This window comes from Tamandua tetradactyla, chromosome 16 (assembly GCF_023851605.1).
Source record: "Tamandua tetradactyla isolate mTamTet1 chromosome 16, mTamTet1.pri, whole genome shotgun sequence".
Classification (NCBI taxonomy): Eukaryota; Metazoa; Chordata; class Mammalia; order Pilosa; family Myrmecophagidae; genus Tamandua; species Tamandua tetradactyla.
The window spans coordinates 84054249-84158388 of NC_135342.1; the positions used below are offsets into that span (position 1 = coordinate 84054249).

The 104140-nt window shown below is 49.4% G+C and overlaps 3 protein-coding genes and 2 long non-coding RNA genes across 9 annotated transcripts; 2 read left to right on the forward strand and 3 right to left on the reverse strand.

Annotated features, from left to right (window-relative positions):
• Positions 1 to 423: 423 nt before the first annotated feature.
• Positions 424 to 33318, forward strand: LOC143659936 (uncharacterized). The gene is made up of 3 exons (XR_013163811.1): positions 424 to 488; positions 21917 to 22039; positions 32977 to 33318. It is a non-coding gene; the product is annotated as an uncharacterized LOC143659936 (long non-coding RNA).
• Positions 25179 to 30108, reverse strand: LOC143659937 (uncharacterized). The gene is made up of 3 exons (XR_013163812.1): positions 28569 to 30108; positions 27807 to 28420; positions 25179 to 27072 (listed from the first exon to the last, which is right to left on the reverse strand). It is a non-coding gene; the product is annotated as an uncharacterized LOC143659937 (long non-coding RNA).
• On the reverse strand, positions 30700 to 33471 carry DBNDD1 (dysbindin domain containing 1). The gene is made up of 3 exons (XM_077133350.1): positions 32955 to 33471; positions 32541 to 32681; positions 30700 to 31354 (listed from the first exon to the last, which is right to left on the reverse strand). The coding sequence occupies exons 2-3, from the start codon at positions 32611 to 32613 to the stop codon at positions 31197 to 31199; spliced, it is 231 nt and encodes a 76-aa protein (XP_076989465.1). The 5' UTR covers positions 32614 to 32681; positions 32955 to 33471; the 3' UTR covers positions 30700 to 31196.
• Positions 33472 to 44375: 10904 nt separating this feature from the next.
• DRC4 (dynein regulatory complex subunit 4) lies at positions 44376 to 64460 on the forward strand. Of its 4 annotated transcripts, XM_077133346.1 has the most exons (13): positions 44376 to 44772; positions 45124 to 45248; positions 45371 to 45457; positions 48506 to 48592; positions 53299 to 53496; positions 54002 to 54208; positions 55438 to 55492; positions 56057 to 56262; positions 56596 to 56763; positions 57012 to 57098; positions 60835 to 61044; positions 63174 to 63239; positions 64215 to 64460. In XM_077133346.1, exons 4-13 carry the CDS (start codon positions 48578 to 48580, stop codon positions 64362 to 64364), a joined length of 1362 nt encoding a protein of 453 aa, XP_076989461.1. In that variant the 5' UTR covers positions 44376 to 44772; positions 45124 to 45248; positions 45371 to 45457; positions 48506 to 48577; the 3' UTR covers positions 64365 to 64460. The 4 variants fall into 4 exon arrangements, with proteins under 4 accessions (XP_076989461.1, XP_076989460.1, XP_076989459.1 ...); XM_077133345.1 differs by lacking the exon at positions 44376 to 44772 and having other exon boundaries at positions 45018 to 45248; XM_077133344.1 differs by lacking the exons at positions 44376 to 44772; positions 45124 to 45248; positions 45371 to 45457 and adding an exon at positions 46204 to 46310.
• A 114-nt stretch (positions 64461 to 64574) lies between these two features.
• On the reverse strand, positions 64575 to 67938 carry LOC143659934 (5-hydroxyisourate hydrolase-like). Of its 2 annotated transcripts, none has more exons than XM_077133349.1 (4): positions 67603 to 67938; positions 67096 to 67235; positions 65416 to 65551; positions 64575 to 65092 (listed from the first exon to the last, which is right to left on the reverse strand). In XM_077133349.1, the coding sequence occupies exons 1-4, from the start codon at positions 67660 to 67662 to the stop codon at positions 65003 to 65005; spliced, it is 426 nt and encodes a 141-aa protein (XP_076989464.1). In that variant the 5' UTR covers positions 67663 to 67938; the 3' UTR covers positions 64575 to 65002. The 2 variants fall into 2 exon arrangements, with proteins under 2 accessions (XP_076989464.1, XP_076989463.1); XM_077133348.1 differs by having other exon boundaries at positions 65416 to 65602.
• Positions 67939 to 104140: the final 36202 nt, after the last annotated feature.

Below are 104140 nucleotides of genomic sequence, written 5' to 3' on the forward strand. Positions count from 1 at the left end.
AGGACCCCGGAAATACGTGCCTTCGAGATGCCCTACTTTAAAAAAGGCTGAGGAAGCTGGGTATCCCCTTCCCGCCTACCCGAGTCGGCTGCTGGGGCTTCTGCGGCAATCAGGTTTCAGGTCCTTTAGAGGTCAAGCGATGAAGTAGACACCTAAAGGGAGGTCCTCGAGCCGGCGCTCGAGGCCCCATGCGCATGCGCGGCCGGAGGGGTGTGGTGCGCTGTGGGCGTGCGCTCGGGGGCGGGGAATGTAGCGGCGGCCAGCACTCGGGCGGGGCCCGGCCATTCCCCGCGCTGTGGCGATGCAGCGGTGGCCCAGAAGGCGGCAGGGAGTCCGGCAGCCCTCCACAGGTGAGCTGGAGGGACTGTCGGAGGATTCCGCGCAGCGGGGGCGGGGCCGACCACGCGCGACGTCACGGTGACGCCATCCGCGTGCGCCACCCTGGCGCGCGGGGCCTCAAGTGCGGCGCCAGAGGTGCGCAGTCTCAGGTGCGGGGTCCCAGGTGTGAGGCCTCGGGTGCGGGGTCTCAGATGTGCGGCGCCCCAGGGGCGGCGCCCCAGGTGCGAGCTGGGTCTGCTCTCTCCGAGGCCCGGCGGCTGAGGCCCCTCGCCGCGCCCGGCCCTACGGCCTAGCTGCCCCACTCTGCGCTTCCCTTCGCTTCCCGAGCCTCTGGCGCGGCCCGCTCTACCATTTCTGGCCAGTTTACTCTCCTTCTCAGCTGTCCCGTTCCGCCACGGTTCGAACACGTCGTGCCGGGCACCTGGCTCCGACTGCGAGCGCCTGTTTCTTCCTGTGCTCAGCGCGAGTAATACTTCTTGAGTTTTCCACTTTGCGGTGGGTGTTAGACGTGAACGAACTTTGAAGACAGTTACTCCTTTATTTAGCGAATATTCGTTGCACCCAACGCTGGTGTAGCTGATATAGGTGCACTTGTCCGACGGCTTCTATGCTGAGGACTTTACGTGGGCTATTTCATTTAAGTCTTAACACCCATCCTGTGTGTGGATGCTGTTAGTAACCCCATCGTAGGGGAAAGAGAACGTAAGACCAGTGCTGGTCATTGGGTACGTGAGGCTTGTGATTCACATTGGCCACCTACAGAACTCTGTTAACTAGCTCTGTGTTAACCGCTTTCCTCTGGGTGAGACACTGTGGAATATACTCTGTATTTTAAGGTTGCCTTATTTTTTTTTCACTAATACACCACAGTGGGTCTTTTTAAAATGCACTAATGTAGTGTGTTTGCATTTTGTTCCCAGAAAGGTATTGTGTTCAGGCAGTAGAAGAGTAGGAAGAATTGCTTGGGTTTATTTTCTCTCCCTGAATTCAAGAATGAACGCTTCCCTTTTAATCTGTGTTCACTGTTGAAGATGGTGAAGATTCTTGTTAGTTTTGTTTCCAGCAACGAGGCTGAAGGCAAATCCCTTTCCCTGTGCGCGTTTCAGGGCTGCGGAGGGCTCCTGTGATTGTCACCTGTTGAAAGTCAATCCTATACTGTGTGTAGCCTCTGAATTTTTTATTTATTTTTTTATTTTTATTTATTTTTTTGCATGGGCAGGCACCGGGAATCGAACCCGGGTTTCTGGCATGGCAGGCGAGAACTCTGCCAGTGAGCCCCCATGGCTCACCCTGAACTTCTTTTTGAAGGACAAGTTGGATGGCCTTTGAGTTGCTCCCTAGGCTGTCAGTCATCCTTTTCTCCTAAGTAGTCAAATGTTTTTTGAGAATTTTCTGGCCTGGGGACAGTTTGGTGAGCAAAACAGGCAAGGGTCCAGCCCTGCCTACTCTCCTGTGAGTGCCTTGTGGGTTGAGATGGTGTGCAGAAGCATACCCCAGCAATCTTCAAGGGAAGCTTATGTCCTGGAAGTTTCCATGCAGATACCATTCATTCTTTCATTCATTCCTTCAACGATATTGGTTGACTGCTTACACTGTCCATGCCCTCCTGGAGTTTGTGTGCCATGTGAAAGAAGTGAGATAGTAAAAAAGCAAGTGTGTGACCTGTGAGCTAGTTAAATGAACTATGGAGAAAAAAGGAGCACAATAAAGGAACCAGAAAGTGAAGAGAAGGGAATGGAGGTGGCACAAATGATGCATCAAGTCAACAGTCTGGGCCCAGAGCACGTGAGCAAGAGCTTACCAGGCAGATGGGTCAGACAGTGTGCTTCTGTGGGGCAGGTGCACCTGAGGTTGGCCCAGGGTTCGTGAGTCAGACAACAGCAATGAGACCTGAGCGGGGGACTGACAGAACCTGCCTAGGAAGGGGCAGGTTGTGTGTGGTCACTGGTTCACAGTCTGACTGAAGAGAGGACGGCGGTACTTTGCCCTGTTGAAGGGAGATCTTGGTGTGCCTGGGTCCCATCTTGGCTTTGTATATGCAAAAGTCAGTTTAACAAGCTCATGCGTTGTCATCTGAATTGATTCAGTTTGCAGAAATCAACCATTGAGAAGGGATCAGCAGACCCATGTCTCAGCTTTTAAATACACACTGAGAACTGTACTTCACCGGATATTCTGGGCCAGGCCCCTTCTCTTCAAGTGGATACTTGTGTCCCCTAAGCAATCAGAAAGTGCTAAATCTGGACATAAAGAAATTGTGTGTTTTGTTGAGTTTTTCAGGCCTGAAGAGAGGTAGTTACAGCTTTAGGGCCCCGAGCTACCAAATATGTACATTAACCACTCAGCACCACACTGCCCTGATGTTGGGATGGTTCTGGAGAAACCCTGGGAGGTTTGGGCATGTGTGGTGTCATGTTACCAGGAGCCTCAGTGTACACTGCTCAGTTGCCTTATTTCAGGCCCTTCCTTCAGTCTTCAACCTCTGCTGTCCCATCTCTGCAGTGGAGATGGCAGCACCCACTTTGTCAGGTTGGGTGGTGGGGATGAAATGAGGAGCCTGTAAGAAGCTTGCCCTGAGCCAGTGCCCACTAATGCCCATCTCCTATTCTCATTTGCTTGGATTTTCTGTTGACCCTTCTTTGGTTTCCACAGTCCATCCCTGTTACCTTTCTTCATTGCAGCTTTATTGTGCATTGCCATCCTGCTCACACTGGCACCAGGTCCTGTTGGTTGCTGGCTGACACGTAGCAGAGCGGTTCCGTTCTTGGTGCTGTGTTGATCTTTGTTTTTGGTAGTAAGTCATCCTTGTCACCAGCTCTCTCTGAGCTTCCCGCTGTGAACTTTTCCTTAGTTTAACATCTGTCTTGTATGTAGCTTACTTTAGCCCACTGTGACCTTTGACAGGGACGTTTGAACAACTTAGCTCATTAGCAGGATGCTCATTGCATGAGGGGTGACGCAGCTTATATGGCACAGGTGCCACCACCTACCCATCTGGGTTCATGGTAATAGACTATTATGAATGGTCCAGACTCTTGGGTCATGTTGGAATTTCGTTGAATATGATCAGTACTGCTTGAAATACATGGGTTATTGAGTGTGCTTACATCTTGTTGTTGTTTTTTTAATGATTTTATTGCCGTAGTGTTGCTGGAATGGCCTTTGACCTCTAATAGCTAAGAATCTAAATCTCCCTTCATCCTGTCCTTAGCAGGTGTTAAGTAACCTATTGTTAGCAGCTTTTCTCCTTGTTGGCTGAACACAGGTCTAGGCAAGCATTTGCTATTTTCAGCCTAACAAAAAACATTAATCTCTTGGCTGACCAAAGGTGAATCAAAGTATCTTTCTTTTCCTTTTTTTTTTTTTTTTTTTAAGTTTTATGTTCTTTCTGTCCTAGAATTGTGTTTGTTTTTTAGGTTATAATATTTTCATTGGCCTAAAGTACCTCAGGCAAGAAATGGTTAGATTATTTTTTGTTGGTGTTGGCTGTAAGTATAAAAGTTTTTTGTGCGTATCTGTTTCTGTTTATAATGTTTGAATGATGTTCTCAATGAAATATTTGAGTAGAGAAGTAAAGGCAGCAAGCTTATACGTCAGTTTACATCCCTGACTCCGTCCAGCCTGAAATGTCCAAAGTGAGAAATGCTGCATTACCCTGACTCTGCAGCGAGACGATGTCACCCCCGACCACCACGTGGCTGTGTACGGCGCCACCTGGAGGCCCTGACTCTGCTGTGATTTAACTGCCTGAGGGTTACAGGAAATGCCACCCCCCTTTCAGAGCTCCATGGGAGCCACACCTAGGGTTTCCTGTTTCTGGGTCACAGCAGTGCCTTTTCCACATCCTTGCAATTTTGACAACTTAGTGACGACAGTGGAAGAGAGAGACTGTTTGAGGAGGAAGTTGCCGTGTCAGCCTTGGTGACAGTTTGGGGACAGAGCTTTTTCTGCAAGCCTAATTCTGAAGGCCCCAGCCTCACGCTCATGCTCCAGTCTGCCAGACCTATGGAGTGCGCTTCACAAAGTGGAAGCCCCTCTCTCATTATAGTCTGGGAAATGGGGAGTGTGTGTGGTTTGCACCAAGCACAAAGGAGGACAGGCCAGGAAACCGGTTCTTTCTCCATCTCTGTCCTATTACAACATTGTGGTGCTTATCTGAGTGCAACTAGTCCCCATAAAGTTTAAGAAACTCATTTTATCTTCAAGGTTTTGAGAAATACTGTAAGAGGAGAAGCAGCAGCATAGATACAAAAAAAAAAAAAAAAAAGGAAAGGAGACTGATTGGACAAATCCAACCATGAGATTCTGATTTGAGTATTTGTGTTCGGGTCAGTCTCTGTGGGAGGTGATGGGAAGGTGGGCCTCCTGTCCCTTTGTGCATTGCCCAGCTGCCCTGTGCCTCCCTCTTCGCCTCTCAGCATGTCCTCAGCTTGTTCTGACCTGAATCCTCACGAGTCTGTATTCTGAATGGATCTCGGTTTGGTGATGCAGATTGGGTTGGAGTCAGATGTGTTCCCCTGTGGAAGGGCTTCTGCTAAGGTGCTGTGAGCTTGGAGCAGGAAGAGGCTGAGAGCATGTTGGGAGGGTGGTTTTACATGCCTTCCTACAAAGGCAGTGTTGCTTTGAAGGCTCATTGTCTATCCTTAAAATATTTGCACATTTTCACTCTATTCCATAGCCTGTTTGTTTGACCCTTCTCAGAGTCCTTTTGGCTTCCCTCAGCTTCTTTTTCTGAGCAGTAGGTCTCATCAGCGGACTTAAGAAGTCGTATGCAGTAGCCGGTGGCTCTGTTGTCTGGGCTGTGTGTGGGTGCTTCTCAGGTCCCTGTGTGCTGTTCGGTGCCTCAAGCACATCTCAGTCATTGGACTCATGGAGGTGTGTGGCCGTGGTGGGCCCTTTGACTGGGGACCCCACCTCACCTGCCTGTCCTCACTTGGAGACAGGGTTTGGGTTAATTTTCCAGGTCAAACAAAGCTGAATGTCTGATGAAAGTGTGGTAGCAATAATTTACTTTTGTTTCATTTTGTCATTTCGTGCATATTAAAGTAACTTTGAGGGATTTCCTTAGAAGTATGATTGTGGGAAGGTTTTATTTTTGCTTAGATGCGCTCATGTTTTGAGGCTCATTCATGTGCTGATCCTCAGATTGCACATGGAGGCGGTAGCTCACGGTGGGCACGTGTCCTGGTTACAGACCCCCCACACACCTGTACTTCACACCTACAGAAGGTGGTGGGGGTGGTGGTGGGGCATTTGGGAAGCTGATGGACCTGATGTGGTGGTCTGCAGTGCTGCCTGCATCCCATCCAGGCGTTGCAGCAGCTTTAGTGACCCAGTGGCCAGATGGTTGTGAGGAGAGGGGAGCCGAGGGCAGTTGTGCATGCTCAGGTTCCTGGGCCCTCCACAGTGGGGCTCTCTCTCCTCCAGCCCCTGGCTCTGAGAGGGGACTGTTGAGTGAGAAAATGGTTGCTACTGAAGTTGAGGTGTGATGCCAGCAAGGTGAGATCCTAGGAGCTTTCTGTGTACAGGCTCAAATCAGGGAGACTGCGGCTTCCAGACCATTGTAAAAAGCAAGTGTGGCAATAAAGCAGCTTACATGGATTTTCTGTTTCCCAGGATACATACAAGTTATGTTTATACTATACTGTAGTCTATTAAGTGCAATAGTCTGAAAAAGCTGTACATGCCTTGATTTAAAAATATTTTATTGCTAAAAATGCTAACCGTGGTCTGAGCCTTCCGCGAGTCAGCATCTGGCTGGTGGAGGGTCTTGCCTCGATATTGATGGCTGCTGACTGATCTGGGGGGTGGTGGCTGAAGGTTGGGGTGCCTGTGGCAGCTTCTTAAAATAAGACAGCAGTGAAGTTAACTGCATTGACTTTTTTTTTCACAAAAGATTTCTCTGTAGCATGTGGTGTGGTTGGATAGCATTTTACCCACAGTAGACCTTCTTTCGTATTTGGAATCAGTCCACTCAAATCCTGCCACTGCTTGGTTTACATAATTTTGGAAACTTTTGTTGTTGCCGCAGTTCAGTCACATCTTTAAGCTCTACTTCTAATTCGAGTTCTCGTACTATTTGTACTGCATCTGCAGTTCTTTCCTCCACTGAAGTCTTGAACCTTTCGAAGTCACTAATGAGGGTTGGAATCAACTTCTTCCAAACTCCCGTAATGTGGATATTTTTATGTCCTCCCATTAATCATGAATGTTCTTAAAATCGTTTCTAGAATGGTGAATCCTTTCCCAAAGATTTTCAATTTACTTTGCCCAGATCTATCAGAGGAATTACTGTTTATGGCAAAAGCATTTCTTGCGGAATGCATTTCTTAAATGAAAAGACTTGAGAGTCAAAATGATTCCTTGATGCATGGACCACAGCATGGATGTTGTGTTAGCATGTGGGAACAGCATTCCTCTTGTACATCTCCATCAGAGCTCCTGGGTGGCCAGATGCATTGTCACCAAGCAGTCATTTTGAAAGAAATCTTTTTTTCTGAGCAGTAGGTCTCAACAGTGGACTTAGAATATTTAGTAAACCATTTGTAAACAGATGTGCTGTCATCCAGCTTTGTTCCATTTATAGAGCACAGGCAGAGTAGGTTTAGCATAATTCTTAAGGGCCCCAAGAGTTTTGAAATGGTAAGTGAGCATTTGGCTTCAACTTAGTCACCAACTGCATTAGCCCCTGCCTAGAGAGTCAAAGCTTTGAAGTCAGGCACTAACTTGTCCTGTCTAGCTATGATGGTTCTGGATATTAACTTCTTTCAACAGAAGGCTGTTTCATCTACACTGAAAATCTGGTGGTCAGTGTAGTCACCTCCATCTTCGCTAGATCTTCTGGGTAACTTGCTGCAGCTTTGACATCAGCACTTGCTGCCTCACCTTGCATTTTTATGTTATAGAGACAATGTCTTTCCTTAAACCTCATGAACCAACCTCTCCTAGCTTTGAACTTTTCTTCTGCAGCTTCGTCACCTCTCTCAGCTGTTGCTTCCTCTTGAGACGGAGCTCGAAGGATATTAAGGAATGATGAGAAAAAAAGAAAGGAAGAAAGAAAGAAAGACACAGACGGGCTCAGGGGGTCTGAAGCTTGAGTTTACTTCAGACAGACTTCAGACCCCCTGAGCCCATCTGTGTCTTTCTTTCTTTCTTCCTTTCTTTTTTTTTCTCATCATTCCTTAATATCCTTCGAGCTCCATTTCAATAGGAAGCAACACTCAGCCTTCATGGAATTGAAGAGAGGTAGGGCCTTTCTCTGGATTAGGCTTTGGCTTAAGGGAATGTTAGGGCCAGTTCCATCTTCTATCCAGACCAATAAAACTTTCTCCATATCAGCAATAAGACTGCTTATCTTTCTTATCATTCATATGTTCACTGGACGTTAGTTTGTTAAGCTGCTGGAATGAAAGGGAATGGCTTTTAAAAAGGGAATTTATCAGATTGCAAGTTTTCAGTTCTAAGGCCATGAAAATGTCCAAATTAAGGCACCAAGAAGAGGTTACCTTCACTTAAGAAAGGCTGATGCTGTCCTGAACCCCTCTGTAAGCTGGAAAGGCACACTTGGTGACATCTGCCAGCTTTCTCTCCCATCTTCTTCAGTAGCTTTCCCTGGGGACATTTTCTTTCCTCTCCAAAGGTCACTGGCTGTGTTTGGCTCTGTTGACACTAAAGATTTTTCCCAAAATGGTTCCCGCTTAAAGCGTTCCAGTAAACAACCCCATCTTGAATGGGTGGAGACACATCTCCCTGGGAACCACCTAAGCAGAAGTTACCACTCAAAATTGCATAGATCACATCTCCATGGAAACAAAAAAGATTCCATCCAGCAATATTGAATGAGGATTAAAGAACATGGCTGTACACAACAAATTCAAACCAGCACCCTGGGGTAGCATTTTTAGTATCCTTCAAGAACTTTTGCATCCACAACTTGGTTAACCTTTTGGCACAAGAGGCCTGTCTTTTGGCTTATCTCAGCTTTTGACATGGTTTCCTCATTAGGCTTAATCATTTCTACCTTTTGATTTAAAGTGAGTGAGGTACGACTCTTCCTTTCACTTGAACACTTTAGAGGCCATCGCAGGGTTATTAATTGGCCTGATTTCAATATTGTTGTGTCTCAAGGAATATAAAGGCCCAAGGAGAGGAAGAGGGACAGGTCAATAGCCAGTTGGTGGAGCAGTCAGAATACATGTAACCTTTATTGATTAAGTTTGTTGTCTTATATGGACGTGGTTTGTGGTTCTCCAAAACAATCACAGTAGTGATATCAGAGATTGTGACAGAATAATGATGCAAGCGTTTGAAATAGGTGAGAATTTTCAAAATGTGTATTTTGGTTTGCTAAAGCTGATGAAATACAATATAGCAGAAATGAGTTGGTGTTGCTTTCTGTTGAAACAGAGCTCGAAGGATATTAAGGAATGATGAGAAGGAGAGAGAGAAAGGAAGAAAAGAAAGACAGACACAAATGGGTTCAGGGGGTCTGAAGCTTAACTCTACATCAGACATCAGACAACTTTATTTTCAACCAGATCCTAGTTATATACCACAGGATGTCAATAGATATGCAGGCATTTCCTGAGGGAGCAAAGTTCTTATCTTACAGTGTTCTTCATATTTAACATAACCATTTGGGGTAAATATTCTTTTCCTCCCAGACTGCTCTACATAACAATCTCCACAGTTTACTGCCGCCATCCTGAGGCCAGCTGCTTGCAACAAATTCTGTAGGTCTTGCTTTAAACCTTTGGCTCCTACAGGTTGGCTTTTACAATGAGGATTTATTAACTTACAAATTTACAGTTCTGAAGCTATGAGAATGTCCAAATCAAGGCATGAAGAGGACAATACCTTCTTCTTGGAGATGACCACTGGCGATCCCCAGCTCCTCCGCACATATCCAGGCACATAGCAATGCTTACTGGTCGCTCCCTTCTCTCCCCAGTTTCATTGCTTCCAGCTTCTGGCTTCAGTGTTTTCCTCTCTGTTTTCTGTGTGTCCTCTCTCAGCTTCTCTAGGGTGTTCTTCTATGTGCCTTCCCTCTTTTATCCTCTTACAAAGGACTCCAGTGAGAGGCTTAAGACCTACCCTGAATGAGGTAGGTCATATCTCAACTTAGGTTCCTATTCACCAAAGGAGCCTACGTGCAATGGGTCTGTACCCAGAGGAATGGATTAGCTTTAAGAACAGGATTTTCTGGGGCCCATTAAACTGCCAAACCATCACAGTGTGAGACAGAGATACACTGAGCACGTATGGTTGGAAAATGGTGCTGACAGACTTGCTTGACATAGGGTTTGCCTCCAACCTCCTATTTATATTTTGGGTAGTGCATTTCCTAATTGGACTTGAACACCATCAAGTACATGGAATCTTGAATAGGGCATGAGATTTTGTTGGTTTGTCCAGGTTAATGTGATGCTCCGATTATCCCAGAATAGTCTGGGCAATGAATAAAGAAGTTATTTGCAAAATCCACTTGGGGGAATGGGGAGAAAGGAGGAAATATTCAGTTTCCCCATTTGAAGAATTTCTAATATTCTCACAAGCAGTGGGGACAACCAAATCAATAGGCTGAGCCCTTGATCTTGGGGTTCACCCCTATGAAACTTATCCCTGTGAAGGATAGGCTAAGCCTACTCAAAATTATGCCTAAGAATCACCCCCCAGAGAACCTCTTTTGTTGCTCATGTGGCCTCTCTCTTTCTCAGCTGACAAAGCAAGTGAACTCATTGCCCTCCCCCTCTCTACATGGGACATGACTCCCAGGGGTGTGGACCTCCCTGGCAACATGGGACAGAAATCCTGGAATGAACCAGGGCCCGGCATCAAGAGATTGAGGGAAACCTCGACCAAAAGGGGGAAGAGAGAAATGAGACAAAGTAAATTGTCAGTGGCTGAGAGATTTCAGAATCAAGAGATTATCCCGGAGATTATTCATATGCGTTATATAGATATCCCCTTTTTAGTTTATGATATATTGGAGTGGTTGGAGGGAAGTACCTGAAACTGTAGAGCTGTGTTCCAGTAGCCATGTTTCTTGAAGATGATTGTATAATGATACAGTCATTGTGTCTGATGCTCCTTTTATCTATTGTATGGACAGATGAGTAAAAAATATGGATAAGAAAATAATAAGGGGAACAAAGTTTAAAGTAAATTGAGTAGATTGAAATACTAGTGGTCAGTGAGAGGGAGGGGTAAGGGATATGTTATGTAAGAGTTTTTTTTTTCTTTTTCTGGAGTGATGCATGTGTTAAAAAACTGATTATGACAACACTTTCTCGGATCATAAAGGAATGAAGTTGGAAATCAGTAATAGGCGGAGTGCCAGAAAATTCACAAATACGTGGAGGCTCAACAACACACTCTTAAACAACGAGTCAGTCAAGGAAGAAATTGCAAGAGAAATTAGTAAATACCTCGAGGCGAATGAAAACGAAAATACAACATATTAAAACTTATGGGACGTAGCAAAGGCAGTGCTAAGAGGGAAATTTATTGCCCTAAATGCCTATATCAGAAAAGAAGAAAAGGCAAAAATTCAGGAATTAACTGTCCACTTGGAAGAACTGGAGAAAGAACAGCAAACTAACCCCAAAGCAAGCAAAAGGAAAGAAATAACAAAGATTAGAGCAGAAATAAATGAAATTGAAAACATGAAAACAATAGAGAAAATCAATAAGACCAGAAGTTGGTTCTATGAGAAAATCAATAAGATTGATGGGCCCTTAGCAAGATTGACAAAAAGAAGAAGAGAGAGGATGCAAATAAATAAGATCAGAAATGGAAGAGGAGACATAACTACTGACCTCACAGAAATAAAGGAGGTAATAACAGGATACTATGAACAACTTAACGCTAATAAATACAACAATTTAGATGAAATGGACGGGTTCCTGGAAAGACATGAACAACCAACTTTGACTCAAGAAGAAATAGATGACCTCAACAAACCAATCACAAGTAAAGAAATTGAATCAGTCATTCAAAAGCTTCCTAAAAAGAAAAGTCCAGGGCCAGACGGCTTCACATGTGAATTCTATCAAACATTCCAGAAAGAATTAGTACCAACTCTCCTCAAACTCTTCAAAAAAATTGAAGTGGAGGGAAAACTACCTAATTCATTCTATGAAGCCAACATCACCCTCATACCAAAACCAGGCAAAGATATTACAAAAAAAGAAAACTACAGACCAATCTCTCTAATGAACATAGATGCAAAAATCCTCAATAAAATTCTAGCAAATCGTATCCAACAACACATTAAAAGAATTATACATCATGACCAAGTAGGATTCATCCCAGGTATGCAAGGATGGTTCAACATAAGAAAATCAATTAATGTAATACACCATATCAACAAACCAAAGCAGAAAAATCACATGATCATCTCAATTGATGAAGAGAAGGCATTCGACAAGATTCAACATCCTTTCCTGTTGAAAACACTTCAAAAGATAGGAATACAAGGGAACTTCCTTAAAATGATAGAGGGAATATATGAAAAACCCACAGCTAATATCATCCTCAATGGGGAAAAATTGAAAACTTTCCCCCTAAGATCAGGAACAAGACAAGGATGTCCATTATCACCACTATTATTCAACACTGTGTTGGAGGTTCTAGCCAGAGCAATTAGACAAGAAAAAGAAATACAAGGCATCAAAATTGGAAAGGAAGAAGTAAAACTATCACTGTTTGCAGACGATATGATACTATACGTCGAAAACCCGGAAAAATCCACAACAAAACTACTAGAGCTAATAAATGAGTACAGCAAAGTAGCAGGTTACAAGATCAACATTCATTAATCTGTATCATTTCTATACACTAGTAATGAACAAGCTGAGGGGGAAATCAAGAAGTGAATCCCATTTACAATTGCAACTAAAAGAATAAAATACCTAGGAATAAATTTAACTAAAGAGGCAAAAAACCTATATAAAGAAAACTACAAAAAACTGCTAAAAGAAATCACAGAAGACCTAAATAGATGGAAGGGCATACCGTGTTCATGGATTGGAAGACTAAATATAGTTAAGATGTCAGTCCTACCTAAATTGATCTACAGATTCAATGCAATACCAATCAAAATCCCAACAACTTATTTTTCAGAAATAGAAAAACCAATAAGCAAATTTATCTGGAAGGGCAGGGTGCCCCGAATTGCTAAAAACGTCTTGAGGAAAAAAAACGAAACTGGAGGTCTCGCGCTGCCTGACTTTAAGGCATATTATGAAGCCACAGTGGTCAAAACAGCATGGTAGTGGCATAAAGATAGATATATCGACCAATGGAATTGAATAGAGTGCTCAGATATAGACCCTCTCATCTATGGACATTTGATCTCTGATAAGGCAGTCAAGCCAACTCACCTGGGACAGAACAGTCACTTCAATAAATGGTGCCTAGAGAACTGGATATCCATATGCAAAAGAATGAGAGATGACCCGTATCTCACACCCTATACAAAAGTTAACTCAAAATGGATCAAAGATCTAAACATTAGGTCTAAGACCATAAAACAGTTAGAGGAAAATGTAGGGAGATATCTTATGAAACTTACAATTGGAGGCGGTTTTATGGACCTTAAACCTAAAGCAAGAGCACTGAAGAAAGAAAGAAATGGGAGCTCCTCAAAATTAAACACTTTTGTGCATCAAAGAACTTCATCAAGAAAGTAGAAAGACAGCCTACACAATGGGAGACAATATTTGGAAATGACATATCAGATAAAGGTCTAGTATCCAGAATTTATTAAGAAATTGTCCAACTCAACAACAAAAAGACAGCCAACCCAATTACAAAATGGGAAAAAGACTTGAACAGACACCTCTCAGAAGAGGAAATACAAATGGCCAAAAGGCACATGAAGAGATGCTCAATGTCCCTGGCCATTAGAGAAATGCAAATCAAAACCACAATGAGATATCTCACACCCACCAGAATGGCCATTATCAACAAAACAGAAAATGACAAGTGCTGGAGAGGATGCGGAGAAAGAGGCACACTTATTCACTGTTGGTGGGAATGTCAAATGGTGCAACCACTGTGGAAGGCAGTTTGGCGGTTCCTCAAAAAGCTGAATATAGAATTGCCATACGACCCAGCAATACCATTGCTGGGTATCTACTCAAAGGACTTAAGGGCAAAGACACAGACGGACATTTGCACACCAATGTTTATAGCAGCGTTATTTACAATTGCAAGGAGATGGAAACAGCCAAAATGTCCATCAACAGACGAGTGGCTAAACAAACTGTGGTATATACATACGATGGAATATTATGCAGCTCTAAGACAGAATAAACTTATGAAGCATGTAATCCATCTCATGAAGCATGAAGCATCCATCTCATGGATGGACCTAGAGAACATTATGCTGAGTGAGACTAGCCAAAAACTAAAGGACAAATACTGTATGGTCCCACTGATGTGAACCGACATTCGAGAATAAACTTGGAATATGTCATTGGTAACAGAGTCCAGCAGGAGTTAGAAACAGGGTAAGATAATGGGTGATTGGAGCTGAAGGGATACAGACTGTGCAACAGGACTAGATACAAAAACTCAATAATGGACAGCACAATAATCCTAATTATAAAGTAATCATGTTAAAACACTGAATGAAGCTGCATCTGAAAAAAAAAACTGATTATGGTGATTAGCACACAAGTATTTGATGATATTGTGAGCCACTGTTTGTATACCAGGTGGACAAGAATGTTAAGTTTTTACAATAAAAAAAAAAAAAAGGACTACCTGTGAAGCCCAGTGAAGTAAGATATGCCTGTATCTGAAGCTCCTTTGCAGCAGCACCATGGTTTTCACAGAAAAGCCATGGAGTCTTTTTGGTGGAAGAGCAGTGGAGAGCAGTGCCGGTGAGGGGTCCAGCAGGCCACCAGCTCCGAAGCAGTGCCTTCATGAGTCGTGCGTGGGGTGTGGGTCCTCAAGTCACTGGACTGCAGAGAGATTTTCAAAGATGTTTTAAAATTTCCTTCTCGTTCTAGAGATGTCTAGGTGATTTTTGTTGATGTTAGTCCACCCTGAGCCAGGTCCGTGGTCTCAGAACAAGCCCATCCTGCCCTCTGACCTTGCCCCCTTTCCAGCCTCTTGTGCTTGCTTTTCCTGTTTCTTGTTTATTTCTGGAAGGCACCAGTGTTATTGAAATTGTACACTGGAAAGTGTTTTTCTCATCTCCGAATCTTCTTTCTTTGGACAATCATATGTGGTTGTTTTCTGAAATCAACTTTGTATTCTCTTAGAAACTGGTGAACTCAAGGGCCCTGGGCCTGGTGGAGTTGCAGCAAGAGAGGAGAGAAGCGGGCGGCTTCACCTGGTGGGGCAGGTGCGGGAATTTTGTGGCAGAAATGAGACTTTGTGAGGTCATTCTGCTTGTGTTGAAACGAGCTGATGTGTTAGTTCACAGACTCTCAGAAATGACTCTGTTTATAAAAATGTGCGGAATTTACATCGTAATTTAGAAATATCCAGGTAAAAAATAGCCTCAACCTGTAGAAGCACTGCTCCAGGGTGAGAACTTTCTGGAGGGTTTCCCACTTCTGCTGGTCATCCAGGGAGCGGCAGCTCTTGGTGTGTCCCACGAGGTGTGAGGCCTGTTCGCTGGAGGGATTGCAGCTTCAGAGCATGAATCCGCTGCAGTGGGCAGGGTGCAAGGAGGGAGGGGTGGCACCACTTCTATGATAAGGTCTCATAAGAGTGGTAGCTGCTTTCATTATATTTTTTTTAATTATTTTTTTGTTGTGGTAAAATATACCTAACATAAAAATCATTTTAGCCATTTTAAGTGGGCAGGTCTTTGGGGTTACGTGTGTGGACAGTACCACATCATGTCACACGTCTGTTTTCAGACTGTTTATCATCTCAAACCAAAACTCACACTCGTTTAGTAATCACTCCCTGTTCCCTCCTCCCACCGTTGGTAACTACTGTTCTGCTTCGTGTTGCTGTCAGTTTGCTTATTCTAATTCCTTCATTCAAGAGAAATCCTACAATATTTGCCTTTGTGTCTGGCTTGTTTCACTTAAGAGTTGTCTTCAGGTTGCCTTTCCGGCTGAGTGACAGTCCACTGTATGGCCATAGCACCCTGCACCCACTCATTCACCTGTTGATGGCCTTCATTTCATTTTGCAATCAAGGAACCGCTTTCCTTTACCTGTAAAACACTCTTCTTTCTTCCCTGGGATGACCAGGATTCCTGTAATCTGGCCTTTAGGGGCAGACTTTGCTGTGGGGGTTTCCACTTCTGTTTTCAAATTACTGGAAAAGAAATCACTGGGAACGCTTTGGCAGTATCGCCCGGCCCAGGGTCTCATAAGTGATTCAGGGTCCGCACGCGGGGAAGGAGGGCTTAGATGGGCTTCCTGGAGGACATGTGAGGTGCTGCTGAGTAATTGGTGTCTTGGGCAGGGCAGGACAGAGTGTTGGTCCTTCCAGTCGCATTGCCCACAGAGCGGTTCCACCCACCATCTCGCTGGGGAAGAACTCCCCTGGCATCTCGGCCCTGTCCGGACTCTTAGCTTTGGTTTCTAAGGCTTGGTTCTTTTTGTCCACCTCTCTTTAAATTTCTGTCTTCCTGATGCTAATGTTCTGGGAAATGATCGTGATGATGAATATGCAACTATGTGATGATATTGTGAATTGCTGAGTGTATGTGTTGGGAATGTTTGTGTTTCTTGTAATTTTTTTTTTAATTAATAAAAAATTAAGAAAAAAAATTTCTGTCTTCCCTCTGATTGAGAGCTCTCACCTGGGTCTGTGCTGCCGAGGCACTGGCTTGACCTCAGGGACGTGGCTGTGAGATGTCAGGACACTGAGCTTGGGTGAGACGCTTTGGGCTCAGTGTAAGGCCTGTGCTGCCTGGGTGCCCGCGGCAAGATGTGTGTGCTGAAGAATGCATGGTTGTGAGCTGAACTGCATCTGTTCGAGGATTGCATGGGAACCGCCCTTTTCCCTCCGGGGTGGTGGCAGCCCTTTACTGTTCATCTCAGGGCAGGTCTGTCCTCAGGCCATGCCTCTGGCCTGCAGGTAGGGCCTGGAGACACATTGAAACAGGTCTGGAGGTGATCTGAAATTCTCTCCCAGAGGTCTGAGCAGCCACCAGCAGTTAATCGGTTGAAGCCCGTGCCCATGTCATTTTACCCTTCCCAGGTGCACATTTTACCCTTCCCAGGTGCACATTGCTTCCTCACCCACTGCACCTTGTGCCTCATGTTGGCTTTCTGCAGTGCACAAAGGTGAGGCATGTAGACAGAGCTCTGCATCTTTGGCCACCCCTGGCCCTGGCTCACCTTCCTTCGAGGAGGCAGTGTTGCCCCCCGAAGGCAGCTGACCCCTTTAGGTGGCAGTTTAACCTGAACGTTGGAAGTCCTGTTGGCCGGGAACTTGGTGGGAGGAGAACCCCAGGACATGCACATGCCCCCCGAGTCCTTCTGAGGGATAGCACCTGTCCCCATTTCAGGGTGTCAGAGGGGGTGTGTGTGCCCCCTTGAATCCTTCTGAGGGATAGCACCTGTCCCCATTTTAGGGTATTAGAAGGGAGTGTACATGCCCCCCTGAGTCCTTCTGAGGGATAGCACCTGTCCCCATTTCAGGGTGTCAGAGGGGGTGTGTGTGCCCCCCCCCCCGAGTCCTTCTGAGGGACAGCACCTGGTCCCATTTTGGGGTATCAGGGTGAGTTGACTTTACATGCAGGTGCCCTGAGCCCAAATGTGTTTCCAAGTGGGGCAGCTGTTTTGTCATGATCTGTGACTGGAATAGACACTGTTTAAGTGCTAATGTCTTAGAAGTTCAGCAGTAATCTTTATTTTTAAACAGTTTATCATGTTTCCAGATTACAAATATAATGGATGCTTACAAAAGCTTTTGGCATGTAGGGCGGGCCACGGTGGCTCAGCAGGCAGAGTTCTTATCTGCCGTGCTGGCGACCTGGGTTCGATTCCCAGTGCCCGCCCATACAAAAAAAAAAAGCTTTTGGCATATAAATAAAAGACACCCCTGGCCTTACCACCCTGCGCTACCTAGCACTGGCCTTTTTCTGTGTTCTTACTGGTTGTTGAAAGCTTCTGTTTTGGGGACAGCACTCTTAAGTGTCTCTACCATCTATATTGGGGCTTTTCCAGTGGGTGGAAGGCGGGTCCTGTTGTTGTTTTAGTTCACATTTCTCTATTGGTTGATGATATTAAGCATCTTTTTATACATTTATTGGCCAATTGAATCTCTTCTTTGGAAGAATGACTGTTCAAGTCCTTGGCCCATTTTTAATTGGGTTGTTTGTCTTTTTGTTGTTGAGCTGTAGTTTTTTATATATTCTGCATATAAAACCCTTATCAGATACACGGTTTCCAAATATTTGCTCCCATTTTGTGGTGTGTCTCTTCACTTTCTTCATAATATCCTTTGATTCACAAAAGTTTTTAATTTTGATGGAGTTTTTTTTTTCTTTTATTGCTTGTGCTTTTGGTGTAAAATCTAAAAATCCATTGCTTCCTACAACATATTGAAGGTATTTCCCTCTGTTTTCTTGTAAGAATTTTACAGCATTAGCTCTTACATATAGGTTGTGGATCCATTTTGAACTAATTTTGTTTGTGGTGAGAGGTAGGGGCCACATCCATTCCTCTCATGTGCATTTCCAGTTGTCTGAGCACCGTTGCTTGAAGACACAGTTCTCTCCCCATTGCATGGACTACGCACCCTCATCGAAAGTCTACTGACCATAGATGTGTTGAGTATTGTTGTTCTTTTCCATTGGTCTGTTTGTCTGTCCTTATGCCAACACCACACTGTTTTAGTTGCTATAACGTTGTAGTAAGATTTGAAGTTAGTCCTCCACCTTTATTCTTTTTCAAGATTACTTTGGCTATTTGGGGCCCTTTGCAATTCCTTATGAATTTGAGCATCAGCTTTTCTACAGAGATTTCTACAAAAAAGGCTGCCAGAATTTTGATAGTTTAAATTGACTATGTAGATCACTTAAGGTAGAATTGATGTCTTAGCAATATTAAGTCTTTCAGTCTATAAACACTGGATGTCTTTCCATTTGGTTAGGTCTTCTTTAATTTCTTTTAGCACTATTTTGTAGTTTTCAGTGTTCAAGTGTTTCACCTTTTTGGTTACACTTATTCCTGGTTACTTTATTCTTTTAGATGCCATTGTAAGTAGAATTGTTCTCCGGATTTCCTTTTCAAGGTTTTTCATTATTGGCATATAGAAACCCAGCTAACTTCTGCATGTTTATTTTGTAACCTGTAACTTTGCTGAAGCCATTTCTTAGTTCTAGTAGCTTTCTTTTGGATTCTTTGGCATTTATGTATATGGGATCATGCCATCTGTGAATTGGGACTCCTTTTGGATTTTTAAGCCAGTGTGGAATCTTGGTGCTCAGATACCCCAAAGTTTAATCCCGCTTCTTGTTTGTTCCTGCTTATTAAAATGGAAATAGCTTCCTACCCCAGGCTAACACTGTCTGTATTGGTAGGAAGGTCTGCAGTGTCCTCCGTCTCTCAGATGGAGTTGAGTTTGAGAGCCCCACCCCCACCCCAGTCTGCCGTGCGTCTGGCTGGGAGGCACAGGTTTTGCTGTGGGATGTCCTGCTCACTCAACTGCTGCAGTGGCTTTTCTCGTTACCTGGGTGGCCCGTCTTGAGATTGTGGACAAACAGCCTGGGTGTGCTGTTGCTGCTTGGTACTCGTCCAGGCTGATACTTGCAGATGTAATTTACTTTTTCAGTGTGAACTGTTGTGTTCTGTTTTTTCAGTAAAATGCCTCCTCTAGTTTCATGTTCCAGAAAGCAAACCCTTAGTCCCTCTCTGACATGTGGAAATGACTAGACTTTCCAGTAGGCACAAGTCTCTTGTGAGAGGAGAGGTCCTGCCGAAGGTGGGGAAGAAAACCGGGGACAGAGGAACCGGAGGCCTGGGAATGGAAGAGACTGGCAGCGGGCGCATTAGGGAGCGCAGCGGATAGAGTCTACTCAGCAGGAACCCCCAGGCCAGGGTTTGCAGCACGCAGAGTGCAGGGGTGGGCAGGGCCAGGCCGGCTGGGATTTCCTGTTCTGAAAATGAAAGGAATGCTCAGGATTTGACCTATTTTGGACTGTGCTTCTTTCAGGCCTGTTACAAGCCTTCACTAATATTTACAGTATCTTTCATGAGAAAACCAAGTTTGTGAAAATCCATAGGTTTTTCAGATGCCAAGTGCCCTGCTTCTCCGAGTGTCCCAGCACTCCCAGTGCCACATTGGGTCCTGCTGCTCACAGCATTCCCAGTCGGTTCGCGGCAGAAGCAGGAAAATATTTATTTCGGCTTTAGAAAGTGTTGTATGGGGAAAATCAAACAGTTTTGAATACTGAGGTCGTCCTTGCGCAGCCAGAGCCCCTGAGGCTTCTTAGGAAGCCATCCAAACTCTGGACTGTGCAGGCAGGTCCCTACAAGTGCCCTCCAAAACGCAAGTGTCTGCACCCCCAGACCACTGAACCGGGGTCGGGAGGTCCTTGCACTCAGCCCTGCAGCTCCTGCCTGCTTCTGTGTCGTCTGTGCTCATGTTTGAAACTCCTTCTCTCACACGATTTTCAGACGCCAAGTGCCAGGCTTTTCCAAGTGTCCCAGCCCTCCCAGCGCCGCACTGGGTCCTGCTGCTTGTGCCATTCCCGGGCAGTTCGCGGCCCTGTCTTCCTGGGCCCTCCCCACGCTGCAGGCCAGTGGGGAAAGGGTGCTGGCTCAGTGCCCTCTGTGAGCAGGGTTTGGTGTCGGGCTGCATGGCCAGTCTGTCTCTTAAACTTGCACACTCATTGAAAGGCAGACCAGGGGTTGCTGTGGGTGTGCACAAAGGTCAGGTGGAAAGGTGACTGGGCCAAGACCCCTGAGTATCAGCGTGGGGGGGTCTGTTGTCACTTGTTGGATTTGCAGGAGGCTGGCTTGACGTGGCCTTGTGTTTCCAGAATTCAAGGTATGCTTGGGGAATAAAAGTGACTGCTGAGTTCCCAAGAGGTATGACATGGCCTTGAGCCTTGGTTTTTGGGCTGTGGCGAGCCTTTTTTAAAAAATATGTTTACTGACAACTTTTCACACACATACAGTCCTTAATGATGTACAATCAGTGGCTCATAGTATCATCACATAGTTGTGTATTCATCACCGTGATCATTTTTAGAAGTTACATCACTTCAGAGAAAGAAATGAAAAGAAAAAACTCTTATATACCATACCCCTTACCCCTCCTTCTCATTGACCACTAGAATTTCCATGTATCCAATATATATTACCGCTTATCCCCCTATTATTTATTTATTTATTTATCCATATTTTTTTTGCTCATCTGTCCATACCCTGGATAAAAGGAACATATTAATTTCAGAAAGCATCGAGGTGCTCTAAGCCCTGGGTGAAAGCATGGGCTCTCTAGGTGCAGAGTTGATGGATGCCTGACAACTTAATTTTTTATAATGGTTTATGTTTTTTTGATCAGGAAATGCATGTGGCACCTGCAGCGTGGAACAGTGCAGCCTCCTACCTGGTGCCCAGAGATCACAGTCAGTCAATCTTAAGTTCCACAAAGCTGCCATTGTAACGAGCAGTCCGTCCTGGTTCCGAAGCAGCGCTGTAGCTGCAGCCACCCTTGCACCCGTCATGGCACTTACGGTGATCAGGTCCTTCGTTAATCCTCCCATATGCGTCCCATTTTGTCCACAAGTTTGACTCTCCAGATTGAGGTTCACACTTACTTAGAAGCTATAGTTTGCAAAATCCTTTACATTTTTGTGATTTTTTTTCTTACTCTTTTATAGTTTACTCACCCAATTTTACAGCCTTTTCTTTATTTTTAGCAATTTGCTTTATTATTCAAAGTCCTCTATTTAGTTCTGGAAGAAGCAACTTTTTTTGTTTTAGTCCTGTTTTATTGGTTTATGTGATATTTACACTGTAAATGACAAGTACAGGGACACATCAGCATGCTTGGGGTCGAGTATAGCTACCTCCTGGTGAGTCTGTAACTCAGTTTGCCTTTTGGGAACACAGATGGGTCGGGTCCTCAGGCATGCTAGTGCTTGGTACTCTCAGGTAGAAATGGTGTGACAGCCTTGTTCTCGCCAGCGTTTTTTTCACACAGTATTGCACAAACTTAAAGGGTAATTTTCAAGAGAAGCAACCATCTGTCTTCCCTTTTCTTTAGGTCATGCCAGTCTTGTCCCTATTTGTTAGAAACTTCAGTCCTACCTTGACCTTGCCTTGCTGTCAGCTTGGCTCTTGTTTTCTTTGTTGTTGAGTGGCCTGGTCCTGGGAATGCAAATAAGTTGAAATTGCCCAAAGGCATGCTGTTAGGAAGATGCTTTAGTATGACCTGGAGCTGCACGTTCGTGAGCGCTGGTTATTTCCCACTGTTACCCCCTGGCTTTGCTGCATTAACTGTGGCTGTGGCCTGGAAGTGCTTCAGAACCCTAGACTGTCCTTGTCTGCAGGCCCCACAGAGCCTGTGGCCCTGCTGTGTCCTCCGGTTCTGTGACATTGGCTCAGCCGGTTGTGTTCTCTTTCATTCTTTTTCTTTTCAGGACCCTCTGATATCAAAGGCAGGTCCTCCATCTTCAGGATCCTCTTGTGACCACTGAAGGTTGGTACAAGCCTCAAGAAGGGGGCCCTGGTGAGGAAGCTGCAACTCACTCCAGGCTTCCCAGGTGAGTGCTCACCAGGCGGGGCCGCCTGCCCACCCCAGCAGCCTGCACATCATGTGGTTCAAGCTGCTTATAACTGGCAGGTGGTTGCTGGTTGTGTCCTTGGGTTCTAGCAAGTGCTTGCCCTTGTCTTTAGAACCTGAACTTTGTTGAAACTTTTTAAAGTTCTCAGAAATGAATTTTCTTAACTTAAAAGGCTAAATTGTACCTACATGAGTTTCTGTTTCTGTTCTCACTGGATTCACTAAGTCTCACTGCAGAGCGCCAAGGCAGTGTCTGCAGTGGTGCTGAGGAGAACAGCCTCACCACAGTTTCTGGAGCTCCCAACCACCTTTCCTTTGCTCATTTCTCATATTTTAGTTAAAACCCGACACCTAGTACTATGATTTGGCTTCCCTTCCAGGGGGCTCGAAACCCAGGAGCCAGGATGGGGGGTTCTTTTCCAGGGGTCTTCCTACCCCACCGATCCCCACTTAACACTCTGCAAGCCGGCCACTGTGGCCGCTGCCCATCTCCCCAGAGTGCCCAGCCCAGTGCTGGGAAGGCTAGACCTAGGGGCATGGACAGTTGCCCACCGTTTGGATGCCACACGTACATGTTTGCTGTGGGGTGAGGAATGAACAGTGCTCTTCTCACCATCCTGACACTTGAAGGACCTCATCTGTCTCGTGCTGGAAAGTACTTTCTTGACTTTCATTCCCTCCCACTTCCAAACTTGAGATGTGTACTTCCATACCCAAATTGAGAAACTAGAGTACATTACCCAGGCTTTGGTTTTCTTTGACCTGCCCTGGACAAAGCCTCAGCAGAGATGACTTGGTGTGCCAAGGGCTCTGGCTCTGTGGGGCACTGAGGAAGGCGTGGGCCTCGCTGTGCTGCCTTCCTCTCTCAGGCTGAATGTAAATGTCTAAGATGCTGCAGATGGGGAACTGTGTGAGGGGATGGGTTGACTTCCTGCAAAAAAAAACAACAACAACAAAAAACTGCCACTGTGTTTTCAAAAGCCACAAGAATCATGCTTCTTCCCTTGAGACCCTAACCCTTCCCTCTCTGTGTGTGCTCCAGGCCCTGTGGAGGAGACGCAGCCAGTTCGAAACTGGGTGCTCCATAGGGGGCCTGGCAGCTTAGAGTTCACTTCTATGGTTTCTACTCATTCTTTGTACTACAATGTATTAATAAAAGTGAATGGAAAAAAAGCACTTTAAAAGCTAATGATTCAACAGAAAGTTATGAAGTATGCAAAGAAACAAAGTATGGCCCATTTATAGGAAAGTAGAAACCATGAATGAAGAACTCAAGAAAATCAGGAAAGCAAGGTATGAACAAAATAAGAATATCAGTAAAGTGATAGAAATTATACAGAAGAACCAAATAGAAATCGGGAGCTGAAAGTACAGTAGTTAAAATGAAAACTTCATTAGAGGGTGCAGCAGTGTGTTTGAGCAGACAGAAGAGTCAGTGAACTTGAAAATAGGACAATTGGAATTACCATTCTGAGGAGTAGAAGTAAAAAAAAAAGAAGAAAAATGAAAAGAGCCTATGAGACTTACGGGATGCCATTAATCAGACCAGCATATACATAATGGGAGAGGAGTGAGGGGATGATAGATATTTGAAGAAATAATGGTTGGAAAACTACCAAATTTGATAAAAGACACAATTCTATACATATAAGAAGCTCAGTGAATGCCAAGTAGTATAAACTTATAGACTCACACCAAGACACATTATAATCCAGTTGCTGAAAGCCAAACATAGAATCTTGAAAGCAGTAAGAGAGAAGCAGCTCATCAAGTACAAGGGTTCTTCAGTAAGGCTGACAGTTGGTTTCTCATCAGAAACCCTGGGGGCCAGTAGGAAGATGACATTTTAAAGTTAGGAAAGAAAAACTGTCAACCACAAATTCTATGTCTGGAAAAACTATCTTTTGAGAATGAAGGAGAAATGAAGACATTCCCAGATGAACAAAAGCTGAAGGAATTTGCTGCTAGTAGTACAAGAGGCTGACCTGAAAAACACTGGACAGTAACGCGAAGTCATACGAAGTAAATAACACTGGCAAAGGTAGCTACAAAGATAAATGTAAAAGGCAGTTTATTTCTGGTTTGTAACTCCTCTCTTTTCCCTTTGATTTAAAAAGCCGGTGCCCCAAATAACAATTTTTAGTCTGTTGATGAGCATACGACGTAAAGAGATGCTCTGTGACAGTGACTAGCACAGGGGTGGGGAAGGAGGTGCACAGGGGCTCAGGGTTTGCATACTGCATACTGTTGAAGCCAGAAATTGGAACGTCCATCCTCAAATCAAATGAAATTGCGGGATTTCCTGAGAAGTCAAAAGTTTGAAAAAGAACATAGTTGGAGGGGTCACCGTCCCTGATTTCAAGACTTACTGCAAAGATGCAGTAATCAAACAGTGTGGTACTAGCATAAGAACACACATCTGGACCAATGGAATCAAATTGAGAGTCCAGATATAAAAACATACATGGATGGTCAATTGATTTTTTGCAAAGGGCCAAGACCATTCAGTGGGGGGAAGGACAGTCTCTTTAATAAACGGTGCTGGGACAACTGGATAACCACATGCCAAAAAAAAAAAAAAAAAAAGTTGGACCTTTACTTCTCACTATATATAAAACTAGTTCAAAATGATTAAAAACCTAAATGTAAAAGCTAAAACATAAGGTAAATCTTCATGACTTTATATTTGGCAGTGGTTCCATAAATATGACACCAAAAGCTCAAGTAACAAAATAAGAAATAGATGCCTGGATTTCATCAGAATTAACTTTGTGTAGCAGAGAACACTATCAAGAAAGTGAAAAGATAACCCACAGAATGGGGGAAATATTTGCAAATCATGTATCTGATAAGGTGCAGTACCCAGAGTCAATAAAGAACTCATAACCAAGAACAAAAAGACAACCCACTTAAAAGGAAAATAGGCATTTCACTTTAAGCAGCAAGGAGAAGCCAGACTGCATTTTCCACATCTAGTTTGGAGATCTCTTCTGCTAAATATCCAAGTTCATGGCTTTTAAAATCTGCCTTCCCTCCAAAAGCAGTAGTCAATTTTGCCAAATTTTCCGCCACTTTAAAACAAATCGCCTTCTTTTCCGTTTGCAATAACACATGCATCATTTCTGTCTCAGGCCTTATCAGAAGTATCTTTAGAGTCCACATTTCTACCAACAATCTCTGCAGAGCATTCCAGGCCTTCTCTATCAAGCTCCTCACAACTCTTCCATAATCTTTCCCTCATCCATTTAAAAAGCTGTTCCAACATATTTGGTATTTGCAATCCACAGCACCCCACTTCTCTGTTACCAAAATCTGTTTTAGTTTGCTAATGCTGCTGGAAATGTAATATACCAGAAATAGGTTGGCTTTCATAAAGAGAATTTATTAAGTCACAAGTTTACAGTTCTGAGGCCATAAAACATCCAAATTAAGGCATCCAGAGAAAGATACCTTGGCTGAAGAAAGGGCCGATGACGTTTGGGGTTTCTCTGTCGGCTGAGAAAGCATATGGCAATGTCTGCTAGCTTTCTATCCCAGCTTCTCCTTTCCAGCAGCTTCCCCGGGAGTATTTTCTTTCTGCATCTCCAAAGGTCTCTGTCTGTGTCAAGCTCTGACCCTTTTTCCAAAATGGTTCCCTCTTAAAAGACTCTAGTAAGTGACCCACCTTGAATGGGTAGAGACACATCTCCATGGAAACCACCTAATCAAAAGGCCCCATCCACAACTGGGTGGGTCACATCTCCATGGAAACAGCTTAGTCAAAAAGATCCCACCCTGCAATGTTAAATCAGTATTAGAGAACTTGGCTTTTCTGGGGTGCACAGCAGTTTCAAACTGTCACAGTATCTGAAGACATTTCTGAAGACATTTCTCCAAAGAAAATACACAAAAGATCAGTAAGCACATGAAAAGATGCTCAGCATTAGGGAAATGCAAACCAAAAGTACATTAAGATACCACTTTACACCCACAAAGATGGCTGTAATAAAAAAGACAGTACAGTTTTTAACAAGGATGTGGAGAAATTGGGGCCTTCATATAATGCTGGTGGGAATGTGAAATGGCACAGCTGTTGTGGAAAACAGCTTGACGATTCCTCAAAAAGTTAGACACGGAATTCCCCTATGATTCAGCAGTACTATTTCTAAGTGGAATTGAGGAAAGTTGAAATTGTACATCCACACAAGGACTTGTACCTGCGTATATAGCAGCATTAGTCACAGTCAGAGAGGTGGGAGGTGGAAGCAGCCCGAGTGTCTGCCAGCAGACTGGTCTTCATCAGTGCACTGGAACACTAGTCCATCCACAAAAAGAAAGGAATGGATGATGCATAGCACAGAACCTTGAGACCACGATGCCTCGTGGAAGAAGCCAGACCCCAAAGGATCCCATGCATAGAGAGGCCAGGAGAAGCCAGCCCCAGACAGGAGGGGCTTGGTGATTGGGGGGGCTGGGAACGTAGTTGAAGGAACGTGGCGCGTCTTAATGGGGTGATGGAAAGGTGCTGACACTGGTTGTTACAGCTGCACAACTTGGTAAATTTACCAAGGATCACGAGTACACTTAAAATGGATGCATTTTATGTTGTGTAAACTCAATAAAGTTGTTATAAGCAGTCCCATTTCCTTCAGGTCCTTTGCTGAGGTTTAGACCTGTTCTCTCTGCTGAAATTTTTCCTGCCACTGAAACCTGTCGAGAGCACTAGCTTTCTCTGTCCCTCCTTTTCCTGGTCAGGTACTGATGTTTCTAAAATCTGCAGTGAAGTGGCACTGATCGCCACCCGCCATGCAAGTCCTGCGCTCAGGAGAAGCTCTTTAGCAAGCCATCAGAGGGTTGTCGGTTGTGAGCTGATCCTCGAAAGCTCCCTGGGGCTCCAGCTTCCCGTTTCGGATAGGAACCAGAGCCAGATTTCCAAGCGAGTCTTTGACAGCCGTGTTCCTGTTTCTTCTGGGAGCTGCAGTTAGAACCTCAAAGGGACTGACTCTGCAGGCCCCAGGGGTGCACAAATGTGAGCTGCACAGACCAGATGCACAGTCAGGGAGTGCACAGACGGGGTGAACAGGCAGGGAGTACACAGGTACAGGTGCACAGATGGGGTGTACAGGCAGTGAGTACACAGGTAGATGTGCACAGTCGGGGGTACACAGATACAGGGTACACGGGATGCATGGGCAGCGAGTACACAGGTACGTGTGCACAGGCAGGGGTGCACAGGCAGTGAGTGCACAGGTACAGGGTGCACAGGCAGTGAGTGTGCAGGTACATGTATACAGGCAGGCAGTGAGTGCACAGGTACATGTACACAAGCAGTGAGTGCACAGGTACAGGGTATACAGGCAGTGAGTGCACAGGTACAGGGTGCATAGGCAGTGAGTGCACAGGTACGGGGTATACAGGCAGTGAGTGCACAGGTACGGGGTGCACAGGCAGTGAGTGCACAGGTACGGGCTGCACAGGCAGTGAGTGCACAGGTACGGGCTGCACAGGCAGTGAGTGCACAGGTACGGGCTGCACAGGCAGTGAGTGCACAGGTACGGGCTGCACAGGCAGTGAGTACACAGGTACAGGGTACACAGGCAGTGTGTGCACAGGTACAGGCTGCACAGGTATAGGGTGCACACGCAGGTAGTGCACAGGTACGGGATGCACAGATGGGGTGCACAGGCAGTGAGTACACAGGTACATGTGTGCCCAGGCAGGGTGTACACCAGTGTCCCCTGGTGCTGCAGTTTTGGGCGTGGGCTCACCCCAGGCTGTTGGCCCACTTCCAGAATCCCCAGTTTGGGATGAGTTGATGCTGGGCCAGGTGTCGTTCGACCTTCCTTGACAAGGTGAGACCCTGGTGGAGGAGCCATACAGTGAGGCAACAGCCCAGCTCCCTGATAGGGAGGCGCAAAACCCATCAGCTCCACCTACGAGTGGACCTTGGACCTCCTGGCACAGTGCAGGGAGCAGGTAGAGAAGGTGAATGGGGACAGCCTGGTCACTAGGTCAGGCTGCGTCCACTCTTGCAGAACACTCAGGTCTGGGCATCTCTGCAGGGCTGCCGAGCTCACCTGATGCCTGTGGTGCCTGAGCTGGTCTGTGTCCTGGGGAGAGGTGTGCATAGTCCCGGGCCGCACTGGCGGCCAGTTACGATTTCAGGTGGGCCAGGAACTCCTGGAGGAGGCCGACGTGGTGGAGCTGTTGGGTCTCCACCTACGAGAAGCTCATGGAGGCCACCAGCAGCCTGGGGAACACACCCCTTCCTGAGGGGCTGAAGGGCTGCAACCAGGAAGGGGCGAGCGCAGAGATACCTGGGCAGGGCGTCCTGGTAGGACCTGGATCCATCCAGACCCTGTGCACATCAGTGCCAGAATCTCTGGAAAACAAAAGAACGTGATACTGCCGCTGGGTATCTTAGTAAGTGCTCCTGAGCCCACAGGGATTTTCCGTTCCAGAGATAGGGCCCAGGACTCGGAAGCAGCCAGCAGAGGGGTGGGCAAGCAAGGGCCTCAGAAGAGCTGCACCTGTTCCTGGAGGTGGACATGCTGGCAGGCAAGGCCCCTGGGCTCCCCTGGGCGGCAGCCCCCACGTCAGTAGGAGGCAGTTAGGTGTGGTTCAGTGGAAACAGGATGCAGCCTTCCCTGGCGGCCCCTTCCTGGAGAAGTGGAAGTGTAAGTTACCTGGGAACTGCCCAGGCCACCTTAGGTCCAGCGCAGACAGGGCGCTCTCGGTGAGGTTGTATAGTTAAAGAAAAGTAGAAGCTAGTATTCTATGGAAAGTTTTTAAAATAGCCGTTTGGATGGGTAGAAGGCCCTTCTATCGTTTCAAAGGAAACCCAAAAAGGAAGGCCTAGCTGGGGCCTGGGCCACACCTGGGACCTGGGCCTCACACCCGGGGCCTACCCTCACACCTGGGGCCTGGCCTTTGCACCTGAGACCTGGACATCCACTGTGAGTGTGAGGGCAGTGGGTTTCTCAGGATTGGGCTCCCAACCAAGGTGTATCCCTTTGGGCCTCTTTCTGTTAGAATTCAGGAGGGGCCTGGGTTGGGCCAGCTGCTGGGGGATGGATCTGCAAGTGCTAGAGGGCTAGGCCTCAGCCAGCGGGCACCTCTGAACTGGATGCTGTACCTGCACCGTCCTCTGACTGCTTCCAACACCGGGCAGCCTCTAAACATAAGGAAGCCCAGTTGTATCTTTCATGCTGGAACCCAAGACCCTCCTGTGTTACTTGTGCCCGGAGAGAGAGAGAGAGAGATGAGCTATTGTCCTGGACTGTAGCCACCTGGGGAGGTGTCCGTACAGGGTGGCAATGGCCGGGGACCTCAGGGACATGGTTTGGGGTTCAGGCACCAAGCACAGCCTTGGGGGGATGCTGAGGCCAGAGGCGCCCACCCACCTCCTCTCAGGTTGTGGCCTGTCACCAGAGGTAGGAACTTTGTCTTAAATTGTCCAAGTCATTTGCTGTATTTGCATTTGTGTCCCCAAATAGAATTTCCAAATTTGGGACAAGCATTTCAACTCTTGCTGTGTGTAAAATGTGCATTATTGAATTTTAAAAATCTCCAATGCTGAACCTGTATGGCAGCCTTCTCCAAACACAGCGAGCTGGCTGCTTGGACCTATTGGGGTCCGCTCTGGCGTGGGCTTCCCTAGCCCCCAAGAAGGCACAGTGTCTGGTGAACCAGGGTGTAGGGGTTGCTGGGAGCAGAAAGAAACAGTTGTCCGCAAGCACCCAGGCAGAAGGCTGCAGGGTTAGCTCTTTCCCGTTGTGAGGGGCCCAGGGGCTGTGGGAGGGGGCATGGGACAAGCCCCTCCTGTGCTTGCACACGGGCTTCCTTCGGGCACACCTGGGGTGTGGTGACCTCTGGAAGCAGTGCGGGAGGGGGTTCCCCGCAGAGGTGGGGTACTGTCCGCTGTGGGGCCCTGGGAGGGCAGCTGCACTTGGTCCTCTGCTGGTTTTTTCCCTGGGGGCGTGCCCTTTCTGGGGCTTGCTCATGGGGGCTTCCTGCTGACCCCTGACCCTTGATGCCCTGGGAGAGCCCCCGCCTTGGCCTCACTCACCCCCAACGCGGCTCAGCACCCTGCATGGGGTGGGTCAGGGCTGGCGCCTGCTCTGGGGCACAGAGCCTGCTGTGCATGCTGGAGGGCAGCTGGGGGTGGCCGGCCTTCGCAGGCACCGTCCCCACTCCCAGCAGTTCACTTCATGTGACGTGGAGACCAGCATGTGACCCGAGTGAGCATGGAATCACCTCGGAAGGTGTCTGCATCCCCATCCTGCATGGGCGAGCCTGCCAGGTGGGGTGGACTTGGGGACAAAACGCAGGCTTCAACTTTCCTTTTAAAACCATTCTTTGACGTGTGCCCCTTTGCACATAAAAAGCAGTGTAAGGAGCTGCTAAGCCAAACCCCGTAAGCTGGAGGGAGGGGTCTGTGCCCTGTGGGCCTCCCTCAACTTCCTCAGACAGATGGTACCTGCCGTGTGCATGCACAGGTGTGTGCACAGGTGGGTGTGATGGGCCGAGGGTGGGGGGCAGCCAGCAAGGATGTGGGGACCAGAAGCACGTGACCTCCGTCCTAGGCCCAGGGGAACCGGGAGCCCCCAGCTCCTGCCCCTGGAGCAGTCAGGGAGGGCAGTGCGAGTTCCGAGGCAGTGGTGGCAGTTTTTGGTTTTCTGAGCTAACAGGAGACAGGCCCTTGGGTCTTGGTGGGGTGGGGGTTGCAAACGGGGACCCCTGGGGCAGCGAGAAGGGGAGGAATCAGGCCCAAAGTGGAACTTTCTGGCATGAGTCCCCACGGTTGTGAACTACAGCCCTCAGTCCACTGGGGTCATCGGCCACGGTGCAAGGAAGATCCCAAGCTCTGACACGCGCCCCATGTGAGGAGCGGGCCCACGGGCTTGGGCCACCCACCCCAAGCCCGCTGTGAGGCAGGGACAGGAGCTCCAGTCCTGCAGGCAGAACTTTCCAGAAGGCTGGCAACACCACAGCCACATCTTTCCCAGGCCCTGACCAGCCAGGCTGCACAGGCCGTGGCTCCTGTGTCCTCGATCCAGGGAAGCTGGACGCCAGGCTTGTGCCGGGGAGCCCAGGGAGCTCTGGGGTCAGGCTGTCCCCACGAGGCCTTTCCAGGGGCCGCCAGTGGACAGAGGCTCCTACTCTTCCTTGGGCCTCTCCATAGCAGGGGAGGTGTCCACGGGCAGGGCCGGCCGCTCCGGTTCGGCCAGGGGCAGCTTTTCCCGCCTCTGAGCTGCCCTCGCCCGAGTCCAGGAAGGGGAGCGCAGGCAGCCGGCCCGGGGCAGAGGGTGCAGGCCTGTGGGGGCAAGAGCGGGGAGTCAGCACAGCCAGCGAGGGTGTCTGGGTCACGCAGTGGGCGTGCATCCTGCCAGCCTCCTGGGGCACTGCTGACCAGCCTCACCCACCTGCGTGGCCCCAGGATATGCCCCCCTCCCGGGATGGCCGCCTTGGACCGGGGCTCATCCATGGCGCAGCACGTGCTGTCCTGGTGCTTAGAGACATGGCCTGGCAGAGTCAGGGAGGTCCTGTTGGCTGCAGAGACTGGGCACGAGCCTCTGGGAATGTGCTGCCCACCTGCTGTGCAGGGCCTGCGGGCAGCCACTCCCCCCATCTCCAGTCTGGCCAGTGAGGCAGCGGCTTGGCAGCTTCGGGATTCAGCTCTCTCAGTGCCCTCAAACTGGGAGTGGAGGTGCATCCCCTCCAGCCCCCAGCCACCCCCATCCCCCCAGGAGCCCTAAGCCTCCTGTCACCACTGGGTCCCACTGATCCCAGGGCCCCTCATCTCTGGGCATTCCTGGGACGTGGGCAGTGCCTTGTCCTGGGCAGGAGCAGGGACTGAAATGGCCCTGGGTGTGCTCAGTGCCGGGGCCCCTCCATCACCCATAGCATCCCCAGGGCCCCAGAAACCACCGTGGGGGTGGGGGGCTGGGGGTCCATGGCCCGTGGCCGCTGCTGGTTCACGGTGCTTGGGGGGCACCTTAGGGCTCTATGCTCAGGCTGAGCCCCTCCCACCAGGCCAGCCCAGGGCCAGGTCACACCCGAAGGGTGGGGCAGAGGAAGGAACGACAGCCCCTCATGGCCACCTGGGGGTTCTGAGGCCTTGGGGGTTGCAGGCCAGTGCCCCCTCAGGAACAGAAGGGGAAACAGTCGGCATGGCATCGATGGAGGCTGAGCTGGCAGAAGGGGAGCAATGCCAGCAAATGCCCCCACCCCCTACTTGTATAAATTCATTTGGTAAATTCCACCTTCAGATGGGACTCTTGGCTTCTTGTGGCTTGTTAGAGAAGTGCCCTCAGGGCAGGGGAGGCCCCCGAGACGGCCGGCCTGCCCGCAGATGGTGCAGCAGGACCCACGCTTCCTAAAGGACGCATCTGAGACGAGGGTTTGCGGGGAGCAGTGCTTAGGGACTGTGACCCAGGCTGCCTGCACTGGCCCTTTGGGGTTCCCAGCTGGCCGCCCCCACCCTCATCCACCACCCCCACCTGCTGGGGACTCGCTGGCAAGGTTCTCGTCGTCTGAGTCAGCGAAGACCTCGGCCAGCTCCTGGTCAGACATGTCCGTCAGCTCGGTGAGGTCCAGCAGGTCGAAGTGGACCTCCAGGGAGGAGACACTGCTCAGAGGCTCTGGAGGGAAGGCAGGGTCGGGGCACGCTCAGTCCACTGCCCTTCCCTGCGAGTCTGGGAACCGGCACGGCCTACTTCTGCACGGCCCCTGACAGTCTGGAACTTTCCGCAAAGCGCAGCATGGTCAGGATGAGCTTGGGGCCCACCAGATTCTCTTGGCTAAAGAGCTTGTGGGGTTCCCCCTTTCGCAGACGTTGGCTGAGGCTCAGCTGTGCTCCAGGCCTCCCCTTCCCACCTCTTCTGTCCCCCAGAGCTGGGTGGGGCTATACTTACGCCTTCTCTCCGTGACCTGCAGGAGCCCTGGTGCAGGTGTCTGGCTGACCACCTCCTCCTCGGCCACAGGTGTGCGACAGCCATCCCCCAGCCCGTGGTCTGGGACCCCTGGGCCGGCCTGTGGGACCTCCACTTCCTCAACGAGCTCTGCAACTGAAGGCTCACCTTACCTTGGAGAAGCCCACCTGCCTCCCATCCCCCAAGCCAGGGGCCTTGGGTCAGGGGCCTGGACGAGGCAACGGGGGGACACTTGGCGGTCAGACGGGACCCTCCCTTGCAGCTCAGGGCAGCCCTTCTCCAGGCCCCGTGTGACTTTCCCCGACTCTTCCTTTAAAAACCTTTCTTGTTGCGTTTGAATTCATAATACGAATGCGTTCTTACTGTGAAGAGAATCGTCACAGGAGAGGAGGAGGTGGATCCTGCCCGTCACCACAGAGGCCTGGGGGCTCGGCCCCCACCCAGACTGCAACTCCCTGCCTGAGACCCCCCCCTCACGTTCCAGAGCCACCCACGCCCCTGTCGGCCTCCAGGGTCCCCCTGCGCCCCCCCCCCCCCCCACCGAGCCTTCCTCACCGCAAGGCATCCTTTGCCCGCCTTGTCCCCACCATGACCCTGCTGCCCCTATGGGCTGCTCCCTGGACCTCATAGACACCCCAGCTCCCTTTGGGGGGCTCAGAGGTGCCTCAAGGGGCACCCTGACCTTATCTGCATCTTCCCCCCACCCCCCCAAACACCTGGTGGGCTCTCAGTGTAAAGTAATAAATGAGTGCTGGGGTGAGACCCCCAAGGTGACAGGTGGGCTGTGGTCACTCTGGGCTGTCTCTTTACTACAGGGACCCTCTCTGGAGCTTGATGGCCTGCCATGCCCCCCCACCCCCTGTGCAATCCCTCTTGAGTGTGCTAGGTGAGTGTGTAAGAGCTGCTAGGTGAGTGTGTAAGAGCTGGTGCCCGTGAATGGGGTATTTTTAGCAGCCCAGGGGAAGCCGCCGGTGTGAAGGAGGCAGTTGGAGCAGCTGCAGCCCCAAGTGTCGCAGAGGAGGCACCCTGCTGGGCTTCCTGGGACAGCTGCTGCCCGGACCCTGATCTGCCCAGAGACAGCCGGCCTGGGGGTGGGGGGCACCAACCACCGAGCTGCTTCACAGCCAAAGTGTGCACAGGGCAGGAGGCGTCGGGCAGGGGACAGTGGAGCGGACGTTTCGCCTCACCACAAGTTGCGGGCCCTGAGAGGGCAGTGCGGGTGGGGAGACTGAGGCAGAGGGCAGCCTGGTGGGGCCTATAAATGAGGCTCTGGGTCAGCCCTCGCCTGTAGCCCCTCCCCATGCTCTTCTCCTGCCCCCCCCCCCAAGAGTAGCCCACTCCTCTCCACCGACCCCTGGGGCAAAGGCAGCTCCAGGGGCCTCCTCTGGGGAAGCAGGCTTAACAGTGACAGTCGGATAGTGCTCATGGTTTTCTAGCACTTTCTCTGCACGCCACCTTTATCTGCTGAGCCCACCCTCCTGCCAGGCAGGGCCTCGGACACTGAGGAAACTACCCAGCCCACAGCTCAGCCTGGCTTGCCCAGGTCCCCAGCCATCCCCCTCTCCGTCCACGGTCATGGCCCAGGCCGGGGTCAGCACCGGGGTCCAGGCCTAGCAGAGGGAGGAAAACCGTGGTGCAGCACACACCCACGAGGGAGCTGGGACGGTTCTCTGGGCTTGGCCCGGGGCAGGGCAGAGGTGGGTTCTGCTCACAGTACCCCTCAGCTGGGCAGGGCACCTAGTCTAGACAAGAAGGCACCATCACCATCCATCCGTCCGTCCATCTGTCCATCCATCCATCTGTCCATCTACCCATCCGTCTGTCCATCTGTCATCCATCCATCTGTCCAGCCTCTCTGCTGGGGAACACAGGCCTGAACAAAATAGACACAGACCCCACCTGCTGAGTGCCAGAGCGTGGGGGCCGGTCTCCCATTCTGGGATTCAGGGAGGACTGAGGAGACACAAAGAGGGGCTCTGAAGGAGGGGGAGAGGCCCTAGCAAGGGGCGGCAGGAGCACAGGTCCTGTGGTGGGGAGTGACTGTCCCAGGGTAGCTGGGCCTCAGAGGCAGCGTTTGCCTCCACCTGCCCGGAGATGGGGGACCTCTCTCTTGCCTGCCAGCACTGCTGGCATCTCCCCATTCCAGCATCCCGGAATTGGCCGTGGTGCCTTAAAGTCGATGAAATTCACACCTGATCTTGGAGGCCAGTCCAGAAAGCCACCCTCGGGCAGAGAGGAGAGGGGGAGGGACAGACCTGGAGGACACGAGTGAAACAGGAGCTCGAGGGGTGACCCGGGAGGTGGTGCCACTGGTCCTCAGGCACGGAGTGACCCCCGGCCCCCAGCACACTCCTGGGGGCCTGAGAGGCGCAGACCTCAGGGCTCACGTGGCAGGTGGGAGCCGGAGTACCCCTGCCCGGGAGGAGCGTCCAGGGAGCCCCACTGGCTACCCCAGGACCGGCTGCAGACAGGAGGGGATGTTGGTGCGAGGCGCTGACCTATTTCCAGCACATTTGGGTCGAGGACTTGGGGTGACTCATGTGTCCCCAGCTGTACCCTCGGGAACCTGCTTGGAGAAGTCAGGCCCTCTGCAGAGACTCGAACAAACAAATGGATGAAGTGAATGAATGAATGAACATCGTGGGAACGGGGAGATGGCCATAGAGCTGGGGACTCTCCACCCTGCCCCCCAGAACCTTTGTCCTGGACTTAGTAACTGCTACCGCCCCCCGCACCCCAGCCTTTCCAGGGTGCTGGGCAAGGTCCTGCCCAGTGGGTCAGCTCCCGAGCTCAGACACGTGCCCTCCACGCCCCACTGGCCTCTTGGTGGACAGATGTCCTGGTGGATTGATGTCGGGGGCGGGGAGGGAGCTGGGACTCTGGTTTCCCAAAGGCCGCTCCCTACCCCACCACTGGCACAGCAATTCCCACACGCGCCCACTCCTGCCCAGAGGGGCTGGCCGGACACACGAACAACCAAAGGGTGACATACTCCTAGGCTACATTAGGGCACTAAGAAGTTAATTCTTTTAGGTTACTCCCTAAGTCCTTATCCTCTAGAGAAGATGCCTGGAGTTCTGAGGGATGGAGTCACATCCGGGTTTAGAAGGGAGCCGCCGTGCCTGGGGTGGGCAGGATGCCACTGCTCGCTCTGCTTTCCTGTGGTCCATGCTCTCCAAAGACAGAGAATTCAGGTGATGAGGCAATCACTTGGGAGCAACGCGACCTCAGGGGGTCCCAGGACGCAGGGAGGGGGCTGCAGCTGCTGGCGTGGCGCCTCAGGAGGCCAAGTCCCAGCTCTGGGGTGCCCCCAGCCCGTACTCTCCAATCTCCCCTCCCAGTCTCCACAAAGCTGCCCCTGGGTCCTGGGACTGTCAGTTGCCAGAAACAGCCTGGTGCGTGACTTGCTGGCCCTTGGGTGTGTCTGGTGGGCTCGGGGGCTAGGACATGTCACAGTGGGTAGCGGCTCCTGCACTGCCCAGGCCTGCCCAGACCCTCCTGGCATCCCCCACTGCTGGCCCTTCAGGCTCCAGAGAAGGCCGCAGCCAGCCAGGGCCTGCTGCCCGCACCCCCCTCTGCTGGCTCCCCGATGCTGGGGCCTGGTCTAGCGGGTTCCCTTCCAAACAGAAGACTCGGGTTTTCCTACAGCACCCCACTCACCAGCCACACCCTGCCTGGACAGGACCGCGAGGGATGAGCCCTGCAGTGGAAGAAGGGGGGGGGGGGCTGTGCACACGCGCCCCTAGCTTTCCGCGGGTCCCCAAGGGCAGCCCATTAGTGCTCGCAGGGACCCCCAGCCCCGCAAGACCCAGCTCCGCCCGCGCGCACCCATCCCGAGCCCCCGCTCTCGCCACCCATAGCCCCGCCCCGCGCCCCCGCAGGACCCCGGCCCGGCGTCGCGCCCTCGCTCCTACCCGGACGAACAAAGCCGCCGCGCGAGCAGCGTCGCCCCATGCCCCGCGGTCCGGAACCCCAAGTCCGGCCGCCGCCCCTCCCCCCGCCCGGTGGCCCCGCATCTAGGCCGGGCGGGGGATGCCAGGATGAAGGTCTGGGCCGCCTACCGAGGTGCGCGCGGGAACCCCCGGGGCCCCCATTCCCGCGCGGGCACAATCGGGGCCGGGCGCGGCTGCTGGGTGGGTTGCCGCGACTCGCTGAAGGGCGGCGCAGCTTGGGGGTCCCGGGGTCCTGGGGTCCAGGGCGCGCTCACCTCCCCGGCCGGCGCTTTCCGAGGGCTCCATACTGCCGGCGGGGCCGGGCAGGGTCGCGGGCGGCGGCGGTGTCACCCCGGCCCGTGTGCCCCTGCGGCGGTGGCGGCGGCTGGAGCTCCGGCCGGCTCCCGGCGCCGCGCATCTGGGCGCAGCCGGGGGGCCGCGGCGGCGGGGAGGAGCCCGCGGGGCGGGGCGCGGCTGTACCGGGGCCCCAGCCTCTCTGCGCGCGCGGGGACAGGTGCGGCCCCGCCCCGCGCCGCGCAAGCTCCTTGCCGGGCCCCCTCGCCGCCGAGCCCCTGGTCCCCGGCCCCGCCCCCCAGCTCGAGTGTATTCACCCACACGTATTTATGGGAGCCCCCCTCAGTGGATTCTGGGGGGTGCTAAAGAAGATGCTGAGATTCGCGGGCGGTGGTCCCTGAGGGCAGAAAGAACCTAAATCAGGACTCACCGAAGGTGGAATTGCAGGTTGTGATAAGTGCTTCGTCAGGTGCGGGGTTAAGGAGAGCTTACGGTGAGCTAGAGGTAAGGGGTGGGCAGGGGGGCACTCCCGGAAAGGCAGGGCAGGCTGGGGACTCAGTCCTTGCAACGCCCGGGAGACCTCAGAAGCGCTTTGGGGTGCCCAGGCCCCTGCCCAGCCCAGGAAGGAGAGCCATCTGACCCGTTGACCTGGTTCTCTCGGTGCAGTCGCTGACAGAGTGGGAGCTGGGCCCACAGGGCTGGGAAGCCAGAGGGTCGGGGGTGAAGGGCTCTGTGTTTTGATGAGAATGAAACAAAAGGGAGGAGGGAGCTCTGAAGCCCCTGAGAGATGGACTTCTATGGATGGGCCGGGATGGCAGGGGTGGCTTTGGGAAGGAGCAGGGCCTAGGCCCTGGGACCTCACAGCCTCGCAACGACCCGAGAGGAGGATGGGAGAGGAGGATGGAAGGTGGTGGGGTGTGGGCTGAGTGCTGGCCAGTTCTGGCTGCTAAAGGATGGGGGTGGGGTCGGCGGGACCCCCTGGGGCGTCTCTGCCTCACCCATGGGCTCCCCCTGCCTCCTGCCTCCTCTCCAGAGAGGGCAAGGTGCATCCAAAATCTCTCGTTGTATAGACTGTGTCTCAGCAATTCCCACTTCTAGGACTTCACTAAGGAGATAAAAGATGTGTATTAATAGTGAAGGCATTTAATGTGATATCGTTTCTGACAGCAAGACCAGGAAAGCAGCCTGAATGTCCAGCAATGTGGGATGAGAGGAAGAATCTGAATGAAGGAACACTGCAGAGTCACTAAAGCAGCTCCCTGTCTGTAAGAGGAAAGCAGAGAGAAGAGCAAATTACACAACAGTTTGTTCAGCATGACCCTATTTTGCAAGGAAAAACTATGCATAGAAAGAATGTTCTAGAAGGGCAGAGCTGGCTCCTTGCCTCAGCTCTGTAAGCAGAGGCCACCCCACAGTTTGAGGGCCTGCAAAGGGTCCCAGTGTGCGGGGGCTAGGACACAGTCCTGTTAGAAGACAGGTTCTGGAACAGGGGTCCCAGGGACACCACCCGTTGCCCCCTGCTGGGGCCGCCTCACTCAGGGTCATCGGAGAGAAGATGGCCTGTCCAGGAGGCCCTCACCCTGAAGCTGCCGACCCGTCCTGGGTCCCAGGGAGCAGGGCTGCAGGGAGGGACGGGTGAGAGTGGGTTCAGTGACCATCACAGCCTCAGCAGCACTGGCAGGGGACACGCCCCCAGAGACCAGGAGTAGCTCCTCTGGGAGAGGCAGGACGCGGAACGGCCCCGCTGTCCGGCAGCTGCCCATGGAGACTGAGGCTCTGGCCTCTGCTTTCCCCACAAGCGTGCTTGTTGCTCCACGTTACGGAAGGTGAAGCTGAGGCCCGGAGCGGGGACCTGCCCAGCACACGCCGTACAAGGGGTGGGTTTGTCACTCTTGGACTGCGAGAACTGTGTCCACCTCTGTGGGCCCTGTGGGTCACCAGACGCCAGCCCCTCCCCGCCATGCAGCCCGAGAGCTGGACGCTCAGCAGAGCTGGGCTGGGAGGGGCAGCCAGGGGCCAGAGCAGTCCGGGAGCCAGGGAGGGACCTCCCAGACCTTCAGGGAGGTCAAAGGTGGTGGCTGTCCGTGACCCTGGGGGCTGTCCTAGGGGCTGCATTTTGATGAGAATGAAACAAAAGCATCAGGGTGGAGGGCGCTCTAAAGCCCCTGAGCGCATGGCTTCCACAGGTGTGCCAGCATGCAGATTCCAGGAGGGCCCTGTCCCCCACGCGAGAGGCAAGGACACGGGAGCCAGAGGGCAGCAGGTACAGGCGGTGCGGCGGGTCCAGGATGACTGGGACTTGACCGAGCCCTCCAGCCCCCACCTTTTCACAAAGACCCCCCCCCCATAGTGCTGAGATCAGACCCCCTTTTGTCTCTCCAAGGGCCCATGTGACCCTCTTTACCAAAGATGGCTGTCCAGGGCGCTGACCCTACAGAGTCTGGGAATGACCAGCAAAGGCTGCTAGAGCAGCTCCCCCAGAACTCGGGAAACAGTTACAGGGTGAAGCACCTGGGAAACACTGAATCAAGGGAACAAAGCTTTACAGGAGGCCAAGATGCGCGCGGGGCCCCTCCCTGCTGCGGTGTGGAGCCGGGGCTGGGGCTCCCAGCCTGACTGTCCACATTCACCCGGCCACCTGAAAGGCTGGTTGGACACGGCTCCCCTTGCGCAGCCTGGGGACAGCTACAGCAGTGTAACTGACAATTAAGTCAAAGCAGCTGGGGACAAAGGATGACCTGCTTTAAGTCACACAGTAGAGCACTCAGGAGGAGGGTGTCTGCTTTGTGAGCAATGGGATGGGGGTGGGGGGCCCTGGAGCCCCTGAATCACGAGCAAGCACGCCCCCAGAGCAAGCACGGCCCCAGAGCAAGCACGCCCCGAGGATGAGATGCAGGCCTAGCAGAGCTGGGGAGGGCCCCACACTTCCCATTCACCTCGGGAGGGCCTCACCAGGATGCGGAACTCTGAAGGAGCGCCAGCCAGCACAGAGCCCCTTTGCAAAGACTGTGAAAGGCGTTTCATTTCTGTTTTTTTTCTAAAAGAAACAAAAAAACCTCCGGCACTCCATCTCTGGCATATCACTAGCTGGACGCAACTTAAGGAACAGAGAGACAGTTCAGGGACTGAATTTCAGAGTTGATGTGCTGGTTTGAAAGGATGTGTGTCCCCTAGAAAAGCCATGTTTTAATCTAAATCCCATCTAATAAAGGCAGAATAATCCCTATTCAATACTGTGTGTTTGAAACTGTAATCAGATCATCTCCCTGGAGATGTGATTTAATCAAGAGTGGATGTTAAACTGGATTAGGTGACGACATGTCTCCACCCATTTGGGTGGGTCTTGATGAGTTTCTGGAGTCCTACAAAAGAGGAAACATTTTGGAGAACAAAGGAGATTCAGAGAGAGCAGAGAATGCTGCAGCACCAAGAAGTGGAGAGTCTGCTAGCCAGCGCTTTGGAGATGAAAAAGGAAGACGCCTCCTGGGGAGCTTCATGAAACAGGAAGCCAGGAGAGAAAGCTAGCAGATGACACCTTGCTCACCATGTGCCCTTCCAGCTGAGAGAGAAACCGTGACTGTTTTAACCATGTGCCTTCTCACTTGAGAGAGAGAGAGAGACCCTGAACTTCATCAGCCTTCTTGAACCAAGGTATCCTTCCCCGGATACCTTTGATTGAACATTTCTATAGACTTGCTTTAATTGCAACTTATTAGTTTCCCATTTTTAAAAGCCATTCTGTTTCTGGTATATTGCATTCCAGCAGCTAGCAGACTAGAATAGTTGACATGCTAAAATATTAAAATGTACAGTGCACAACAAATAATACAAGACAAATGAGGAAGCAGGAAATGAGGCTCATCCAGAGGAACAAGAAAAAATTAAGAGACCATCAACAAAGAGGGTTAAAAAAATTATCTTCGGAATGCTCAAGGAGATAAAGGAAAACAGAAAAAGAACCAGAAGATATCAGGAAAATAATGAATGGACAATATGAGAATCTCAATAAAGAGAAAGTTTTAAAGGAACCAGACAGAAATACTGGAAGATCACAATAACTGAAGTGAAAAATTCCCTAGTGGGTTTCAACAGGAGATGAGAGTTGACAGAAGAAGGAATCAATGAACTCAAAGAAAAGACAATTGAAATGATTCAGGCTGAGGAGCAGAAAGAAAAAACGAGTAAGAAAAAGTGAACATAGCCTAAGAGACCCATGGACCCCCTCAAGTGTGCCAATATACACGTTATGGGGGTCCCGGAGGGAGAAAAAAGAGAGAAAGGGGCAGAGGATTATTCAAAGAAATAAATGACAGAAAAGCTCCCAAATTTAAAGAAAGATATGAATATGTATGACCCAAGAAAAAACAGAAGATCTCCATAGTCTGATAACAAGTAAAGTGGTTGAAGCAGTAGTTAAAAACCTCTAAACCAAGAAAAGCTTAGGAGCAGATGCACCGCTGGTGTATTTTGTCAAACATTCAAGAAGAATTGGCACCACTCCTGCCCAAACTCTTCCGAAAGACTGAAGATCACTGCCAGGTCCTGCTCTGAGGTCACCAGCACCCTAATTTTACCAATGCCAGAAAAATATGCCACAAGAGAATTACAGACCAACATCCCATGTGAGTATAGAAGCAAAATTCAACAATACTGTGACAAACTGAACACAACAGCCCATTAAAGGAATTATGCAGCATAATCAAGGGGTGCTTATCCCAGGTGTGCAAAGGAGGTTCACATGAGAAAGTAATTTAGTGCAACACCATATTAATAGAATGAAGGAAAAAAATCACCTTAATTGACACAGAAGAGGCGTTAGACAAAATCCACCACGCATCTTGATGAAAACTAGGAATAGGGGGTTTATGTAAAAACCTGTAGCAAACATTATACTCAAGGCAAGGACACCCCCTGTCACCCCTGTACTCAACACTCCTGGAAGTTCTAGCCAGAACAACAAGGCAAGAGAAAAATAAATAAACAGCATACAAATTTGTAAGGAAAAAATAAAACTTTCACTATTGCAGATGACATGATCCTATATAAGGAACATCCTTAAAAAAATCACAACAAGGCTACTAGAGCTAATAAATTCAGAAAAGTGGTGGGGTACAAAATCCACATGCAAAACTCAGTAGTGTTTCTATACCATAAACAATAAATAATCTGTAGAGGAAACAAAGAAAACAATTGCATTTACAACAGCAACTAGAAGAATCAATCAGGAATAAATTTGATCAAGGATGTAACAGACTCACACACGGAAAATCACAAAACATTCTTGGAAGAAATCAGACTAAATAAATAGAAGGATATTCTGTGTTCATGGATTGGAAGATGAAATATTGTTAAGATGTCAATTCTACCCAAAGCAGTTTATAGATTCAGTGCAATCCCAATCAAAATAGCAGAAACACGAAAGCCAATTGTCAAATTCCCTTGGAAGGGTAAGGGCCCCAAGTGGCCATCACCATCTTGAAAAGAGAAGAATGAAGCTGGAACACGCACACTTCCTGATTTTAAAACTTACTACAAAGCTACACGGATCATGGCAGCATGGAACTGGCATAAGAATAGCTATGTAGACCCATGGAAATGGAACCAAGGGTCCAGAAATCCACCTTCACATCTCAGTCTCAGGCCAATTGGTTTTTGACAAGGGAGCCACAGCTACTCAGTGGAGGAAGAACAGCCTGTGCCCTCCATCTGCAGAAGAATGAAGGAGGACCTTGCCCTCACACCAAATAAAAATTAACTTGATGCGCCCTAATGTAAACGATGCACAACAGTTAATAGTATAATTATAATACTGTTTAATCTAGTTGTAACAAAGGAACTGCATTTGGGCCAAGTGTTAATAGGGAAAGCTGTGTGTGTGTGGCCCTATATGGGAACTCTGCATTTTCTGCATACTTTTTCTGTAAACCTACAACTTCTCTTAAAAAGAAATCTATTTCCTAAAAAACAAACAACCCAGCAGCAGCAGCACGTCCGTTCCTTGGAGATGGCCCGGGACCAAGCAGCCCATTCCTCCCTCCCTGCGACAGCTCTCCCTCACCCCTGGAGTGCTATGCTCAGCCGCTTCTCCCGCTGGGGCCCTTCCGGAACATTTTGCACCAAGCCTGTGGGATTTCCTGTGACCTGCCTCTCCTGTCCCCAAGCCCCAGAGACACACTTATTTTCACTGTTTCTTTAGAAGATGATGGCCCAATGCTGCAACACGCTCGCCCAGAGTCAGGCTCAGGGCTGGACAGACGCAGGCTGAGGCCCCCCGCTTTTCCCCGGGGTCCTAGTGGACGCCACGTTCATGGCTCCAAGGTGGAAATAACACACCACTTCCTCGCCTGTCCAGCGCCCCCACCCCAGCTCTGGATTTGACCTTCCCACCCAGTGCGGGTGCCTGCCCCTGGCGCCACTTTCAGACAGAAAGGAGGCACCCGCAGCTCCCTGGGATATGCAACGGAGCTGAGCCCCCAGTGAGGGGCACATCACACCTCAACGTCGAGGGCCAGGCCCAGGGTTTGGTGGCTTTAGCCCGGGTAAGGAGCCCGCAGCTGTTCGCACCCTTCTAAGGGATGCCGTGACCTGCAGGGAGCCTCCGGGACCAGAGCCAAGGGCAGACCCGTCTCTGCTGAGCCCGCCAGCGCCTCGTTTCTCACCTGGAAAGCTGGGACAAGGGCACCCCCCACACCCCCGCCCCAACAGGGTTGTCGGGAAGTTGGGCCCATCAGTACGTGCCTGAAGCAAGAAGGTGGGCTGTCTTCTAGAATCTTCCACTCGCATCCAGAAACCCCACCTCTGCTCCTCTGGCTGGCAGGGGCTGATGCTGCGTGTCCCCTGAGGCTGGGTGAGGGGAAGGGCTCAGCCCTGCTGTCCCTGCCTCTGAACATCCCAGGTCTGGCTAAACTGCAGATTCATGTGCAGAGTAAATGCTGTGCTGAGCCACTTTGTTCAACAATTGTTCCTGTCTGAGAGTGGGCCTCAGGAGCAAGGGGCAAGCTTAGGTTTAAGTTTATTTATTTTTAACCTGTCATTAGGAGCCTCTGAAAACATTCCCTGGAGTAGAGAGCAGCGCTGGGAGCTTCTCTTTCTGACACCGCAGTCACCTTCCCCCTGCTGGGCTGGCTTGAAGCTAACCTGCACTTGTCTTATCATTTCAATTGTAAGTTCTTCAGTGTTTTTCTCTAAGAGAAAGTTAAGCCTTGCGTCTGCAGACATGCGTGCCCTCGTGCAGGCCTTAGGAGAGCTGAAGGGTTAACATTTGCTCTGGACTTTTGCAGGAAACTCCGAAGTTGTTTATCTGTTCCTCAGTTACCCAGCTCCACTGAATCCAACCATCTTAAGCCACACACGTGAGGGAAAGGCTGCACACATATCCAGCATGAAAAGCAGAGTTTGCTCAGGGCCTTGTCTGGAGCCAGGGCAGCTGGAGGGTTTCTCTCCCAAGCCAGCCCCTGCCCTTGCTGAAAGGAATCACTGGAACCACGGCGACGTCCTCAGGACCCCAGCCAGGCAAAAGAGCAAAGGGCCAGCGAGCACGGGGCCCTGGCATAGCCTTGTCCCTGCTCTGAGAGGTTAGAGAGCATAACTGCCCTGCCATGGACCCTCTTGCCTGCCAGCCCCTCTGGGAAGTCCCTCTTTGGGGGAGCAGGCTCCTGGCTCCCAGCCCCAGCACCCCCACTCCTCACACCAGACCTCACAAAGGCCTTGAGAGCTGTTGCACAAAAACCACAACTCTATCAAAGCTGGCTTCTCCCCAGGGCGGGGCTTGAGGCCTGGGAGGCAGAGACAAACAGGAAGCCCGTCCTGCTCAGGGCAGGGGCTCCCGGGCAGAGTGGGGTGGGATGCTGCCTGAGCAAGCCCAGGTGCTGAGCCCACCTGAGCCCTCCTTCACTGCACACCTTCACTCCTCTGCTGTCCTCCAGGACATAAAGCAGATGGGGCTACAAGGCCGGCCACACAACGCTATTCAGGAAGATACCTAAGTGGAGAGCTTGGAAATAACGGTCCATAAAATGGGCCCCTGTTCATGACAGATGGTAGCATTGAGGTAATGTCTATGGAATGGGAAATTCACTTTGGAAATAAAAAAAAATGATTAGCATTTTTCAAAGCAAGAGGTTAGAAAAGAAAAATGACAAATTCTTTCTCTCACTCTCTCTCTCTGTGCAGTGCCTGTCTGGAAACCTCTGCAGAAGTTTCTAGTTTCTCTCCATCTCTGAGCACAGAGGGGCTGTGGAGAGTGGTTTACTCTTCGAGGTGAGCATATCACAGCTATAGGGGCAGCTGCCACGAGACTTCCTGATTTCAAAGCTTTGGAGCTAAGTTGAAACTTTTTTTTTCTTTCCTATTTTTGTTTTATTTTTTTCCCTGAGGGTTTGTGGAAATCAGTTATCTTGGAGCAGGAGACTCTCCAGAGTGAATAGTCTCCCATCCAAATTCGAATCTAATTTGGACAATGCTGCAGAGCCTCGGGTTGCAACTCACCTGTCACTCATTCATTTGATCAGAACATCTTTACTGACACCTGCCAGGGATTGTTCTAGGTGCTGGAGGCTCAGAAGTGCAGGACCTGCCCCCCCTCCACCCACACACACTTCATGACACTCGCTTCCTAGTTGGGAGGGGATAAAATGCGTGAATTAAATTACGGGGAAAGTAAAGTGGGCAGGGGGCTGTTTAGTTTCTTTAGTTTTCAGAATGTAGGTTCTAGCCAGGGAAGAGGACCGCTGAGCAGAAAGGGTCCGGGTCAGACTGGCCAGAGTATGGGGTCACGATCAGGGTCACGGCCAGGGTGTGGGCCAGGCCCCCGTCACAGACTCGCGCACCTCAGCTGAGGCCCCGGAATCCCTCGCTCCATCCTGCAACGTATCGCATTTGGGGGCATCGGGGGCGAGGATGCTGCCCAAACCTCGCGGGCTCGGGCAACCTAGGGCATCTCCCAGGCGCGTGTTGCTAGGGACGCGCTTCCGCTGTTGTCACGGCGGCCGCGTCGAGCGGCTCTCGCGAGAATCCCCGAGGGTTCTCACGGGAAGCGCCCGGCGGTTGCCTGGAGACGTTTGGCCCCGGCTCGAATCTGCGGCGCTGGAGTGGCTGGTGGGCCGGCGGCATGGTGAGGGGGGCGGGGGTGGGGGCGGGCTGGTGAGAGGGTCGGGGGGTCGTGCTGGGGATCCGGGGCCTGGGGCTTGCTGATGAGGGGGTCGGGGGGCGTGCTGGGGACCCGAGGCCTGGGGCTTGCTGATGAGGGGGTCGGGGGGCGGGCTGGGGACCCGGGGCCTGGGGCGTGCTGGTGAGGGGGTCGGGGGGCGGGCTGGGGACCCGGGGCCTGGGGCGTGCTGGTGAGGGGGTCGGGGGGCGTGCTGGGGACCCGGGGCCTGGGGCGTGCTGGGGAGCCGGGGCCTGGGGCGGGCTGGGGACCCGGGGCCTGGGGCGTGCTGGTGAGGGGGTCGGGGGGCGTGCTGGGGACCCGGGGCCTGGGGCGTGCTGGGGAGCCGGGGCCTGGGGCGTGCTGGTGAGGGGGTCGGGGGGCGTGCTGGGGACCCGGGGCCTGGGGCGTGCTGGGGAGCCGGGGCCTGGGGCGTGCTGGTGAGGGGGTCGGGGGGCGTGCTGGGGACCCGGGGCCTGGGGCGTGCTGGGGATCCGGGGCCTGGGGCGTGCTGGTGAGGGGGTCGGGGGGCGTGCTGGGGAGCCGGGGCCTGGGGCGTGCTGGGGAGCCGGGGCCTGGGGCGTGCTGGTGAGGGGGTCGGGGGGCGGGCTGGGGACCCGGGGCCTGGGGCGTGCTGGGGACCCGGGGCCTGGGGCGTGCTGGGGACCCGGGGCCTGGGGCGTGCTGGTGAGGGGGTCGGGGGGCGTGCTGGGGAGCCGGGGCCTGGGGCGTGCTGGTGAGGGGGTCGGGGGGCGTGCTGGGGACCCGGGGCCTGGGGCGTGCTGGGGACCCGGGGCCTGGGGCGTGCTGGTGAGGGGGTCGCGGGGCGGGCTGGGGATCCCGGGCCGAGAACTTGGTCCTCTCGAGATCCCTGTGGAAGAGCGCGGGGTCCGCCGCGTCCCAGGACCCGGCTTTCCGGGCCCCTTCGCTGCCAGGGGACCGGGGTCCTCCTCACTGAGGAGCTCCGGGAGTGATGCGGCCCACAGCGGCACCTACCCCCACCCCCACCCGACTCCCACCCCAACCCAACCACTCCCACCCCAGCCCTCTCCCACCCCCTCCCCCAATCCTCTCCCACCCCCTCCCCAACCCACCTCCACCCACTCCCACGCCCACCCCCACCCCACCCCACGTTGTGCTGTAGGAGTTGAGTTTAGAACCGGGCAGCTGGGCGGGAGGAGCTGTTGGGTGGGTATCAGCTGGCCTGAGCGCCACCAGGACCCCACAGCCGGCTGTGAGCAGCGCTGGCCCTTAGGTCCGCACGTCGGGTGACTTCCTGGAATGGATCCTCCAAAGGAGGGCCTATAGGAGGGCATTGCAACTGGGGCCGGATTTCCGTGGTTGTATCTTCCGAAAGCATACTGGAATGAGGCAAGCAGAATACTTCTACATGATCAGTAGTTTGTGAGGATATAAGTGAGTTTTCTTTTCTTCTCCACATTTCCTAAAATTTCTACTTAAAATTTTTGTATATTCATAACAAAGTTACAGAGACAGACACACAACAACGTGAGCTGCAGAGTTGAGCAGAGGGTTACGGGTGGTGGCCTCAGTTCAAGGGGACTTTTAGGGTGGAAGTGTCTTTCTCACCTGGTTAGAGTTGTTGGAACCACACACTTTGCCATCCACCTGGGGGCTCATTCCTCAAGCTCTCTAAACCAGGGTTCTTTGAAGGGGCTTTATGTTTGGAAGAAAGGAAGCCTCGAATTGCTGTCACTGGTCATTGCTGCAGATTTCTGTCTGTGCCTTTTGGTGTTTTTTTTGCTTCTCAGTGGTGGCTGCCACACAATGCAACAAGCCTGGTGGTGTTTCACAGTTTGGTATTGGGGTTCTTACTTTTTGAGCCACGTAAACTTTGTGTCCACCCCAAAGAAGTCTTTGGCATATTCCAAGGAGTGCGTGGGTTTGGGATGGGTTGCCGCTCCCTTCCCTTCAGGGATAAAGTGGTCTTTTCTGGAAAGGAAGGCGTCTCCTTCCTGATTTCCCAGATGTGCACAAAGGGGTGTATGTGTGAGTTCAGGTGGACCCGCAGTGCAGGTGGATGTGCTCCAGGTGGGCTCTTCTGGGGCATGAGCCAGGGAGCCTGGGAGGGACTCTGAGGCAGCAGGAAGGGAAGCTGATAGACTGCGCTACTCACTTGGTCATCTCTTTTTCAACCAAAGGCGCCCAAAAAGAAAGGCAAGAAGGGCAAAGCCAGGGGCACCCCAATTGTTGATGGGCTCGCTGCAGAAGAGATGAGCAAGGAGCAGGTGAGTGGGGGCTGCATGCTGCCCCTGATCCCAGGTTGTGATCGACACCCCAGGCTCCCCAGACCTCCTGCCACCACGCAGCCGCAGTCCACCTCCCCTCTGTCTGGTCTCTGCTCTTCTGCCGTCTTCTGTCCTGCCTCTCGCCCTCTCCAGGGCCCCTAGCAGCCTCTCAGTTCTCAGATATAAAACCTAGAATTTTAAAAAGTAATATAGTCACATGGGAGAACGTTTCTATAAACAGGTAGGAATTCGGAAGGAAATGTTTTTCTGATTAATAGTATTTTTAGTTTCTGCATTCTCTTTCAATCTTATCCTTTTGTGCACCTGATTTTTACAGTGTTGTCATCATAGCACATACACAGGTCATGTTCTCCTTTGTTTTATTTTCTGTTAAACATTATAGGAAAAAGACAGTGTGGAAAAAGAATGGTTTATTTAAAATCATATTGCCTCGGTCTGAGTGATCAGTTCTTCATTGGTTCTGGCCACAGTCCCAACAAGAGTAGCATCGCCAGGCACCCTCTTTCCTCTTGCTTGCACTTGTTTGTGTGTGTGTCTGCAGGTGTTATTGTCTCAACTATAATTTCTTTGTAGGAATTATTTTAAGCCATCTGTCCATTTTGTTAGAATTAAAAGCTAGATAACATAATTACAAATTTCCCTGAAAAGAGCATCTGAAAACTGCAACAGGTGGCAAAACCGTGGACACCAACAAGGTGCCTCTGTCAGCCGCCCCTGCTGTCCAGGCCGCACGTATGGCAGAGGCCATGGAGCCCTCAAGGCTCTGTGCTGACTCAGGTGCTTTCTCTGTTTAGCTTTATGATAACAAACAGGTACAAAGAGACTGCCCGGCCCTGTGAGGTGAACTGGGAGAGCTGGGTGAAGGCCTTTGGACAGGGGTGAAGTGTGGCTCTAGTTTATGTGCAGGAAAATCACTGTTGGTTTAAGCAGGCTTGAATTTTGGAAAGGTCGCTTGGGCCGCCGAGTGGCCCCCTGCAGACATCTCTATCCACTTTCTGCCTGGGTGGAGACGAGCGGAGCTTGCAGAAGCAGCTCCCAGAGCAGGTTGGAGGCACAACTCGGAAGCCTCCAGGGTCCAGGCAGGAGTGTGGAGATGCTGCAAGGGACGGTTCCCTGGGGCTCAGGCTCCAGTGCCACCTGTCTTCTGGTCTGCCATGAGAGGCTAGACATCTGAATATTGAATGCTGGCAGACCTGGCACTGTGTAGGCCACGCAGAGCAGGTGGGATGATTTGAGTGACTCAGTCTGGAATGCCAGGTGGGCAGGTGGGGGCTGCGTCTCCCCAGGCCGGGAGCCTGCCAGCCCCCTTCACACCAGAGCCCCCGGCTGCTCCTTGCTTTGCCTCTTGAGGTGGAAAATGTGGTTCTTTGTGGGGACAGAAAAATTTTAGAGTAAGTGGATTGAGGCTATGCCCAGAGATAATCAACTATTTTTTTTTTTTTTTTTTTGATAACCAATTCTTAAGGGAAATGGGATCCCAGGGAGGCTGGAAGCCTGGGCTATTTTGTCTTCTTTGTACATATTTGTGAATTTGCAGTTTGCACTTGAACAGATTCTCTCAAACATTAGGGGTTTAGTGGGTTGTGTATTTTTTGCTACCCTTTATGTCTTTCAAGGGGAAAGTTCTTTCATTGAATGTTATTTTGTGACATGCTCACAGGCTGCTACATCATTTTCCTGCCCATATATCTTTTGGGCTGTATAAAATGTCCTATATTTGAGTGTTCTAGTTTGCTAGCTGCAGGAATGCAATGTAGCAGAATCAGAATGGCTTTTTTAGTGTTTTGTTTTAATTAATTAATTTATTAATTAAAAAATTAACAACAAACAAAAACATTAACATATGATCATTCCGTTCTACATATATAATCAGTAATTCTCAATATCATCACATAGTTGCATATTCATCATTTCTTAGAACATTTGCATCAATTCAGAAAAAGAAATAAAAAGACAACAGAAAAAGGAATAAAACGAAAACAGAAAAAAAAGATTATACTTACCATACCCCTTACCCCTCGCTTTCATTGATCACTAGCATTTCAAACTAAATTTATTTTAACATTTGTTCCCCCTATTATTTATTTTTATTCCATATGTTCTACTCGTCTGTTGACAAGGTAGATAAAAGAAGCATCAGACACAAGGTTTTCACAATCACACAGTCACATTGTGGAAGCTATATCATTATTCAATCATTATCAAGAAACATGGCTACTGGAACATAGCTCTACATTTTCAGGCAGTTCCTTCCAGCCTCTCCATTACATCTTGGATAACAAGGTGATATCTACTTAATGCGTAAGAATAACCTCCAGGATAACCTCTCCACTCTGTTCGGAATCTCTCAGCCATTGACACTTTGTCTCATTTCACTCCTCCCCCTTTTGGTTGAGAAGGTTTTCTCAATCCCTTGATGCTGAGTCTCAGCTCATTTCAGGATTTCTGTCCCACCTTGCCAGGATGGTCCACACCCCTGGGAGTCATGTCCCACGTTGACAGGGGGAGGGTGGTGAGTTTGCTTGTTGTGTTGGCTGGAGAGACAGGCCACATCTGAACAACAGAAGAGGCTCTCTTGGGGGTGACTGTTAGGCCTAAATTTTAAGCAGACTTGACCTATCCTTTGTGGGGTTAAGTTTCATATGAACAAACCCCAAGACTGGGGGTGCTCAGCCTATAACCTTGGCCGTCCACACTGCTTGTGAGAATATCAAGAATTCAACTTGGGGAAGTTGAATTTCTCCCTGTTTTCACCATTCCCCGAAGGGGACAGAATGGCTTTTAAAGAGGGGAATTTAATAAGTTGCTAGTTTACAGTTCTATGACCGAGAAATTGTCCCAATTAAAACACGCCTATAGAAATGTCCAATCTAAGGCATCCAGGGAGAGAGATCTTGGTTCAAGAAGGCCGATGAAGTTCAGGGTCTCTTTCACCAGTGAGAAGGCACATGGTGAACACAGTCAGGGCCTCTTGCTAGGCTGGAAGGGCACATGACGAACACGGTGTCATCTGCTAGCTTTCTCTCCTGGCTTCCTGTTTCATGAAGCTCCCCAGGAGGCATTTTCCTTCTTCATCTCCAAAGGTCGCTGGCTGGTGGACTCTGCTCCGTGGTGCTGCAGCATTCTCTGCTCTCTCCGAATCTCTCATTCTCCAAAACGTTTCCTCTTTTATAGGACTCCAATAAACCAATCAAGACCCACCCAAATGGGTAGAGACATGTCGTCACCTAATCCAGCTTAACAACCACTCTTGACTAAATCACATCATCCAGGGAGATGATCTGATTACAGTTTCAAACCAACAGTATTGAATAGGGATTATTCTACCTTTATGAAATGGGATTTTGATTAAAACATGGCTTTTCTAGGGGACACACATCCTTTCAAACCAGGACATTGAGATACTAGTTTTTTGTTGATGTTTTGCTTTAAATAATTTTAGGTAATTTCCTTTTTGGTTGTTGCGGTTGTAATAACAGTGTAGCTAATATCTTGTGTTTCTTTTGAGATATTTCATTAGTATAAATTTCCAGGAATACATGAAAAGAGAATTTTATGACTGCTGTGCAAATTCATATGAATTCTGCCATCTACAGTCCATCTCCAGGTCCCTGGGACCTTTCCAACCTTATTTATTTTATTTACTTTTAGCTTTTATATATTTTTTCGTGAAAGGGGTCCCTCCCTCTTGCATTTCTCCATTCATGTGCCTCCAGCTGTGGGTGAGCTCAAGTGCCTTAGCCCCACCCCCTCTGCATCCCTGCCCCGAGTGCCCCTGCCCCTGCTCATCCTGCCCTTCTGCACACCCCGTTTTCCCACCCCTTCTGATCATCCTGCCATCTGCGCGCACTGACACCCCCTGTTTACCTGCACCCTACTCATCCTGCCCCTCATTTCACCCCCTCTTTGCCCACCCCCTCTGATCACCCTGCCGTCTGCACACCCGACACCCTCTGCTCGCCCTGCCCCTTGTTCTAGTCTGCTAGCTGCCGGAACACAATATACCAGAGATGGAACGGCGTTTTAAAGGGGAATTTAGTAAGTTGCTAGTTTACAGTTCTAAGGCCGAGAAAATGTCCCAGTTAAAGCAAGTCTATAGAAATGTCCAATCAAAGGTATCCAGGGAAAGATACCTTGGTTCAAGAAGGCTGATGAAGGTCAGGGTTTCTCTCTCAGCTGGAAAGGCACATGGTGAACACAGTGTCATCTGCTAGCTTTCTCTCCTGGCTTCCTGTTTCATGAAACTCCCCAGGAGGCATTTTCCTTCTTCATCTCCAGAGGTCACTGGCCGGTGGACTCTCTGTTGCTCGTGGCTGTGTGGTTCTGCTCTGCTCTCTCTGAATCCCTCATTCTCCAAAATGTTTCCTCTTTTATAGGATTCCAGTAAACCAATCAAGACCCACCAAATGGGTGGAGACACATCTCTACCTAATCCAGCTTAATAACCACTCTTGATTAAATCACATCTCCAAGGAGATGATCTGATTACAGTTTCAAACATGCAGTGCTGAATAGGGATTATTCTGCCTTCATGAAATGGGATTTAGATTAAAACATGGCTTTTCTAGGGAACATACATCCTTTCAAACCAGCGCACCCCTGTTCACCCGCCCCACCCCTCGGTTCTCCCCGCTGTCACGGTCTTTGCTCGCCCCGCCCCCTGCACATCCCCCACTGCCCCCCAGGTGGAGGAGCATGTTGGCCGCATCCGGGAGGAGCTGGACCGCGAGCGCGAGGAGCGCAACTACTTCCAGCTGGAGCGTGACAAGATCCACACCTTCTGGGAGATCACGCGGAGGCAGCTGGAGGAGAAGAAGGCAGAGCTGCGCAACAAGGATCGCGAGATGGAGGAGGCGGAGGAGCGGCACCAGGTGGAGATCAAGGTGAGCCTGCACTGCGGGGCACTGCTCCTCCTGGCTCTGGGGTCACTGCCTCTTTCTGTTTCCTCTGCTTGTCTAAAATGTGGCCTGGGGCCCCGAGGTCAGGCTGGCACGTTTGCACCCTGTGGGCTGGGTAAAGGGCTTGCCTGCCAGCCTCCTCTTCTTTCTCTGTGCCTTGGTATGCAGAGGTGTGCAGGTGTTTAAGTGCATGCAGGTGTGCATGTGTCTTCAGACGTGTAAGGGGTGCAGGTCTAGGCAGGTGAATAAGGTACACAGGTGTGTGCAGGTTGTTTAGGCATGCAAGGTGCAAAAGTGCATGCAGGCATGTGTAGGTGTGCAGGTGTGTTGTGTGGGTGTGTAAGGATCCCAGGTGTGTAGGCATACGAGTTGCACAGGTATGTGTTGGTGTGCAGATGTGTTAGTGTGTGCAGGTGTGCAAGGTGCACAGGCTTTTAAGGTGTGCACAGGGCTGTGCGAGTGTGTGCATGGGGCACCTCCCTGTTCACAGGTCTACAAGCAGAAGGTGAAGCACCTTCTGTACGAGCATCAGAACAACCTGACGGAGATGAAGGCAGAGGGCGCGGTGGTCCTGAAGCTGGCGCAGAAGGAGCACCGCACCCAGGAGGGTGTGCTCTGCAGGGACGTGCGTGCCCTGAAGGTGGAGCTCAAGGAGCAGGAGCTGGCCCACGAGGTGGTGGTGAAGAACCTGCGGCTGGTAGGTCTGGGGTCCGGCAGGCAGCCGCAGCATGGACCCTGGTTTTCCTGTCGCAGCAGGAAATGCGTGTTTTGGTGTAGACCCTCCTCTTGGCAACTAATTGAAGTATTTAAAATAACTGCCTGCAGCCAGTCAAAACCTATGGGGCTAGGTGTAGACTTCTGTTTCTGACATGACCATCGACGTACTTCCTGAGAGGGAAATCTGGGACTTTCTTCATGTGCTGTTGGAACCAGAACCCCAGCTACTCTCCTGGAGAGTGAGGTCAGCCCTTCTAGGAAAATGCAGACAAATTCCAGCATCCAGTGTGCCGGGCCCTGGGTTTCCATGACAGGGGTTGTGCAGCTCTGCTCATGCACACTCAGTTTCCTTATGAGATTGGGGTTGGTCCTTCTTGAGGGAAGTTCATTTGCTGAGTGCCTGTAGTGTGTGAGGCCCTGTTCTAGGTTCAGAAACGTGGCAGGGAACGAAGGGACAAAACCTGCCTGCATGGGGCTGGGTTAGCTTTGCAAGGGACAGCATAGAAAATATAAGGTAAAATAAATGAGATAAATGCCAGCAACATATAGGCGAGGCATGGCTGGGAAGGGTTGGGGGCCAGGATTTGGGGTAGGCTGCAGTTCCCTGTGCTGCCATCAGGGCTGCCCCCTCGGGCAGGTCTGTGAAGGGTGAGGGGTGAGTGAAGCTGGGGAGACAGGCCAGGGAAAGGCTCAGAGGTCGGCTGCATCCAGGAGAGAGGGTTAGGCCTCTGTGTGGCCAGATGCAAGGGGGCTGTTCAGAGGATTTGGGCCATGGAGGGCCAGGTCTGCTTTGGTTTTGAGCTGAGCCCTGATCGAATCCACAGACCCTTCAGGATGCTGCAATCTCTGCAGCTCGCATGAGGGGGCATGCAAAGGTTCTGTCCTTCCAGAGAACAGCCCAAGCTGGCTTTTGCCGGTCACTGATGTGGAGCTGCCTGCGAAGCCCAAGGCCTGGCAGGGTATTGCAGTGTGATCTGAATTCTCCTTTGAGTGAAAATACTGCTCTAAAATAATTAAAACTTTATAAGGTAGTTATTTATTAAAATAGTTGTTAAAAACTTTTCTAAGCCTGCTAAGGTGGGTTGGCAGGCACTACTGGCAGTTCCAGGGGCTGCACTGTCAGGCAGAGGGGTGCAGCTGGGCTCAGTGCTGGGGGCCCAGCCTGCAGGGAGGTGGGTGTCTGCTGACAGCACGCTTTCACTTTTGCAGAAACACGCTGAGGAGATCACTAAGATGAGGAATGACTTTGAGAGGCAAGCCCGAGGTCAGCATCCTGCACACACATACTGGCCTGTGCTCAGATGGGGCTGGAGACCCCATGACCACCAAAAAGTAACCTACCTCCAGAGCCACTCACGCAGGGCACATAGGCCAGGCCAAAAGCACCCAGAGTACAGAGAGAGGGCGGGGTGGTTTCTGAGGTGGGTGGGCCCACTGAGGACCACCGGGCAGCTTCTCCAGTTGGAGGTGTGTTGCCATCAGGCCCCCGCTCCTGGCTAAAATTGGCAATTAGCAGCTGATGGTAATTATTCTGTCTCGCAGGCAGCATTATCTGAATAGTCTCCAGGACTCCTGGCCTGAGAAGGCTCCGGTTTCAGAATTGTGTCTGGGTGACTGTCGAGCCCTGTGCTCTGCGCTGCCAGCTTGGTTCCTGCTGGGATTTGCTGGCTCTTGGCTGTTGGGAGCGTGAGGAGCCTGGGCATCTGCCCCCCTGCCCCCCCGCGCACATCTGCAGCCCCCATCCGGCTGCAGGCTGGTGTCCTGGAGTCCTTGGGAGGCGCCAGCTGTCGTCGTAGCTGCTAAGCTGCTGCGTGCTGTTGCCTTTCAGAAATCGAGGCCAAGTATGATAAGAAGATGAAGGTGCTCAGGGAGGAGCTGGATCTGCAGAGAAAGACCGAGATCCATGAGGTGGAGGAGAGGAAGAACGGCCAGATCAACACGCTGATGCAGCGCCACGAGGAGGCCTTCACGGACATCAAGAACTACTACAACGACATCACCCTCAACAACCTGGCCCTCATCAACTCCCTGAAGGTGCCGCGGCGCCCTGCTGCCCTGAGGGAGCGCAGAGGGGCCAAGTGAAAGCCTGCGAACGAGACCCCTTACCCACAGCTGCACACTCTCAGGTTGCCCACGGGGGCTTTTCCAAACTGGAGAGCAGCTCTTGGCAGTGCCCTGAGCAGAGTTTGAGCTCACTTTACACGGAAGCTGCATTTCTGGAAAATTCCATGCCAGAGAACACCGTATTTATACATACACCAGGTCTTGGTCCCGGGGCATGTGCGGCCTCGCTCCTTGGGGCTTGCAGGCCCTCTGTTCAGCCTGCCCAGCCTGACCAGCCTGCCCCACCCCGTGCTCTGCCCACAGGAGCAGGTGGAGGACATGCGGAAGAAGGAGGACCACCTGCAGAAGGAGATGGCGGAGGTGTCTGCACAGAACAAGCGCCTGGCAGACCCTCTGCAGAAGGCGCGGGATGAGATGAGCGAGATGCAGAAGAAGCTCGTGAACTATGAGAGGGACAGGCAGGTCCTGACGGTGAGCCCCGCCTGCTTCTCGGAACACGTGACCTGCAGACCAGAGGGAGAAGGGGCCGGAGGCTGAGCTCCCCAGGGGAGTGTGAGGTCAGCAGAAATGGTGGGGAGACGAGCCCTGACCCTGCGGAGAGGCCTGGGAGGCCCAGTGTGCTCCACTGACCTGTCTCGGGGGCTCCCCAGAGCCTGAATTGGGTGGGGTGCCTGTGAGTTTTGACTGCTTTTCCCTCCACCCTCCCTCTTTCTCGCCAGTGCACAAAAGCACGTTTGAAAGTCACCGAAAAAGAGCTGAAGGATCTGCAGTGGGAGCACGAGGTGCTGGAGCAGCGGTTCGTCAAGGTGAGCGCAGGGCACGGCCTGGCTTCCGAAGCAGAGGCCCTCCTTCTTGTTCTTGGCGACTTTCCCAAGACAAACTGGTGTGCTCAGTGGACAACTTGTGGGGAGGGGGTTATACCCGCTTCCCTCCCTCGGGCTCACTGAGAGACACATGGAATGGCCTGGCTGACCTATGACCTTTGCACCTGGACAAGTCAGGTCGCTCTGTGTGTGTAAAAGTGAGTGTGTCCTCTTGCTCAGTCGTCGTCCTCACATCTCTTTCTTTGATATTTTTATTGAGAACTCTTCACACACATACAGTATATGTATTATACAATCCGTGGCTCCCAGTATCATCACACAGTTGTGTGTTCATCACCACGATCATTTTTAGAACATTTCCATCACTCCAGAAAAAGAAATAAAAAGAAAAAAAAAACCTCATACATCCCATACCCCTTACACCTCCCTCTCATTGACCACTAGTATTGCAATCTACTCAGTTATTTTTTAATCCTTTATCCCTTCCTATTATTAATTTTTTATACTTATTTTTTTGCTCATCTGTCCACACCCTGCTTAAAAGGAGCATCATATACAAGGTTTTCACAATCACATTATAAAAGCTGTATCATACAGTCATCCTTAAGAATCAAGGCTACTGCAACACAGCTGAACAATTTCAGGTACTCCCCTCCAGCCATTCCAAATATACCCTAAACTAAAAAGGGGTATCTATATAGTGCCTAAGAATAACCTCCAGGATAACCTCTCAACTCTATGAAATCTCTCAGCCACTGAAACTTTGTCTCATTTTTCTCTTCCCTCTTTTGGTCAAGAAGGCTTTCTCAATTCCATGATGCCGGGTTCCGGTGAATCCCTGGGTGTTCTGCCCCACGTTGCCAAGGAGATTTACACCCCTGGGAGTCATATCTCACGTAGTGGGGAGGGCAGTGAGTTCACCTGCCGAGTTGGCTTAGAGAGAGAGACCACATCTGAGCATCAGAAAAGGTTCTCTGAGGGTCACTCTTAGGCATAATTTTAAGTAGGCTCAGCCTATCCTTTGTAGGAATAAGTTTCATAGGGGTGAAACCCAAGATCTAGGGCTCAGTCTGTCCCCAGTGCTTGCATTTGGTTTGTTTGTCCCCACTACTTGCAAGATTTGGTTGTCCCCACTGCTTGCAAGAATATCAGAAATTCCTCAGATGGGGAAGTTGAATATTTCCTCCTTTCTCCCCAGTTTTCCAAGGGGACTTTGCAACTACTTTTTTTTGTCTCTGCCCAAATTACTCTGGGATATATCTAGGCATCATTGTAACCTGTACAAACCAACAAGAGCTCACACCCTATTGATTCTGGGCAATTATGGTGTTTGAATAAACTGACCATACAAGTTAAATTAGGAAAAACTCTACCTAAAATATAAATTTTGTACCAAATAAACATCTCTCCCTTTGGTCTCACACAGAAGTTGAAGTTTTGAAATACAGACTCTATCATTCTTTACCCACATTCTGATCTACCTTAGTCCTCTCTAGATCTGCTTCATTCATACCTACTCGAAGTCTGGTCACTTTTTTTTAACAGTTTCTGTATGGGGTACTGCTGACTTTCATAGCTTCAGAACGCTAACTCTGAGTCTCAGGTGTCACGCAGAGTTTCAGGAAATGACCAGGTTACGCACAAATAGCTCAGTGTCGCAGAATTTTAGGAATAACAGTTACAACTTTGGAATATATGTGACTACTGTAAGAGCTTACAATCTAGGACCCTTTACAATAGGCCCCAACCTTATATAACCCATGCTCTTGACTTCAGTTCTCTGAGTTTGTATGTTATACTAACTAGTGGACTAACTAGTCCATATGAGTGAGGCATGATATTTGTCTTTATTTCTGACATTTCATTCAACCCACTGTCCTTAGTGTTCATTTGCCTGGTTGTATGCCTCATAACTTCTTTTGGCCAAGTCAGTTGTATGTATACACCACAGTTCCCCCTTCCATCCCTCCATCGTACCCTTAGGCCACTTCCATCCATTGCAAATTGGAAACACTGCCGCCATAAGCACCAGTGTGCAGATGTCCATTCGTGTCCCCACACTGTTCCTCCAGGTATACAGCGAGCAACGGGGTTGCAGGATCCTATGGCAGCCCCACCCCTAGCCTCCTAGAGCCACCACACTGCCCTCCAAGGGGCTGCACCTCTCAGCTTCCCTACTGACACTGAATAGGTACATCTCTTCACATTTCTCATCCTCACATTTCTGATAATAGCTTTGTGTCCTTGCATCTTCCAACGTGGGTATGACTTCCTGTTCACAAAAACGGGACCATATCCATAAGGGGGCTGTAGTGTGTGATGAGCCACCAGCTCATTCTTTCTAGTGGCTGCATGGTGCCCAGTGCACAAAGCGGTCATTTATCTAGCTTCCAATCCTTTGCTCCTACGAGCAGTGCAGCACAAGTATTCTTTAAATTCATCTTTGTATAGCTGTGTGTCTTGGTGAAGTCATTGCTGGGACAGAGTCTGCCCAGAGACGGCTGGAATTATCCACTGCAAGATGCCTGCCAGCCCCAAGTCTCGCCAATTTAACCCTTTGCTGATGTGTATATGTGGGTGTTAAAAACTTTATGGGGGGCGGGCCGCGGTGGCTCAGCGGGCAAAGTGCTTGCCTGCTATGCTGGAGGACCTCGGTTCGATTCCCGGCCCCAGCCCATGTAACAAAAAAACGGAGAAACAGAATACAATAAAACAAGAAAATGTTTAAAAAATGTTTCCCTTTCTTCCTTCCTTCCTTCCTTCTATCCTTCCTTCCTTCTCTCTGTCTTTCCTTTAAAAAAAAAAAAAAAAAAAAAAAACTTTATGGGCATTTCTGTGGTGCCTTGCAAGTGGCCACTGTCTCCAAAAGTCTGCCCAGCCCATCCTGCCAAGGCCTCACCTACAGAGAACAGAGTCACTGGCCCTTGCCGGGGCCGCTGAGACTTCAAGGCACGCCTGTGGTTGCTCCTGGACTCAGGAGCTTCCCCCACTTCCCCCAGCCGCTTCCTCAGAACAGCCTCCACCGTCAGAGATGCCATGGATGAGACAGGAAACCACCAGTGCCCCCTGCTGTCAACCATGGGCCCTGGACAGATGGTGCGGGGTTGGGAGATGTGCCAGGCTGGCAGGAAACTGTGGGGAGGAAAAAAGCAGAGTGAGAAGCAGGTGTGCATGTGCGGGAGGCACGTCCCCTGCTGCATTTCTTTGCTCTGAATGTGGTTCATGGTGCTTCAGCAGCTACTTTGAGAACCAGGCTAAATATCTTTCCATCCAAACGTCTGTTGGTGGGAGGCTGGACATGAGTGTGCTGTGGGATCATGGCACAGTCTGCGTGTGCCTGTGGGCTGGAGAAGAAGCAGCTGCAGTGTTTGTCTTAGCAGTCATGTTTTTAACGTGTAGACAACATTCTGGGAGGAGTCACGCCAAATGTTCATTACAGTAGCCTCTGGGGAGTGCGCACCTCTCACACACTTCTGCAAGGTTCTAACTTTTAGAAGTGTGCAGTCAATACAATAAAGAGGTAGGAGATGGAAATGCATCCCCAGGGCCGCTCGCCCTGGGCACACGCTCATCTGGCTCGGGGGTCTCACAGTCTGCTCTGCAGAGGACTCTGGCCTTCAGCACCCCCAAGCCTCCCTGGGGCATGGCCAACTGACCCCAGGCCCCTGGCAGGGGTGGGTGGCCCTGAGCCCAGCTGAAGCCTCTGCGGTCCCTGCAGGTGCAGCAGGAGCGGGATGAGCTCTATCAGAAGTTCACGGCAGCCATCCATGAGGTTCAGCAGAAGACTGGCTTCAAGAACCTGGTCCTGGAGCGCAAGCTGCAGGCACTGAGCGCTGCGGTAGAGCGGAAGGAGGCGCAGCTCAGCGAGGTGCTGGCCGCCTCCAACCTGGACGCCAGTGCCCTGACCGTTGTGTCCCGCAAGCTCGAGGTAGGCCCCGCACCCTCGCTGGCGTGGCCCTTTGTGTGGCCTCCAGGGCATGTCTCCAGGGGCTTGCACAGCCTGCGCATGTGGTCCTGCTGCTTCAGGTCCTGGAGGGCTGGGCTGGGTGGGGTGCCCACGGGCAGCAGTGGGCACCTCTGCTCCGGTCAGCAGGTGACACGCGTTGGGGTGGCAGACGCTGCCCTCGGGGCCCCGTGCTCTGTGGTCATCTGGGTGGAAGGCTGGACGGGGCCGGCACCGATGTGGCTCCTAAGCTGTGCCAGAGCATGGCCGGCAATAGTGCAGAGGGCTCCTCGCTGCCCTGCCATGGTGGTGAGTGCCTGTGAAATCGTCCCAGGCCTTGTGTCCGAGCAGAGCCTGGAATGTGTTCCTAGCTGCACCTGCGGTTCTCAAGGCACTCCCGGGGCCCGTCTGACCAGCTTCTCATGTGGGGAGCTAGGCCTTGTCCCTTCTGTCCTGGATCTGGTTGGGGACCTAGGAGGGTGGCGGACGAGTGCCTGGCCAGAGGTCTGGGGAGTCCCGGACGCCTGGCTGACTGGCTTCCTTGGGGCTGGAGCATCTGGTCCTGAGCCGCCACGGGAGCCCCCCCGAGTGTGACTGGGCCTGTCTGCTGCTTCCGCGGACCCCGTCCTTCACAGGGATATGCTCCCGACCAACGTTTTAACCTCCACGCTGTCGTGGAGGGTATTCTTTCCTGAGAAATACTGGGGCCAGCACTTCGAGATGATTTGCCAGCTGAGTAGAAAGGTGCACCCTCAGATCCCATCTGTTCCTGCAGAAGGGTCAGCCTCTGAAGTCACCTCACCTCTACTTAAAACTACCACACTGGCCAGCTCCATCCTCCACCTACTTGCTGTCCACCCGCCCATCTGTCCAGCTGTCCACCTGTCTGTCCACAGCTCATCGACCTGTCCATCCTTCTGTCCACTTGTCCGTCTGTCTGCCTGCCTACCCATCCATGTGTCCATCTGTCAGCTCATCTACTCCTCAGTCCCTTTGTCCATCTTCTGTCCACATGTCCGCCTGCGTGTCTCATAAATTTGTCCACCTGTCTATCTGTCTGACTTGTGCCAGTAGCACGTGGGTGGCTGGGAGGACCCTGAGCTGAGCCTGAGTGACTGAAAAGCGCCGTGTGCTGGGCTGTGAGTCTGGAGCCATGGGGGGCTGGGATGTCCTCGTGTGCATGCCCCCAGCACCTGGGACGTGGCCCCTGAGCCCTGGGATCGGAGGTCGGTCTTTGTGTTGTGCCTGCTGGGCCCTGGATCTTTCTAGCAGGCAGGGGGCACCGGCTCTGTAGACCCCTGTCTAAAGCCTCCTGGGCAGACAGGAAACAAACTCACCATTTTAATTTGATTCTAGAAGTAATGACTGCATTAGAAAATGTGCTTTAAAGCGTTAATTGACCATTAAAACTCCAGGCCAAAAGATTAAAGTGGCTATTGAGGAACGTTGAAAGATACAGGAAAATACAAAGACCGAAAAGGAAAGTGCCAGGAAGGCATGGCTGTGGTGGGCTGTGAGGCTTCTGGGCAGCTAGGCATGTTTTGGGGCCGTTTCTTTGTCGTCCTTGGTCCTGTTTGGGGCAAGATGTTTTTCCAGTTTTTTACTTTTAAGATTTAAAAAATACATAGTCTTTTGACTAAATAACACACCCACTGAATTAAAAAATCTGAAGAATGGGCTGTGGGCTGAGGGTCTCTGTGCTGCACCTTCTGGAACCCAGAGGTGACATATCTAACCTGCTTATTTGGGCCCTGGAGCCTGCTGAGACACAGGCCTGGTCCCCGTGCTTGACCGCTCTCTCCAAGTGGCCCCTGGCTCCTCTCCAGCACAGGGCCTGTGAGTTTTTAACTTGCGAAGTGTTTTTGTTCATACAAATATTTGCTTTCCCTTTATTGCTTTTTCTTTGCACAGAGAGCAGCTACAGGTAAATCTCCTTTGTTTGCTAGTTTTTTCTTAGTTTCCTATTGCAGGTGATGCAAGGGCAGGTGTTTCCTTCTGGGGCTCGGGCCCTTTCCACATAGGGTGTGACAGGGCCTTGGGGCGTGCAGGTACACAGGTGAGCCTGTCCATCCCTGGAGCTCTTTCCCCTAACCCTCCCCCTGCTCCTTCCCCAGGATGTCCTGGAATCGAAAAACAGTGCCATCAAGGACCTGCAGTATGAGCTGGCCCGCGTGTGTAAGGTGAGGCCCTGCCTGGACTCCCCCCCCCGCCCCAAACCCCCAGTGCTGAGTCAGCAACTGGGCCAGTGTCCTGCGGGGCAGCCCCAGCCCTGCCCTCCTGGAGGTGCCCCTTCACCGTTTTGGCCTGTAGGTTCCTTTCAGGTCACATGGGTGCTCCACACCCAGCCCCAGGCAGCAGCCCAGACCCCTGCTGCGGTGATGGGGGGCGTTGGAGCCCACTTACCCTGTCCTCTGGGCTCTCCCTGCTGTCCCCAGACCACAGGGCTGCCCTCCCGGAGCCTCCTCACCACACAGATGGCAGCGTGGCTGCTGGTCAGCCCTGACTGTGGCCGCTGGCCTCCCTGATAGGCTTTCCAGCTCTCAGGCTGAAGATACTGTGTGTCAGGGTTCCCCCATCTGGCCCACTGCCACCGCTGTGAGGCTAAGCCTTGGCAGCCCCTCAGTGCAGTGATGCCCGGGCCAAGGAAAGGCAGGGCCTGGCCAGCCTGACCCCACTTGACCCTCAGACACTGGCTTTTCTTTAAGGGTGGTGGTGAAATCGACTCTTCCCAGCCCTGCTCTGAGGCTGGCCCCAGGCCTTCAAGGGGGCCTCAGCCCTGTCCGGCCAGCCCATGGCCTTGGAAGGCACTGCCCTCCACGTGGAAGTGGACAGGGCAGCCCCAGGGTGGGAGGGGTGAGTGGGAGGAAAGGGGAAGACTAAACTGGGGCACAGGGCCTGAGGGGAAGAGGAAACAGTCCCTCCATGGAGGTCAGGTGCAGAGGGCTGCGTGGTAGTGGCTCGGAGCCGAGCCTGGCCAGGTGTCAGCCTTGGGGGTGGCCCCACTGCGGACCCCTGGCCTGTGGCAAGCACTGTGCCTGGAGCCGGGCAGAGACTAAGAGGCGGCCATCAAAGCTGCAGTGCCCCTGCCTTTCCTGGAGGCCGTTCTGGGGCACAGTGAGTGGGGCGCCCGTGCCTAACGCTGCCCCTCTCCGCAGGCACACAACGACCTGCTGCGCACCTACGAGGCCAAGCTCCTGGCATTTGGGGTCCCCCTGGACAACGTGGGCTTCAAGCCTCTGGAGACGGCTGTGATCGGGCAGACACTGGGGCACGGTCCTGCTGGGCTCGTGGCCACCCCCACATAGCCGCTGGGCACCCCTCTCTGGAGGCATCCCTCCACCTGCTGTGGACAGCAGTTTTGTTCAGATTTCCAGCTTCAGCAAATGAAAGCTTTTCTCTTGGCCTGTCTCCTGCCTGGCTCCTATTGTGGGGAGAAGCCGCCCATGGTCACCCCTGCCCTGCCCTGAACATCCATTCAGGGCCCCCCCCAGCCCCAGTGGAAAGAAAACTCCAGATGGTGGTGTGGATTTTATGTCCCCTGGAAGCCTCAGAGCCCCCAGAGGCGACAGTGACCACCCACTCTACCAAGGGCTGGGTGGACAGCTCGGGGTGGGCGGGCATGCTGGGTAGGTGGCTCGGTGCTGGGAGACGGCGAGGGCAGATGCACTGGGTGGGTGGCTGGGTGCTGGGAGACGGTTGGCGTGGGTGGACGTGCTGGGTGGGTGGCGGCTTGGGGTGCTGGAAGATGGGCAAGGGCGGAAGCACTGGGTGGTGGCTCGGGGACTGGGAGATGGTGGGTGTGGATGGACGTGCTGGGTGGGTGGCTGGGGGCTGGGAGATGGTGGGCAAGGGTGGACATGCTGGGTGGGGAGCTGGGAGATGGTGGGTGAGGGTGGAAGTACTGGATGGGTGGCTGGGAGATGGGTGAGGGCGAACGATGCCTTTAGCTCCCTCGGTAAGTGGTGTAGGACCAGGGGCTCAGCAGCAGCGGCACGTGGAACTTCTGAGTCTCGTTAGTGATGGTGAAGACAACCTGCGGAGAGGCAGTGAGGGGCCCGGGCGGCCGTGGGCTCTGGGCAGAAGCCCCCCTGGGACCCCCCTAGCCGGCACGGATTGGTCCTGATGGGTAGCCCACCGAGTCCACGGCCCAAGAGAGGCCATGGGCTGGGAGGGCCGCTCCAGGAGCAGCAGCCAGGCTGGGAGCCTGGCTCAGATGCACACCTCTCCACCCAGGGGGGCTGAGTCAGCTGGGCCCAGCCCCCGCAGGCTGACCAGGGCCGCCAAGGGCAGGTGCGCCTTGTAAAGCCCAGGCACACCCTGGGAGTGGTGGCGCCCGGGGCTGAGTCACGGCCTCACCTCCACGTACGGGTAGAAGCTCTCCTGGCCCCTCTGGCTCCAGTAGCCCTGGGTGTCGAAGCACAGCTTGTAGGTGCCTGCCTTCAGCTGGCCCGCAGCCAGAAGCCCCGGGCAGCGGCCGTCAGGGTCGGTGTGGCTGAGGAGAGGGGGCTGGTGGGCGCAGGCCCTGCCTCCCAGCACCCTGGGCCTGGGGAGAGCGGCAGGGTGGCCTGGGCCATGCTTCCCTTGGAACGTTAGAGAAAGCGTAACACAGGCAGGCAGGAGGCAAGGCTCCCGCCATCATCCCCGTTAGCAGGAACTGCTTTACATTTGTTCCGCTTCTCTATGCACATGGATCTGTTGATTTACAAATTACTTTTAACATGGACAGGGTCACATCACCCACACTATTTTATAACCTGCGGTTTTTGCCCCTAGTTGTGGGTGGCTTGTGGTCAGTGGTCAGCAGCTGCCCAAACTGCCCAGACGTGGCATTTTCCACATGATGTGCCCACAGCCGAGGGCCCAGGTCAGAGGCCCTGCCATGGGGGCCCGTGGATACAGGGGCAGGGGTGGACCTGGGACCCCCACTGGTCTTGGCCCTAGGGGCATGTGGCCTGTGGGCATGAGGATTGACCCCACATGGATGAGCTGGGGGGGCCCCCAGACCCTGCTTTTGTGAAGGGCTGAAAGGGAGGGGACATGAGAACACGGTCTGCACCGTGGGCTTGGTACCCCTGCAACAGCCCTGCTTGCAGAGGGGCCCACAGGGGAGCTCCCATCTGCAGGACAGGGGCCAGCATGACCTTGGGCAGACCCTCATCTGGGGCGCTGGGAGGCTGGGGGGGCGCTGGGAGGCTGGGGGCGCTGGGAGGCTGGGGCGCTGGGGGTGCTGGGAGGCTGGGAGGCTGGGGCGCTGGGGGTGCTGGGGCACTGGGAGGCTGGGGGCGCTGGGAGGCTGGGGGGCTGGGAGGCTGGGACGCTGGGAGGCTGGGGGTGCTGGGGCACTGGGAGGCTGGGGCGCTGGGGGTGCTGGGGCACTGGGAGGCTGGGGCACTGGGAGGCTGGGGGCACTGGGAGGCTGGGGCTGGGGCTTGGGCAAGTGGGGGAGAGAAGGCTGAGCTCCAGGCATGGGTGGGCCTTGGGAGGGGGGTTCTGCTGGCACTGGAGCTGCCTTGTTGCTTGGTGCCTCAGTCTCCCTATCTGTAAAGGTGGGTCAGGCCCTCGACCTCATCAGGGTGTAAAAATAAAGGACAGGGATAAAGTGCAGGTACCTTTTAAATCCCACTCAGGTCTAACTGGCCCAGCCCCTCACAGGCCCCCGGCTCCTACCCAGCCCAGCTACTGCTCCCACAGGAGCGGGGAGGCGATTAGAATCCAGGCAGTGGCCCTGAGGCGGGATTCGAGGTGGGGGTCAGCTAGGGAACAGGGGTCAGGGGAGGGGGATCAGGCATTGGCTAAGGGAGGGGATCAGAGGTCGGCTAATGAAGGGGGTGGGGGTGCTAGGGGAATGGGGGAGAGGGTTATCTAGGGTCAGGGGTTTAGCTAGGAGAAGGGGTTAGGTGGGGGCAGGGAAGGTGGCTGGAGGAAGGAGGATAGTGGGGGAGGGGTCAGGGGGCAGCCCCTCCGGCTTGCCTTGGCTGTCCTCTGCTGGCCCCAGAGCTGGGACACGGGACTCTTGTCCTGCCTGGGCCGCCCTACCTCTTCCTCAGCTCAGTCCATTGATGGCCATGCTCCTCCAGCCGGGAGAGACGGAGGCAGAGGCCCTGGGCCGGCAGCCCCGAGGCCGTGTCCAGCACATGTGTGGTCAGTGGGCTGTTCACAGGCTCCATGCCGCAGCTCTGGGCCAAGAGAGGCAGAACGGTGAGCGGACTGGCAGGCTCAGCCCCGGGGTAGGGACCTTGCCCCCTGAACTTTGCCCCTGGGGATGACCAGTGCGGAGTCAGCCCGCAGCGCTGCTAGTTGTGTTAATACTGAAACAGACACCCGGTTGGGATCACCCCACACCCCAACCCTGAGGGGGGACCCTGGCCCCCTCCATTCAGGAGAGGCTGAAGCCCACCGCCCTGCACAGAGGCCCCCTCCACAGGACAGAGGTCCTGTTCTCCAACCCCCCCATCCCGTTTCCCCAGCAGCTGGAGCCTCCCCCATCCCCGCAGACAGACACCCCCCAGGGCCGGGGACAGGGAACCGCCGGACAGCCCATACCTGGGAGCTCCCCAGATGCAGCTGCAGCACGCGCAGTCTCTGGGTTACCCCCGAACCCATGTCCGGCCGCCGCCACAGCTGCCCGGGACCGGGCCCCTCCCTGTGACCCCGGCGCCTCTTGGCCGCCGGCCCGCAAGGCGGGGGAGGGGGGAGGGACGGGAAGGGGAGGTGATCTCTCAGTCCCGCCCCGAAGTCTGCACAGTGGTGCGGCCCCTACCTCGGCGCCCACCAGGAGGGGCCTGAGGGTCTTTGCCCAGAAGGGGGGCGCTCGAGGGACGGACCCGGTGCACAGAACTGCGGGGCCGCGCGAGGCTCCTCCCGGGCCGGAAGTTGAGCCGCGACCTGCGGGGGCGGGAGGAGGCGCGGTCAGGCCCAGCTTTGGGGCGGGATGGGGGAGGGGGGTAAAGAGCTTGGGCTGAGGAGGTGGGGTCCGCGGGGGAGGTGGGGTCCGCGGGGAGGTGGGGGGCGGGGAGGTGGGGTCCGCGGGGAGGTGGGGTCCGCGGGGAGGTGGGGGGCGGGGAGGTGGGGGGCGGGAAGGTGGGGTCCGCGGGGGAGGTGAGGTCCGCGGGGGAGGTGGGGGGCGGGGAGGTGGGGGGCGGGGAGGTGAGGTCCGCGGGGGAGGTGGGGGGCGGGGAGGTGAGGTCCGCGGGGAGGTGGGGGGCGGGAAGGTGGGGTCCGTGGGGCAGGTGGGGTCCGCGGGAGAGGTGTAGGGAGGGGAGGAGAGGTGGGGCGCAGAGGGCCCAGGCGGGGTTCGCGGGGAGGGGGCGCCACTGGAGGCCGCTTATGCATGGGCCAGGTAAGACCTCGATTCTGATTGCCTCGCCTTGCCTCAATTTCTCCATCTGTAAAATGCCCGCGGTAACGACTCCCAGTTGTTGAGAGGCATTAGGCTAAACTGCTGTTCCCGGCCCCTCTGACCTGTCCTTGCTGCGCCCCCCTTCCGTGCTGAGCTGTCCTGTGCTCGCACATGGACCATACCAGGGCTATTGCTGAATAAAACGTGGTGCTGGCTGCGCGGCCTCCATGGAGGAGGCACCCCACCTGCCCGCTTGCACACTTACATATGGTTCCCTCCAGGTCATGATTCACTCATTTTATCTCTGCACCAGCTTACCTTGTGGTTATTGTCATTATTAGCCCATCTACCAGGGCAGAAAACTGAGGTCGTGATAGAATGGTCTGCAGAAGGAGAGTGAGCAGCTGCACCAGCAGCCCCCCTGACATAGGAGGGAATGGATGGGTGGGGCTGGAAGGGAAACTTATTTTTGCTTTTTAGCCTTTTGTACTCTTAAAATTGTTTTAAAAGATAGGCTTGAATCATCTTTTTAAGGGTCTCAAATGTCGTAAGTAAACTCACCTTTTTCAGGGCTGGGCCCCTTTAATCCCCAGAAGGGTCCCATTGGGTGGGGAGAAAGCGTGTAACCCAAGTGCTCAGGGTCTCCGGGGGCCCCTCCAGAACCCTCCATCCTGCTTAGGCTGTTCTCCCATGGTCAAGGTGCCTCTGGCTGGGGGGCGACTTTGGAGAGTGGACAGGGGAGGTGGCCTGTGGGAGAGCTGCTCCTGGGGGCGGGGTGCAGAGTGACTCCAGTGCAGGGAGTGGGGAGCTGTGGGACCAGGAGGGGCTGAGGCTGGGGAGGTGGGTAGGGCTGCTTGGGCTGTGAGCTAGAACAGGGCCTGCACATGCGAGGTGCTTAGTAAACATTTTTATGAATAAACAGGCGTGTTCCCAGGCAAGGAGAGGACCTGCAGTAGTGACAGAGGGGAAGAGGGAGAGAGGGGGAGGTAGAGAGAGAGAGACACAGAGAGGGAGAGAGAGAAAAGGAAAGGGGAGGAGGGAGAAGGGGGGGACACCCAGGGAGGCAGATGCTGCTGGCCTGCCCTGGTGATGCCCGGCCACACCCTGACCCTTCTCTAGAAGCCTCCTCGGGGCCACGCCCTTTGGGGGCCTGGGTGAGACTCATAGCTCATCCTGTGGCCTGGGCTTGAGGGCTCTGGGTTCTCAACTAGCAGGGCCCAGGGCTTCCGGTCAGGACAGAGCCCCCCAGGACCAGCCCAGCTCCTCTTTGGTTTCTGGAGTGAAGCTGCGACGGTGGCACAGGCTCTGCCCCAGCCGGCAGCACAGTCGGATGTCCAGGAGCTCTGGGAAGGGGCTCCATAGGCCCTGCTCGTGCCCTCATGCCTGGGCTGGGTCTTGGGCAGCCGGGAGGCCCTGCCGCCACGGAGGTGGGTGAGTTCAGAGAGGGGGACGGTCCGCCAGGGCCCAAAGCAGCTGTGACCAAGCCACAGGCTCACGAGGGGACCTGCCCCTGCAGTAAATGAGTGTCCGAGGGCTGGGGCAGCCAGGCTCCAAGGGTCAGGGGGGCACCCACGACACCCCGGGCTTGTAGCGCCTCTCCACGCCCCAGAGAGGCAGATCCCAGGTAGGTTCAGACCATCCCCTCCGCGGGACTGGCCAGGGCAGGGAGGTGTGGTGGTGGGGTTCCCGTGTGAGCGTGGCCAGGTGATGGCCCAGGTGTCTGCTCAGGCGAGCTCTGGCCTGATGTGGTCCCGAGGACATTTCCCCACAGGCTGATGACCTGGAGGGCTGGGATGTAAATCACCGGTGAGCGGCTGTGCCTGTGGCTGAGCACATCCGCCGTCCCTTGGGCACGTCTGCCATGAGATGGGCCCATCCGTTGAAGGTTTTAAGGGGGAGGAGAGACCCTTTCACAGCTTCTCCGGCCGGCGGGCCCCATGGAGCTCGTGAGACCCTTCCCTGGAGTCGCCAGCCTCACGGCCTGCCCCACGGGCTCCGACTCATCCGCCCCCGTGCTGCAGGAGACACAGCGTGTTCAGGGTGCACCCCCAGGGGGTCTGCTCCCTGCCACAGGCTCGTCCTAGGCAGGTTAGGTCAGGGCCTGTGCGGCTGCCTGGGCCCCCGGTGGCCCGGTGCCTCTCTGGTCGGCCACTCCTGGCCTGGCTGGTGTCGATGTCTCCCTAGAAGGGACGTTTTGACCATGCGCTGGGCCCTCCTAATCCCTGACCCCATGGCCCAGCGCAGAGGCGAGCCCAGTGGAGGAGCCCGTGTCCAGCCGTGGCTAACGTGTGGCCCTGGGGGGTGGGCGAGGGCTGTGAGCTGTGTGGTATGGGGCTCCTGCAAGGACTGGCCAGGCTGGCCGCTGAGGTCCGTGAGGATGGCAGCTCATGCCTCCATCGAGGGCACCACTCCTTAACTTCTCTATATGACCTGCAATAAAAGAACACACAAATACCAAATTGTAATACCTACTTGTACTCAGCCATTATTACCAAAGGGATGTAGTTTTTATGTTAAGCATATATATGACAATGCAAATTAAAATAAAAACTTGTTAGAACAGAAAACTTTGCATTATTAACAATAGAAAAGAGGTGGTTTTCTTTTCTTTCTTTCTTTTTTTTAAACACGTCTGAGTCTGGCAGCAAGTTGTATTATGCATTTAAAGCAATATGTGCCTTGAAAGCTTATATTTTCACTCTGTGCATGCTACCCGAATCAAAGCCTAGACACATGAAAAAATATAAACACCTGGTCTGCAAGAATCTCCCCTTCCTTCTGGAAGCTCACAGTGTGAGTGAACTGAAGTAGCCAAACTAGTGACTTCAGTGATGGCATTTTTACAGTGATTTTCCCCCAGTACACTGAATGCTCTTAATTTTCTCTAAAAGAGAAGCAGTGAAAACAAACCCTTGAGGGTTCCATTTTCACTTCATATTCTCCAAGTAGTAAAATAGCAGCTCTGCAGGTTGATGCAAAAGAATTTCAGTTTCTTTCTTTTAGTTTTCAATCATACTATCACCTGAATTTACCTGGACTTCAAAAACATTTTTTTTAGTGCCAAATATTTCAGAAATTTAATTAAGCACTGCATACATGGAATTAGCTATTATCTTCCAAAAATATTTATTTTGTTTGTTTATCTTACCTTCACTGAAGTTTTTTTTTTTTTTTTTTGGCTGGATATGAAAAACAAGATTAAGTGACTAATGTTGGCTTTATTTCTTTATAAACAAAAACTTGGGTCTTCATTCAATACTACTGCAGCATTTTCATAATAAACTCATGGAAGGCATGTGAAGAAACATCCACTGAATACGTAGGCTTCTACCAGGGAAATGATATTTTGAGGTTAGACTCTACCAAAATGTACTATGGCATTACATGCACTCAATTTGTTTTCTTTTTTTCAAGTTTGTCAGTTCTTTTCTTCTATTATTTCTTCTAGCAGAGGATAGTATTTAACTCAAAGTAAGGCCTAGAGACCATTTACAGCTGCACACAATGTAATGAGGGATATATCTCTCAAGGGCTGATAAAAACGGAACTCATGGCAGTCAACTGGAATCACATTCGGTCATGTGGTAGTTAGGTTCAGGTGTCAACTTGGCCAGGTAAAGGTGCCTAGTTCTATTGCTGTGGACATGAGCCAATGGTACATAAACCTCATTTGTTGCTGATTACATCTGCAGTCGGCTAGGAGGCGTGCCTGCTGCAATGAATGGTGTTGACTTTATTGACTGGTGTTTAAGTGAGATAGCGCAACGCAGCACAGCCCAAGCAGCTCAGCATACCTCATCTCAGCACTCGCAGCTCAGCCCAGGCCTTTGGAGATGCAGAAAGGAATCACCCCGGGGAAGGTTGTTGGAACCCAAAGGCCTGGAGAGAAGGCCAGCAGAGATCGCCTTGTGTCTTCCCGCGTGAGAAAGAACCTCAGTTGAAAGTTAACTGAGCTGCCTTTCCTCTGAAAAACTAATGAAATAAATCCCCTTTTATTAAAAACCAGTCCGTCTCTGGTGTGTTGCATTCCGGCAGCTAGCAAACTAGAACGGGTCACATCCAAATAGTCTCAAAAACCCTTTGCTGATATACGTTTCCTTCTTCTCAACTGATTTTTATATTATTAAAATGATAAATCAGATTGCAAAGTTGTTGTAGAGTTGTATTTTAGGGGATTACTGTGTTCAAATTAATATATTTTAATTTACAAAATATCTTGACAATGTCCTTTCTATAAACATGATTGGCAAAATTAAAAAGACACAAAAGGAGGGTAGTAAGAAATGTTTTCTTTTGACTATCAATGAAGAGTAGCAAACCAATTATCCCTCATGCAGCAGGAAAAAAATGTTCAGTAACCATGCACAACCTGAGCAAAAAAATTTTTCTCCAGAAAGTTCCTGAGGCTTAAGGAAATGAGTCTCCTAGTCACATGCATCATGTAAAATGAAATGTAAAGCAGTATATACATGTTTGGTTTTAACAGTGGACACATATGGAAAAAAAAGTGAAAATTAAAAACACCTTTATAAACAATCAATTTCACCTATAACCTCAACATTTTTAACCATTTTGTGGGGTAAAATGTCCAGTAAAATGTGAAATGCAGCACATGCAATCATGTAGTCGAAAACTTTATGATAATTTACTGCAAATTGCATTTGACTGTTCACCACGGCATTGAGAACTGTCCCCTTGTTGGTTCATAGTCCTTGAACCCCAAATTTAAGATATCAGTAAAATGATCTGGATAAAACGTTTATAGCTGTGCTCGACCCGCCAGCACTCCACTCCCTACTAGCTGAGCCGAGCTGGACATCGCTTTACCCTGGCCTATCGTGGGACATCCTCAGGCGGGCAGCTGGCAGTGGAGCCCCTGGCAAAGAAAAGCTTACCACTCCTTTGATTTTTTTTTATTAATTAAAGAAAAAAAGAAATTAACACAACATTTAGAAATCATTCCATTCTACATATGCAATCAGTAATTCTTAAGATCATCACATAGATGCATGATCATCATTTCTTAGTACATTTGCATCGATTTAGGAAAAGAACTAGCAAAACAACAGAAAAAGATATAGAATGTTAATATAGCTAAAAAAATAAAAATAATAATAATAGTAAAAAAAGGAAAAAGAAAAAAGACAAACAAACAAACAGACAAGCAATAAAAAAAAACCCTATAGCTCAGATGCAGCTTCATTCAGTGTTTTAACATGATTACTTTATAATTAGGTATTATTGTGCTGTCCATTATTGAGTTTTTGTATCTAGTCCTGTTGCACAGTCTGTATCCCATCAGCTCCAATCACCTATTATCTTACACTGTTTCTAACTCCTGCTGGACTCTGTTACCAATGACATATTCCAAGTTTATTCTCGAATGTCGGTTCACATCAGTGGGACCATACAGTATTTGTCCTTTAGTTTTTGGCTAGACTCACTCAGCATAATGTTCTCTAGGTCCATCCATGTTATTACATGCTTCATAAGTTTATTCTGTCTTAAAGCTGCATAATATTCCATCGTATGTATATACCACAGTTTGTTTAGCCACTCGTCTGTTGATGGGCATTTTGGCTGTTTCCATCTCTTTGCAATTGTAAATATCGCTGCTATAAACATTGGTGTGCAAATGTCCGTTTGTGTCTTTGCCCTTAAGTCCTTTGAGTAGATACCTAGCAATGGTATTGCTGGGTCGTATGGCAATTCTATATTCAGTTTTTTGAGGAACGGCCAAACTGCCTTCCACAGTGGTTGCACCATTTGACATTCCCACCAACAGTGAATAAGTGTGCCTCTTTCTCCGCATCCTCTCCAGCACTTGTCATTTTCTGTTTTGTTGATAACGGCCATTCTGGTGCGTGTGAGATGATATCTCATTGTGGTTTTGATTTGCATTTCTCTAATGGCCAGGGACATTGAGCATCTCTTCATGTGCCTTTTGGCCATTTGTATTTCCTCTTCTGAGAGGTGTCTGTTCAAGTCTTTTTCCCATTTTGTAATTGAGTTGGCTGTCTTTTTGTTGTTGAGTTGAACAATCTCTTTATAAATTCTGGATACTAGACCTTTATCTGATATGTCGTTTCCAAATATTGTCTCCCATTGTGTAGGCTGTCTTTCTACTTTCTTGATGAAGTTCTTTGATGTACAAAAGTGTTTAATTTTGAGGAGCTCCCATTTCTTTCTTTCTTTCTTCAGTGCTCTTGCTTTAGGTTTAAGGTCCATAAAACCACCTCCAATTGTAAGTTTCATAAGATATCCCCCTACATTTTCCTCTAACTGTTTTATGGTCTTAGACCTAATGTTTAGATCTTTGATCCATTTTGAGTTAACTTTTGTGTAGGGTGTGAGATACGGGTCCTCTTTCATTCTTTTGCATATGGATATCCAGTTCTCTAGGCACCATTTATTGAAGAGACTGTTCTGTCCCAGGTGAATTGGCTTGACTGTCTTATCAAAGATCAAATGTCCATAGATGAGAGGGTCTATATCTGAGCACTGTATTCGATTCCATTGGTCGATATATCTATGTTTATGCCAATACCATGCTGTTTTGACAACTGTGGCTTCATAATATGCCTTAAAGTCAGGCAGCGTGAGACTTCCAGCTTCGTTTTTTTTCCTCAAGATACTTTTAACAATTCGGGGCACCCTGCCCTTCCAGATAAATTTGCTTATTGGTTTTTCTATTTCTGAAAAATAAGTTGTTGGGATTTTGATTGGTATTGCATTGAATCTGTAAATCAATTTAGGTAGGATTGACATCTTAACTATATTTAGTCTTCCAATCCATGAACACAGTATGCCCTCCCATCTATTTAGGTCTTCTGTGATTTCTTTTAACAGTTTTTTGTAGTTTTCTTTGTATAAGCTTTTTTTTAACATGGGCAGGCACCGGGAATCGAACCCGGGTCCTCGGGCATGGCAGGCATGTATAAGCTTTTTGTCTCTTTAGTTAAATTTATTCCTAGGTATTTTATTCTTTTAGTTGCAATTGTAAATGGAATTCATTTCTTGATTTCCCCCTCAGCTTGTTCATTGCTGGTGTATAGAAATGCTACAGATTTTTGAATGTTGATCTTTTAACCTGCTACTTTGCTGTACTCATTTATTAGCTCTAGTAGTTTTGTTGTGGATTTTTCCAGGTTTTCGATGTATAGTAACATATCGTCTGCAAACAGTGATAGTTTTACTTCTTCCTTTCCAATTTTGATGCTTTGTATTTCTTTTTCTTGTCTAATTGCTCTGGCTAGAACTTCCAACACAGTGTTGAATAATAGTGGTGATAATGGACATCCTTGTCTTGTTCCTGATCTTAGGGGGAAAGTTTTCAATTTTTCCCCATTGAGGATGATATTAGCTGTGGGTTTTTCATATATTCCCTCTATCATTTTAAGGAAGTTCCCTTGTATTCCTATCTTTTGAAGTGTTTTCAACAGGAAAGGATGTTGAATCTTGTCAAATGCCTTCTCTTCATCAATTGAGATGATCATGTGATTTTTCTGCTTTGGTTTGTTGATATGGTGTATTACATTATTGATTTTCTTATGTTGAACCATCCTTACATACCTGGGATGAATCCTACTTGGTCATGATGTATAATTCTTTTAAGGTGTTGTTGGATTCGATTTGCTAGAATTTTGTTGAGGATTTTTGCATCTATATTCATTAGAGAGATTGGTCTGTAGTTTTCTTTTTTTGTAATATCTTTGCCTGGTTTTGGTATGAGGGTGATGTTGGCTTCGTAGAATGAATTAGGTAGCTTTCCCTCCACTTCGATTTTTTTGAAGAGTTTGAGGAGAGTTGGTACTAATTCTTTCTGGAATGTTTGATAGAATTCACATGTGAAGCCGTCTGGCCCTGGACTTTTCTTTTTAGGAAGCTTTTGAATGACTGATTCAATTTCTTTACTTGTGATTGGTTTGTTGATGTCATCTATTTCTTCTTGAGTCAGAGTTGGTTGTTCATGCCTTTCCAGGAACCCGTCCATTTCATCTATATTGTTGTATTTATTAGCATAAAGTTGTTCATAGTATCCTGTTATTACTTCCTTTATTTCTGTGAGGTCAGTGGTTATGTCTCCTCTTCCATTTCTGATCTTATTTATTTGCATCCTATCTCTTCTTCTTTTTGTCAATCTTGATAAGGGCCCATCAATCTTATTGATTTTCTCATAGAACCAACTTCTGGTCTTATTGATTTTCTCTATTGTTTTCATGTTTTCAATTTCATTTATTTCTGTTCTAATCTTTGTTATTTCTTTCCTTTTGCTTGCTTTGGGATTAGTTTGCTGTTCTTTCTCCAGTTCTTCCAAGTGGACAGTTAATTCCTGCATTTTTGCCTTTTCTTCTTTTCTGATATAGGCATTTAGGGCAATAAATTTCCCTCTTAGCACTGCCTTTGCTGCATCCCATAGGTTTTGATATGTTGTGTTTTCATTTTCATTCGCCTCGAGATATTTACTAATTTCTCTTGCAATTTGTTCCTTGACCCACTCGTTGTTTAAGAGTGTGTTGTTGAGCCTCCACGTATTTGTGAATTTTCTGGCACTCCGCCTATTATTGATTTCCAACTTCATTCCTTTATGATCCGAGAAAGTGTTGTGTATGATTTCAATCTTTTTAAATTTGTTAAGACTTGCTTTGTGACCCAGCATATGGTCTATCTTTGAGAATGATCCATGAGCACTTGAGAAAAAGGTGTATCCTGCTGTTGTGGGATGTAATGTCCTATAAATGTCTGTCAAGTCTAGCTCATTTATTGTAATATTCAAATTCTCTATTTCTTTATTGATCCTCTGTCTAGATGTTCTGTCCATTGATGAGAGTGGTGAATTGAAGTCTCCAACTATTATGGTATATGTGTCTATTTCCCTTTTCAGTGTTTGCAGTGTATTCCTCACGTATTTTGGGGCATTCTGGTTTGGTGCATAAATATTTATGATTGCTATGTCTTCTTGTTTAATTGTTCCTTTTATTAGTAGATAGTGTCCTTCTTTGTCTCTTTTAACTGTTTTACATTTGAAGTCTAATTTGTTGGATATTAGTATAGCTACTCCTGCTCTTTTCTGGTTGTTATTTGCATGAAATATCTTTTCCCAACCTTTCACTTTCAACCTATGTTTATCTTTCGGTCTAAGATGTGTTTCCTGTAGACAGCATATAGAAGGATCCTGTTTTTTTATTCCATTCTGCCAGTCTATGTCTTTTGATTGGGGAATTCAGTCCATTAACATTTAGTGTTATTACTGTTTGGATAATATTTTCCTCTACCATTTTGCCTTTTGTATTATATATATCATATCTGACTCTCCTTCTTTCTACACTCTTCTCCATACCTCTCTCTTCTGTCTTTTTGTATCTGACTCTAGTGCTCCCTTTAGTATTTCTTGCAGAGCTGGTCTCTTGGTCACAAATTCTCTCAGTGACTTTTTGTCTGAAAATGTTTTAATTTCTCCCTCATTTTTGAAGGAAAATTTTGCTGGATATGGAAGTCTTGGTTGGCAGTTTTTCTCTTTTAGTAATTTAAATATGTCATCCCACTGTCTTCTAGCTTCCATGGTTTCTGCTGAGAAATCTACACATAGTCTTATTGGGTTTCCCTTGTATGTGATGGATTGTTTTTCTCTTGCTGCCTTCAAGATCCTCTCTTTCTCTTTGACCTCTGACATTCTAACTAGTAAGTGTCTTGGAGAATGCCTATATGGGTCTATTCTCTTTAGGGTGCACTGCACTTCTTGGATCTGTAATTTTAGGTCTTTCATAAGAGTTGGGAAATTTTCAGTGATAATTTCTTCCATTAGTTTTTCTCCTCCTTTTCCCTTCTCTTCTCCTTCTGGGACACCCACAACACGTATATTTGTGTGCTTCATATTATCATTCAGTTCCCTGATCCCCTGCTCAAATTTTTCCATTCTTTTCCCTATAGTTTCTGTTTCTTTTTGGAATTCAGATGTTCCTTCCTTCAGTTCACTAATTCTATCTTCTGTCTCTTTAAATCTACCATTGTAGGTATCCATTGTTTTTTCCATCTTTTCTACTTTGTCCTTCAATCCCATAAGTTCTGTGATTTGTTTTTTCAGATTTTCTATTTCTTCTTTTTGTTCATCCCATGTCTTCTTCATGTCCTCCCTCAATTTATTGATTTGGTTTTTGAAGAGGTTTTCCATTTCTGTTCGTATATTCAGAATTAGTTGTCTCAGCTCCTGTATCTGATTTGAGCTATTGGTTTGTTCCTTTGACTGGGCCATATCTTCAATTTTCCTAGTGTGATCCATTATTTTCTGCTGGCGTCTGGGCATTTAATCAGATTTCCCTGGGTGTGGGACCCAGCAGGTTGAAAGATTTTCCTGTGAAATCTCTGGGCTCTGTTTTTCTTTTCCTGCCCAGTATGTGGCGCTCGTGGCGCTCGTCTGTCTGCGGTTCCCACCAGTAAAAGATGCTGTGGCTCCTTTAACTTTGGGAAACTCTTGCTGTGGGGGAGGGTCACCAGCCAAAGCGGCTTGGGGAGTTCCGGTTCAAATCTCCCAGCCGGCCCGTGAATCTGCATGTGTGTGTGGGGGCGCCAGCCTCTCCGGCTTGGGGGACCTCCTATCCAATTCTCCCAGCTGGCCAGAGAGGCTGCGCGTTGGAGGGGTGCCGGTCGCCGCGGCTTGAGGGGACCGCCTGTCCAATTCTTCCAGCCGGCCCGGGAAGGAGGGAGGGTGGGACTCCGGCCGCCAGCTGCCCCGGCCCGGGGAAGCACACGCCCCTCGGGTATCTCACTGCAGCGGATTCTCCCTGCCGGTTCAGCCGTTCCATAATGGGGTACGCTGTCTTTTTGGTCTCTGTCATGGCTCCAGGAACTGTTCTGTACCGTTTCTATTTCTTTAGTAGCTGTTCTGGAGGAGGAACTAAGACCTGCGCGTCTTACTAAGCCGCCATCTTCTCCGGAAGTCTCCAGATGGCTTGTTTTTACTCCACAATGTCTGGGACCTCAGCATCTCCTGGCCCCGTGGTCTTCTGGTGGGTGGGTGCCATCGCCTGCGCAGAGGGTCTCAAAGCTCCGCCCACCCAATGCTCCTCTCCATTCGTTTTTATGACTGGCTAATATTCCATTGTGTGGCTGTAACATTTTGCCCAGCCATGTCTGTGTTGAGGGGCACTTGGGCTGTTTCTATTTTTTTGCTGCTTTGAATAATACTAATGAATGTTTGCGTATAAGTTTTTGTATAGACATAAGTTTTCATTTCTTTTGGGTATATACCTAGGAGCAGAATTGCTGGTTCTGTTTTTCCAAAGCAGATGATCTATTTTCCAGCTCCACCAGCAATGTATGAGGGTTCCAATATCTCCACATACTCCAACACCTAGTATTGTTCATCTTTTTAATAGTAGCCATCCTAGTGGTATGAAATGGTAGCTTGTGGTTTTTATTTGCATTTCCCTAATGACTAATGATGTTGAACATCTCTTCACATGTCTACATGTCTCCTGGCCATTAGTATTTCTTCCCTGGAGAAATGTCTAGTCAATCCTTTGCCTGTTTTTTAGTTGGGTGATTTGCCTTTTTGTTGTTCAGTTCTATGTTCTGAATACTGGGTTCTTGCCCAAAATATGATATGCAACTATTTTTCCCATTCTGTTAGTTACCTTTTTTTTTCTTCGTAGTGTCCTTTGAAGCACTAAAGTTTTACATTTTGATGAAGCCCCATTTACTTTTTCTTTGATTGATTCTGCTTTAGGTGTCATATCTGAGAAACCATTACCTAATTCAAGGTCAGCAAGATTTACTTATATATATATATATATATATATATATATATATATATATATATATATATATATATATATATATTTAACTTTTTTTATTGTGTAGTATAACATATTGTTCTAGTTTGCTAGCTGCCAGAATGCAATATACCAGGAACAGGATGGCTTTTCAAAAGGGGAATTTAATAAGTTGCTTGGTTATAGTTCTAAGGCTGAGGCAATGTCCCAATTAAAGCAAGCCTATAGAAATGTCCAATCAAAGGCATCCAGGGAACGATATCTTGGTTCAAGAAGGCCAATGAAGTTCAAGGTTTCTCCTCAAGTGAGAAGACACATGGCAAATATAGTCAGGGCTTCTCTCTCAGCTGAAAGGGCACATGGCCAACATGGCATCATCTGCTAGCTTCTTCTTTTGGTTTCCTGTTTCCTGAAGCTCCCCAGGAGACATTTTCCTTCTTCATCTCCAGAGGTCGCTGTCTGTAGACTCTCTGCTTTGTGGTGCTGCAGCATTCTCTGCTCTCTCCAAATCTTCTTCATTCTCCAAAATGTTTCCTCTTTTATAGGACGTATCACAGCACTCTTCAACAAGTGGTTCCAGGACAGATCCCAGAGTTTGTCATGGGCTGCCCTGCAATCCTCTCATATTTTTCCTTCTAGCTGCCCCAGAATATAGGAGGCTAGAGGGCTTAAATACATTCTATCATCATAGTCAACTTTTTTCTTTCTTCTTTTTTGTGACCAATAACATACATGCAAAAAAAGCTATAAATTTCAAAGCACAGCACCACAATTAGTTGTAGAACATATTTCAGACTTTGACATGTGCTACAGTTTCACAATTTTAGGTTTTTACTTCTAGCTGCTCTAAAATATTGGAGACTAAAGGACATATCAATTTAATGATTCAGACTTTATAATTGTTTGAGTCCTATCTTCTCTGTATAATTCCACCATCACCTTTAATCTTTCCCTACCTTCCTTTGGGGTTGTTTGGGCTATGGCAATTCTAAATTTTTGCTATTGAAAGGGTCTGACACTAATATGGGGTAGGGACATGGAATTATCTGATGTTCTGGAGAGGGTGAGCTAGATTTCAGGACTGATCTGGACCAGGGACCCATCTGGAGGTTGTAGGTTTCTGGAAAGTTATTCTGGTACATGGAACCCTTGTGGAATTTTATTTATTGCTCTAGATGTTCTTTAGGATTGACTGGAATGGTCCTGGTTAGGGGTTGGCAGGTTATGATAGGTAGCAAGGTCTACCTGAAGCTTGCATAAGAGCAACCTCCAGAGTAGCCTCTTGACTCTATTTGAACTCTCTCTGCCACTGATACTTTATTAATTACACTTCTTTCCCCCTTTTGGTCAGGATGCAGTTATTGATCCCACGGTGCCAGGTCTGAATTCATCCTTGAGAGTCCTCTTCCACATCGCCTGAGAGACTTTCGCCCCTGGATGTCATATCCCATGTAGGAGGGAGGGCAATGATTTCACTTGCAGAGTTGGGCTTAGAGAGATTGAGGCCACATCTGAGCAAGAGTAGAGGTCCTCCAGAAGTAACTCTTAGACATGCCTGTAGGTAGTCTAAGCTTCTCTGCTACCTACATAAGCTTCACAAGAGTAAGCCTCATGATCAAGGGCATGACCTATTGATTTAAGTGTCCCTAAAGTCTGACACAATATTGGGGGATTCCCTAATGGTAAGGTTTAATAGTTCCATAATCTTTCTCCTCTCCTTCAGGGGACTTTGCCAATACTTTTTGATTATCTGCTTAATATACTCTAAGATGTTTTGAGGCATAACAATAATCTATACAGGATTAAAGAACCTCTTTCTTATTCTGTGTTTCCTGTGTTTCAGTTTTTCAAATGAGCGATACAGATAGGTTGAATTAAATTATGCACGACAGAGAATTTCAGTTTCAGATAAAATAAACCTTTCTTCCATTGGTCTCAAAGAGTATGTGTGGTTCTAAAATATAGACACTGTCTTCCTTACCCCTGTGTTCTGAATTACTTTAACCCCAACCTGTTTGGCTTTGTTCTTATCTCTACATATCAGGTTATACATATAAAACAGCCTCTCAAAATCCAGAAATAATAATCACCATTCCGGACTTAATGTGTCTGCTCTAAAAGCTTACAATATAGGCTCTTGTTTTCTTATAAACATTTTCTAAAGGTGACCGTACCATTGTTGTCCTTTTGTTTCTGGCTTATTTTGTCTCACCAAATGTCCCACATGTTCATTCACATCATCGCATGCCTCAAACACTGTTCCTTTTTTGTAGTAACACAGCCTTCGTTCATAAGTATACACCATAATTCGTGAAACTACTTCTTCATCAATGCATCCTTCAGCCACCTGCATTCATCGGGCATCATGTATAGTGCCCAAAGTCCAGAGTACATCAACATTCTCAATTTTAGGTACTTTCATTGTTCCCAAGAGACAGAAAACCAATAAACGCACCCTCACCAAATAGGAAATCTAAACCTCCTCTTAACTCTTGTCCCTCACCCCATTATTTACCTCTACTGTTGCTGTGATAGCACTGATAGTTTCCTTTCGATCATAGCTCATAGTATGCAATAACAGTTTCCCCCCATACCATGGACTTAAACACTTTTATACAAGAATCATATTTTTGAAGTAATCCTTACGAGAACTCATTCATATTTCTAACGTGAGTCAGTGGGACACGTAGGTCTATACAACCCCTTTCAATCTTGTTCATCTTCAATATGGCAATATTACTTCTAGACCCACTAGAGAATCACCTCCACTCCTATCTATTCCCTTACATTGGAGTTCAACCTCATTAGCTAATGGTTCACCCATCTCTAGCTTCTATGTATCTCTAAGTCCCCTATATTCTGTATTATAAGCCTAGAATTTTACCTCTATGCTAGTCATAAAAGTGGAATCACACAGTATCTGTCCTTTTCTGTCTGGAAAATTTTGCTCAGCATTATATCCTCAAAGCTCATCCATCTTGTAATGTGCTTCAGGATGTCATTTTGTCTTACTGTTGTATAATATTCCATCATATATATATACCACATTTTGTTGATCCACTCATCTGTTGATAGGCATTTGGTTTGTTTCCATCTTTTGACAATTCTGAATAATGCTGCTATGAACATCGGTGTGCAAATGTCCACTTGTGTCACTTTCTTTCAGCTCTTCTGGGTATACACCAAGCTGGGTCATAGGGCAACTCTGTATTTAGTTTCCTAAGGAACCACCAAACAGTCTTCCATAGTGGCTGCACCATTGTACATTCCCACCAGCTGTGCATAAGTGTCCCAGTTTCTCCATATCCTCTCCAACATTTATAGTTTCTTATTTGTTTAATAGTAGCCATTCTTATAGGTGTGAGGTGGTATCTCATTGCAGTCTTGATCTGCATTTTCCTTATAGCCAGTGAAAATGAGCATCTCTTCATGTGCTTTTGAGCCATGTATATTTGCTCTTCAGAAAAATGCCTATTCATATCTTAAGCCCATTTTATAATTGGATTGTTTTTTTCTTTTGTTGTTGAGTTGTACGATTTCTTTGTATATACAGGAAATCAAACCTTTGTCTGATATGTGATTTCCAAATGTTTTCTCCCATTGAGTTGGCTGCCACTTCACCTATTTGACAAAGTCTTTTGAGGTGCAGAAGCATTTGATTTTGAGGAGTTCTCATTTATCTAATTTTTCTTTTGTTGCTTGTGCTTTGGGTGTAAAGTTTAGGAAGCTACCTTCTATTACTAGGTCTTGAAGATGTTTCCCTACATTTTCTTCTAGAAGCTTTATGATGCTAGTTCTGATATTTAGGTGTTTGACCCACTTTGAGTTAATTTTTGTGTAAGGTGTAAGATAGGGGTCTTCTTTCATTCTCTTGGCTATTGATATCCACTTCTTCCATGCCCAATTATTGAAAAGACTATTTTGTCCCAGTTCAGAGGATTTAGGGGCCTCGTCAAAAATCAGTTGACCAAAGATTTGTTAGTCTATTTATTCACTCTTGATTTGATCCCATAGGTTGATGCTTCTGTCTCTGTGTCAGTATCATGCTGTTTTGACCACTGTGACTTTATAATAGGTTTTAAAGTCAGGGAATGTTAGTATTCCCACTTTGTTCATCTTTCTTAGGCTGCTTTTAGCTATTCGGGGTCTCTTTCCTTTCCAAATGAATTTGGTAGTTAGCTTTTCCAAATCTTCAAAGTAGGTTGTTGGAATTTTGATTGTACTGTGTTGACTCTAGATCAATTTGGGGGAGAATTGAAATTTTAACTATATTTAGACTTCCTATCCATGAGCAGGGAATGTCTTTCCACCTATTTAAGTCTCCATTGATTTCTTTTAAAAACGTTATGTGGTTTTCTGTGTACAAGTCCCTTATATCCCCAGTAAAGTTCATTCCTAAGTATTTGATTCTTTTAGTTGCTATTTTGAACAGAATTTTTCCTTTACTGACTCCTCAGCTAGGTCACCGCTTGTGCATAGAAATGTTACTGATTTTTGCACATTAATTTTGTATCTTGCCACCTTGCTTTTATTTATTAGCTCAAGTAACTTTGCTGTGGATTTCATAGGATCTTCCAACTGTAGTATCATATAATCTGCAAATAATGAGAGTTTTACTTCTTCCTTTCCAATTTGTGTGCCTTTTATTTCTTTTTCCTGACTGACTGCTCTAGCTAGAACTTCTAGCATGATGTTGAATAATAGTGGTGACAGTGGGCATCCTTGTCTTGTCCCTAATCTTAGGGGGGAAGGCTTTCAGTCTCTCTCCATTGAGGGCGATGCTGGCTATCGGTTTTTCATATATTCCCTTTATCATATTGAGGTAGTTACCTTTGATTCCAATCTTTTGGAGGATTTTTGTCAGAAAAGGATGCTGAATTTTGTCGAATGCTTTTTCAGCATCAATCGAGATGATCATGTGATTTTTCCCTTTTGATTTGTTAATGTGCTATATTACATTAATTGATTTTCTTGTGTTGAAACATTCTTTCATTCCTGGTATAAACCCCACTTGGTCATGGTGTGTAATTCTTTTAATGTACTGTTAGATTCGATTTGCTAATATTTTCTTGAGAATTTTTGCATCTATGTTCATTGGGAGATTGGCCTGTAATTTTACTTTCTTATAGCATCTTTACCCAGTTTTGACATTAAAATGATATTAGCTTCATAAAATGAGTTAGGTAAAGTTCCCTTTTCCTCAATGTTTTGGAAAAGTTTGAGCAGGATTGGTATTAGTTCTTTCTGGAATGTTTAATAAAATTCCCCTGTGAAGCCATCTAGCTCTGGACTTTTCTTTGTAGGAAGATTTTTGATGACTGATTGGATCTCTTTACTTCTGATTGGTTTGTTGAGATTTTCTATTTCTTCCTCAGTCAGTGTAGCTTGTTTGTGTGTCTTCAGGAATTTGTCCATTTCATCTAAGTTGTCTAGTTTATTGGTGTATAGTTGTTCATAGTATCCTTTTATGATTTCTTTTATTTCTTCAGGGTCTGTGGTAATGCACCCTTTCTCATTTCTGATTTTGTTCATTTGCCACCTCTCTTTTTCTCTTTGTCAGTCTTGCTAGTGTCCCATCAATTTTATTGATTTTCTCAAAGAACCAACTTTTGATTTTATTGATTCTTTCTATTGCTTACCCATTCATTTATCTCCACTTTAATCTTTGTTATTTCTCTTCTCCTATTTGCTTTAAAATCAGTTTGCTTTTCTTTCTCAAGTTCCTCCAGGTGTGCTGTTAAGTCCTTGATTTTTGCTCTTTCTTGTTTTTTAATATAGGCATTTAGGGCAATAAATTTCCCTCTCAGCACAGCATTTGCCACATCCTGTAAGTTCTGATAAGTTATATTCTCATTTTCATTCATCTCCAGATACATACTGATTTCTCTAGCAATTTCGTCTTTGACCCATTGGTTGCTTAAGAGTGTGTTATTTAATCTCCATTTATTTGTGAATATTCTCGGTCTTTGGTGGTTATTGAGATCTAGCTTCATCTGATTGTGATCAGAGAAAGTTCTTTGAATAATTTCAATATTTTTAAATTTATAAAGGCTTGTTTTGTGCCCCAGTATATGATCTATCCTGGAGAATGTTCCATGAGCACTAGAGAAGAATATATAACCTTGTGCTTTGGGGTGCAATGCCCTATATATGTCTGTTAGGTCTAATTCATCTATCAAGTTATTTAACTTCTCTATTTCCTTGTTGATCTTTTGTCTGGTTGTTCTATCTATAGAGGAGAGTGGTGTATTGAAGTCTCTTACTATTATTGTTGAAGCATCTATTGCTCCCTTCAGTTTTGGCAAATTCTGTCTCATGTATTTTGGAGCTCCTTGATTGGGAGCATAAATATTTATGATTGTTATATCTTGGTGAATTGACCCTGTAATTAGTATATAGTGTCCTTCTTTATCTCTTATGATGTCTTTGCATTTAAAGTCTATTTTGTCTGATATTAGTATAGCTACTCTTGCTTTCTTTTGGTTATAACTTGTGTGGAACATCTTTTTCCATCCTTTCACTTTCAATCTATTTGTATCCTTGTGTTGAAGATGAGTCTCTTGTAAGCAGCATATAGCTAGATTATGTTTCTTAATCCATTCTGCTAATCTGTGTTTTTTAATTGGTAAGTTTAGTCCATTAACATTCAAAGTTATTACTGAAAAGGTGTTTCTTGATTCCATGATCTTATCTTTTTTATTTTATTTGTCAGATCTATATATTCCTTTCCATCATTCTCTTTGTACTATTTAAATTACCCTTAGTGGTACTCTTCAATTTTGTGCCCTCCTCCAGGCTTCCCTCTCCTGTCTTTTTTTTCAGCCAACAGAACTCCTTTGGTATTTCTTGTAGAGCCAGTCTCTTGCTGACAAATTCTTTCAGGACTTTTTTGTCTGTGAAAACTTTAATCTCTCCCTCAGTTTTGAAGGACAATTTGACTGGGTACAGAATTCTTGACTGGAAATCTTTCTCTTTCAGGATCTTGAATATATCATACCAGGGTGCTAGTTGAGTCTGAACTCAGTCTTATGTGGTTTTCCTTGTATGTCATAGATTGTTTTACTCTTGCTACTTTCAGGATTTTCTGCTTCTCTTCAACATTTGACAGACTGATTAGTATATGTCTTGGGGAAGGCCTATTTGGATTTATTATTTTTAGAGTTCTTTGGGCTTCTTTGACTTGTATATTTATGTCCTTTATGAGGGTTGGGAAGTTTTCCCCCATTATATCCTCAACTACTCTTCCTAGCCCTTTTCTCCTCTCTTCTCCTTCTGGGACACCAATGATTTTTATATTTGTGCACTTTGTTTTGTCCATCATTTCCATGAGTTCCCACTGAATTTTTCCCATATTTTTTGCCATTTACTGTTTTGGGTCTTTGATGTCAATTATCCGGTCCTCTATGTCACTTATTCTTTCTTCTGTCTCTTCAGACCTGGTGTTGTGTACCTCTAGTATGTTTTTTATTGGTCAACAGAGTCTTTAATCTCTGTGATTTCTTCTAGTTTTCTATTTATTCTTTCAAATTCCTCTTTGTGCTCTTCTAGTGTCTTCTTGATCTCCTTTATGTCATTTGCTATCCTACTTATTTTATTAAGTAGAGTTGTATGAATATCTTTGATTAATTGTTCTAATGTCTGTTTCTCTTGTGGTGTTTTAATTTGGTTATTAGGCAGGGATAATCTGTCTGCATCATAATATGCTCAGTGATTTTCTGCTGTCTTCATGGCTTCTAAATATCTTGATTGATTTACTTTGGGAGTTGATTTCTTTCAGTAGTCTAAGACCTTGTGTTGTACAGCAGGGAGCAGGACACGGGGTGGGCACTCAGGGCAGATGTGGGCATAGGTTGGAGATATTAAGCTGGTGCTTATGAACGTGGGCACCCAGTGGCCCGGGAGGATGTAGTTGTGCAGGTGCACCGGTCTGCGGGGGCATAACCCTGGTGTGTGCTGGTGTAAGGCATGGGACCCTTTGTGCGGATGCGTAGAGCTGTGGCAGCAGATCAGCACTACGCCTTCATTGATTGGGGGTAGATGTGACCTGGCTGCACAGGTAGGTACTTTCTCAGAGCTGGGAAGTGAGGCTGAGGGCTGTGCGCATGCCCGGTCCTAGGACTGCTGTAAAGTGCGGTTCCCAGAGCTGGATGATGTGATTGGGGGCCTGTGCGCATGCGTGGGCCTGGGAGTGCTGTAAATGGCTGCGCTGAGCTCAGCAGGGGCGAGGTGAGGCTGTGGGACACTATGGGAGGAGAGGTGGGGGTGGTATGGAGGTCAGTGCCCACAACCCTTTATGCACTGGCAACAGCCTGCAGGGTACAGGGAGGGGGAGGTAGTGCTCAGGAGGGGTGCAGGAGAGATGGGTTGGGCTGCACTTGGGGTGGGGGTGTGGGGCAGGGATGTGCACTGGGGCTGGTGGGTTGGGGGCACCTGGATCTTGGGGAATGGGACGGGTGACAGGGTTCAGGTGTGTGGGGTGTGGGGTGAGTCACGGGTCACGGGGCTGCGCTGGTGAGGGTAGTGCCCAAAGAACGCAGCCTGGTTGACTTCCTAGTCCCACGCTCCAGTCCATGAACTCCCGTGGGCTCCGTGCCAGGCTCCCGCTTTCTTCCTCCCAGTTCCTCCGCCTCCGCAACCAGGGATACCCCATGTGGTGCAGAAGCTCCCCCAGGGCAGCCGCACTCCTGAATTGCTGCCTCGGTCACCTTCCTTTCTCTTCTCTAACTTTTCCGTGGAGCTTCTGATCTTGAGCTTCTCTGATTGGCCATCTTCCCAGAAGAATCTACTATTTTGAACTACTTTATGATCTACTTTTATATTTTTATAAGAGCTTTATAGTTGGTCCACTTCAAGGTAATTTTGTACATGGTGTGAGGTAAAAACTAACTTGGTTCTTTTGCATGTTGAAATTCTGTCGTCCTAACAGCATTTGCTGAAAAGACTATTCTTTCCCCCACTGGTTTTCCTGGCATCCTTGTTGAAAAATCTGTTGACCCCCAAATGAATGGTTTTATCTGGGTCTCATTTCTGTACAAAATTGATCTGCGCATCCGTCCTTGCGCCAGCACCGCGTTCCTGATTGTCATAGTTTTGTAGTAAGTTTTGAAATCAGGAAGCATGGAGCATCCAATTTTTTCTCTCCATGATTGTTTTGGCTTTTTGGGGTCCCTACAATCCCATATAAACTTCAGGATCAGCTTGTCAGTTTCTCGCTCTATTGTAAACACTGGCTCATTTTCTTCCCACACAGTTGTCAGCATATCAACAGGTCATGGAATATTTCTGCATATCGCACAAATATTTATATCCCAAAGCTCTTTTCTATGGCTGCCAGTAGGGTATAACTAAAAGTTGAATACAAAAACTGACTACCAGGTTTAAAGAACAAAGGGTCATTTTTTTTCGTTCTACATATATAATCAGTAATTCACAATATCATCACATAGTTGCATATTCATCATCATGATCATTTCTTAGAACTTTTGCATCAATTCAGAAAAAGAAATAAAAAGACAACAGAAAAAAATTGATACATGCCATACCCCTTACCCCTCCCTTTCTTTTTTTATAAAATAGTTTATTTTTAATTTATGATACATAACTACATACAAGCACATTCTTAGCATATGATCATTCTGTTCTTGTTATATAATCAATAACTCACACTATCATCATATAGTTGTATATTCATCATCATGATAATTTCTTAGAACATTTGCATCAATTCAGAAAAAGCAATAAAAAGAAGACAGAAAAAGATTCATACATACCATACCCTTTACCCCTCCCCTTCACCGATCACCAGCATTTCAATCTACTAAATTTATTTTAATATTTTTCCCCCTATTGTTTATTTATTTTTAATCCATATGTTTTATTTGTCCATCAATAAGGTAGACAAAAGGAGCATCAGACACAAGGCTCTCACAACCACACAGTCACACTGCCACAGCCATATCATCTTACAATTATCTTCAAGAAACATGGCCGCTGGAGCACAGCTCCCTATTTTCAGGCAGTTTCCTCCAGCCTCTCCATTACATCTTGACTAACAAGGTGATATCTATTTAATGCATAAGAATAACCTCGAGGATAACCTCTCAACTCTGTTTGGAATCTCTCAGCCACTGACACTTTATTTTGTCTCATTTCGCTCTTCCCTCTTTTGCCACAGAAGAGTTCCTGAGTCCCTTGATGCTGAGTTCCAGTTCATTCTAGGATTTCTGTCCCACGTTGCCAGGAAGGTCCACACCCCTGGGAGTCATGTCCCACGTAGACAGGGGGAGGGCAGTGAGTTTGCTTGGTGTGTCAGCCGAGAGAGAGAGAGAGAGAGAGAGAGAGAGAGAGAGAGAGGCCACATTTAAGCAATGGAAGAGGTTCTCTTGGGGGTGACTCTTAGGCCTAATTTTAAATAGACTTAGCCTACCCAAAGGGTCATTTTAAAACAATCTTAGGGATTCAATTGAATTTTTAAACTTTTCTTTCAAGTGTAATTCACCTTGTTAAAAATCATTCTTTCTCCTGTCAGGGGTTGAATTTTGGCCTCTGGCTTTCTTGTCCTGTTCTGTGTTAGCTTTAGCAAAGTCATTCTTTTCACTACATTCGCCTCCTTTTTCTTTCAAGTCTTTTTCTCGGTCAGATTCTATTGTCCCTTTCATCACCTTCCAGGCTGTTTTAGTTTGGTCATTTGGCTGGTCCATGTCTGTCTGCATCTTCATTTGCTTTATGATTTTCTGTTGACTTCAAAGCATTTGATTAACTTGATTAAGTTGTTTTGAAAGTTGATTTTCCTCTGTCATTTAAGGTTTTGTATTTACTTGGGTTTGTGTTGAAGGGTTCCTTCTGCACTTGGTTTGTCAGTAATTCCCACCAGCCCAAGGCCCAGACCTCAGGAGGGGACGCAAGTCCACTTGAGGTTCTGCTTGAAACTAGACAGACAGGCAGTTTGCCAGGCTGCACTTCCCGCTTCTCTCCAGCCTCTAGTGCTCTTGGGCCATCTCTTCCCCTCTGACCTGCTTCTCCCAGCCTGCAGCAGCCAGTGACCAGTGCAGTTCCAGCCAGGTCCGCTAGTCCTAGGACATGCTGAAGGCCACCACCCCAGGTATGCGGGGTGGGCAGTGTACCTCGGTGGAGATTCTTCTTGTGAGCCTGATGAGTCTGACGGCCCCCCAGCTCCCACTTGGAATGACCTTGGGTTGCCAGACTGGGTATTTCAGCTGTCCCTACCCTGTGCCAACCTGGAAATGCCTTTCAGTGGGGCGGGGTGTGGGACACGGGTGCTCAACTTCCTCGTCCCTGCCCCTCCATATACTCTTGTGGGGTGCAGGCCTCTGTGGGGAAAGAGGAGTGATAGGCACTGTGCACTGGCAGGGTGGGCTCCGTGCACACGGAAAGCAAGTCTGCTGGCTTCTGGGCTCCCCACAGGTGCTCCTGGCTGCAGGGCTGAGAGGGAAGATCTTCCAAGCTGGCTGCAGGGGCAGGCAGGAGTGCAGGAGTGCATTGGTCCCTCAGGACATGCCATCTCCTGTGCTCTGCCTCACTCCCCTAGGGGAGTCATGACTGTGCCCGCTCACCTGGTCTCTGTCACCATCCCTTTGCTTTTTCATCCATGGCCGCCCCCACTGGTCACTTGCACCCTGAAACTGCTGTCCTGGTCATTTTTCTGTCACTTCTCTACTTGTTCCACACAGTAGGGGTGAACTCATCTTCTCCTATTCCACCATCTTCCTGGAAGTTTCCTGTATTAGTTTTCTATTGCTACAAACAGTGGCTTTGAACAACACACATTTATCACTTACAGTTTCTGTGGGTCAGGAGAATGGGCACAGCTTAGTTTAGGGACCCAGGAGGCTGCAGTCCAGCTGTCAGCTCGGCTGTATCCTTATCTGGAGGCGTGACTGGGGCGGGGGGAGCTATTTCCAGGCTCACTCAGGTTATTGGTGGAATTCATTTCCTTGTGGTTGTGTGACCAACTTTCCTGCTTTCCTCTCATCTGAAGGCTGCTTTCAGCTCCTAGCGGCCTTAGGGGGTCACAGCCCTTGCTTCTCCAGGCCAGCACAAGAGTCTCTCACTCCCATCTGCCAAGACTGAGTCTTATGTAATGTGATGTAACCAAGGGTGTGAGGTTTTGTCGCCTTTACCAGATTCTATTCTGGTAAAGATAATACCTTTAGAGGCAAGTCCCAGGCTCTGACCCCACATGGGAACACTGCACGGTCATGAAGAGGGAGTACACCAGGAGGCTTCAGAGAAGGAAAGTAGTTCTAACGTTTTGGTGCAACCAATGTCACTGCTTGTGGTTTGGACATTGCTGAGACTGACCTGGTGATTCAGAGTTCTCCATGGATGCTGAGTCCTGTCTTCATTGCTCTGGATGCACACGTAGAGTTGGCCAGACAGGTGTCTGCATGTCGCTCTTACCAACCAAGAGAAAGAAGTCAAATAAGATTTATGGAACAGAAATCAGGAATTACTTTTAAACGGGTAGGTGTTCCTTCTACCATGAATTCAGTTAAATCTAAAAGCATGGATGCCATCAGGTCTCTGGTGGCTGTTTCTTATGCTGCTATCGATTTTCCCAGCCACCAGCTCAGAGACTGATAGAAGAGAAAGGACAGTGGGTGCACTGGCTGCAGCATTATCCCACTTCTCTGGCACATCAAGTTTTGAATCACAATTCTTTGATCACCTCTGATAAGGGGTTTGTGACCTCTGGAAAGCCCAGAAGGAATATAGGATGTCATCTGTGCTTGGAAAGAACTTAACAGAAAGCTGAATAATAGTGCCGTGTCTCAAATTTCCAGGATGTGCCTCCTAAAAGGAAATACGGGTATTTGCTTTTATGTTCCCGTATCAAAGCAAGTCAGAAAGGTTACAGGCAGAGTGGCATGAGGCAGACCAGCCATTCTCAGTGCCAGCCAGATTACCTGGAATTGGTGAATCCAATGATGGAATACATCTTCTAATTCCAAGCAGAGGGGTGGCTGGGCAGGTAAGCAGATTCACCAGGGGAGTCAGTCAGGAAATCGGGAAGACAGTGGAAGAAGCGGGAGCAGAAATTGATCAAGAAGTGGAGGCCACAAATGGGATGATGGTAACTGAGCAGTTGAGGCTTCCTCCATGGTGTACGCTTGCCGATTTCTGCCTAGTTGTGTACATTACTCACCAGAAACTAGGTCATCATAGTGGAGGTATGAGTCTGCTATTTGCAAAGAAGTTGGTCATATTTAAAAAAAATGTATTTCACAAGAACAGCTGGAAACAAACTTGCTTACTCAGTTATAACTTTGAATAAAAAAAAACCTCTTCTTATTGTCTCTCGGAAAAAAAAAGAAAAGGGGAAACAAAACATTAAATCATAGGAATACACTGACTGAATGAAAGAATCTTATTTGGTCTGAAATCTTAAAAAAGTTACTCTAGCTACTTACTTGCGATAAATTTGGATTGGCATTTCTCCAGGAGAGCCTCGCCCCATCCCAGAGGCGGCCGTCTGGTTTTGCTGAGGCTCCCGGGGGATGGGCCAGACCTCAGGCTGTGCTACCGCATCACCGGCTTCTCACCAGGCTTAAAGCCCGCAGATCTGCTTCACACCTCAAAGCTTGTCTCTGTCTCCTTGATTTACTTAGCGGCTAGAGAGGATGACCTCTAAGTCACCAGGGTCAGTCACTGCCCTGTGGACGACCTCTGCGTTCCCATAGCGGCTAGCAGCTGGAAGGGTGGGTTTCCTTCACCGCCACGCTCAGTCCCCGATGCAGTGAGGGTGACAACTGCCTGACACGTGCTCGTGCCCGACATGAAGTTCGCCAAAGAGAAACAAATATATCTCGAATATTTTATCACACTGGGCAATTTTTCATGGTACAAGAGCTGTTTATGAAAAGTACCAAAACACCTCAGACCAAATAGACTTCCAACAAATTTTAAACAGAGTTTTCTAAGAAAAAAGAAAAGGCCTAGAACCGGATTCCTCATTATCACGGGGCGCTGCATCCACTGGCCCAGTCATCTCACGGTGTGTGGCCATCGGCCAAGTCTGAGAATGGCGCACTTTGACACTCTGGCTCTGCTAAGACAAGTAAACCAAAGTCAGAGGCCTCAGAATAGCAACAAATATTTATTCATTACTCTTCAGAGTACCCAAATTTCATGAATCTGAAGTATTTATATTTAAAGTCTTTAAATCTGAGGGAAGAAAACAACCCAGCAGTGTCCGTTTATAGATTCCTGAATTAATTACAGTATTTCTAGACAATGTTAAACACAATCAGAACCATCCTGTAAGTGTGTAACCTTAAACCACAAATTAATCTGCCAACTTATTTTCCTTCTAGCATTTAGAATCATGTATTCCAAGTCAAATATGTGCCTTACCTCATGGTGATTGCAGTCCTTTCCCTGAGAATAAAAGGCATTCTCTCTTTCTTTGGCGGAACTGAAATAAATGCAAGGCATATCATTATGGGGGCAGATATGTTTTGAACAGTAGGATAATGGAATGGAAAAATACCAGTTTTGGAGTCAGGATATTCAAAATCGAAACGTCTGACCCCCGATGAATTCTGCATTGTCATGGCCCTCTGCTGTTTGCCCGCTCAGGGCTGCTCTGCTTTCCCGTTGTCCCCTGACGCCCCACAGGGACCTGCCACCGCAGCAGGCGCCACGCGTGAAGTTGTGAGCACAGACCTGTGATGAGCCAGTGGGCTGTGATTCACGCCTCTCTGAAAATGGTTCTCTAAGGCTGAAATTAATGGTCTGAAGGATATTTTAGGGAAAAGGAAAGTTTTTGAGGGGATACCTCAACTTGTATCCAGAGAAATCTGAATATTCTGCGTCTAGGTGAGGGAAAGCATTGGGAGAGCTTTGATTTAGGGTGACTTCTGGCCCCCTGAGTTGCCGTCCCTGCACTGGTGTCGGTCAAGGGCAGAGGCAAAGCCAGTCCCTCCCTCCCCAAGGGCCACCCAAACCTCCTCCACTCGCTCATAAGCCTTGCCTTTATAGGATTTCTGAGTGAAAAAAAAATGAAGTAAAGCAATCATGAAGTGCCGGATGTAATTTTGACCCCGTTCCTCTAGCTCTCTGCCTAGCAACATATTCAAGCTATTCCATTGGACCTTTCTGCTCTCAGCTCACCCAATCCCTCGCTGCCACCCCTTAGCCTCCTCACCAATCATGCAGCGCGCCTCCCCTGGCCCCTCCCCATTTCCGCCTCGCCACTATATAAAGCTCTGTACTTCCTCTAATAAATGTTCTGGTGCGCACGCCTTGCCAGCTCCTCCAGTTCCCGCGAGTCGTTCTTCGTCTTGCGCGCCCTCCAGACCTTCGAGCCCCCGGGACCGGTCGGCTACCGAGTTCCCCCGTCTCGCTGTGAGGAAGACCCCAGGCGGGAGCTAGGGAAAGCTCCTGCAATTGGTGCCCAAACAGGGACCAGCACTACTCGTCTCCTCGTCAGCCCCGTTCGCCGTCACTCGACAGGTAAGGGCCCCCGTCCCTAACGGCAAGGGACCCCGTATAAAACCCCCCCCCGGTCTCTTACCTACGCTCATCACTCACTGTTTGTTCCTGCCTTCAAGGCTCGCGGCCCCCGTCCCACTGTGCCCCACGGGAGGCCTTGTCTGCGCACCACCCCCATAACGCAGAGGACTTTCCCATCAACTCCGATTCGGATACCGACTCCTTGTTTGAGCAACTAAACAATGCGCTCAAACTCAACCCCCCTAAACTAAACAATATCGAGGCCGATCAAGATGGCGCACTTCCGCCTTCTTGTTCAAATGAAAAAATGGGCAAACTTACTCTTTCTCCTCCAGAAGAAAACAGGAAGTGCCTCTACCTCTCCCTCCCGCCATCTAGCCCGCCACTTCCTCCTTCTTCAACGGACAAAAACAGGAAGTGCCCTTCCCCCGCCCTCACTGGGGAAAGCCCCCGGCCGCCATTTTGCGTCGCTGTCCCGTCCTGTCCGCCATCTTATGATCCCCTGCCCCGCCCCGTCCGCCATCTTGTGATGGCACCACGCCCATTAACCCAGCCCCTTGGCCGTCCACTACGCCGGCAGCGATCTCGGCCGACCCCTGGCACCCCCCCCAGCATTTCTGCCTGCAATATAAGCCCCAAGCTCCTCTCTCACACTAACCCCTTCGCGCACGTGCTGCCCGCTCCCTAGCAGCCAAACACCATTGTCTGACTACTCGATGCGAGACAGACCAACCTCCTAATTCACAACAACACAAGCATGCGAGTCCTTCTAGAGGAATTTACTGGTGACTTTGATAATCACTACCCCAGTCACCGACTGCTTCAAGGGATCGCCCACCTGCCCTTCTATAACCCCTCTCACCCATTCCCCTCATCAGCTCCCTTCCCTAATTCTACCACAGTCTTCACGGACGCATCTAAAACCAAATTCGCTCTTATAGCCTTCCACCCTAATAGGGACGAACCTGACCACTTTACACATATCAATAACCACCCTGTCCAAGTCGGCGAAATTCTCGCCGTAACGCAAGCGCTTCACATTTACCGGCAGCAATCATTAAACATCTTCACTGACAGCCTATACACCTTTCAAGTTTGCCACGTCATCGCCCTCGCAACCTTCTTCCCTGGGCCCTCCGCCACTGATGACGCACTCATTAGGCTAAAACGCCTCCTTGAGCGCCGACAAGTGCCCTGGTTCATTGCACACATTCGCAGCCACTCTGGCCTCCCTGGACCGCTTGCGGCTGGCAATGAAGCAGCTGATAAAGCAGTCTCTGTCTCAGCTGCCAACACACTCAGTGATTCCATTAATACGGCCAAACAACTCCACTCCAGGTTCCACTTTTCAGCGAACTCCCTACATCATCTTTGCGTTCTGCCCAAGGAAACCTGTAAACATATAGTTCGCAGCTGCGCCACTTGCGCGCCTTTTGTGCCACTCGGGCCTCTGCAGCCACAAGGAGTCAATCCCCGTGGCCTTAAGCCCAATGCCAGATGGCAAATGGATGTTACCCACATCTCTTCCTTCGGGCGTCTTAAATATCTGCATGTCATTATAGACACTTATTCAGGCATGTGCTATGCTGTCCCCCTACCGGGAGAAACTGCCAAACATTGCATCAAGGCACTTCGCCAAGGAATTCTCTTTATGGGAATTCCCTGGGACTTAAAGACAGACAATGGCCCTGCCTACCGCAGCGCCTCTTTCTCAGCCTTCCTGCGCCTCTATAACATCACCCACCACTTTGGAATCCCTTATAACCCGCAGGGACAGGCTGTGGTAGAATCTTTAAATCGCAGACTAAAAATCCAAATTGAAAAGGAAAGGGATAATCTCCCCCAGGCCTCACCAAGCGACCTGATCACAGCTGCCTTAATACACCTCAACTTACTCACATTTGATAAAGAAGGACTATCTCCCCTGCATAAACACTGGGGACCTTCGTACAGGCCTTCCCTGGTCCCTTCAGTTCACTGGCATGACCCAGCCACCAATACGTGGCAAGGGCCCGCCCCTCTCCTTGCCCAGGGGCGTGGTTTTTCTTGTGTCTTTCCAGAGAATGGACCGCAGCCAATCTGGATCCCTGGAAGGAACATCCGTCCGGCCACGGCGACCATGCAGATGCCACCGACGCAGAATGCGAGCCCTGAAGAAGAAGTTGGAAAAAATGCACCTTGAACAGCCCTCAGAAAAGAAAAATTCACAACCTTCACTGCCGTCATCGACCACCAGATGCCTGCGCCGTCGGGCAAGGTGCCTGGTTTGGCAAATGACGCAAGCAGTCCTTGAAGAAGACGACCCGGAAAATAGCCCTCGAGCTCAAAAAAGGCAACTCCTCCGCCTATATGACGGAGCTCGAGAGTGTTGCGGTAACCCCTCCCCTAGCTTAAAGCAAATTCTTCTAATAATGCTTACGCTTCTCCCCACAGCATCCGCAGCAGCACCCAGAGAACTTTGGGCAGCAGTGCAGAACCCCCCTGGAGTCCTTTTCATCACCCCTGATAGCTCCCTTTTTCCCTCATTACAGCTTAACGACTGCTCACTCCGCCTCCCTTGTAACCCCTATCTTCTGCCCAGTCCAGCCCCACTTAATGTCTCTCTTTCTCCGCCCCACTCAGCGCTCCTTTTCATTCTCAAGGACGAGGACTCCCAGGTGGATATCTGCCCTCCTTCCTTCCCTAATTGCCTTTTTTTACAGGGAATTACCATTGTGGACTACGTCAAAAACAAAACGTGTAATTCCAAAGCGTGTCGAACGTGTACTTATAAAATGTGTCCTTACTCCTGCTATTTAGCCTACACCCTTGATGCTACTTGGTGGTACCCGGAAAACCTCATGGCTAAACACCCATCACTGCCACACCACACTTTTGCCACGCGCAAGCACGCCGTTCCGCCAACTAATCCATGTCCTATACCCCACTGGACTAAAACGACCACATTCAATTCCCTCCCACTTAGCCATTTCACCTGGTATCGCTGTCACTACCCTCTCCCCTATAATCAAAATCCTTCCTTCTCCCTCTATTCTCCATATGCTGCTAATGAATCGGATCTTGCAGGTTTCGGCTTACCCGCATTTGTTGACAATTACTTATGTGGCAAATATGCCTGCCTCGACCTCCGCCCCCTCTCCGGTGTCAAGCCGCTCAGATTAGGTACCGCCTATGCCACCCCTACTTGCGCCCAGAAAAACAGGCAGCAACCGAGCGGCCCAATCTATAGCCCCTTGCTTATATCTGCTATCAACATCTCCGCTGCAGTTCATCTCGCCCCGCCCTTCTTCTTCTATCTTTGCCCCAACATAACTCTCCTTCAAAACTGTGTTCTCGCTAACTTTTGGAACGTTTCATATCCTTATGCGTTTATTGTGTTTCAGCCCCGTCTGATATGGATCCCCCTGAACGCCTCCACCTGGGTAGCCCCGCAACTCCCCTATCCTTTCAGAACCGAAGAGCTGTCCTCATTCTTCCGCCGCAAGCGAGACTTTGGAATTTCTGCCGTGATCGCTGCCGCTGTTGTCGCATCTCTAGCCGCCGCTACTACACTGCTGTCGCCCTCACCCGAACCTCCACCACCGCGGAAGTCATCAACAACCTCACTCGTACCACTGCTGGTGCACTTGGCAATCAAGAAGACCTAAACCTTCTAATGCACCACTCCATCTTCAATCTACAGCAGCAGATGGACCTAATTGCCCAAGACATCGAAGCCCTCTACGACATAGCTTCTTCCACGTGTGATGGACGATACCCCTTTTCCAGCCTCTGTGTTACCCCTGTCCTCGTTAATCACTCCCAACCCCGCCTCACTTTGCGTGACTGGATCTTTACGGCTTATAATGAATCTTTCTGGAATCATACCCACCAACTCCAAGCTCACATACTTGCTCTAGAAAAAACAATTATCCCTAAAGTCTCTGCCTCCATTCTCTCTGACCTAACGAAAAAATTCTCTTCTTTCTTCAAACCCTCTAACCTCATCTTCTATGGAATCCTATTACTTGCCCTAATTGTCATTCTTATTATATTCAAATGCATATATAGACAACTCTCCCATCATAGACAACAAACTAAACTTCTTGCTCTAGCAGCTCTCGAACTTCAAAACCCCTTCGCGGACACAGGCCATCGCCAACAGGCACAGGTATGGTTAGCGAGTGTTGCCCACCCTGAGGACTGATCACCCTTTGGGAGCGTGGCTCATGCACATGCTGGCTCATCCGCATGAGCCCCACGGGCACCCGCGGGCCACCTGCACCTGCAGCCGGCTTTGCCTCTCCCCTTTTCTTTTTTACTCTCTCTTCCTCTCCTATTAAACAAAAGGGAGGAATTGCCGGATATAATTTCGACCCCCTTCCTCTAGCTCTCTGCCTAGCAACATATTCAAGCTATTCCATTGGACCTTTCTGCTCTCAGCTCACCCAATCCCTCGCTGCCACCCCTTAGCCTCCTCACCAATCACGCAGTGCGCCTCCCCTGGCCCCCCCTTATTTCCGCCTCACCACTATATAAAGCTCTGTACTTCCTCTAATAAACGTTCTGGTGCACACGCCTTGCCAGCTCCTCCAGTTCCCGCGAGTCGTTCTTCACTCTCATGTGCCCTCCAGACCTTCGAGCCCCTGGGACTGGTCGGCTACCGAGTTCCCCCATCTCGCTGCGAGGAAGACCCCAGGCGGGAGCTAGGGAAAGCTCCTGCAATGAAGCGGTTCAGATAAAAACTCTTCTTCCCTCGGTGATCCCTGCCTGCTATGATGCACCCTGCGCCTCCTGGAATGAGCCACCGAAACACGGGTCCCTCACCAGGTCCATTTAAAGCCGGCTCCCAGCGTGGCCGCTCACCCCAAGAAGGTTTTTCTCCCACCACCATGTACACAGTTCTCACCCCCAGCGAGAAGGGAGAGACAGACTGCTGGAGCACAATTGTCTGCAGAGTGAGTTCTTTAGCGCCCCGTAAATTAGGAGCTTCTAACAGAGCTTTCCCAGACTCCGGGTATTTGTGTATTTAGGGTTTTTCACTGATGTGGGTCCTCTGCTGTCCCATAGCAGTCCCATCACCAACACACTCTCCCTTCTATATACTGCATGAAGCACCCAAACACGGGGGTCCTCTGGGGTGAGATGGCATCAGAGCCTTGGATGAAAGTTTTCTCCCCAGTAAGGATTCTCGCACAAAAAATAAGAGCTAAGTGTGCGCCGAAGCTTCCCTCGCTTTCAAGGCACTGGTCCACTCAATCATCTGTTTGTGTGGCCTTATGCACATGAATAAACCCCTCTGAGGCATGCATGATACAGTTTTCTTTTCTGGGTTCTCTGATTCCATCTCTTTGAAGGTGCATCTCTATGGCCTTTCCTGGGGGTTTTCCACTGACCTTGACCCATCATTGTCTTACTAGTCATTTTCTTCATAGGAATTTGGAAAATGCGTCTGTTTCAGGCCTTTCAGTGGGGCGCATTCATGCTGCAGGTTTGCAGTGTCACGTCCACCAGCCCTCACGTAGGGTTTCCAACCATGCAAACAAAGTTGGGGCTGGACTCCTTTGGCTCTGAAAGCCCATTTGCAGCACTCGGCTTTCCCCTATTCCGGGCCTGCCTCCTCTGGCTGCTCTCTGGGCCCTCGGATTAGGGTTCATGGTTCTTCCAGAAGAGGATGGAAGCGGATCCTGGGAGGGCCGAGGAGATGACGCAGGTGCTCCCTTCTGCAGCCAGGCTGCCTGCTTAGCTCTCAGGGCTGGCCCTGCCACCCTCTCTTTAACCCCAGTTCTTACAGTTGTTCTTATGATGGTGACGCTTTGAAGAGTCCAGACCAGTCTTCTGGCCTCGTCTTGTTTTCTTGCATGGTGTTAAGTCCCTGTTCCACCTCCTGTACCTCCTAGAAACTGGAACTTTGATCCAAAGGCTTGATTAGATTTAGGCTAAACGAGATGGCAAAACCATTGCAGAGACGAAGCTGGGTGGCCTCAGCTTATCGGTGAAGCCCTACCTCGTCCAGGGCTGGCAGTAAAGTGCCTCCCTCCACCCACTCTGCCCCCACTTCTAACCACGGCGTTAGGATTTAACAAACAATCATTGTACAGACCCTTCTCCTGGCTTCTAGTATGGTAGAGCAGACAGAGAGTATACCTGGAGTTACTGAACTATACGTGCTGCCTTGATCTCACATCATGACGGTATCACTGGACAGGCTTTATCTTGTGCTGACCCCCACTTGTCCCCCTTATCATTCTGATCACTAAAGACAGCCCCAGTCAAGAGAGACAGATTTTTAGGCATCAGCCTGGTGACCCTGGAAAGGACAAAGCTTCTTAAGAAGCAAAGGGTCTGGTTGCCCAAAGTTGTGGGGTCCCAGGAGGGCTTTCAGTGTAGAAGCCCAGCAGCTCCAGACCCTCAGTGCCTCAGAACTTCCAGGGGAGAAGCAATTCCCGGATCGGTCAGTGAAGCCCCTGGGTCACCAGAGCCCCACGTCGAGGGGAAGACGAGCAGGTATAAGCAAGTGAGAAAAGCTTACTGGAGCTAAAGAAAGTCCACACCTGAGGGGCGAGCGTGGGCCCAGGGAGGACGTGCGCCAGGGCTTCGGTGCCGAGGTTTATTAGCTCACATGTGGGGTGGGCTTTGGGGAGTGGGCCGTCGAGCTTGGGAGGTAAACATTCAAATTAAGGCCTAAGTGGGGCCGTCCAGCCTCTGAGCTCATCGGGCAGCATCTGTGATGTGTTCCCCTACGTCTAACCTGCCTCAGTCTCAAGTCCAGTCATCTGATGGGGTGCGGGGGCATCCGGGGGGTACTCGGAGGTTCGAGTCCCCTGGCCCTGCTTCCAGACAGCCCCCTAGCTCCGACCCCTGCACATTTCTGTTTTGGGGTGCAGTTCTGGACGGGGCTCGAGGCCCTGGCCTGGGTTTGTGGAGCAAACTCCTGGAAAACAAGTCACCCAATGATTAGCTGGTGTTAAGGGAACTAAGCCACTGTGAGACGCCCACTCACCTGCTGCTGGGCTGCGGCAGGTACCTAACGCCTGCTCAGGGGCAGGCGGTGTTTCTGGGTCAGGTATCAATGGTGTGTCAAGCAAGTACACAGTAAGTGTGAGTCCTGATATCACCTGGCTGGTGTCTTGTGCTTGTGTATTGTTCAAGTGTCCCTTGTCAGCTACTGATGGAAATTCTTTAAAATAGGAAATTCCAATTCTAACAGCATTTATGAATATAGACCTTTGACTTATATTTTGAAAAATTGGAAAGATTTTAGTTATGAACCCTTGAAAAAATGAACAACAACAAAAAACAGTTTATTTCTATAACAGTCTGGCCTCAATATGATTTAGAATCAGGAAAGAAATGGCCTGCAGATCACTCTAGAGAAAAGGACACTGTGTCATACTTGGAGCTGTTCTGCAAAAGAGCATAACTGTAGTGAGCTGCTGTGCGCTCAAGCCTTTATCTGTCCCTTTCGAGAGCGTATTTCTGCAATTCTGTTCTTCATGTAGGACTAACTCTCTACTTTTGTCAGCCCACTTGTTCAATGTATATTTTCATACCTCTGGAGGGTAACAGCAAACTAATAAAAAATTCTTAAAGAGCACCATTCAAATTGCTTAAAGATAAATATGCACATATATATAGAAAGATGAAATATGTAAAGATAAATAAGTGCATATATATAAAGATAAATAAGTGCATATATATAAAGATAAATAAGTGCATATATATAAAGATAAATAAGTGCATATATATAAAGATAAATAAGTGCATATATATAAAGATAAATAAGTGCATATATACATATTTTAGTACTACTAGAATCCCAGAGAAAAAGTGAAAAAAAACCCGCTAGGCACCAGGGCTCAAGGCATTAGTATTTATATGATTACTGTAAACAAACTTGGACTTTGGAAAGAAACCATGGCCTGGAAAAAGGGCAGCAGGGGGCTGCCAGGGGGCTGCCTCAGGAAAAGCAGAGCCTTCTACATTGGTCTGGCCACAGCTTTAGGTGAAATGGATCTAATAATTGAAGCGATGAGAAGATGGACACAGGAAACCTCCCCAATCCTAAGGCCACCTTAGGAACCCGAAGTCCCTTCATTGTCGTCTCAGACTTTAAAAGCACAGGCAAGGTCTCATTTTTCTCTCTTGCCTGCCCCTGTCCTCAGGCAGCCATGGGGGAGGGGCTGGGGACAGAAGGATGGGGGTGGGGGCTTGGTTTGAAATGCTCTCCACCAGGCCTGGAGACCAGGGGTGGGGGCACAGGAGAAAGGCTACAGAATAGGCCATGCTTTTTTTCTGAAAGAATTCTGCAATTAAAATTATTTTTTTCCGGGGCGGGCCGCGGTGGCTCAGCGGGCAAAGTGCTTGCCTGCTATGCCGGAGGACCTCGGTTCGATTCCCGGCCCCAGCCCATGTAACAAAAAACGGAAAAACAAAATACAATAAAACAAGAAAATGTTTAAAGATGTTTCCCTTTCTTCCTTCTATACTTCCTTCCTTCTATCTGTCTTTCCTTTAA

Coding starts and splice junctions, on each gene's coding strand:
- DRC4 (XM_077133344.1), top strand. Junction 56,263..56,595: donor CCCTCATCAACTCCCTGAAG/GTGCCGCGGCGC, acceptor CTCTGCCCACAG/GAGCAGGTGGAGGACATGCG. Junction 56,764..57,011: donor GGGACAGGCAGGTCCTGACG/GTGAGCCCCGCC, acceptor CTTTCTCGCCAG/TGCACAAAAGCACGTTTGAA.
- LOC143659934 (XM_077133348.1), bottom strand. CDS start 67,662: ATGGGTTCGGGGGTAACCCAGAGACTGCGCGTGCTGCAGCTGCATCTG. Junction 67,236..67,602: donor TGCATCTGGGGAGCTCCCAG/GTATGGGCTGTC, acceptor CTCTTGGCCCAG/AGCTGCGGCATGGAGCCTGT. Junction 65,603..67,095: donor TGGACTGAGCTGAGGAAGAG/GTAGGGCGGCCC, acceptor CGCTCTCCCCAG/GCCCAGGGTGCTGGGAGGCA.
- DBNDD1 (XM_077133350.1), bottom strand. CDS start 32,613: ATGTCTGACCAGGAGCTGGCCGAGGTCTTCGCTGACTCAGACGACGAG. Junction 31,355..32,540: donor TGCCAGCGAGTCCCCAGCAG/GTGGGGGTGGTG, acceptor TTGCCCCCACAG/GCCTGCACCCTCTGCCCCGG.